The sequence below is a fragment of the Tauraco erythrolophus genome, chromosome 1 (genome assembly GCF_009769465.1).
Source record: "Tauraco erythrolophus isolate bTauEry1 chromosome 1, bTauEry1.pri, whole genome shotgun sequence".
NCBI classification, from domain to species: domain Eukaryota; kingdom Metazoa; phylum Chordata; class Aves; order Musophagiformes; family Musophagidae; genus Tauraco; species Tauraco erythrolophus.
In genome coordinates this window covers 107,010,765-107,154,943 of record NC_141465.1, presented here as the reverse complement: position 1 = coordinate 107,154,943, position 144,179 = coordinate 107,010,765, and the positions used below count along the sequence as shown (strand labels likewise).

General features: G+C 43.4%; 1 protein-coding gene across 1 annotated transcript; it reads right to left on the bottom strand.

The window, feature by feature from the left end:
- Positions 1-62,980: 62,980 nt before the first annotated feature.
- Positions 62,981-126,638, bottom strand: FOXO1 (forkhead box O1). The gene is made up of 3 exons (XM_086612571.1): positions 126,018-126,638; positions 64,073-65,429; positions 62,981-63,695 (listed from the first exon to the last, which is right to left on the bottom strand). The coding sequence occupies exons 1-2, from the start codon at positions 126,621-126,623 to the stop codon at positions 64,086-64,088; spliced, it is 1,950 nt and encodes a 649-aa protein (XP_086468697.1). The 5' UTR covers positions 126,624-126,638; the 3' UTR covers positions 62,981-63,695; positions 64,073-64,085.
- Between the last annotated feature and the right edge of the window lie 17,541 nt (positions 126,639-144,179).

The window sequence follows — 144,179 nt, the reverse complement described above, 5'->3', positions numbered from 1 at the left end:
GAAGAAACCATGGAGGGATTCAGGCAAAGATTGTGAATCAACCATGTCTGTATTCTGCAGCTCGGATAGGTCTTCTCTGCCAGCTCATTGTACAGGTACATGCACACGTGCTCCATGGTGGGCAAAGCTTCCTGGTGCATGTGACAAGAAAAGCGGGGAAACAGTCTTCATACACTGTCTGGAGCGCAGCACATAGATTCAAACCCCAGCAGTGGTAAACACACATGATAAAAGCACACAAAACACTGAAGCTTCAGCAATGGATCAAGTGAAAGTGTTGGCTTGTAGGACTCAGCCTCACTTTTCTTTGCTAGCACTGAGTTTGAGTCTATGAGGTTTCAATTATGCTCTGGGTAATATTTCTGTGCACTTCAGAGCACTCTTCACGGCTGAGTCTGTAGTTTTCAGTCCTCTTTGCCATTCTTCCCTACTGATACACTCAATAAATTACACCACTGTGGCCTCAAATCCCCTCTGCTACCATTCAACCATTAAACATACAGCAAGGGGGAAAAAAAATATTTCTATATTCCTGTAGTTCTCCAGGCTCAGATCCCAAACTTCCTCTGAAATAATGCCAGCTGCTTTACATAGGTGCTATTTATGTTTGTATTTATGTATGAAAATTTATTTAACCTGCAGGGTGGGGTTTGCTTCTTGTCCACCAAATAGTGCCGCCTTCAAACACGCAAACCTGATCTGCTTGCAGCATCCAAAATAGAAACATTGCTCTAACAGTAATTAGATCAGAGTTTAAAAGGATCAGATCCTCATTAAGGCTTTTCCTCAAAGACTTTACAAGCTTAGAGCTTGAAGCTAATCTTCAGTGTCAGCTGAAAGGGAAGCCGGGGGGTTGAAAGAGGGGAACAACAACCGCAGCTTGCATTGGTTGCTGTTGGTGAAAAGAAACAAGGGTTTAATGCTTCAAATAGTTAAATTCGTAAGATCCTTGAGGGAGAGCCACAGCCTTGAGATTCTCCTAAGTATCCCTGCTTTCGACAAGATTTCAGTGTATTGTAAAGCAAAAGCTGAACTGCTGAGTGCCCTGACTTTCCCACCCTCCCTCTTCCCCCCAAAGCAGCTGTCACTGCAGGCAGCCACATTGAGCATGTGGAATATCTTTGGAGGAAAAATCCATAATGAGGGTGCCAAACCAGCCAGATTTCCCCTGACCTGGCTTAATTCAATCTTCCAGAAGCTCCATCCTCTCTTTTTTCTTTCTGTTTAGCCTTGGTTGTTTCTTCCCCTCTTCCTGCCACACTGGTGCCCCTTCTTCCACACCCTGTTTCTAAATAGCACAAATGAGTCACAAAATATTCTGGTGAGTTAGCAAGGGTTTTATCACGCATGTTTTATAGAGGGACAGAAATATTAAGCACCTGATCTAATCAACTCTAAGAACTGTGCGGCAGGGCACAGACTCAACCTACAAAACCATCTTTCCTGTCTCTATCCATTCATTCACACACAGCTCTTCCACAATGTACTTCTTGTTTACATTTATGTCCTTGAAATCAACTTTCTTTCCTTGCCTCCTGGCTAAATCTTCAGTTTGTTTACCCCTCTGCTTCTTAATGTTCTTACTTCCTTCCTGATCTTTTGCTACAGTCCTCACTCCCATAGGACTTTATTGTTACCTCAAAACATCCCCTTAGCAGGGTTCAGTAGATTTTCATTGTGTCAAAGCTTTGCATACCCCAGGAAAGCCTTACATTTAAAAGGTATGAAAAGCAGCAAGAAACCCAATAGACACTGGCAGATTTATTTCAAACTATAGGGGTGGGTTTACGGTACAACTGATTCTTAGGGCCTGGGATTTAATATGGAAGATGAGCTGGAGGAAGTAATCCAATTGATCTAAGCCTTAAATGTGGCCCAGCTCCGTTTGCTAATTAAAAGCAATAATTATGTATAACCTATAAAAGTATTTGATTTCATTTTAATGGCCTTTGTAAATTGTGTTACTCCATCATTTATTTACAAGAGCAACAGATTGTAAAACAAATCTATCACCTCTTATCACATTCGTTACGATGAGTTGTGCAGGATATAAAACTGAGTGGAAACACATTCATATCTTTGGTAATGCTGAACTTCCAATTTCCATCATATAAAAAGAAGATCAGTTTCCTCTTTAACACTCAAGATAATACTGTGAGATTTAGACCAGAAGTAAGAATTGTATTTGTACCAGATGAATGATGTCAAATGGAAAATGAACTGATTATAAAAATTCACGAGACAAAATGCAGTCTATAATTAGTGGTCACTGGTCTATTATGAAGTCAGGATCAAAGCACTCTGCTCATGAGCCACTGAGTACATGTGCTGTTACCTCTTGTCTTACTTCTTGACACTCCTATGATGGACGAACTCGACCCTTAACCAAACTCGTGTAGTTTGGTACAGGCTCCAAAGGAGGTTAAAGGCCTGAGCTGTAGCCAGGCCAAGAACTCCTCTAATTTCAATCTGTTTTCTGAAAATCCACAAAGGAGCAGAGTGACACAGTGATCATTGATGCATATGAGCTTGGAACACCAATCATGCGATTAACGCATGAATAGCAGGTGGTTTTTCCAAGACTCATTTATCAAGGAACAAAGTAAGTTGTGGGTACAAGGAGTCTCATGCTTACCTTTTCCATCACATGTAATTTGACTACAAGCCAATCACTTTATCCCATAAATATGACAGCCTGAGTGAGCTGCCTTTGAGCTCTCCCTGCTAGGCAGCATGGCTGCATGGCAGTGATCTCCCCTTAAGCTGGGACACCTCTCAAGGTTGCTCCTCGAGGCAGAGAGACCTTTAACCAGCAGCACATCTTTGGTAAGTGATCAATACTGCACATGACCTTGTAGTACGGTAACTTTCATTTTTCCTCAGTTACTTTGATTGCATGCTGAATTGATGCTAATAAAACATTATAAACCTTGCATGTAAAATTCTTTAGACATAAACAATTGACCAAGTCCGGGACTAAGTCTGGATCCAGCCGCACCCAGACTCCTCTCTGAGAAGGAGCTTAGAAAGCAAGGGGGTCCAGTTTGAACCTTGCGACTCAATGGGAGGGTCTTCCTTACCCTTTGTGTTTCCGGTCTGTGTAAATCGTTCTAACTCGAGTCTAACTCAATTTTCGCTTGTGTGTTTCTCCCATGCAGTAATTAACAGAGTGAACCTTGCCGTCGAGCTTTGTTAAGTCACACTTTCACAACAGCGTATTAAAACCACTTTTGCTAATACCTTTGATGGCGACTCTTTCAGTGATCTAAATCACCCATTCGTGACAAATTGGTGTAGTCAGCAGAATCCTAAGTTAAGATTCATGACAACTCCTCAAATAAGAAGGAAGCCCCCTAAAATATTTTTTCAGTGTTGCAACAATGCTTCTTCCGCATTGCACTTCACTTCCTTTTATTAAGATGGGTTATTCACTTCATGCTAAACCCTGACATCTTTTTAGTCACTAATTAGCTAAATTGCCATTGGACCTGCTGCCACCCAGTTCTGAGACTTATGTAGTCAGTCAGGCCTGACCTAATCAGAGCGGTTTTGTTGTACAATCAGTCCTCAAAGGTATAAAAGTACATAAAAGCATAAGAAAGTAAAATCGGAATGTTACCTCACATTTATTTCAGTGAGTCAATGGGAGATCTGAATAAAGACTGGGTAAGAGCTGAGGAAAGAACCTGATAAATCAGCACAATACAGATGACATTGTCAGTCTATAGAAATGCTTTTTCAATAAAATAAAAAGAGGGTCACTGACATGCTGTGAGAAATATTTGAAGCTTCTTCAACTTAAACAGAAGTAATAAATAAAAAGTGATTATGCATTCTGTACAGAAAACCAAGGACCTTAGATGTCGAAGCAAAACAACAACCACAGCAAAGAATTATCTAGTTCAGTGGCCCTCATAATAGAGAAGGAGGGGAAAGAAGAGGAGACGGTTCAGACTCCACCCCTTACCCCTTTTTCCCTCTCTCTGACAGCCCCCTGAGGATCATAAGGATTAGCTGAGCCATGGGGAGCTGGAGGCAAGCACGGTGTGATGCTGCAGCCAGCCCATGGACCAGTTTCCTCTCCCGCCTTCCTGTGGGATCTGGGGCCAGGCCCATGTAGGGATTTGCCAGAATAGAAATTCGAGGATCTCTGCAGGGAGAGAAGGCAGTGTGAGTAGATACTACTGACTGCAACACTCAAGGAAAGTTTGAAAGTTTGGATTGGAGGTTAAGCAAGGCGGAGTAGAGGTCATGTATCTGGGAAGATGGGGACTGGAGACAAGGTAAGAGGAAGGAGGACAAATTATTGAAATGGAAATTATTATGTAATTGAATTGTTACTGAATTGAAATAAATTCAACAATTAATTTATGTTTTTGATTATTGAAATCTATGTTGAGGAGAGGAAAAGGAAAAATTGACTGAGTATTTCTGTTCTGCTTCACAGGTGAGTCATTACACTTGCTGAGTGAAAACATAGGGGATAGGGCCATTACCTCATGCAAGATAAAGAGATGCATCTGCTAAGTGAAATAGATGTTCAGCTCACACATCCCAGCTAGAGCTCTGGGTCCGGATCCAACTAGTAACAAATATCATAACTTCTTTTTTGCTTCCGACTTCTTATGTCACTTTTAAATTTATACATTTTGTTTGGTGGTGAATTTGGCCCCTGAATTTTTAAATGTAAAGACTTACAGGATTCGTACCAAAGAAGAAAGCAATGATATGAAAAAAAGCAAGAACCTGTGTGGTGAGACTCCATCATCTCAGAAATGCTAACATAGAGCTTTTTGCCCATGCTAATGAGTAGCAAACCAGATCATATTCCTATCTGCACTAGAATTCGAGTAATTTGTTCAAATCTTTTCTGCTTATTAAAAAAAGAGAAACAGTAAACAGTAGAGATGAAAGAGGCAGAGAAGTCTTATATGCCAAAATCTGCTTTCTGCAGCAAACAATGGCTCATCTGGACTTCCATCAGACTCCTCAGAAACATTTTAGCTCAGGTTAATGTAAATGAGCAGGCACTGCACCAAACACAAACATGCCATTCCATCAGAATGAGGCAGATACCTTTTTGCATGTCAAAACCTATTTAGTAACTGAACAGAAATATATAGGTATCATGGAGCACCTTTCATTAACCTCGCAGAACCTCTCAGTGAGCACATGAAGATGTTTGAGAGCAGTCAGACCTTGCCTTTCTCTGCTCATAAAGTTTTGTGATCCCACTTCCCCAGCCATAAACACTGAATTTCATCCCTATTCTGGTGTGCTGGGGCACAGCCACCCTGCCACCCAAACCTCCCTTCAGCATCCTACTTCTGTGACCTTCACACAAAACAAGCAACAGCAGCTACCTAAAATAGAAAATGAATAAAATCTCCTGAATTATGAAGATTTATGTATTACACACACAACTTTTAAGTTGTGGTGTTTGGCACGTGGCTGTTGTGGTGTTTAGCACATGACTGATCTTCACTTTGTCTTCCCTTTATGTCATTTACAGCCCGTATGTCCCAACCCTGCTGCTGGTTCAGCCTGCGAAGACGTACACAAGTGGGGAGCCCTGATGACACTAACAAGCTCTGGCTGGGGAATGGGAAACCTGTCCTGAGAATGCGGGACCTGGTTCTTGCACCCTGGTAACACGTGGATTTGTGCTTTGCATGGGGCAGAAGTCCTGCTGAGGTCAGTCAGAAGCAAGGAGAGATGGGTGAGAAGAAGCAAGACAAAACCGTTCCAGTCACAGCTAGCAATTTTAGTCAGGCAAGCGACATAATCATTTTTAACAAAATATTTAAGTTTTGAAACTCTTTATTTAGACATTACCAAAAAAAAAAAAAAAAGTACAAATAATGAAATGCAGCAAATTAATAAAATCCCTGAGCCAGGGAGTGCATTCTGCTTGCCATGCTGAAAGAGGTCTGTGCTTCCGAACTGCCTCAGTTGGTCATGGACGCACAACCTCCTCTGCAGGAGGGAAAGTGACAGAGACAGGCATCTACTTCCACCCTCTCCACCTCAGCACAGCCTTACGCTCATGCCTGAGGACCCACACCAGCCCTGCCCTACTGGCAGGAGTCCACATGGCTCTCCTCTATGCTGGGTCACTTCTTGGGCCACTCAGGGCCCCATCCCACTCAGGTGCTGTGGTTTCTATCTGGCACTGTTTTAAAAGGAGACCTCTCACAGGCAGGTGGCCACATATAAGACCAAATGTCCTAAGCACTCCACAGCCCTCTGTTTGGCTGTCCCACAGGGGTGTTAAGGGTTGACCATGGCCAACTGCCAAATGCCCACCCAGCCACTCTCTCACTCCCTTTCCTCAGCAGAATCAGCAGGACAAAATAGGATGGAAAAAGTTTGTGGGTCAAGATAAAGACAGGGAGATCACTTACTAATTAATTTCATGGGCAAAACAGACTTGACTTGGGGAAAATTAATTTAATTTACTGCCAGTTAAAAATAGACTTTGGTGGCGACAAACAAAGACAAAAGAGGAGAAAAGAGAAAAGAAAAGGGGAAGGGAAGGGAAGGGAAGGGAAGGGAAGGGAAGGGAAGGGAAGGGAAGGGAAGGGGAAAGAGTTAAAAGAAAATGGAAAAAAAAAAAAAAGAAAAGAGAGACAAAGAGAAAATAGGGAGAAAAAAATAAAAGAAAATAAAAAGGAGAAGAAAATGGAAGAAAATAAACAGGCAAGTCAGGTCTAGCTGTTGTTCCTGAATACTCTACAGCAGCACAGGGAGGGCCCCACGGCTGGAGCGAGGTCAGAACAGGGGAGGATAAGGAGCAGAAGAGGACCTGTTGGGGAAACTGAGACACAATGCTTAAGCTCATTTGGAGGTCTTCAGATAAGAGAAGAGATCTAATTCACTCAGAAAGTTATCATGAATATGGTTTGTGCTGGTTGTCATGATATATGTTTTGAAACGTACTTTCTTTATTTTAATTTAAATTGATTTATAGTTTGCAAAGCAACGCACACTCATTTTTATAGTATACATGTAGTAATCTATGAAGATCTTCACTAATTAAATGATTAACATCAATTCTGGCTGTAGGATTAGCCCAGTGGTCAATATTTATTACTAGAAACACTTTATGAATACAGCATCCTGGAAATATGTCCAGCATACTCCTGAATAAGACTTTAAGCCCACTGCCAAATACCCTAGACGTGCGCAAGGGACACATGTTTGGTGAGCCTGTACTCAAAGCTCTGCTGCCACAGGAAAAAGTTGAGAGTCATCCTATGCCCTGCGACCTGGAAAGGGACATATTCTAGCAGAGATCCCCGTTTTTCTGCACAAGGTGATTTTTACCTCAACTGCCACATAAACAGTCTCAGTTCTGTATTTCAGTGTCACACTTTGGTGCCCTTAAGTTGTCAGAGCCTCTTGCGATGCAATATATTGTTTTATTTCTTTCATATATTTTGAATGAGGGGCTTCTATACAGGAAGCTGTGAAATAAATTTCTGTCTCCATCATGCTCTATCTGGAATGATGGGCCTAAGACTCTGGAAGATTTAGTCCTCTATATCCGAAAGGTCTGGTTAAGAGTTGGAGTGCAGATATCCCTGTGTCACTTAAATATACTTTACCAGGCTGTGTCAAAACACGTTCTCTGACTGCATATCTCTCCTTTATGCCCTATAAATTAAATCTCTAGACAGTAATTAGGCTTTCTCCAATTTTTTTTTTTTTTTTGTGGAATGAGGGCTCTCCACATTTGCATCTGATTTCCTGGGTATGTATCTTTGCAGATACCTCATTCTCTGATGATTCAGATTTTTTTTTTTAATGAAATGATTTATTTTTTTAATGAATAATTATTTATTTTTTTTAATGAAGGTGTGCTTTTTATTCTAGTTGTACTTTTAACTCTTACACAAACAAAAAAAAATTGTTCCAATTTCCTGGTTGTGAATTCTTGTTGATTGGCTCATTGTTCAGCTTTAAGCTCAGTGATCAAAATATTCAAAGGGCCTTCAGGAGGTTATCTAGTGGTGCCCAAAGGCAGAATTGACTATACATCAACCATTTTCGGCAGCTGCTTGTCTAACCTGTTCTTAAAAACCTCCAGTGATGGAGATTTCATCATCTCCCTAGGCAACCTGTGCCAGAGCATAACTATCCTTATCATTAGAAAGTTTTTCTTCCCAGTATGTGGGATCATCTACTCGAAGACATATCAGTCACGGAAAAATGCTTTGAGATAATGCTGTGTTGTCATCCAAATCCACCAGGTGCTTATTTAGGCCTAACATTTGGTCAGGAATAAGCCGTCCTTGAAAGATACAGAAATGTTTTTGAGCCACTCCCAAGACAACAACTGATAGCAACCGATTCAGATTCAATTAGCTATTGGCTCCTTAAAGGCAATAAATATCTCAGTGGCTGCTCCTGGATATCTTCCACATAATGAATAGGAATGAACCAGGACCAACAATTCTACAAAATACTTAATTCTTAAAGAATAGCTAATAAGTGGGGGGAAAATAGTGCCTGGATCAAATACTGAAAGAATCCAACCCCAGATGATATCCAGATGGCATTGTGAAACAGATCAGATTAGACTGGATTAGGCCAAATATATATTCCAAGTTCTTTTCCAATGAGCAAAAAGAAGCAGCTTCCAAGGAGGCCTACTGAGTCTGCGATTTAAACTGGCACTCCCTGCAGCATAATCAAATCACTTCAGTGACAGCCTCGTGAATGCGTGCTTATATCATGCATGGTGGTTCTAATGCAAAAAAAAATGCAGCAGTTGTTTAATGGCACAAGAGAAAAGACATTTCCTATGGTATTCTGACCAGCAACTCTTATTTGGTGTGCACATTTCATGAAGGAAAATGGACACTGGGAGAAACTGATCACTCAGTCCATTTTGGCTAATTCAATTTTCCATGGCTGAGATTCCTGACTTTAAAAAGAAAGATACAGAGTTGCATCTTATTTCTTCATTAACTTTTGTAAGAAAAATATGGAAGCTCTTCTACTGCTCTATTGAAAAAGCTTTCCATGGAAACCAGATAATGAGAATTAAAAGAGAAAAAGAAGAGGAAAAAAAAAAGAACCAAACAGAAACTCCAAGTTTCAATCACAAGCCCTCCATTAAAATTTTATTCTATTCAGACCCTAGCACTCACTTGGTCCTCATTCAAATGATGGCTGAGAGATTTTGCTGAGCCACCTACTTTTTTGCTTCCGTTATCTAGCAATAAAATCAGCAAACTCTGATCTTGCGTGAAGTCTCAAACACGTGCAGGGAGGCTACGATGTATGGGAAAATCCTATGATCCCAAGAACTAACCAGACGGCACATGAAAAAAGTCAGATATGAGAGCAGATGAACACTGCAGTAGTTTTCAGTGATCCCACACTGGACTTCCAGGGGACTTGTGCCTGAATTCACCCCCTCAAACTCAGGCACGTAACTTAGGTACCTCTTCACCCTCAGTGACCTCATTAGTCAGCAGAGGGAAAGAGATATTTCCAGCCGACCCTGGACCTGTGTTGCTCTCAGAGATCTTACTCTTCCACCACTGTCGACAGGAGAAGTTTGGAGCATCCAGGCTCCTAAATTACATGTTTCTTTTGAGTGTCCAAAATTAGATAGGATGCAATCGGGGCTTACTGCATGGTGCAATGAAACAGGGTATCTTTGCTAGGCAACTTAACGCCTTGTGCAATGTATGATCGCGACTGGGGGACACAGGAACCTATGAAAGAGTGGGGAGGCCTGTAAGCTTTCAAAGAAATATTCTCTAATAAAGTTTAGAGCTTGACTCCAGAGCACAGAAAGGGCTTTCACTCCTTTGAGATTCTGCAGGACCTGTAGAACATGGCAATTCTCTTTCCTCAAGACCCAGTTGGAGGAAGGCATCGCAAGAGCCCACTGACCAGAGTACTCCCTATGCACACAAGAACCCCTGGGCAAGCCCTGCTCCCGCCTGAGGGCATTTCAGACCACTTCTACAAGACAGCTGTAACCGCAAAGACATGGAGCACTGAGGGGAGCTCCATCTGGTTTTGGCCATTAGTTCCCATCTTGGCATGCCAGGTGATCAGTTAATTTCTGTTGCTGTGATCTGAATATGTCAATAGGGTAGGTCCTAGAGCAAAACTGAACTAATACCTAGCTAAGGGTCTCCTTTCTGGCTCTGTGTGTGTTTGCACACATTTGCATGTCTGCATGTGACTTTCCCTGCAGATTCCCCACTAAGGACCTAAAAAACTGAAGTCAAGACTGTCTCCAAACATTGCATCCCAGGTTTTAGATCGAACCTCTCATTTTCTGGTGGTAGAAACTTAGTCAGCATTTTGGTAGTGTTCACACATTGCAGACATAATCATTAAAAAAAGCTTATGGTTGGCTGCAGCCGAGACTCCCTGTTAGACTTCTTCATTTTGCAGCACTGAGGCCGTGTCCTGGAGAGGCTGTGGCAGTATCCCCTGATCCTTTAAACTCAACCTTTCCGGGCTACTAAGGACAAGCAGTCACAGGCAATATGGTTCAGCCTGTGGTTTTTCAGTTGCATGTTAGACTACCTCTTTTTTGCTGTCCCCAGCCCAAGGCTGATATTTTAGGTTGCAGTAGCTCTGGTGTTTGCCTCGAAGAGGGCTGCTCAGAGGGCAGCTGCCGGCATGTCCCGGAACAGCTTGGCTTGGGAGGAAGCACAGCCCTGGGTTCAGGAGAGCTGCTTTTTGGGTGAGCAGTCCCTGCTGCCGCAGCCAGGCAGCCTGGCCTTGGAGCAGACCCTGCCTGACTGGGGAGTGAGCACCCAGCTAAGCTGAAGGGCTTTCCACCTCGGGCACCGCAGTGGACCCAGTCGTGTAGGTGGGGACCACTTTGCCCTGTCTTCTCCATCTTTCATCCCATCCCAGCCACCACTTTTAAGCATGAAAAGGATAGCATCTAGAAGTGAATGGAGAGAGAGCAGAGGGTCCTCACGTCTCCACAGATCTTATTTTCCCCAAACCATTGAGTCTGTCTGCCCCTCTACTCTGCTCTCATGAGACCCCACCTGGAGTACGGCGTTCAGGTCTGGGGACCCCAACACAAGAAGGACATGGAGCTGTTGCAGCGGGTCCAGAGGAGGGCCACAAAGATCATCCGAGGGCTGGAGCACCTCTCCTATGAAGACAGGCTAAGAGAGTTGGAATTGTTCAGCCGGGAGAAGAGAAGGCTCGGGGAGACCTTCTAGCAGCCTTCCAGTACCTAAAGGGGGCCTACAAGAAAGTTGGAGAGGGACTTTTTACAAGGGTATGTAGTGATAAGACAAGGGGCAATGGCTTTAAACTGAAAGAGGGGAGATTTAGATTAAATATAACAAAGAAATTTTTTACATTGAGGGTGGTGAAACACTGGAACAGGTTACCCAGAGAAGCTGTGTATGCCTCATCCCTGCAAGTGTTCAAGGCCAGGCTGGATGAGGCTTTGGGCAACCTGATGCAGGGGAAAGTGTCCCTGCCCATGGGCAGGGACATTGGAACTAGATGATATTTAAGGTCCCTTCCAACCCAAATCATTCTATGATTCTGTGATCTTAAGGAAAAAATTAGAAAGATGAATTATTTAATCTTAGTTTGGGCATGACTAGTAATTAAGAAAACCTTTGTATTACCAATCCATACGTTGTCATGAGATCCTATTTCTCGACAATAATCAGACCTAGAAATTATGATTAGACAGGGATATTAAATTTTATTGATTGAAAATATAATTAAAGATTATAAACCTAGAGCTGTCAATTGGTCTGTCTTCCATGCATTAAACAACAAAAATTGCCCTGGCACTAATAGCTGGGAAAAGAAGAAAAAGAAATGACTAAAGTTGTCTCTCCTTTTCCTTCCCACCATGAAGTCATCTAGAGCCAGTTCCTTATCCTAGTAAGGTCTAGTTAATAACTCATTTTAGAAAGAATAAGCATGACCACTTTCATCTTGCGCCATGATTACTTGCTAATAATAAAAATAAACTTAGGAGGGTTTAAATAAAAATAAACTTAGGAGGGTTTAAAGTGGCCAGAAAAGTCACGACTTCCTAAAAGGGTATGCTGAACAACTGACATTAAGTAATTTTCCTAAATCCTTGGCGAAAACCATCCCAGCTGCAGGTCTGACACTTTGAGGTGGGTCAGAGCTCTACAAGCCCCTATGAGTTCAGCCACATCCAAATTATAAAAGGTATATCCAAAGGGAAGCCAATCAGTAGGAACTCAAAGATTAGTTAATGAGTCTAGTAAATCCCAGACTCCAGATTCCTCTCCTGCAGATAGAAAACCTGTACAGAGCAAAAATCCACTTCATTAGTCCCTTCTGCCTTTGCTCCTCACTGAAGGTTGGTCCACGTGAGGTGGGCTTCTCTGTTTGATGTAAGGCTTATTTCAGTACCACCGAAGCAGGAATTCATATTAATCATTCATTGCCACCACAATCTTGACTCATCCAAAACTGCAGGGGTAGGTTTTCTTTACAGCTCCAATTAAAAATATAGGTGGCTTTATCCTTCTGAAAAGGAACTGTTGGCAGTGAAATACAAATGACAGAAACTTTAATGCCTCAGGATTTTCCATCATTCTCTGCCGTAAGGTTCAAAAGGCCAGCAGGTTCCTGACAAAAAAAGTATTCAAACACAGATACCCACTAAGATTGGCTTTCAGCTACTATAAAAAGTTGGTTTATTTCTCAGTGATCAAACTGTTGTTATGATTGCTTGGAATTTGCATGTTTCCAAAATAAATGACTGGCTACAGGGCATGCTCTAATGGGTGGGGGGCTGGTATCGAGCCATAAAGGAGTATGTATTTTTAAATAAAATTTTATACTTGTAATTGCATTTTGGGTTTTATTTGCAATGGACCAAACTACAACAATTTCTCAACAAAAAAATTCAACTATTAACTACTGAGCCCCAAAACAAACATGGACCCCAAAATGAACTTGCCCTGAAGGTTTAAAATCAGGAGATCACTTCTGCGAAGATGTGATCTTATGAAGCATTTCAAAATGCAAGCACTGGGACATAAGGTCAGCTTTGGAGCAATCTGCCAAGCAGGCTTTGCTTTCAAAGCCTCCTCCCACAAGGCAGGGAGGAACTGATCTGGTGTAGATGTCACAGTTTATGCACTATCACCCAGCAGAAGACTAAAATGCACGTGTCCCACACTGACTCAGCAGAACAGGGTTACAGGGATGCGGTCTGGTGAGGAGGAATCACGCAAAAGCTCAGTTCACTGGTTGCCCCTTCGTGGCATTCCTCCTCCCAGGCAAACACCCTCTGAGCTGGCAGCTCCTCGAGGTGCCACAGAGCCTATACCTAGGGCAGCACAGCAGGTGTGCGGGCACCCAGCCACTACTGCTCCCAAAACGCACCCGTGGGTATGAGACCAACCACCCAGACACGGGAGACTCTCTTTGTGAGCTCAGGGAAGCTGACGCATGTGAATCATCCTCCTTCCCTCTTTCTGGGTTACTCCTTCCCTCTCCTGAAACCACTGTCCCTCTGCCTTACTCCTGTGCTCTGCTCCCACCAGACCCACATCATGAGCGGCACTTCCTAATCCTTTCCAGGAGCCCCCACTTCCCAGCCATGAGCTGTTACGTGTGAGTGCAAACTTCGGCATTTCTTGTGCACAATGAATTCGTGTTCCTCTCTTCCTGAACGAGCTCAACACTCAGCTGGCAGGGACAGCTGTCGTCTTTCTTTTTTCTTTTCGGTTGCTTGCCAAGGGACCACCCTTCGCATCTGGCTCACCACCTCGCAGGCAGCCCCAGAAGGAGTTAACTTCCTTGTCACTCTGCTTTGAGGTTTCCTGCTCTGATACTGCACAGACTCTTCACAGAGCAAGGTGAAGGAGAAGCAAGGCAGGGGGGTAAGCCCTTCTGGTTGTAACACCTGGTCACGATCCGCTTGCCTGGATAAAAACTACACTCCCCTTTCTGTCGAGTTGAAGACAATCAGGACCACTTCCCTGCAGCCAGGATTAAGTAAGCATACAGCCAGGTTGAGCGGGGAACAGGGAACTGCACATCAGTCGGTGTCCGAGACACAAACCCCCTCAGCTGCTATCGGCTTCAGCCACCCTGTCTATACTGCTGCAGCAGAGGGATGTATAGACCAGCCCATGCTCACCGTGCTTTGGCACTAGCCCCTCGACGGCAGACGGGCTATGGCTGTCCTACACACTGCATGACCCTGGATGTCTGTCACCGTTGTTCGCTACAACGCTAATATTATTTTTCATGCTTTTCTTAACTCAAAATATCTGAAGTAGTGACAACTTGGCTCCACCCCGGCGGCATAGTGTTATGACACCTAGAGTCCACGCTGCATAACCCTGAGGTGGCAAGAAGGTACGTGGGCATCTTTGAGGCTATGAAGCCCTCTGAGATAGCACTGGATGACTGTGTAGGGTGAAGACATGCACACCCGATGCCCTCCCAGTGGGAACTATGAGCTGTTCCCCGGGCTCTGCCTTAAAGACAAATCACTGAAGGAGTTCAAAAGAGTGAGCCAGGGAATGAGTTAAACAGTAGAACCAATCATGGCTTCAATGCTCAGACCTCTTTCCTGACTTTTTTTAAACGCTGTGGCCATACCCTATGAGGCTGAGGGTATGGAGTGCCATGCAGACGGACGCCCTCTCCTTGAGTGTTCACAGTGGCATGTCTGCAAGGTTTTCATCACTGGGAAAGAGGAGCTAGCAAGGATGTAGGATTCACTTAACTCAAATGAGCTGATCCAGTTATGTATGAGTCTGTTTTCTGTCTGCAGTAAATGCAAAGAGGGCTCAGATAAACCACAGTGATAGGGGGTTAAGCTGGGTCAGATTTCCTCCCATGTGCCATAGGGTAGGAGCACGCACTCAATTACCATGCCCCATCTGACACTCGATGTATTTATTGTGCCACAATATGCTGATCATATGTCTGAGCCTCAAGAAATTATTAACATTTCTGGTTTGATTAAGTAAAGCTGCAAATGATGCCGCTATAATCTATCAAGCAAATATGTATTTATGAATATTTAAAAATGCTAGTTATGCAAATGCGCACTTAGGGAATTTAAAAATACACATAATTAATCTCTTTGGGGTTGCTGTGATCTGTTGAGTGAATACATACCCAAGGAGAATAGTCAAGCCAATAAGCCAACAATGATTATTGCAGATAGATACTCAGTTGTATCTCCCTTCTCCCCAGGTGATGGTAACACACAGTGGTTCTGGAATAGACAGTTATCTTACGTCTTCAGTTGTTTCTCTGCTAGGCTGCAACAGCTGATGAAGCATTCCCTGCCACAGCCGCACCTAATCAGAGCGTTAAGACTCATTATGAAATCATTGTTGCAAAAAAAAAAAAAAAAGAGTATGCAGCATCTTTTCTAGATTAAATGTTTATGTTCACCCACTGTTCACTTCAGACTATGTCCTCAAAGGTACTCAATACTTATTTTTGTCATGTCTGACCCCACAGCACCCTACTCTCTGGTGGAGTCTTTATCCCCAAGCACATGTGATGCCCAAGGATTGTGGTTTGTCTAAAGAAAGAGGTCCTGGAAACCAGTCAAGTTGGGATTCACTTAAGTTAGCAAAGATACAAAGGAAAGAGATGATGCTTAAGGTATATAAGAGTTATTTCCATTATCTAACAGCTTAGCTCCCATGCTTATTCCTGCATCTTGGTCCTCTTGCCACACATACTGCACGTATACGGCTTCACACCCTGGATCTTTTTGGTAGAAGTCAACAAGGTAGAACATGAACACAGTAATAGCAGGACAGAAACAGCCAAAGAGGCTAAATGAGTCAGCAGCACGTGTCTGCTGGACAGCATTCACACATTCACTAGCTGTCCAGCTGCTATCGTGACTTCCACCTAAGCCTATCAGCCTGCTCTTGTGGAGCAAATAAACGGTTTTAGGAGCCACACGTGGTCTTCAGGCTGTACGGTGTAAAGGTCCGTTGAAGAAATCTGGCGTCTGTGAGGTTTCTTTCCATTTGCTGAATTCAATTGAAATTAGATAATAGATTTAAAACTTACTGAGGCCTGGCAGAGAGAGAGCTAGGAAGAACATACACGCTGAATATAAGAATATATTTTCAGAGGACTTTTGTATAATTTTGTCAGAAGACAGTAGTTTAAAAACTATCTTTGCACGTAAATCTCTTTGGTTACTTACCTGGTGATCTATAGGAGATTCTTCTACCTGAGCTGGAGCAGACTAAACACATCTTCTCTTCAGCTTTCAGGCATTCTAGGGCGGCCTCCAAGCTAGAGCTATTTTGTTTCTTCTTCCGTTATTCCATAACAATTGGTGATTGGCTCTATAATCTGCTCAACAGTGCTTTCATCTGAGATACAAGAGATTGAGGATCAGATCCTCTTCATAACCCATTTGTACAGTGTTCAACAGGCAAGTTTAAGAAAGCTTCACCCCATAATTCTCCACAGACAATGGTTTACCATGTTACTTAGATCAAAGAGGAGGACTTGAACCTGAGGGAGGATGCTTTCGACTGCCAAGGTTCCATTCTTCCTGCCTGGCTGGAAGGATGAGTAGCTTTCACCAAGACACACTCTGAGCACACACTTAAGGTTTGACTAGAGAGCATCTGCCCCACAACTGGAGCCAGCTCAGCACCCATCTTGTGTGCATGCTTAGGATTTGATATTCCGAGTTCAGTAGCCAAGAGAACTTAGTTGAAATACCTTTCAATTCAAGGCCTCATGCATAATTTCAGTAATGGTGGGAGAGGCACCATGGTGAGTACTGTTCTCCTATCTCGATGGCTTTCATGCCGTGCCTTGCCTGCTCATCCTGTGACAGAGCTTTGGTCCGTACAGGCCCCTTCCTTTGAATAATCTCCCATGAAAACTCTAGTTTCATGTGCCTTTGCCACAAGGTTTGCAGAGGATTCAGCCTGCAGTGGGCCACCATTCATGGGTGACACTTGCATCTACTGCCAACCTGTCCATGGAACCCATCAGCCCATATTGCCCACATGCTCCAGTGGTTAGGCATCAACACAGGAATCTAAGAAAATGAACAGCTATTTAGTCAGCAATGACTCGCACATGGAGGGTAATGCTAAGCCCCAAATATTACAGTCAGCTCTATATAAGGAGCATAGCTAATTTTTTACTTATTTCACATATGGATGAGGCTTTGGGCAACCTGGTGTAGTGGAGGGTTTTCCTGCCCATGGCAGGGGGGTTGGAACTAGATGATCTTTGAGGTCTCTTCCAACCCTAATCATGCTATGATTCTATGATTCTATACGAACTAAGACAAGCAGTCAATTTCCAACTCCAGACTTGCCAGAATAAAACAGAAAGCAGAAAAGAATCAGCTAAATTTTCAGTGACAAAACTGAGAATGCAGTACAGGTATTTAAAAATAATTACTTTGAAAGCATGGGAGCAGGGTCTGCTCTTTCTGGAGGTGAGAAATATATCAGGATCTTCGAAAAGGCATTTGAATAGGTTGCAGACCTGGGATACAGAGAATAAGGGCAAAATTCATCCTCAGTCAGATGTCTACAGCAAGTTTGGGCTGCGTTAAAGCCCACAGTCCACGTAGTCCTGAGTACTCTCCATCACACACATTGTAACGCCAGCATTCTGCACTCATGGCAGCCACTCCATGCAGGAGCAGTGTTGGTCCCAGCACAGGCTGAAGAAACATAAGGGCAGCAGGGTACCAGTGCAAGGCAGCAGACGATATTGTACATTCACTTAGCAATTCCTTTCTGAAAGCAAGTAAAGGTGGCACAGCCTTTCACAAAACAGTTGGTGAAATCTAGACCTAGAGCCAAGCCTGTGCTGAGAGGTGAAGTTCAGCCTTCAGGGAACAGGCGCTGACTTCATAGGTACCTTTATTAGCCACATCTGAATCGACTACTGCCACACTTGCAACCACAGGAGTAGCAAATGCAGCTCTAAACCCTGCCTGGAAATCTGATCAGTGTGAAAAGGACTGATGAACTTCACCTTAGTTCAGCAGAACTGGCAGAAGTTTAGGAAACAGCAGCCTGTTTCTCATTTCAGAGACCTGTGAGAAAAGGCAAAAATCAGGATCATTATGTTCAGCAGTGCACTGACTGACATTTTCATATGCTAAGTTTCAGTCACAAAACCACTTATCTCTAGTGGAAATATTGACACAGATATGAACAGCAACACTAAATACTTTTAGAAAAGCATTTTATTCCTGAGCTTAAGACCTACTGTTTCAAGTGGCCACAACTAGTAGTTCTCTTAAGCAAATTAAGTCCAATTATCTGATGTCTAAATTATAATCCTCTCCCTCCTCAGCTCCATTTGCAGCAATTTTTAGCACAAGAGCAATAACAGTTACGCACACTTACCTAATTATAGATAATGATCTTTATAAAGAGCTGCTAGAATATGCTAAGCATCTTAGCATAAACATATCCATTCATTCCTACAGCAAGAGTATGATAAAGCCTAGTGATCATGCCAAATAGTACCCCCGTGGAAGCCACCTGCTCAGAGCAAAGTACTGTGTTACTCAAATGACCCACTTCCTCCCTTTCATCCATTCCATTGGCTGCAGGTATTTGTTCCCAGCTCAGAGAGATCTCAGTCCATCCCTCACATCAGAAGTTTTTAGGAAAACATCCTTTATTGCCTCTGATTTGTGACACTTTCTCTCTTTGCTGCCATGGGGCAGGCCAGTTTGAAGACCGGTTTTGCCCTAGACCCCATGCCGCTCACAGTTTCCGTTTGGAGGAGATAAAAAATTAATGACCAGATTCTTCTGCCAGGGCATATTAAAGGCACCACTTGTTACAAAAGGGGCAAATTTCCTCAGTATGATTGGGACAGGCAACATAATGGACCTCCAGTCCAGTCCACTAGTCTTCCTTCCCTTGATCTTTGAAGTCTGATGCTGGACACCAATATAACATAAAAATTAGAATGTAAGTGAACACATCCTTTTGGTACCCAATGACTGTAGGTGAAACTATAATTGCACTGTACCCCATATACTGAAATTTACTCCGCACGTTATAGATTTTTCTCATAGAAGGGCTCGTTGCTAGGAATAGGTGAAAGAGATCTCCTATCCACTTGTAAAACTAGGCGCCCAAGCCTAAACGTGGTGCTTGTGGGCCTGTGGGAGGTCATGGTCACATAAAGAAAAGCCCTACCACTGAGCAGCCCAGAGTCCCAATGGTACCCAACGCACAACCCTATACCCTTGTGATGTACAGGACCCCTTGTCTCTGCTGCTCCCCAACCCACAGCAACCCCACAGCTAAAGCAAAAGGGTCCCCAGCTGCAGTAACCTTTCCAGGTAACTTCAAGGAGCTGGAAAAGGAGAGGATAAATGCATTGTAAACATAGATTCTCCTGCATCTGGGCAGTGTTGTGGGAGACTATCCTCATGTTAGGATCACACCTTTGACTCTCCAGGCATTGCGTCCTAGGAGCTTTGGAGCAAATGCTGCTGGTTGCCAGCATGGTCTGTGCCACACTTTCGAGCCCTCCCTGCATGACAAAAACAGCCTCATCTCACAAAAGGCAGCTACTGGAAAGACAAGCTCTCCTCTCGCCACCATGAATTCCCATTGACAAGTCTCTGAAAAACACCTATGCTGCTAATAGAGAGCTAAAAGGAGCTGAAATACAGCCCTTGCGTGAGCAGGAGCAGCCACCAAGGAGCTGGGGAGGTCCTTTGGACAGTTTTGGACGACTCAGCCCCTAACATGCTGTCTGGAGCATGCACACTTTTTTGACGTCTGAGGACCTGGTCTGCAAGCTCCAAGGAGGCAGGCTGAGCAGCAAGTGCATTTCCTGCCCTCGCTGCCAGCAGACCTGAGTAACCACAAACCGCGGGGCTGGGAGGGGCTGTGGGAGCCACCTCTGCACAACAGAGTGGTCCAGCATCTGTGTTTGACGCAAGAGCCTCCCAAGAGAGATTGCACTGGCCAAAAAGTTTCTGCCAGAGTTGTCTGTGCTCTTGCAGCTCTGACAGCACTGGGCTCATCCTCCTGAGAAATTATTCTTGCTTTGTATCCCTGTGAAACACAAAAAGAGAGGAAGCCTAGCACAGATCCCAGTCCACAGTTCTGTGCTTCGGCCCATCAAACTGTCAGCAGCTACTTCAGGGTTTTAGGCAACAGGGGCATGACAGCAGCCTGCGGTAGCAAATTTTGCTACCCTGGTCATCTAATAGAAACAGAAATTCCTGCACAGGGCATTGTGATAACCATCACAAGGCACTTAAAAGATGTATTTCTATGAGTTGTTGAGAGTCTGTGTCTCTTGAGCATACAAATAATCCGCTTCTATCAGGGGAAAATACATGAAGGAAGCACTTTTTCTGCTGTCAGGAGTAAAAAGAGATGCAGCAATAAGAGGAAATTAGAAAACAGCCCCATTAAGGCCTCAGCTGTTTGATGCTGCCAAATTAAAAGGTCTAGTCAGAGAAAGGCATGATACTGAAACAAAACTGTTTTGAGGGGCCAATAGCATGCTTGGGAAAAGCAGTAGAGATGAGGCTGTTACAAAAGGTGTCTGGTGAAGAACCTGCTTCTACGCGTGGTACGCTATCTGTGTGAATATCAGCTGCGATGCAAACTCATATGTCAAGTTACTGTACAAAACTTTTCGTAACTTAGAGGTGAGGTTGCAAGACTGCTAACCTCACCGGCGCAAACCTCAGTGCTGTGGACAAACCCATCTCACGGCTAGACCCTGCCCACCGTCTCCGTACAAAACAACCGTGCAACGTGTTTTTAGGAAAGTCAGGCTAATTGCGCGCAGAACGGATGAGCGTGTAGCTGGTGTGCAGGCTTGTGAAGACTTCCTGCCTCTTACCCAGGAAGGGCACGGTCTGCAGGTGTCATCTGGGGAGAAAAATAAAGTGCAGCTCCCAGTCACTTATTATTCCTATTTACCGCTTTGACTTTCAAGGTTTGTGTCAGCAAGACAAGCCCTTTAGCCACATTGTACTTATAAAGAAATACATATGACCAGAGAACACACACGATAGTAGGAAAAAGAAGTATCATACTATTTTGGGCAGGTAGAGTGCAACTGAAGCTACGCACACGCAACACCCCACCCCTTGAAGCGACAGGGGGGTGGATGGGCTTATTTCCAGTGCTGTTGAAAACAATCCTTGAAGATGTGTCTGCAGTGCCTTTGCATGGCCAACCTCCGTGTGCCCCAGGCGAGCGGAAAGCAGAAATCCAGGGGTTGAGGGAGGCTTTCCACCCCAGCCAGCTGCTCACCGTAGCGGCTCTGTGAGAATCGCCCAAGAACGGCCTCAGCTGGGTGGATTTAACTGTCAAGAAAAAAGTCATTTCCTGCTGATATGAGCAACAGCACTAACTCTCTCCTGCACAGAAATTTATTCGTCCCATTTTACAGATTAAAAAACAAAGAAACAGAGAAGGGCTGTGATCCACCTGACCTGGAGCCAGGGCTAGTACCCATTTGAATGGGCCGAGAGCTCATGCTACCCCATCTCATGATCCAAGACTTCCTCATTAAGGGAATACACTAGCACGATCAATTCTAATAGTGTCAGCCAGGAGGTATTCTCTGGTGAATGCGTACAGACGTATATTTTCCAGTACCTGAAACTCTGCAGGTTTTCTACCAAATGGGCTCTGCTAAGTGATCTGAAATACTCGGTCAAATAAAATCTTCATTAAATGAAGCTTTCCATAAAATACTTCCTTTGGATAACTAGGAAAAGTGAAGGCCATGTTCTCTTCTGCATACACAAGCCTGTTGCTGCATAGGTCCAATAGGCGTTAATGATCCTAGTATCTAATGATAGAGCTAATCTGGAACAGTAATTCTTACAATGCCCTTGAATAATTTCGGTTGATTCACCACAGAGCTCGTTCTTTCCTTTCAATCACTAATCTTTTTTTCCCCAGTTAATACCATGCTTTGCAGAAAAGATGGTATGCCTAATTTGTGTTATTACTAAAAGTATTTATGAAAATGATGTTTTAATGAGATCAAGGCACAGTGGGTCAGGTCCCTATCTCCAAGGCCAGGGCTGCAGAGAACAGTAATATCTGTTCTACTAAGCAAAATCTAAGCTAGCAAGATGAGCTGGCAGCATTGGGCATGGTCATGGGACATTGTCTTCCTCTTATCCTGTCTTTTTCAGAAGAAAAGCAAACCCAGCATGCTCTTCTAACTATCTGAAAGAATAAGGAAGTTGTTCTATAGAGGGACACATCAATAGGCGCTACATTTCACCCAGGGACAGCAAAGAATTCAACTTCATTACATCATGATCAATGGAGAGGATTAAATGATTTTATCTACTTCTAAGCACAGTTTTCATCTGTCTTAGCCAACGGATTAAATGGAAGCAAAGGAGCAGCACCCGCAGCAATTTACAGACTGCTGATCATATCAAACACGATTGCTTAGAGCAAGATGGTATCCCTGGCTGTGCTGCACTTTCCTGTTCCGATGCTGCTGGCAGCACCCTCCGAGCCTCAGTCCCCAGCCACCACCTGCTTGCCCAGTCTGTGGAGACTCCTCAGCCTACCAAGTGAGCATGTCCCTTGCTACCGTAAGTGGAAAGTTTGCAAACATGTTTCTCTTACTTATGCTCTCTGGCCACATCTACCCTCACACAGGCATTGCCAACACACAGCTAGAGCCAACAGAGACCACTCAAAACTGCAGCACAGTGCGCACAGTTGCATGAACATCTTGCATCCCAGTATCCCATGCCTTCAGGCCTATGCAAAATATCTTTAGCATATGCAAGACACGATCATGGTGTAGCTGTATCTTGAATACTATGGCATATTTTGGCCCTTCCATCTCAAAAAGTATATAGCAGAATTGGAAAGGGTAGAGTGAAGGACTGATAAAAAGGAAAAAAAATGAAGCAACTTCTGTATAAGTAATAGTCAAGGCGAAAAGAACACTTCAGTCCGGACAAACAGGGACTGAGGGGGAATATGACATCATACTTAATGACATGTATCAAATCCTGAGCGGTGTGGAGAAAGCAGGGAACTTTTCATCATTTTTTCCCCTCGTACGCAAAGAACTAGAGAGCATTTTACAAAACTAGCAAATGGTAGATTCAAAACAAATACAAAGAAATACTTCACAAGCACACACAGAGTTCAGCTGCACTCCTCAAAACTGGCTACTGTGGATCTTTAAAAATCAACCAGACAAGTTCACAAAACTTGTGAAGACTTTTAGAGCTTGGGAAAAAGAAATATAATCTACTGACATCTATTTAGTGCAAGGCGACTCTCCTCCCTCCCAGCTGAGGAAGTGCCTAGACAGATAACTTTTGGAAGTCGGGAAAACTTTCCCATGAAAGTGTTCACTTGCCCTACATAACCCCATACTTAGGTGCCTACACTGAGCCTGCTGTGGAGAATCACCTGCCTGCCTTTGGTTTTACCCCTACAGATGCTCTTAGGGTGTTTCTCATGATGCAGAGGTCCCTGGTGTCAGACCCTTAACAAGCTGCTCAGACCATGCCAAGGCAGCCCATCACCTACGGGAGTCACATAGTCCTGCAAGAAATTCCATACCCTCTTGTTCATCTGGAAGAGATATACATAGGATCATAGTTTACAGCCATCGTGGCGTTGCAGAGACATGACCCATGTGTCCCAGTGGAGTACAGAGGGAAGAGGGCACTGTGCTAGATAAAAAGAAATACTGAAGGACGCTTATTACAGGGCAAAATACACATAGCAGACCACCACTAACAAGCCAGATCCCAGCCCCCCAGCTGCATCAGGCAATAAAGAGCAGGAATTATCCTTCACAAGCAGCATGATCTCAAATCCACTCAGGCCCTCTGACAGCTCAGCAGACATCACCAGAGGGGCTGCCATGGGGACTCAGAAGGTCTCTCAGAGCCATGCGCTCCAACAGGAAGACGAAAAAAGAGGCACTGAGGCAGCCCTTGGGAACACCTTAACCAGGGCAGAGCATGTGTGGCCATTGTTTCTCTGATTACACCTTAAGCATGTTGACAGGCTGCATCTGTTCCTGAATTTCCCCATTTATTTCCTGGTTGTCTTGATGTGTAAACCTTATATATTACCTTACATGTAAGATTTACTTATGCGTCTGCTTGCAAAGCTTGTTTCCATTAGATGTTGCTTCACCATAGCTAAGGATAAAGGACCTCAGAAGGTAAGGTGCTGAGTTCCGTCCACTTTAATTCACTTAGAAGGAGTTGAGCTGTGATTCACAATAGGCTGGAGGTGATGGCAAGTGCATAAACACCAGGAAGAGTGTGTTTTCTTTCCAGCACAAGTCACTTTGCTTGACTAGGTCTCTGCAGGCCTCATTTACAGAGGTGAAAATATTTACCCTCTTTGGAAACCTACAAACACAAAAGCACGAGCTAACTGCTAAGTATCAGCTGAGGGATCGTAACGCTTCAAAGAGACATCGCCACCATGCTGGAACTTCCTTTAGCGATGAGGAAAAGACATTGCCATGAGGAGGAAAGGAGTAGAGGAGGAAAACATAATTCCTTCTCATTCACTCGCTGAAAGCATAATTGTAAATCGCCCTTGACCAGATGATACAAAAGAAAGAAATGCTGTTTCTAAAGCTGTTTAGAAATAAATATCACTAGCACTAAATGCTCCAAACAGTTGTTTTTAAACTGAGGACAGTAAAATTACAGTCCCTGCCATACATATCAGCGATGACAGATAATGTAACTAAACAGCTTCTATCACTCTGCTGTAAATTAAATGCAAGTGTTCTGAAAAGGATGGGTTTGTATTCAATCAATGAACAGCCACAGGGTAATTAATTACTGAACTTACACAGTGGGAAAATCTTCCCTTCTCTGCAGGAGGATGGTTTAAACTATAGACCCTGCACTGCCACTTAAAGGTGCACGTCCTAAAACCTGTGGCATTCTGTCTGTTTATGCCAACGGAAAGTCTATCCAATTACAATCAATGTGAGTATCATTGTTTGAGTCTCTGTAAAACGCAAACACACATACCACAGGTTGGAGGAAATTACAAGTGAGTCATTATAATGATTAAGTAACCGAGCAACCTTTTGATAAGTCCCAAGTAATTTAGTTTTCCCCGGAGCCATGCTGTTGGGTCCGTACAGTGAGCAGCGGAGGCAAGGCAGTGAGGGGCTTGCTGGGAGGGCAGCCATCCTGCAGCTATGCTCGTGCATGCAAACAGCATTTCTGGAATATTCGTCTCCTTAACCACACTTCCACTGAGCTCACTTTTTAAAGCTACAATTATGTTACACGCTCCTGCCAAAAAGGCAGCTGACACATGATGATATTTTAAAGAACTCTATTTGCTCTCTGACTACAGCACTTGCCCTGTCCCATGTTACTTCTCTTGGAAACTCCATTGAAAGACAATTTTTCTTTGGCCATTTCCTGTAAATAAAGATTTGGGGAGTGAGCACCTGGCTGCAGACCCCAGGTTTGCCAAATTTTCTTCTTTTAAAGTGCTACTTTTCAAGAAACAGGTAACATTCTGATGAGACGAAGAGCGACATTGTCTGACTTCTCTATATTGAAACTAGTTCTTGGTCTTGTTTTGCAGATTAAGAAAGCAGGTCTTAAAGATGGGTTGCAATTTAGCTAGGAGCAACCCTGCAGGAGAGGCACATGGAAATAAGCATCCAGAAAAACCTGGATTAGCATCTGGACGTGCCTACACTGCCACGTTCCTCTGACGCAAACCTCTGAAGCGCCGGTGCCTGAGTAGCACTGCTCGTTGTGCATAGAAATAACTGCACAGGACTTACACACTGACCCATTAGACAATTTCAAATGTCTCCCACAACATAGAGAAGTACCAAAAAGGCTGTAAGGAAGGGAACGGGTATCAAAGCACAGGAAGGGTTCCCTTCGCAATGAAATCAGGTCCCTGGAACCATCTTCTCCAACACACAAGTGCACCTTCACATGCTAGATACTTCTGCAACTCCTTTCTGAAGTGAACTTCTGTCCTTGGAGACGACATCTTCACAAGTCTTGTCCTCATCTTCATCTGCAAAACTAATCAGATATTACTGAGCCTTTTTCTGAAGGAGTGTGTGTTTTTAAAAATGTCTCAACTTTCAGGAATATAGCAGCGTCCCTGTAATTTACCTCACGTTACATGCAAACATAGCAATGAGATAGCAAAGACGTCTGGTTTTAACCACAGCCCACCAATTAATGTTGCGTAGGCAAATGTAGTTCAGAAGCAAATGAAGCTTTAACCAGGGGTTACAAGTGCCACTGTGTCATTTTTGTGAATGGAAGAGAAGTAAACACCATAATTTGAATCTAATGTAGTTTCCCATGTTTTTCATGAAAGAAACAAAGTATTCAGCTATGAAAGCAGATCTGCTCTTTCAAAAAGACCTGGGTGGCATTTCTTTGTGATATTAATGTTGGCCCATCACCACCAGCACTGAAGTCAAAGGCATAGGGAAACTGCAGCTGATTTCAGCAAAGTGAAGTTAACCCAGTGCTACCTGCCCTTGAAGACCCAGCCCAGAAGGTCCTTCACATGCACAGATTGCACAAAATCAAGGCCCAAATAGCAGAACTTCAAAGTGGGAAGGAAGTAGGTGAAGAAGAGACAACAGTGAGTTTTGATGAAAGGGGAAGTATCACTCTGTAGAGAAGCTACTGATAGAATTAGTAAGGGAGCAGCCTTGGCCCCATCTTGTTTAATGGTTTTGCAGGTGATCTTGATATACAAAGTGAATGTGCTGGTGATGTTTGCTCATAGCATAAAGGAGACAGGTCTCGTTTTTCTAGAGGAGACTTGCAAAGCCAAGAACTAGAAGAGCAAGGTGACTGGAGACACAAAAACAGGATGAAATTCAAAGATACTCAACAAAAGATCACATATTGAAGGAGTAATAGTGAGAACTGCTACCATAAGCTTGGTAGCTTGAGAGCTCATTAACTGGAGATGACTGAGGAGTAGAAGCAGCAGGGAGCATTAGTTAATTATAGGATGACTTAAGCTACCAAGTGATGCAACTACAAGAAAAAGCCGATGTGATCTTAGGATATGTCAGTTAAGGTATTTCCAGAGGAGACAGGTGATTGTTGTCATGGCATAAAGCAGTGGTGCAACATGGAATGGTAATAACATACAAATGGCTGTACTGCTTCAGACTAAGGATCCTCCTAGCCCATTACCCTTTCTTCAGTGGTGGCTAGAGTAAGAACAGGAAGAACAAGAATAGGGCAAGCACATGCAGGACTTCCCTCTCATACTCTCACAGTCTCGAAATATTTTCAGCTCAGGGGGTTTCCTTTGCTAGTTGTGGTTTGACTATTAAGCAATAAAATTCTTCCAAATGATTCTTAATCTACCCTTAAGTCCATGTAAATTCCTTGAATCCACTGTGTCCTTCAGCAATGGTCTAGAGAAAAAGTTCTATGAGGAGTGGCTGAGGGAACTGGGGTTGTTCCGTCTAGAGAAAAGGAGGTTGAGGAGAGACCTTACCACCCTCTACAACTACTTGAAAGGAGGTTGTAGCGAGGTGAGTGTCTCTTCTCCCAAGTAACAAGCAATAGGCAAAGAGGAAATAGCTACAAGTTGTGCCAGAGGAGGTTTAGATGGGATGTAAGGAAAAATTTCTTCACCAAAAGGGTTGTCAAGCATTGGAACAGGCTGCCCGGGGAAGTGGTTGAGTCACCATCCCTGGATGTACTTAAAAGACATGTAGGGGGTAGACTTGGCAGTATTATGTTTACAGTTAAACTCAATGATCTTCGAGATCTCTTCCAACCTAAATGATTTTATGATTCTATGATTCTAAGGACTTCCTCATGTTTATTGCTTATTGCATGAACAATCACCTCCTTTTTTTTTTGTTTTGAACCTAATTCCCAATCGTTTCATCAGGTGAACACACTAATTCTTGTGCGGGATAAAACAAAACAGTCAATCAACATCAACCCTTTCCCAAATTTTGTAGACCTTTTTCATATGTTCCTGAGTAACTTCTCTTCCAGGCTGAACAGGCCCCATGTATTCAGTCACTCCATACCCCTCATCATCCCTGTTGTCCTACCTTGAACATTATCCAGTTTCAATACACCTTTTAAAAGATAAGGAGAACAGGACTGCACTAAGCAGTCAAGGCATGGTCAAGTCACAGATTTAAACAGCGGCATAAAGATGTTGTTGCTCCTAATAATTCCTACATTAGATGTGGATGGGAATTTTCTTGCTTTCTGATGAACACCAAACGTACGTTTGCATGTCTGATTCAATCATCTGTGCCAAAGAAATGTTAGCTTCACCTTGAAGAGGTACTGAAGTACAAAATCAGGCTAAGATAATGAGACATGAAGAGTTCATCATATAGATTCAGTTTTAAAGAAAAGTTATGATGCCTTTGTGTACATATCACTGACAGCACCAGGCAAGGAGTAGAGTTATTGAGGATGAAAGGCAGCATTAGGACAAAGGTGTAGGTTGGGTCTGGATGTAAAACAGGCTTGGATATATTCAGACTGATGATTAGAAGAAAGCTGGAGACTGGGAGATTCTGGAAGAGCCTCTCAACAGGAAGGAGGTAAAAAATTAAATTAGTTTCAAGATGGGCTAGTCAGTTTGTGAAAGGACGGTTGCCTACAGGACCGGGAGGTTCATAACACAGGAAGGCCCCAACTAGGTATGCATTTAATAACATATGAGGTGCTTCACACCAGCTCCTTCTGCAGCTCCATTTAGGCCTTCCCAAGGGCAATGCTGCTTGCTTTCCTTTTAGGATAGAGTACGTTTCTTCACACGTATACATCCTGACACCTACCAATAGCATCCACAAAGAACTGAAGGCAGAGGAAGCAAGACAGACTGTAAAGCTTGCTGCCAGTTAAGGTTACAAGCTGTTACCAGATGAAGAATTAGTTTGAGCAGGAACATGGGAGTAGGAAGCCTACATTAATCCTTCTACCTCAGAGCAAAGTGGTGGGAGGAGCGGGTTACATAATCTCCAACTATTTAAATAATTCAATACTTATTAAATACTTAAATCATTTAAGCAATTATCTATGGATTGACTAATCCCCTCATTTATTGCTCTTTGTGTAGACAAACTCGGAGTAATCATTACTGCAAATACCCGAGCTTATAGCAGGTCAGATAACAGAAGTGTGGAACTAGGCACTAGATGAACAAAGAAACTGTTTTGTTTGGGGATAAGGAGCTTTTTGGTAGGGTTTTTTTTCACCAGCCTCAGCATTTCTAGAACCTCAGACTACCACCAAGTTAAAGAGGGGAGAGGGGGAAAAGACCCTTCAGAAGTTTCCAGGCTCACTGTTTTTGTTACTACTCAATATATGACCAAAACACTAGAGGATACACTTTGGAGAGTTGACTAGTCAATATTATTGTTGCATACACTGGCACAACGCAGGCACATTTCAGAGAAGTGTAAGGCAACTTTAAGGCATTTCTTTTCTCTTGAGAGGTCAAAAAACTGGGAGGAGACATTTCCGTATGCTCAAAGAGATTCTGTCTCACAGGCAGGAACAGTAAAACTCTTCCTTGCTAAATGGCCAGTAGAGATGGTAACTCTGACTCAAAAGAGTGAGACCAGTCCTCTAAATCTCTCTTTGCCTTGGCTGTGAAACAGCTCCCAGTCTTTTTAACGTCACTGACGACCTCAGAAGACTCAGCCTAGTGACACTGGTTATAATGCTGTGCTTTAGTGCCAAAGTCATCCAGCCAAAGTCCAGCGTCCAGAGGAGCAAAGATTTAGAACTGACTACAGGTAGATCTTGTTAAATAATCTTAAAACATGAAAATATGAAATATGGAAAAGTAAGATTTCTATAAGATCATGGAAAACAATGCACGTAAAGATTGTTTAAAATTATTTATATGATTACCTGGTGTATATAGGCAGTGCACAAATATATTTTTTTCTCAACAAATACATATTTTGCCTATCACAGAAACACACAAATGTGGGTTTGATAACCACTCTCTGTATTTTTATTTCAAGAGTAGAAAAAGCATTGATCACAACAGCTGCTGCAGTTTCAAAGGTCAGCTTCACCCAGGTATAGACACCTCACAAAGAAGCCCCAGCTTCCATGTGAATGAAGAGAGGTGAGCAGAGAGCAATGCAGCCTCCCTGAAACACAGTCCCAGTAAATTAAAGTTCTTGAAACCTTGTTTGGAGAAAAAAAAAAAAAAACCTCCTCACAATTTCTGTGCTATTCCCACTGGGGCCATGTCATCTCATCATCAAGAATAACAATAAAACCAATTCATTATGTTCCATTGAGGGCAGTCTCAAGAGAGAGATCAAAGAATTAGAGGAAATGAAAGCTGACCAACTGTATCACCTTTGGAGTCAGTCCCAAAGATCTCAAATTAATTTAGATTGGTGGGGCAGTGCATAAAAGGTGGCAAGTCCTTTACCAGTGCAGAGCCACTATACAAACCACTGAAGTTTTGTTATCTCCGGAGTTTTTCAATAAGCCAAACATTTTTGCAAGCACTAAGTACTTCTTCCTTTGGCCATTTCTAGTTTATTATCAGAGATGGGGGGAATGCTTTCACGTTTTCCTCTTGAATTCTGCAGGGAGCCATCTCTCTCTCCTGAAAGACCCAGCAGTGACATATCTGTGTGAAAACTCTTCCCCTGTGGGAGGTTGCCGGCCATCAGCCCTTCCCGCTGCCGGCACCAGCCCTTACTGGCCAGCTGCCGGGATGGCATTCCAAGCCAGCAATGGTGACTGCGGGAATCAGGGGCTGCCTGCAGTGAATCTTTCTCTCTTTTCAACAGAGCAAAGAAATTCCCCAAAGTTGTGAGTCACGGGGAGTTTGCCAGGGTTACTCCAGCACAGAAACTATCCGGGAAGGGGCTGGAGCCCAAGGGGGATGCTCACATGGAGAGCGGGGACCACCGGCTGCAGTAGGCAGCACAAAACCTACTCCAGCCTCCCCTCCTGCATCCACACCAGGGCTAAAACAGCTCCCAGAGCTCCCTCACCCTGCTTTTTATTTTTGTCCCTTTTCTAAGAACTGGATTTCAGACATGTGAGAATAGGTCTCTGAACACTAATGTCTCCTCCTGTCTTTCCTTGCAATGCATTATCATGTTTCATTCTCAAACCAGATCACCATTTCCTTTTCAGTATTTAACACCCAGGCTCTGGAATTCCAGACACGGGACAGGCTCAGTGCAACCACCCTGCCTTGTTCCTGGCCAAATTTCACAGCATCCTTGATACCACATGCCAGAAAGAAAGAGAGAAGCTCGTGTCAGACATCTTCCCTTCCCTTCCCTCACCTCCTCAGCAAGTGGCTGCTTACTGGAAACACCCACTTAGTCAGGGGATCCCATCAGCCCCGGTGATTCAAAGCTGTGTCATCCACAGCTGCAGACAGGCACTGCCTTTTTCCCCTCCAATGTGCGCAACTCTCTGAATGGTGCAAAGGTATTAAGCATCTCTGACCTGATTTCTTAGCAGCCAATAATGTGGAGTTCAGGCCCAAAAGGCTTGAGAATCTCCACCACAATAAGACATGTTTGATATCTTAACACCTTCTGCACAAGCCATAAGATGCTTTGAATTGTGTGTTTCAGAGCGGAGACAGGCTTTAAAGGGACAGGTAGCCGGGTGTTCCTCACTCTGCCATCGAGCCCCACCACTGAACTCAGGGCTCTATGAAAGGACTGTCTTTTCAGCTAGTCATTGAACACCCAACAAAAAATTAATTTGCTCGTTCAGTCCAGTTCTACACTCAGTAGTAGGTAAAACCTCATGAAAAAATATTTTATGGAACAGTTCCTGGTTTTCCAACTTAACTTACCACCTCCCACAAGGAGTCCCACAGGGATCACATAAAGTTTGCAGATACTGCTCCATCAGCCAATTTTGAAGGCTCAGCCCTGAAAGAAAGCTGCTCTGATGAACTAAGACACATTTATTGCCATCAAAAATCTGTACTCTTCACAAGCAGTTTGAAAACCATCATTTTATTTCGCTAGCCCCCTCATCACTGGAAGGCAGCTAATATTTGTGGAGAATCTCCTTGCCTGTTATTCCCAAAACATGGTGGAAATCCATCGTGAATAAACCTAGGTGTGAACTATGCCCTCCGAAACAAGAAACTCTGCCCCCAGTCTCTCTCTTGATCCATAGGCGCTCAAATTTGCATGCAAATGAAAAAAAAAAAAAAAGTCATGATTCTTTTTGTAACAGTCTGACAGCTGTTCCTGGACTTGAGTGCAAGGAGCCGTTTGTCTCAGCGTAGCTCTTGATGGATAGATCCACATGATCAAAACCACTTTCAAAAGTAAAGTGTAGTCAGGCTGCTGGCAAGCTCAGAGGGCAGAAGGGAAGAGAGACAGAAGGACTTTTCAGCTGCTTTTCCTGATGGTCAGTTCAGCTGAATGTCAAAGTACAGCGACAGTCTAAAGAAGAGATGCTGCTACCGACCGGCACATGCCAGCCTGGCCTGTAAATAAATAAAAGGCATCATTTTCCTCTGCTATGAATCTGGCACTTTTCACCAACACTAAATTGATTTAAAACCTTCCAAAGGAAAAGCCTCAATGTTTAATTTCTCTGGCTAGGCTTAGATTCTTGGCCCTACTTTTATTTTCCATAACATCCAGTTTATTTCTTTTGACGCTTGTTATCCTTCAAAAATGCTATTGTAATTAGATCATGACACTCTACAATTATCTCCAAACTTAAATATTCCCTTTCTTTTAAGACAGTTTATGTGTAAATTTCACAAGATTTTGAACAATGTTATCTTGAAAGTACTCAGTGTTCAGAGCCAGGGTGTAAGGAAAATAAACTCATAGAAAATAAAAAGCAACTCAAACTTCTGCCCAAAAAGTCAAATTAAACTCTTTTGATCCTCCAGAAAAACTTACTTGATTTTATTTATTTTCCCATTCTTCTCTGCTTCCTCTGCTCAGACCAGGAGGGAAATACCAAAATACCGGGTAAAAAAAATATTTTTTTACTGTATTTTCAGCTCAGCAAGGACTGGAAAATTAAAAAGAAAGCAGTGTGACCTGAAAGTATTCTCAGTTCATTCACCTCAGGAAAGTTGTCTGATTAAAGGCCGTTATGTAATATCTTATCTGAAATATGGATCTGTCTCTTTCAAACTGTTGCAATGCCACAGACACACCAAGGATCACCCCCTCCTATGGCCAAATTCATTGTTCTCTAAATTCCTTTGATTTCAGCCACATTAAATAGTTCGCCATCAAATAGTTTTCTCTCTCCTACTTTTTCAAGAATGGCTGTGGCCTAAAACTAGAAGAACTTTTCTTACTTTTCTCAATTCAGTTCATCCGCTGAGGAAATCTCCACAGAAACAAACAAACGAAAGAGCAGTTGGCTTTTAAAATCGAAGGGTTCGTGCTCAGTCTCTGTTCATCTCCATGTACATGTGACTGCTTGGGAGCTTGGTTGGAACCTCTCTCTAACTGCTGGCTACCAGCCTTGAGAGCCCCTTTCCACACCAGCATCCAGGGATGTACCCATAAGCTTCCCCCTGAGCTTCCATATGGGCCAGAGACAGGTCCTGACCTTTACTTGGCAAAGCTGCATGACCCATCACATAAACATACCTTCAAGAAACTGAATACAGGAGCAAATGAATGCAGGGTGAGGAAGCTCTGAGCTGCTTTCAAGCAAGGTCACAAGAAGAAGTGCCAGGAAAAAAAAAAAACAACCATGCAAGAAAGGATATTCGAACTAGCTCAAATAATGTTGCCACTGCCTTTGCATACTACTGGCACCAAACTTCTGCTAACCAGTACACCCCCCCTACCCCCCAAACCAGAAAATGATGTTATGGATAGGGTTATACAGAGACCCCACAGCAGCAAGACAAGCAACTCAGTCCCAGAGGTGGTTCCTTTTACCACAGACATGTTATGGGGTCCAACCACAATCACTCGCAGACTATCTATCTGACCTATCTGATCCTGCTGATACACAACAGCCTACTGTGCTGGATAGGACTCAGATTTTATGTTTGTGTTCTGGGTGTACAATCTCTACCTAACCCGCTCAAACTGTCATCTAAATCATAGGCTTGCAGTGTAGGCTTGGTTTCCCTGAAGTTTCAGACTTTACACTCAGGCTTCCAACTTTCCCATCACCACATCTTGACAACGCCACCCCACAAAAGGCATCTAGAAGTCAGCATTACTAGATTCTAGAAGGACACCAAAGATGTTTCTTACCACGTTAAGGAGAGAAAACCTATCTTTACTATTGATGTGCTCGACTTTTAGAAGCCCAAACCAACCTCCTGAGACTTTTAGCACTGCAGAGAGTTTAAGGCATTTGGCTTTAGAGCAATCGACCCAGAAATCTATTGAATTGGTGATTTGTTCCATGTTGGTTGGCAGATTTCAAAGCAGATAAATATATCTCTCCTTTTAGGTGCATTTTGTATGTAAAGAGCATTCTTGGGCCTGCCTGTGAAACTCTCCTCTCCCTGTCAAAGCAGTCTGCCTTTAACAGTCACTGGGGTTTGTTGCCCAAAGTGTGAGCTGTTCCTCTGAAATCGCTTCTTGTCCTCTGGTCTCTGTATTACCCCAGGCCAACAGGCATGTTCTGGAGGGCAGCCCTGCAACGAACAGGTAATGAAAGCCCCGAAAGACTCACATGAGAAGCTTGAACTCACCTAATCTCCCCGTGGTCAAACACCTACAGTGTCCCAGTGCTCCATACAGTGATCTCCAGTGGTTCTCACGCAATAGCATAGAGAGCAACCAAGTCTATGCCTCATTATCAGACACACTACCTAGCATTCATGTACTGCATTTCCTAAACCCACAGGAAATGTTGATTCAGTCTGTATCTAACTTAAAACTTTCTTAGAGTATAAAAAAAACATAACTGTTAAATAAAATCCTCAAGCATGTTATCTAAATGTTAAGAAAAACAATCAATTCTCTTTCAGGCAATTTTGAAATCCATATGCATTTTATTTCAGGGTTCAAAAGGACTGACCATTACAAGCCTCTTCTGAAGGTCTCCCTCTTTAAGTCCTCTTTGTCTTAGTACAACCTAGTCTCTGGGAGTAAACACATGGTAATAGCATTAATCTCATTGTCTCTTGAACACGTTTGTTTCCTTCCTCTGCTGATACCCAGTACAACAGCCAACACCAATGAACCGCTAGTAAGAAAAGTTGTGAATGAGCAACAGTGCCAGAGGCTTCATCTCTTCTCACCTTTTAGGGCACTGGCCAGCAGGGGCAGGGAAGTGATTGTCCCCCTGTACTCAGCACTGGTGAGGCCACACCTTGAGTACTGTGTCCAGTTTTGGGCCCCTCACTTCAAGAAGGACATTGAGGTGCTGGTGCGGGTTCAGAGAAGGGCAACAAAACTAGTGAAGGGTTTAGAGAACTTGTCCTATGAGGAGCAGCTGATGGAGCTGGGACTGTTTAGTCTGGAGAAGAGGAGGCTCAGGGTGAACTTATCACTCTCTACAATTACCTGAAAGGAAGTTGTAGGGAGATTGGGGTCGGTCTCTTGTCCCACATTATGAATGACAGGACAAGAGGGAATGGCCTCAAGTTATGCCAGGGGAAATTTAGGTTACATATCAGGAAGAATTTCTTTACAGAGAGGGCTGTAAAGTATTGGAACAGGCTGTCCAGGGAGGTGGTGGAGTCCCCATCCCTGGAGGTGTTCAAAAACTGTGTGGATTTGGTGTTGAGCAACATGGTTTAGGGACCCTGACACTGCAGGGTGAATGGTTGGACTCGATGATCTTGAAGGTCTCTTCCAACCAGACGATTCTATGATTCTATGATTCTACAATTCTGTGATTCCTCAAAACATGGATCCACACCTCACAAGTTGAGTACCCATCAGAGGGAATCCTAAGTCCTCTCTTATTTTTCACCTTCTGGAAAAGCAGCTCATACTGGGAGGAAACTGATCCAGGCTTAACTGTCCCATTATCAAACTTGGAAACACTTTCGAGTATTCTATGAGCAGGTCAGAGGGACTAAATGTGTGGGTACCTTGTACAATTCAACTAAGTGCAATTCAAATTTAAAAAATGTGTGAAAGCAATAAAAGTGAAAAGTTCCCAGGAATGAAACTGGCCTCTTTCTTCTACTATTAGAGGAGTTAAAGGGGATGCTCTTTTCAATTAACACTGGTAATACACCCAGTATGTCCCAGGGCCAAAACGGTCCTTCAGTTCCCGCAAGTACAAGATGGAAAGAATTTTGAGACATTATCAGAAAGAATTCACAGTGAGATAAACACTTACTTCTTCCATTTGTTTTCATTCAGACTTGACTTTTCACTAATAATTATGACAGAGGATGTGATAAATGTCCGCTCAACATTTGTAAGAACAATATGCTCTACCCAAACACAAGAACACACAGGAAAAAAGGCTAATCATAAACTAATTACTTCTTTCACTAGTCATTACTGCCCTGAGTCACTGTTTCTATGCCTGACTTTTTTCCTTTAGGAGTGAAGCAAAGGAATATTTCAACTTTGTTTTGTTCCTTACCTTGCATCTTTTTCTTTTCATGTTCTTCTGTATTTTGTTTCTCCTTGTCAAAAGTATGTTGATGTTCCAAAACCTATGTTTGAATTTTCCGTCCTTCAGAAATCTTTTTAACGGCTAAGACTGGCTAAAACACCAAATTGCTAAACCTGACTGTTTTTATTCACATAAAATGTAACTCCTGGGAAGTTACATTCTTATCACGGAGTTGGATGGAGCTTGAACAACAATTTAGACCAGTGCTTTACTCCTCTTTCACCTGCCACATTCCCCAGGGGTGGAAAAGCTCCTCTGCCACAGAGGTAGGACCTGTTCTTATTTTGAGTCTCTGCTTTGCTTTCAGCATTCAGCAATGGCTGAAACATCCTGAGCAGACCACCTTCTCACCATTCTTGAATGAAAAATAAATGGGATTGATAGTTTCGAAGTCTTGACACTCCCTCCTGCCAGGAGAATGAAAGTCACTCCAACAGCCCTGGAGAGCAGCCACCACAGACATGAGAGAAAGGTGGTGAGGAAAACGACACAGGCTTTGTTGGAAAATTACAATTGTTAACCAAAGACAAGTCAACATTTCACCAAGTCGAACATTTCCTTCATGAACTGTTAAGGTTCTTTCATCAACGGGACTGTGTAAAACAGCAAGACTGTACAAACACTTTGCAGTGTTGTTATTACTAAGAGAGTTTCACAAATGTAGAATTCCTTCTCTTCTTCTGGGTACGTTCCATAGAGTGATGTGGACTCTCAAACCTACCTCCATGCAGTCCAGAAATGGGACCATGCATCATGCTGGAGGCCTTCAGGTTTTCAGGCTGGTAAGCAGGGCGTCCACATATCTTAGGACTTCACCTGAGTGCTACAGCTTCTCTTAAAAGACAAATCCTAGATCCTGCAACTGACTGCACAACTCCTACAGTACTGAGTGCTCTCACCTTCTCCTGGCTTCCTAAAAAGTGCAGGATTCTCAGTGCTTCTCCTGGCTTTCCAAAAAGCACAGGATTCTCAGTGCTTTACAGTAGGATCTCAGCAACCTGCTGGATTTAGCCCTGGACAGAAATATACTGTTTCTTAGGTAGGAAACTCGGGTCTGTCATTTACTTAACATTCAAGAGATGTGAGAAGTTCTGGATATTGCACAATCTCTGGGGAAAAGAAAAAAAAAAATCCACCAACCACCAACAAATGAGCAGGGGCAAAATTAACAAATTGCTCTTTAGAAGCTGCACAATCTGACAGTTACATAGCGATTTGAAGTTATTGTCAACAACCCTATCTCCTTGGAGACTGGCTGACGCTGCAGAGAAATATTAGATGGGAAATTAAGGTTAACAAAGGGTTTCCTACTGTTGTTCCTAGTAATATAAGCACTTTACACATCAGTTCTAATTCTATTGAACTGAGAAAAAGGAAATGGGAGAAGAAAATTTAAACAGGGAGTTTCATTCTACAGCAGAATTAGCTAGCAGAAATCCCCATTAAAATCAGAGGTACCCCATCCTCCCTAGACTCATGTTCCCACCAGCAAATCACTAGTGCAGTCTGACCTTACCTTGGCTAGCTTGGTCAGAGACAATTTTTTGATTGTAATTGCTTTAAAGTTCCATAATTTTGCCATTAACCCAAGTTCAATAGCTGTTTTGCAGCAAGGTCTTGTTTCTGTTCAGGTAGAAACAAGACATGGTAGTGCCCTCAAAGACAGGACAAATTGTTTATCCAAAAGCTGCCTCAGGGCTGGTGCTGAGAAGCAGTGGACAAGCCCAACAACCGGTGCCACTCATGCAATGCTTGCTCAGCACTGCTCACCACCATGCATGCCAAATCTTTCAAGTGAATATGAACTCAAGTCTCTTGATTGCAGCTATGTTGTCTTCTACTGTCCAGCAAGGCTCCGAGCTGAATCAAGCCAAAGACAAAAATTCCCATTTCTCTTACACAGATGTATCATCAGTAATGAAAATATTCCAAGAGGTCTAGGAATTCATTTCCAGTCAGAGCCTGCCTTTTCTGCTTTTCCCTGCAGAAATGGGAATGCAATGCAATGTAATGCATTGCAGTACTACAATGCTGCCATTTTGCACTGAGAAATCCTCAGGCATTCAGAGATCATAGTACCAAACCCATGTTAGTATGAGTGGTTATGGTTCTCCATGTTCTCCCCTGCTTGGGAAAAAAGGTGGCTATTTTGAAGTAGAAGCAGCACAGCATGACTGCTCAGTGGATCTTTCATCAGGACTCTGAGAAGGAGCTAACATTTCCCAGGTCAGGCTCCTATCTGAAAAGAAAAGGCTCTCGTCCTTCTCCTCATTCACATGGGGAAGAATGTATCCAACCTTGGACACTAAACATTTATATCACACTGGGGCTAAATGGACCTCAACGATCAAGTTTTAAATTCTGCTCTGGCTCAAAGACTCACGCCCATCCTATGAGTGCTCTTTGCTCCTTTCGGGTCTGCCTCATGGGGATAAAAAGGTTTGCAGAAACTCAGGAGGGAGAAGAAAAAAAGATATTTGCTTGTCTCTTTAAGGGTGGAAAATAGACTCGGCCTTTGCAACCTCTGTCATCACTATGTGTGTAGGCACTGCTGCCATGTACTTGCCTGATCCTTTTTATTGCATTAACCTCTTAACCTCTCACTTGGACTGAAAGAAATTTGGAGATGGACCCATCTATCTGTACAGTGTAGCATATGCTGGGTAGAGAATTACACACCATGAGCTTTCAGATAACACTTTCAGATATCATTTACAGTTCAAGATTTAGGAAGTCTGAAGCTGTAGAACTTTTCGTCCTTTTGAACAGTACAAGCCTGCTTTAAAAGAACTGTGATAAACTGGGAACAATGCAGACTGGATAGCACAAAAATGACCTGCTAGTAGCAAAAGAGATGATAAAATTCTGGATTTGAAGGGGTGTGAGAATATATTGGCCAATATTTCCTCCAGACTCCTCCAAAATGCCTCTGTCACTGTTTACCTTCCTTACCTCTGACTCAAGCAATATCATGCTCATCTACCCACTCGATGCTTCTGCATTCTCCTGGTCCTAATGTATATTCCAGACCATCTCCCTCCCCTCACTGTTCCCAGTTCTCCTTGTTCAGCCAGTCTCAGCCTTCCTATTTTTTCAGCCACATATCTGACCTCAGCTGCCTTTCCACCCACCTCCCTCTTTGCTATTTCCCTCGTCCACTTAAACTCAATTTCCCCCCATTCAATCGCCCAACACTGCTTCCCTCCCCTCTTGTCACTTTTACCTGCTGATGTCTGTATTTTACCCCCTATATTTGAATAAGACAGCTTCCTCCTCCGTACTACTGGGACACCAGGAAAAGGTCATGAACAGGAGAGTTGCTCTCCATCCCATTCTCACTTCCAACAGTTGCTCCCAGCTCAGCCCACAGCAGTTGGAGACACAGCCACAGGAGATGCTTCCCATCCAGCCATAGACTCAGATGTTCTGAGGGGATGGAGCATACACATGAGGACATTGCTAGGGCTGGAAGATGGCCAGTGAGGAAGGTATCTTCAGGAGATTTGAAATTTAAAAAGACCTGCAAATTTCTGCTTCTAATTTGTGCAAAATGCAGAATTCACATGGCTTATAACATGATCAAGCCTGGAGAGATTTTCACAGAGATAAAAAAGAGCGATCTCTGATAGAAAAGCAATCATTTCCTACTGTATTTCGAATATCTGCTACAAAGCAGAGGGGAGTATGGAATTGAGAGCAAATTAAAAAAAAAAAGATTACTAAAATTATAATAATTTTTTAAAAAAATGTTGCTTTATCTCAAACTCTTTTGAGATGGAAAGAAAAAAAAAAAAGGTCATTCTGGTCTCATTTCCCTATTATACTTACTTTATGGCAGCACACCACATTGAAAAGTTCAGCCGACATAGTTGAGCCTTGAGAACGTGAGTAATAATTAAAAACAGAATACTGAGCTGCCAGGTATCACATGACTTTAATGATAATCAAAGCTACCAGCCCCACCTATAATCACATCTTTAAAAGAATAGAAATGAACCAGCCATTTCTAATCTCTTTATGTTTGTTATTGCTACACCCTTATTTCCCGCCCCCCTCATCTGCCACTCTTCTCCAGCTCCTCCCATCCCAGCCAGAGCACATTGTGGAAAGACCAGTCACAGCCTGGGGGTTATGATTATTTTCTAGGACATATACACAGAAGATTTCACTACAGCTGGCAGTCTAATGCTACGACACATGGTACAATAATATAGTAATATTTTCAAGCAACTGTGCAATGCTCTATTCTTTCTGAATCAGCCCAGAGTTCCATTATCTAAATCCGTGTGAGAACACAGGAAGCTGTGTTTCCCCAACTCCTGAAATATCTGCCTCAGGAAGGAAGGTATATTGTCTTTTTGATGCCTCTGTTTTGCTTGTGAGGTGGTTCTGTGCTCCTGTTTTGCAACAGCACTACAAAAGCAAACCGATTCAAATCTGCTATGGAAATGCCATATTTGCTAGACACTGTTTGCATCCTTTTAACTCAAGGATGACTGGATCTTAAGCATATCTTTGGCATTATCAAAACCTCTATGATCTGGGGAGCTCCAAAGTGCGATCTGTTTGAGCTGTAGTGGGAAATGAACAGTATGAAAATGATTCCCTGCATTTCAATCACTCCATGTTTTTGTTTTGAGAAAGGGAAATAAACTTCCTGAAAGTCTTTTGCTAAGTCCATGACAAAAAAAAAAAAAAACAAAAAAAAAAAACCAACCACAAGGAAAGCTTACTCTAATCTTTCCTTTTACTGTGTGAAAAATAATATCTGCAGCAAGGGATGATTTTTATGACCTCTGAAGGCATGAAAGCAGAACTGAAATAATAATGATTACCCAGACTTCAATCTTCCTCATTCTTTGCCTACACAAATCCTACTCCAGGCATCAGGAATTTGATCTGACTAATAAAACCTACAGGATATAGAGATTCAGCACAGTTAGGAAAGTAATACTAAGCAAGTGCAAGTCACTGACATGATAAATCTCAATCCACAAGTATAAATCATCAAAATATCTCTGTGAAGCTTAACTTCTTGGATTTACAAGAAGGCTAGTTTTACAATGCTTCAAAATATGTTTCTTGAAGTTATGCTTTTTTTTCTACTCTCTGCTCTTCCTTCCTTACCAACAAAAGACACAGTTCAGAGAAGTGTTTTTACGCGCAGGTACAATGAGTACAAGTCCCACTAGCATCACCTGGGAAATGAATTTGAATTTGCACCAATCTAAACTAACCCTTCGGCTGCTTCTCTTGCAGAGTCCCATCATTACTGACCTGCAGGCACCTCCCTCTGATATACCCGGGTCCAGTCACTGAGCCCTGACCCGTCGTGCACATGCTTCAGTTTAGCTGCAGGAACAGACCCACTGGCTCACATTCTTGCTGTTAGCTGCAGTAGGCTTTCGGTTAGACCTGTGAAGATTGATACTATAAATTACTACAAATGCAGGCAGAGACAAGTAAGCTTTGAGAAGGTTGTCAGAAAAGGCTGGCAAGAGGGGCAGACAAGTGCCCAAGGAGCAGAGCAGAGCAGAGCAGGTAACTGAGTCCACCAAGGAAACATCCCCCGTGACTGTTTTCCACAGAAGAAAGTGATCAGAAAAATGTCAATAGTCAGAAACAATCTCTATACAAGGAAAAGGACCATTGTGGGTCCTGAGCCATGCTGCAGCCTGCCATACAGACTGGCGTTTATTCCTGTGGTGAGAACACCAGGCAGCTGTAAGCAACAGTTCAATCTTGTGCTCGCCACTAATTCAGGAAATTGTATCCTCACCACATCTACTGTTCTCATATTTGTTGGTCTGGGAAAGTTGGCATGTTCTAGCAAGGCTAGTGGGAAAGGATAATACTTGGAAAAAGGTGACAAAGGGAGTTTTCCTCTTGAGCTCATAAATGCATGTTTTTAGAATGGCAAGATGTTCCTTAAGTTGAGAGGATACCTTCTAACCCTACTACTCATTAGACTGGATAACATTTCACAGCAACAAAAGCAAGCCTAGAAATAGTCCCAATGGGCTCTGGTAGCCCATACCACTTGTTATTCTCTCTTCCAGTTTACGAAGACGACTTGAATTTTTTTTAAATTTCACATATCCGTCTTTATACACAGTCAACATTGGCCTACTGGTATAAAACAGAAAAAAAATCTGAAAGGTTTAGCATAGTGCTTTCGGGCCATGCATATTATCAGCTCGGAAATCTTCCCCACAACAATCTATGGTAAGAAACGAAGAACAAAAAAAAACGCTCTTAAAAGGCTGCTGAATGAGATAAATAGAACACTCGTTCAGGACTCCTTAATGTGCTTTTTATATTCTCCCATGGATACATTTGTACTTTGTAATTCAGTTTCTCCACTGTCCAATTATCTACAGACAATTTAGTCTTGGGTGGATTATAATAGGTTCTGCTTCAGTTCAGCCAAGACAGAATCATAGATGGTTGGTACAAGGCCAGTAGCAGAGGAGTGGCAGATTGCTGAAGTATTTTCAGGGTCACTTCTTATTCTGAGCTTCCTACAGTGTGTCCAAGCATATTGTAATCTTAGCTTTTTATGTTCGGCACATATCCAGGTCTGAGGTAGAAGTTTTTACTTCCCTGCTTGCTTGAAACGTCTTTGAGATATGAACAATTACAAGCTCACCTCTTGTGCAGGGTCCAGAAATAGTCTACCTTCCCACTCTTAGTCCTCCTAACATTACAGTTTCTCTCATTTTTCCAAGACCAGCAACTAAAGACAATGCTCTCTACTGACCAAATTATCTGATGTACAATCAAGCATAAGAGCTTGGTTTTGATTGTTTTATTTTAACCTTTTCACTTAGGACGACCAGAACTTGGGGAAAAATTCTCTTTAAGTGTTTTTTAAATGACAAGTCTACACTCCACAGTTCAACCAGTGTGATACTGCATATGCCTGGGAATATACTGAAATAGGGATAAACTGAATGTGTTGAGAGCTCAGTTATTACAATGCATTAATACCACAGACCTTAACTTCTCTGTAATTCTCACATGCAGCTTCCTGTAATATTACAAAGTCTCTATTGTCTTTTACAGAACCGAGTCTGGTACTTTCCTACTTTTTAAACTATACTTGACATTTATAATAGCATCAAAAGCTTTGAGGTTTTCTGACAGAAGCTCTCAAAGCCTTGCTTCCTGTTCTGATCTACAGGCAGACAAAATTCACAGCAGAGCAGCGTGTGCATCAGCAAGCCCTCAGTTTCTGAAGAGTTTGTGTGTTTTAGTGTATTTTTTTTCCATTTTGCCTCTCCCAACCTGTGCTATTAGCAGTTACTCTTTTGAAAATCTGCACCAAGGTGGTCTTAAGCCCCTCTTTGAGTGAAGGAAGGCTTTCAAAGTATTAGCTACCAGACACCAACACGCTCTTCAAAGCAGATTCTTGGAGCCCCTGAATGACCCTTTCCATTGTCTGGTTTGCTTTTTCCATCATCTCTCTGTCAGAGCTAAAATCTGCTGCTTTGGGATGTCGATGCAGCAATCAACACCGTACATCATGAGCTAGAAATGATACAGGTGGTGCGAGTCTTTATCCCAAACCAGTAGGCTCTCCCTGCTAGCCCTCGATCTTTCTGCCAAACTGTGGCAATGGTTCACCCGATTCACACACACAACATGAGTCCACCTTCAGTGGCTTCCCTCCAGACTTGGAGTCCTCAGCTGGCAAGAGCACCCCACTGCGTAGGTGTGCAGTTAAGATGAGCTTTGGATCCTGCCAGCAGAGACACGCCTGGAGCCTCCCACAGAGAGCACCCAAACTGTTCACAGACAACTATCCTGAAGAGCAAATATTCCATTCCCTCTACAGGTTTCTCGACATTTCTGAATTCCCTAGTGTTCCCAGATAAATAACTCCTGAATTATAAACCTGCTTGGTGGAATACCTTTCCCTAGAGCTAGGAATATGTTGATATTGTGAATCATGGAAGGACCTTGGCAATAGCTTCCACCGGATAATATCCATTTCCTCCCACTAAACAACTCCATTTCCATCTCAAAATATCCTTAGAAGGATATTTTTCATTTAGATAGTTGTGCTGCGTCCAAGATCAACCAGTCAGACAGGTCTATAGGTTTATTCCTTCGTCTCCAAAATCTTTTTAACGTGATACACCCTTATAACCCAAAGGTGCAACTAAAAATCCAATATCCACAACAACATTAAATCCTTTGCAAAGGATTTAACTTCAAGACAATAAACTAATGTAGTCAGTGGGCTAACACAAGCTAGGTTGGCTTTCACTGTCCAGCTTCTGGCAGTGACTCTACCTACTTTATCAGGACTGTTTACATTGCAGACGGTCTCTTAATCATGTCTCCAAAAATCTAGCAGTATATCTTGGTCCACACCCTTTTTTTACAGCAAACAGCAATGCCTTTCAGTGCCTTTAAGTGACTGTTCTGTGATAATCAGGCTTGCTTTGCCTGAATTTCCGAGTGTTCAGGGCTGCGAAAAGCTAAGGACACTCAACTCGTTCCTCTCAAGAGCTCAGCCCCAGGTCCAGGCCAACCACCAAGCAGCTCTTCCACACAAATAGTTACCAGAACATTTTTCCCAATTTTTGTACTTTATGGATCAGCAGATAAACAACAACTTCTCTTGAAATCATTTCTCTCATTCTAAAGCTTAGTTTCCAAGCTTCCCATCAAACGTTTTCATGTTACCAGAGGAAGAAAACCCTTAACACTACAACTCTTGAGAAACAATAAGGTTTGTGGAGTAAGATAATCAAGAGAGTCCAAATGCTTATATTTCTGACTTCTTCATGCCGTAACTTTTGTGTGAGTCCACTCAGAATATTAGTACTGTACTAGGCAAGTTACTAGGCAAGCTGAAGGCAGAGGTATATCAGGACTTCAAAACCCCTCAACACTCAAAGGTGGAAGAAATTTGGAAAAAAAGGAAGAGCATGGACAAATTTTAATGTCATATTAGTATCTCAGGCTAAAGGGTAAATAAATACGTCAACCTCATTCCATCAGGCTGATACTGACCCTATTAAAGTAAAAAAGTGAATGACAAAAGGATTGAGAACGATGTAGAATTATATATAGTTAATGATAATCAACGTGGATTTATGGAAAATAATCTTATCAAATTAAATTGATGTCCTAACATGACACAGTTTTTCACAGTAGTAATACGGGTAGTAGAACCACATACAAAGTATTTTGATGGGCACCAACATTTGGACCAGGAAGACAGAAGATGAATAAATCAATAAAATGCATGATAAGTTTAATCAAAACCGGTACTGTCAAAATGTCAATGACATTAATCGCCAAGCAACTGTCTCAAGGGATGCTCCATAGGCAGGTAATCCCCTCAGGAATCCATGACTCTTGACAGATCATGGGTCATGATTTGACAGCAAACTTGAAGTACTGCACTTTGGCCAAAACACAAATGCAATCTTTGGATGTGTGACCAGACCTGTACTAAATCCATGCCAGGAACCATATGACTACTGCTGGTTCAGTGTACCCAGCTCTGGTGTCAAAGGGAACACCAGAAATTAGAGAGCAACTCAAAGAATTACTAAAGTGCCTTATGAAGATTGCAGTCAATAACTCCAGTTTGTTCCTCAAATAAGATCAAGGAAGAAAACCACAGCATATTGTCAGGGATCAGAAATTCATCCACTGTATCAGAAAATATGAGGATAAGATTTAAAGGCTGAAGGCAGAGGTTAGGCAACCAGTGTAGCATCTTCAGCAAGGTTGGTTACTTCAGACTCCCTTTACAGTCAGACAAAAGTAGGGACTTACAGGATGCAGTTCACCTGTGCCCATTTTAGATGTCTAACTTTTGGTGAGATACATCATACACCAAAAGTGCCCATATCTCTTCACTGAGCAGACAGAGAATCTGGGGTGGAGGGAAACAAGCTCAAATCTAGACACCTCCGTTGTAGAGATTTGAAGTTAGGATGGAGAGAACCCAAATAGCCTGGCTGGGAGTCAGATTCATTTTTGACAGGACTGGGACAATGTACCAAGAGGTAGAGTAGATTTGACTTCAGCAATGGCATCCAAATCGAGGTCAGAAGGTGCATTGTTGTTGTGACAAGTCCCACAGCCTGCGTTATGCGGGTGGTCAGGCAGCACTGTTGCAGTGCTTCCTTCTGGCCGTCCATCAATCTACGCTTGGCTAAATTCCTTGCAAGGCAGCTTGAATTCTTCACATGAGCGATTCCACTTATTTACACCATTGATCTTTGTCCACCGCCTATTGCCATGTAACAATGGCAGAGCTATGCAGGCTTAAATAAACATTGCGTGTGTGCTTGTGTACACATATGTAAATATATGTGTATAATGCATGTACGTACATACACACACACGCTCTCAGTTTCCACATTTATGCCTGGATCTTGGTCAGCAATGAGCAAGCTAGAGATACCTGTTCACACTGGTACACTTAGATCTAGGCTGTTGGTTCTTTCTTCACCAAGTGGCCCCTGGCTTCAGAGCAGCAGCAGTTTCTACCTAGAGACTTGCAGTGGTGAAGAGTCTCCAGTTCACCAGCATACAGAATATGAAAAAAAGACAAGGTTTGTTGATATTGTTTACCAGTCCCCTGTGAAGCAGCAATCATGTCCTTAAACCCAGAGAGGCAGGGGCAATAGCATATCCAAAAAGACCATTTAAATTGATTTGCAAGCACTGTTAGTTTAGGGTCAGTAACTAGGCATGAGATCTTGACAGCATTTCCTCTTGGTTCGTCCACCCTCCTGGAAAAACAGATTTTTAAAGATGATACCGACAAAGACCAGCCTAGCACTTCTAATAACGACATTCACAGCAGTTACTTGTTTTTCTGCTCTTCAGGTTCCGCCTTGGAGTGAAGCAGAGGCCAAATGAAAAGCAGGAGTTAGCTGGGCCAGTTCGGGTCTTGTGTTGCGACTTGGTGTGAGGGAACGCTTGCTCTCACTATTGTAAATTAGGGAGAATAATTCCCTCTTGTCTGGCTGGAGTGGAGCTGCCACAGAATTGCACACCTTTGCTTTCTGACACCCAGCCAAGGGCTCTTACTGTTCCATGTGTGACCAAGAAGCAAACAATCAGCTTAACCTGCCCATGCTAGCTTTGGCCTGGGACTCTCACTGTCCTGGTAGCCCTAGGAACAAAGATAATCAAGCAATAGGAAAAGAAGCAGAAAGTGAAAGGACTATTTTCAACCCACCGAGTGAAATCTGTTCTTCAATACAGCACATAGCTCGGATTTGTTGGGTCACTGTTATACCAAATAAGAACAGCTGCCGAACAAGAATCCAATCCACTAACAAATGGTTGAGACGCCACAGGGAGAGAGGATAGTGTTACTAAGAAAAGTTGCTCAGAACACGTCAGGACGTCTGGTCGTTTTCTGTACTTTACCAGGTGACAAAAAAAATAGTTTATTGCAAGCTGAGGAGTTTTTCAGGCACTTTGTTTTCTCCCTGTGTTTGCTCTGAGCCCAAAACTCCGAGCTAGCTCAAGCACCTGCTGCATTTATCAGCTCAGTTCCTCAGAAATATCAGGGAATACTGAAAGGGCTCCTTCAGTTGTCCTGTACAAGGCACTACTGTGTGCATGAAGGTGAGAGGGAAGCTCCAGCCTAAGCAAGTGGCCTCTGTAGGAACAACATATAGGCACACATAAATGTTTTCATTTAAGAATTCAAAATATTTAGAAACCGTCCCTAACTAAGCTGCTAAAATCTCCTGTGAAATAGGTAGGTAGCCCCATGGAAGCTCTGGAGTAATTTATTCTTTTTTTTTTTTTTAACTTTTACTAGCCAATTCCAGCTGAGAGTGAGATGGCTGGAAGCTAAACAAATGCTGAAGCTGTGACCTTAAAACTGGAACGCATTTGTGGATTTAGCAGCTTAAATTTTCCAACAAATGCAGTTTTATAGCATGAAATCTCCACAGTTGAACATCTCAGACCTAAAGACATCGGGCTTAACCTATGCTTAAAGGTCCCTCAGCACCTGATAGACTTCACAGCTGCTGAGTTTTATTGCTAGAAACAGACAGTTCAAACTGAGGACATCAGCCAGTTTAATAAAAGCACAGCAAAATATCTCAACAGTGACCTATTCCAAGTGTCATGTGTTTTGGGCATGCTCATGCCTTATCACAAAGTCATGTTTGAACAGGTCGTTGGACTGGAAACAGCAGCTTGCTACACCAGGTTGTGGAGTGCTTGACCATTGCAAGGAGAAGCTGGACTCTCTGAAAGTGAAATCCACTGCACACCAACCGCAGGTTCCAAAAAGGTAACACCTGAAGATGGAACGCAGAAGGAAAAGGATGAGGCAAAAGCCTCAGTCTTCTCCTCCAAACAGAATTTTTCTCAAAAAAAGTGCTGAGGAGCTGGGAGTAAATTTGAGCATCAGACTATGTACAGATAGTTTTATTTTGCCTAGATCCATCCATGTCTAAAAGTAAAGGGTCTCCTAGAAATCCTTCTACATTGCAAAGTATGCATGTGTTGGTTTCTACTCATTTCCCTAGGGGGTTAAACTGTGGACCAGAGCTGTCAGAGGGTGGGAGGAAATGGCATGTCCATTGTCATGAATTCCCTCAAACAAATGGAAATATGGTGGCTAGCACCATAAACAGGGACTTCTCCAATCAGCACTGGAAAAACAAGCACTGGGGAGTTTCCATGCCAGGATTAAGTTTAGAACCCCAAGTCAGGCAGAGTTGACTGCATTCACTGGAAAAATTGGGCTGCTAAATCCACAAACGTGTTCCAGTTTTAAGGTCTCAGCTTCAGCGTTTAGCTTCCAGTCATCTCACTTTCAACCGAAATAGGTTGGTAAAAGGACAAAAAGAACAAATGACTCCAAAGCTTGTACATCAGGAGCACTATTTGGAGCTGTCTTAATCAAATCTGGCTTCGCAGATCTAAAAAATGTGGTGGGCATGGATGCAGTAATATTTAGAGCATGGTCCTTCATGGATCTCACAAAAGTGAAAGCTTCCTTGTTTGGCCAGTGCTCTCTGTCACTTGTGCTCACGAGCACAGTCACTGGTGTAAGTCCCAGCACCTGCCTTTTAGGCCGGATAGTCATGTCTGCATTTTCCCATGCCTTGCTTTGGTGGAAGTGCTGACCTAGCATAGCTCCATCTCTTAGCTACAGTTGCTCTTCTACAACTCCATAATTCTCAGGACTTCTTTTCCGGCAAGTTATTTTCTGGCTGAATTAGCTTCCTGAGCCAGTTTCATGAGCAGATGCCCTGCGTGGTCAGCAAAAGGGCCAGGAAAAGTAGCCGAGTCTCTTATGCTCTGCAGTCACTAACACATGGAGCCACAGACAGCGTTGGGTTTGGCTGGAGCTGAAAGGTGTGTCTTGGCCATTTGGTTTTGCAGGTGAGTGCCAGTTTGCACAAACCACTAATAGCCCCATCCCAAAACTCAGCACTTGGCTACATGAATCCCATTTCTAGTTTCCTTGAAGACGGGCAGAAAACCAGCCCCACATAGCCTCGACAACAGATATTTCCGGGGTGCCTGCACCCACCATTTTCTTGAGACTGTCTCCCTAGGCATCCCAAATTCATCTGCTTCACCCTAATAGGTGATAGATTAGAAGTTAATATAGAAAGCCAAGGTGTATTTACAAAATCTGAGATCAGATTTGATGTCTTGGAAACAAAACCCAAGATATACCCTCAATTGTAGCCCTACAGATTCAGGCAACCTTTTGTCTTTCAAACACTTCTTTCAGTCTGAATAATCTCCATTTCCATTGCCTGCCTCGTTTTTGATTCCACCGGCATTATGCTTGCACTGAGAATGGCTCTATCTATTGTCAGACTCTTCCACTGAAGAAGAGTCACTTTCCTGGTTCACGTCAAATCAGCCACATAACTACCATTAATGACCCCTCTGGGAGCTGGGAGTCCATGCTTCCCAGCAGTCTGGGAGCCAAACACTCTCCATATGTAGTCTACTCTATTCATTTTATACAGGACTGCTAATACAGTCCATAATATTATCCATAACAGTTATCCATTCAGCTATAAATACCTCTATTAAGGTCATTGTTTTGGGTACTTCATCAGCTTTGGCATGAAGAGCATACACTGCCACATGGGACACACTGGTGGTGAAGCTGGTGTGGCTGAGATCATGCTCTCCCAGCAATTTTTCCTGTCTTTCTGCACCACAGATCAGGGACGTCTTGCCCAGTCACTGTTTTGAACGCCTGGTAACTCTCCCCAGCTGCCTCTGTTCTGCACTGACCAGCAACTGAGTCTGCTCTTCCCCATTCCATTCTCCGTCTCACCCTTACCTCTCTTCCCAATCCTGTTTAACCTACCTCCATTCCCTTCTGCTACTTATGTCCTTTGGGCTTTCTTTCCCCTTAGCTTCTCTCTCACTAAACACGTCAAAATCACACATGAAAGACTTCTTAGATCATAACACTGTTTGCCAGCATACTACTCAATCCATTTCTTTTTTTCCCTTTTCCCACCCTGCTTCCCTTTTTGTAACAAAGACCACAAATGCTGCAAATCAGCGATGGTTTCCTGGTAGGTTTTTCCAACGCCCAGCGCAGTGGGGCTCCATTCTGCCATATACAATGCTGATAAGTAGCAGTATAAACCTCTTCAAAGAGGGGAGGACCATAGGAACACAGATAAAACCAGGTACCCAGAAGCCTAGCACTCCTTGATTTCCATCATCTGTCAAGGTTTTATATCTGCGCTCCACAGTATTGCAGTATTTCTTTTAGACTGTGTCATACTAAAAGCAATTCGACTATTTCTCCACACATTCCTAATAACCAATATGTGCCTTGTTCAAATACATAGCTAAAATGTGTTTCAGAATTCCCTGTAACCTGAAAGAGCATGAAGGAATACAGAGTATTTCTTTTAAATTTCAATTCACTGATCAGAGACAGGTTTTTGTCTTGTTCTAAGAAAAATAAGTCAAATATCCCCCCTTCTTCCCATTAAACCTGTTCCTATCAATATATCATAATACATTTTCATCTGAGCAAGAGGCAAATAATTTTCAAACACAGTAAATGCATCCTGACCTTAAAAATCACACTTTTAAAGTTTTAAAACAGCACTTCCCTAAAAAATGAGAGCCACCTGGAGAAGTGGGTCATTTTTTCAACAGATAGAGAGCACTCTGAGTAAACACGGCTGCTGTCTTCCATGGTTTCCAGTGCCACTGAAGTTAGAGGCTGCTCTCGCAGCTGCTAAGCGCGGTGTATTATTACATCTGCACCACGCAGAATCAGAGACCATCCTACTGCCTTCCATGAGTGTTCTCCAACTGGGTAAACTAAATCCTTAAACAGGAAACAGAAAATCAACACCATCATATGCCCTGCAAGGATCGTTGCCTTCATGCAGCCATCGGCAGGGATGGCTCGGGCTCTTTGTGGGCACTTGCGTTGGAGGAGCAATTTACTTAAGAGGAGCAGTCTTCAGAGCTGGGGGCAGCTAAGGCTTTGGCAGTGGGTTAGACGAGTCTTCGTGTGCCAGGGTTCATGCTCTCCTCTCCCGCCAGGAGAAGGAGTCCCGTTCCAGCAATTAGCCCGGCAGCACCAGAAACGCAGAGCGAGCAGGACTGCCTGAGTGAGACCCTGCACTGGCACATCTGCCAACTGGATTTCATCTTCTTGGCTGCCAGACACAGCTCTGCATCATCACTCAGTTAACTAATGTGCGCAAAAGGCAACCGTAATGTTGGTATGCAATTACCTCTTAAATTAGGGAATTATGAGGCCTTTCTCAGTCAGATTATGAGGACTCATAGAAACGGGGTGAATATTGGAGCTGTCATGGTCAGCTGGGCTGTGGGTTCCCTTTACGTGGCCAAAGCTGCAAGAAGGCATAACATTTGCTTGATAGATGTTACCACTTTTCCACAGAGCCGCAGTAACTGACTGTAAATACAACCAGACCATTGCACACAATGGAAAAAAAAAAAAAAAAGTTGATACGAACCACCTCCAAAATCAGTATATTCGGAGGGAGTAGCCTCGCGTATTTCACTTTGCATTTGTAATAGCCTCAGAGCATCTGCACAGCTTCTGGAGTGGGTGGCAAAGAGCTTCCTGAAGCTATCATAATGACCTCAACATATCTTAACATTGCTCAAGGCTAATGCAGTCAAAACAGGGTTCAGGACAAACTAGGAAACTTTGAGGAGAGACACAGCAGCCTTCAAAACCAGTCATACAAAACCATTGCTTACAACAAATTGTCAGTTGCAAGCTTTTCCAGAAACAGGAATATTTTCATCATGTTTGGAAAGTGCTTCACACCTTGCGAACACTACTAATAAAAGCAAACAACAGAGAAGCTGCTAAATAATCACAGATGCCAATATCATAGAATCATAGAATGGGTTGGGTTGGAAAGGACCTCAAAGATCATCTAGTTAATATAAACAAGAAGAAGCTCTGGATGCCCAGTCTCTGATATTGCACCCGTGATTTGGGTGTCACTAAGCCATTGCCAAACCTATCATCAAGGAGAAGAGGGGTAAGAAAGACAAGGAAGAGGGAATGGATCTTCTTGATAATAAAGCCTAACCCGTGCTTTATAAAATGCATGGTTCTCTATTCAATTTGAAATGCATTAGAAAGTCCAAGTTTCAGTCAGTCGAGGTGCCAAACATTAAGTTAATTTAAACAATTTACAGGTTGCTTTTATGGAAGTTTAGATATCTTTGTTTTCTTTTAACAGTGGAAATTTAGAGAAAATAACCACTCGCGGTTGAAGGTGAACATACAGAGGTGACAGCTTTCTTAAAAATTCTTTTTGAATGTTTTGAGAAGAGTCAGTGTTGATCAGACTTCACATTTCAAAGCTTCGCAGAGGAAGCAGCTTTGGACACAGATCTGAGGAAAGAAAGCTACGTTTGCAATGCATATGGCAGTCCATTAGCATTATATTTTCAACACTTGAGTGAAGTCTGTGATTTCCTGCATGTTGACTGGTGAGCTACAGCATAAATTCACTCTCACCCAGTATTTATAGCTGCTGGCATTCAAGACTCAGTTGCGATGTCTACTCAGTGTCTCTTCACATGAAGTCCTATAATGGGCTGTCTCAGCTACAGCCAGGAAAACAAGCCTTACCTTTCCTTGCATCTTTAGATCAGCATTTCTTAATCAGCTACAGTGAGATAACAACCCTGGTGTCATTCTGTTAATATACAAAAGAAAGAGCTCAAACAATGGATCCAGCAAGAAAATGCTGCTCTGTCCTCCACTAGAATTCCATTCTACATCATTAAAATATTTAGAAGGTGATAAAACTGCATATTTCACACACATTTCTCTGCTGGCTGACCTCATCTGTCAGCACTGGAGAAGCTGCTCCCACTGACACACCATTTACTTCTAGACCGGTTCTGCTAGGCTCACTGTCCAGTATCACTATTGACTATCTTTTGAAAGGCTTTCATATGCCCACATTAATCACTTTAACCCCTTACCTGCCAACAAAAGCAAAAAAGAGTAGTGTTTTAGTCATGGGTGTGGAGGAGAGGCTGGGATTTGTAACACATCATTTTATCCCTGCCTTGAGCACAGCCTCTGTAGAGCTGCTTGGCAAGAGCTGCTTAGGAAGAACAGAGATTTTGTTTCTCTCTGCTCTGTCTTCCTTTTTCACATTTCTTCTGCCCTAAAAGCTTATAAATCTAAGCAATTATTTTGCATTTGTTACATTGCAGCTTATTATGGTGAGAACATAATCTCAGTTGATGCCTCTCAGTGAAAGTTATCAAGTAAGGCTCCCAACACAAGAGACAGTCAGTCCATGACCACTTCTGGCTGTACCTACTACCAGCACAACTAAGAAGCTGAAGACATCCTTGTGAGGTCAGATCAAAGGTCCACTTACACCAACGTTTGGTCCCTGATAGTGGCCAGCAGTCAATGTGTAGGAGAAAAGGGCATAAGGAAGGGTCTACAGACTGAGTAGTATCTTCCCTGGTACCTGCTTCAAGCTTCCAGCCACTGCCTGTTCAGAGACTTCCTGAGCTCGAGGTTGCATCCAGACCATGGTATTTAATAGCCACTAATGGACCTATCTTCTATTAATTTGTATAATCTTTTTTTGAGTCCATTTGTACTTTGGCATCCCATGGCAACAAGTTCCAAATTTTAATTAGGTACTGTGTGAAAAAATACTTCTTGTTTGTTTTAAACCCGCTGCCTGATCATTTCATTGGGTGCCCCAATTGCATCACAAGAAATACTGATTAATCATTTCCTATTCACCTTCTCTGTAGCATCCACAATTTTCCAAACTTCTATCACCTCACTCATCTATACCCACACTCACTCATCACTTCTTCTATTTAGTTTCTGCTCCTGGCTCTTTGTAGCCATGCAGTACCCTCTTTGAAAGCCAAACAACATGCAATATTTACAATATGGGTTCATTTTGCATGTGAGCAGAAGAACAACAGAGGTTTTCCGTTCTCTTCTACTCTTATTTCTACTGTGTCTTTTTGTCAGCTAATTGTGAACTGAAACTTGCAAGAAATCTTTTCAACGACTGCAAGATCTTTCTCATGGTGGTAGCACCTCATCCAGGGCTCATTGTTCATCCATATGGGCTAGACTCACTTTTCTCTTTTCCCCTGTGCATTATTTCACATTTATCAACACTTAATCATATCTGCTGGTTTACCAGCACAGCATTCTCCTGGAGAAACTGGCTGCTCATGGCTTGGACAGGCTTCACTGGGTAAAAAAACTGGCTGGATGGCCAGGCCCAAAGAGTTGTGGTGAATGGAGTTGAATCTGGTTGGTGGTCAGTCACAAGCGGTTTTCGCCAGGGCTCAGTACTGGGGCCAGTTCTGTTTAATATCTTTATCAATGATCCAGATGCGGGGGTCAAGAAAGACAACTGAGGTGTTGGAGCGTGTCCAAAGGAGAACAAAGCTGGTGAAGGGTCTAGAGCACAAGTCTTATGAGGAGCAGCTGAGGGAACTGGGGTTGTTTAGTCTGGAGAAGAGGCTGAGGGGAGACCATATCACTCTCTACAGCTACCTGAAAGGAAGTTAAAGCAAGGTGTCAGTCTCTTCTCCCAAGCAACTAGTGATTGGACAAGAGGAAATGGCCTCAAGTTGCACTAAGAGACATTTGAGTTGGATATTAGGAAAAGTTTATTCACCAAAAGGGTTGTCAAGCATTGGAACAGGCTGCCCAGGGGAGTGGTTGAGTCACCATCCCTGAAGGTATTTAAAAGACGTGTAGATGTGGTGCTTAGGGACATGGTTTTGCGGTGGACTTGGCAGTGTTATGTTAACAGTTGGACTCTATGATCTTCCAGGTCTCTTCCAACCTATACACTTCTATGACACTATGTTCAGCTAGTCACAAAATATTCTAAAAGCCTTCCACAGCTCTTGGCACAGCCTGACATTTCACTATCCTATATAATGATGCATTCAGCTATTTAGGTCATCAATCACTTCTGCTGATCATTGTTCAAATTCCTTGAACAGCACAGGTCCTTGAGGGAACACAGTGGCAGCTTCCCTAGTTTGGAAAAGCCAAGTACTACTCGCATTCAGATGGCCTACCCTTTAAAGCAGTGTAGGCACAGAGAGGACCTCCATTACATCCCAGTTGTCTCAGGAACTTCAATGAAGAAAATTTCTGAAACCACTGAAAATTGAAGCGGGTTACACTGAAGACCTGCGTCCCCACACTTGCTGACTTAACCACATTTGTGAAGCACAGCTCCCTCCAGCAGGGACACGGCCACTGCTTCCCTCCATCACCCCATGCTGTTACCGAGTCTGTGTTAACATATTCTATGAAGTTACTCCGTGTGGAAGTCAAACCCAGCTCCTCTAATCATGCTAGGACTCCTTACAAAGACCAGCATCATGTTTCAGAATTTTTTTTACTTCATTTATCTATGCCTCATTCCTAATTAAGCAACAGGTCTCCTAGCAGTTATACTAGAGTCCAGTGTATTCAATATAATTACACTGAATATTATTATTTGAGTTATTTGAATTATATTTTTTGAGTCAATACTAGCCTCATCTGCCTGGCATGCTGCTCAGTCACCAGCAGGCTCTTGGCTTGCTGTGCCTACCACATCAGGACCATTGAGTTGAAGACAGCCAGCTGCTCAAGGAGACTCCAGGCAGGAAGGCAGCACTTCTTATTTGATGCTGAAAATAAACTTACAGACACATGGGCTTACACCAGCAGAGTTTGCCTGGGGCAGAATGAGACATCTAGGCCATGGAGACCCTGCTCAGAAAGCCTTGCTGTGAAACCCTTGCCTTGCAGACCAGCATGGGTCAGTGCAAGGTTAAAGGACAGAGGAAGGGTGGGAGAGGGTCAGTAGTGGAGCAGCTGCATGACCTCAAGGCAAGTCCCTTCCCCAGACTTTCCCCGCCACCTCCAGGCTATTTTCAATTTAGAAGCCCCCCAGCAGGAAAGCCACAGTCCAGCGATACTTCCCACCTCAAAGGGCTCCTGAAGTCATCCACTGAGTGAATCAACTTTGGCTTTGGGGCTCATTTGGGCATTAATTTGGGAGGTCTGTTGTATGGTCTGAAGGACAAGGAGGAAGAAAAGAACTTATCACAGCTCAGCCGTCACCATTGGGGCTGAAAGAAGAACACAAGGCCTTGCCTAGCCCAACTCCTCTGAGCAGGGTGGAAAGATACCAAAAAACCCTACTTAAACAGTAACACTCCTCTCAAGTGCTGTAAACTGATGGGGTGAAGGGGGAAGAAAGGGAGGAGCAGGAAGTGGTAACTTATTTGGACTCCTGAAATGAGACTCCAGCTCTCACAGGGTTTCACAGCTCCTCGCTTGTTTTCACCTGGTCAAAAAGACCCAAGCAACAAATTAGCCCAGGATGTTGTGCCATCTGTGACTGCTACAGGACACAACCTCAAAATCCAACAGAAAGGAAGCTTTTTTTTGCTACATGGAGCCCTTACACCAGTGAAACCCAGCCTCCTTTGCCTTTCAAAGCAACCACTTGCCCTGCTTCATAATTCCAGAAACAGCTCGTTATACCTGCAGAATTTCTCATCCCTTGTCCATTTCCAAGACACATACATGCACTTCTGCAATGGGCTTTTCCTTTAACTCCTCTGACTTCAGCAAGATTGAAGTTGATTGAATGTTTCAGAAACAATTTAGACATTCCTGCCAAACTCCACAGTTCCCTGGAAATCCAGCAAAGCTCCCGTGCAAGGTCTGGGCAGTTGCCTGCTCATGTAGTGTCACTGAAGGGCACTGAGAAGGAAATGCAATCACTTGGAAAGGCCTCTCATTTAAGGATCGCAGGAATAACTATAGATGAGCACATAGCAAGGATGTATAACGTTGAGGTTCCAAGTTATGAACAAGCTCTTTGACAGATTCTTCACAGCCCTGTTATACCCTGTTATACCCATCAGAAGCTTCCTACAGTGCTCCTCCAGTTGTACTGCAAGTAGCCCTCATCCCTTTTCCCATCATCTCAGTGATAAACACCCATGCAAGAAGTTTACTTGCAAAAAACACATGCAAAATTTCTGAATACCCCAGGGTCCAACAGCAAGTAGAAAAACATAAAATAAAATAAGTTGGGGCGCTGTCCCTGCCTCTTCATTTTAGCTATCATTTTGGCACATGCCAGAACATTACTCTAGGCAAAACATCACCCGGTAATGAACAGGGATTTGCATGCAATTCCAGCAGTGGGCATGACCACGGGCACTGCTCAGTGCATGTTTTTCCAACTGAGGGTCTTCACAAAACCCATCTCTGCAGACCAGCTGCACAGTAAATGGTCACAACATCTAATGCTATTTGTATTTTTAATTGGATTATCAATTGACGTGACATAATAGCTGATGTTTCCGCACAAAAAACCACGTTTATTACATTGATGCAGAACTGACTCAGAGCACAAGGATGCTTTGAGGTTTCTGTGCTTGATCAGCAGATTCAAATCCCTTGTTGCCAGATTGGCATAAATTGCTAGCCAGTCCTTTCCCAAGAGACAACCTTTGACTAATTTTCCCGACAGCAGTAACTCATCATGTACCAATTAGATGCGCATCCTTTCCAACAGCGGCTTTGTGAACACCCAGAGTATCTTTGGATCTTACAACCCTCCCATTCCAGAAGTCAGGCTTTTGAAAACACCAGTGAAGATATTCTCAGCTTCCCTTAACATGCAAAAAACCTTCCAAAGTGTACACTGAAGAAAAAAGGGCAAAGCTAAAATAAAGATGGAACTGCGAAGTACAAGGGAAAACTATTTTTTAAATATCTTAATATAGTCCTATTTTTATGTGCAATGATACTCTCGCATTCGTTCACGCTCTTTAGGTCTACCTCTGCTCACTTTAAGATCAAACTGGCATTTTTGCCAGCAGTTCATTAAAAGCCTGCTCCCCGCCACCCCCCTCCCTCCCCACCTGCAGGCAAGCCGGGATCTGGGCCTCACAAGACTACCGTGGCGTGGGTGTTATTGGCTGTCTGTTTTGGCAGCCTCTCCAACTTTCTTCCAGCTCTGTTTTGAAACACAATCTAAGTTTTTTTTTAAAAAAAAAAAAACAACAAAAAACAACAACACACCAAACCAAAAAACAACCAACAAAAAATTAGACGTTCCTGCCCTCTTTACTCACATCGGCACTCCTGCCACCGCTGCGTAAAGCACGGCTGCCAAAGGAGCAGCACCATGTAGGTTGGCCTATATAGCCCAAATGTTCAGCAAAGAAAACACTCTTACTCCGAGAAAAGGTACGTACTCCAGGAAGGCAGGAGGGGCAGAGGAAGGCAGGAGGTGAAAACAAGGGAAAAAAGGGCCAAGAGGACTTCATGAACCGTCTCTCTTTAACAGGGGGAGCAGAGGGAAGAGAAAAATGTCTCTCCAGAGCCGGCTCCCTCCCACATTTAATAGCACTAGGATCTAACGTGTAATTTGGACTAAAAGACTAATTCCTCCTGCAGTTTGATGGATGTTAGCGTCTCTCTTTTTTTTTTTTTCTTCTCAAACAATGTATTACATAACATTCTGATACACTAATTACCATCTCATGTCATAGCAATTTTATTAAGAGCTTATACTTACAGATACCCATTCTGAAAGGATTTCAGGACTTTTTTATAATTTTCTCTGAACTAGGCTTGTTGAAGCACTGGCAACGCGGCCTGATGCTGCCTAATGCATCTTCCAGTAACAAAGCGTCTCTACGCAAAGATCTCTCACGAGCCCTAAGAGTCAGGCATGGATTCTTCTTGCGTTTAGTCTCAAAGACTTGTAAACAAGTTACTTTTAGCACACTATGTTGTGATAAAACACTGGTAACACAGCCCTATTAGGTTCCTGTACCTGCTACAGTTCCCATCTCAGAAGCGATGCCAAGAGAGAGAAATTCCTTTATACCAAGTAATGGAAAACTTGTTAACTATTCTGCAGTTAGTGTTTGCTCATTAATATGGTATCATCTCGCCAGGCAAGACTTGGTACCATGAGGTATTTTTCTGTATAAAATTGCTAATGCCATCAGGATTGTCCAAATGGGATCATCATCATTAAAAAGATTACGCAGTAAGCAAAGTGATTATGACAACGTCTGAATAGAAGGATTACTAATCACAAGTAGAATCCTGGTACAAATCTCATTCTCTGTATACAAGAAAGGACACAAAATCTTTTAAACATAATTTATATACATTTATGGCTTTATACAACAAACTGTCAGGGATTGTTCTCGTGTGTCTGTAGAAGTACATCAGGCACTTTTTCTGAAAATATCCACGTATGAATTTTAATTCTGCAATGTGACTAAGTCAGAGCAGTGAAGCGTTGAAGAGCTGTCACACCACTCGCAAGTAGAACTAGCAGTATGTACACGCCAACTTCTCACGATATTGCTGGTTTGTGGAACACCCTCAAAAAGGAGGCCAGTTTTAATGTTGAGCACTTTGCTTTTCGCTTGCATAAACCATGCTGCATTTTACATTATGATTAGCAAAATAATAATAATAATAATAATGAGAATACCTTATCTAAAATCAGTCATAAATTAAGGATCCTAGCAATTTCATAATGAAAATAGGAATTTCAAATCAGTAAAAAAATAAAAAAGTACTAACATACATCCAGTGGTTTAACAAGTGCAAATTTTATACTGTTTTATAATTGGTCCAATTTTAACTTCTCTTCTTAGGGATGCTCTGTTGACTTAGGCCAATAATAAGCAATATGACTTTTGCTTATAAGTGTAGGCAAATTGTCAGTTTATCAAAGCAGAGCTTTCCAATTAATGCATCTACTACCTAAACATATATCATATAGCTATATTATGGAAACAATACATCTTTATATTTAAAATATCTGAACAGCTCTATAATACAATAAACTTTTAATAACAGTACAAACCAGAGAAAAGTCAAAAACAAGGCTGCATAGGTAAGATCATCTGCACAATTCACAAACCAATCATTTACAACAATTCTGACAAACTAAGTTACTCCAGAAACTTGGTACTTTTACTGAAAAAGGATTTTTTACTAGAGGTCACATAATGTTTGCTTTCAAGGCAGACAACATGCCCCTTCACCAGACTTCACAGTATTCCAGAACTACAATTGCGAAATATTAGAATGGCACCACAAAAAAAAAAAAAAAAGAAAAAAGGAAAACGAATTTGACCGCATAGCCCAAACCTCTGATTATCTACAACTGCTTTCTCACAATAATTAAAAGGGGCTTCCTACAGACTGTTGTAATTAAGGAACGGCTACATTTATGTTATTCATAGTCATAAAAGGAAATGAAGACAGTATCTGTATACAGAAGTTATACAGTAGCAGTAAATAATAAACAGGAGGTATGTTGTTAAATGTAGCATGTTCAGCTGCAACCCCATGGACTACAGCATTAAATTTGAGAGCAAACATTTTTGCACACACAGCAGAAAGAAGGATCTTCAGAAACCCATACGCAGGCCCTCTGCTCGCTCCACTGCCAGGACTTACCATCACGTTTCAGAGACTACAAATGCAGTGGTGAAGATGCTACTAGAGATATTTGCCTGCAAAAGCAGGCGGCTTGACTGAGGCTTTGGCGTTAAGAACGTTTCATTTTGCTCAACAGAAGTTCAAAGACTGATTTCAAGCTGGGGGAGATCCTGTATCACAGGACAGCTTAACATCAGCCTCTGGAACTGCTGACAACTGTAACAGGAGATCTAAAAAAGTAGGACCAGCTGTAATTAGTAGTGATTTAAGCCCAACAGGAAGCTAAACACTAGCAAATCAATAAATACATTGCAGAGCCTTAGGAAAGTCATAACAGGATCATTAAATATATGGCTTGTTACTAAAACTTCATTTTCTTGGCACATCCCATCTCTTTCCCCACCACACGCCATCACTACAGGGAAGATATGTTTCAACTGTTCGTCCTGTCGGTACATAAAAAAAGCTCCAGGGATTTCTGTAACACAACCGAAGTGTAGCAATTGGCAAAAAGAGAGGTGAGGTGTGTTATATACACATCCACAAAAACGGCATCGTGTGATTATGCAAAATCAGAAATTATTTATCCAAGACCCAATCCTGAAAATGCTCAGGTAGCTGTCAATGTGCCTACTCCAAGAAGCAGATTCTTCCACAGGAACAAGGCCTCTATCATTAAAGCTCTCCCCTACCGTAAAGCTCCTGTATTTATATAACTTTGCCACTTACTTTATCCTTCTTATTTAAAAAAAGTAGTATTTTGCTGTGTAATAGGGGCTCATAAAAGTTTTAGCCTCCCACTGAAAAGTAGCACTTTTGCCTCTTGAAACATACTGCACTACAACAGAAACAGTCAGACCCTAAAACTAGTGCTAATTTGAACAAACGACAATTTTGTCTTTTTCTTTTTTTTTTTAATTATGGATTTTCACTAAAAGGTCCTGCTCTTGAATGCACAAACATTATGAGACCTCCGTGAAATAAATATAAATGTGAAGCATTGTACAAGCATCTAACAATGAATACTTAACACTTCGTGGTAGTCAGAGTTAAAATGATAGTAGAAGCAGATGACATTTCTAAAAATGCATATATAAAACTGATTAAATATTTCCTAAACAAAAAGTTGTCTATATTTATACATCACACAACAAAAAAAGGGACAGAAATGTTTTGTATTCAAGATACTTATTAAGCTTTTCCTTTATTAGCACTCCCAAGTGCTAGGGAAATTTATAAAAACATGTACTTAATCCAGTTAAAATACTGTACAAAATGAAGAGGTTATGAATGCTGCCAGATCTCAGATATTTATTTTTTTTAAGTTGCCTATGTAACAAAAGTAGACTTTAATTATAAGAAAAATAGCTTGGAAAGTATTCCAAAAATTATCTTAAGTCCAACAATAAAGTCATTAGTCTGACAATGAAATCCAGATATATGCTTGCATAAATTTACATGAATACAGGTAACTTATCAAATGGCATTTAACCTACTGTTTGCTTTGAATAGTCAGTGAGTTTAGTAGCATCATGTTTAACAGGCTATTCTGTTCCCATATGAAATGTGTGGCAATTTTGAGTAAAATAAAGCAGTTCATACTGCTGCAAGGCAAGTCCACAGTTATCTCAATTTATCAGAACACAGGTAACATCAACGAAGGTTAAACTTACTTAGGGCATGAGATCATCACAGTATTCTTACAAAAGTTTATAAACTTTTCTTGGACCAAAACAGATAGTCTTAAAAAACAATTCTTCTTCTACAGATCATACTGTACAAAACCGAAAGCACACATGATGTAAGTAAGAGTCTTTGCTGTGATTATATGGTGTAGTGAATTTGGCACTTCAGAGTAATGAAATTTCCAATGGCACAGTTCTTATCTACAGCAGCACATAACCTGCAAATCTTGGGCAAACATCCTGTACAGGAAAATATTCTGTCTGCTGCCAACTCTGACGAAAGGAAGAAAAAAGAAGAAAAAAAAAGACCCAAAAAAAAGCTAGTGCATGCGCACAGCTTTGTCAAGAAAATTAAAAAGGAAGGTGAAGGACATCTTTGTACTGCTTTTCTCAGTTCCTGCTGTCAGACAAGTCTGAAGAATTTAATCGTAGCCTAGGAAGAAAAAGAAAACAACAAAAAGAACGAATTAACATTCACACCAAAAGATTAAATCTATTAAAATATGCTCAAACTAGCTTTAAAATAACTTAAATGGAGGAAAAAAAAAAAAGTAATTATGAATTGCTAGTTACCAGTAAGTTTTTGTTTAAAATATCAATGTCAAAACATTAGTGCTCCACATGAAGTCACAGAAGTTGGTACACGGCAATCCCAATGCAAACTTGATTTACAAACCAAAAAAGGCCTGGAAAGTGACTACTGTAATAGAGGCACTTCACATGCCAACACAGGAGACGACTCAGGTTTTAAGATCTCTTTTCCTTTTAGGTTTTTTTTTTTTCAGATTGATCATAAAAAGCACGGCTTACCTCCTACCACATCCTAGCCTGACACCCAACTGTGTGTGGTTGTCTTTACGCTGTGCTGAAAACTTTGGTTAGGCAATACACTGTCAAAGTTAAAATCTAACGTTTCTCCATCCATAAGGTCATTACGGATAATCGACTCCATGTCACAGTCCAACCGTTCAATTAACATGTCATCTAAGTCACTGGGAAGCTTCTCCTGGTGGAGGGAAACAATTCCCACCCTTCCATAGCCATTGCAACTGTTAACAGGGGCGTACGGGTTCATAGCATTCATCTGCATCGGGTGACTCATAGGCACTTGTAACGAAGTCTTCACTGTCGACAAGCGATTTAGACCTGAAGTATGCGACATGGTGTTCACTGTGTGTGACAAGGCACGACCATTAACTGCAGGTGTTGGCTGGTTATGTCCTTGGTGAGGGCGGGCGTTAGGGTTCATCATTTTGTTGTGGGGCGGTTGACTGCCATAAGTTGGCATCACCGAGTTAGCCACCATCAGCACGCTTTGGCCCAGCGCCCTGCCACCAGCCTGGGAAACACCAGTGTCTACTGATGCCAACATATCATTGTGCGGTGGAGAATCGGAAGTCAGTAACTCCTTCAGAAGTCCTGCAGGACAGTTATATTGGCTCATCGATCCATAGCTTGATTTACTGTCTTGAAGAGTCTGCATAGGAATCTGGGGCAAAGAGTTCATGCTAGCTTGAGCATACGTAAATTTCCTGTAGTCTGGATTTGGTGAACCTATACTTGTTGTCGAGGATGCGAACGAATAACCTGGTGTTTGCTGCATCAGGGTAGCAGATGAAGACTGGGTTGACACAGTCATTGACGTATTAGGTGACAAGAGATTAAGGTTATCCAAAAGATTCTCCATGTTCTCAGAATTACTCATCTCTGAAAGGCTGGGTAGAGTAGAAGTCATTTTGGTGGCTGATGATGGGTATACCATGGAGTGCACATCCCCATCTCCAAGATCATCTTGCTCCGGCAAAATTGGAGAAAGTCTTCCGCTAATCGTACTAGCATTAGAGCTGGTTCTAGGTCGAAATGTACTCCAGTTATCAAAGTCATCGTTACTGTGAGAGCTGGGGCTTGCAGGCCACTTTGAGAACTGTGATCCTGGGCTGTCACCGTTTCCCTCTTGACCAGACTGAAGGGATGCTTTTTTCTTGGCAGCTCTGCCTCTGCTTTTGGCGAACTTGCTGTTGTTATCCATGGACGCTGCTCGCCTCCTAGGAGATTTGCCACTCTTTCCTCCTTCAGGATTGAGCATCCACCAGGAACTCTTCCCTGTTCCCTCATTCTGCACTCTGATGAACTTGCTGTGCAGAGACAAGTTGTGACGGATTGAATTCTGAAAAACAAAATAAGGTGTAAGAAATGAAGGAAGCATGCTTCTTTTATAGTGTACCAATATTTGTTTTTGCAAACCTACTCTCATTTTGTTAGGAAACATAGGGTAATCATGAAATGAGAAAACATGCCAGTCTGAAAACATCTTTTATCAGCTCACCACTCAGAACTGGCTGAAACGAGCTTGCAGAGAGGTGCCATGTCAATTTGTCTGTCATGTAGCCCAATCACATCTGACATTATAAAAAGTTAAAATACTGAAGGAGCTGTTCTGAAATACAAATTCCTCATGAAGGAGACAAAATATACCAGAAGACCAAGACGACGATCGAAGATCTCATTATTGGCTTCGCTCTAATAGTTGAACCTGATTGCATTTAGTGATTTTATTGTATTATTATTTATGCAAAGTTCAGGAATGCCAGATCCTGTTCTAAGGTCCTTATAACAGCATCTCATCATGCACATCCTTAAACCCTGCAAACATGCCAGCCTGTGAGTATTGTCGTTCAACATTAGTGAGGTTTATATGACTTGTGTTATGTGAGAAAACACATATAGAAAGCCAGTCGAGGATTAAGTTCTGATTTTTATAAATAAACATCACGAATTGCCTAAGAAACCATGAGGGAGAAAGGAATGCAAATAGCATAGACAAAATTGCATTTAAAACCTCAGTCTTAAAATCATTTTCTCTTTCAAAATCAACATTTTCACATGCAAAATGGACTGTTCTAACACCTGAGGGCACAAGATACCTTGTGCTGAGACTGACCACAGGTACTGAAGCTTTTCATTATCTCCTCAGCCACAAGTAATGTTCCAAGTTTTGTTCTTAACTAGAACAGTGAGGGAAAAAAAAAAAATCAAAAATATCCAAAATCCAGGCCCACAGGTTGACCTGTTAACAAGAGATCACCCTTTGCATTACCGCGCTGCAAATAAACAATTTCTCCTCATGTAAGTTTCTGCTGAGCACATGTTAAGAACATAACACCAACTGAAAAGCTGTCCTATATTTTGACATAATTGCTAACAAAAGGCCACAAATTCAAAGTGCTGAAATAGGCAGCCATAGATGATGGTAGGAGAGTGGGACAGTAGTACAGAGCCTACGTAAGGACCCACGAACTGTGGTAGGACTGCAACTCATGCAGAACAAGTAGGAGGGAACCACAAAACAACATACAAAATGGGTAAACCAGAAATCAGACCTCAATGGCTGAGAAATCTATGATGCAGTAGCAGCCTTCCATTCATAGCAATTTTTAGCAGGTTGTCTAAAGAAAAATTTGGGGGATCAAAACCAGAAAGACTCTTTTCTAGAAAGCAGTGGTAAGGCTGATCTTGATCAACAGGCCAGTAGGTCAATTATCTCAAAACACTGAAGGGCTGCCAGACCTACAAAATCCCTGTTCTGTCTTTCCTGTTTTCCTACCTTTTTCCTCCCATCTACCTTCTCTAAGTTTTAAACTTGAACCCCAAGACCCACTACAGCATCAAACCAAGGGGATGATACAGGTCATGGAACTTTGCATGAGGCAAACCAGGGGATGGAGGGGCATACCCACTGCTCCAGTCTCTGGCTGCTTTTGCTGTGTTTTCCAACCCGGAGTGTTCCCTGTTGACACAGCATCTCCAGAAACGTCTTCCTTCATCTTCTCTACTTTACCTGTCCTCCTGTGTATATCTGCTTTCTCCAAAATGCACCTCTTTCCCCCTTGCCTATATATCCAGCTGACAGAAGAAAAGGAGCAAAGACCATAAGGAGGCATATAAGGTGAAAACACATGACTCATGCGGCCTGGCTCAAATCACGCTCAAATTCCCTCCAAGGGCCATGACCTGTGGACCACAGAAAGCCAACCAAGCAAAGCAGGCCTGGTCACCCGCATAGTTCAACAGGAACAGTGACACTGGGGTTGAAGAGGAGACCTTCAGCAGATGAGGGCAGCAAGGAAGCATTACAGTCCTGTAACACCTAACAGGCAGCAGTGTCCTGAGACCACCCCCACAGGGGAGCAGCTTCACCCCAAACAAGGGCACAAGGTGCTCTTTGACAGCAGAAGATGGCAGAACATGGCCCCACGGCAGCTCACTCTTCAACCAGTGCAGCAAGGAGTCAAACCGCGTGCCTAACCTCAGAAACCTTTCCAGCCTCTCCTTCCCCTGCAAAGAATCATCTTCAGCAAATTATCCCAGTTAAATAAACAGCAGCGACAATCTGAGCATTTCCTTACTCAGTTTTGAAAGGACGCCATCCTCACATTAACTAATTAACATAGGACTGTATCTCTTCACTGCAGGTAACCCTGCCATCAAAATCTCATCCTCTCTTTAGCTACAGGGCGTTAGAGAAGGCCTTGAAATTTTATTTTGACCAAGTGCAGGTAACACATCGGGAGGGTAAGCCCCCCCAAAAAAAAAAAAAAAATCCATCTTTGGATTTGCTGGTGGCCCCAAGGGTTGACCGAGAAGCCTCGTGAAGCCAGGCCAGCACAGCCTGTTGTTCTCCCTCAAGGGCCACAGCCAAATCCTCAGCTGACACAAGTCCGGCTCTAGAAACATCGCAAGAAAGTTGTTCTGCGTGTCTGTTGATTAAAAAAACTCCTGCGCCAGTTCTTTTTTTTTTTTATTGTATTTTGTAAACTTACCCAGTTGGCTCAGGCTTACTGTTTACTATCAAAATAGGCATATCCAACACACAAAACATCAGGCAGAGAAAACCCCGTGCGAAGGCTCCGTTCCCTCTTCTCTGCAACAGAAGTGTTAAATATTTAAGAAATCACTGCTATTCCTTAGTCATCAAAAACATTATAATCTGGTATTATTGTACAGAGGACATCTGAGGTCGCTCTTTGAGTAACAGAGCTGTCTCCTAACTCTGCCAGCAATGAAAAAAAAATTTTCCTAACAGGAAAAGGTTTGCGGCCCAGAGCTTGTTACATAAATTCCTGTTTTTCACGCAGCCAGCAGGACATTAAAGAAGCTATGATTTACTAACTTGGAAAAAAGTGTTGAAGAGGTAAATCTTGTGAAAATATGCACTGCTGTTAATTATGTTGTGTCTACAAATCTTTGCCAGACGCAAACATGACCTGATAAAAAAGTATAGTTTCAGCAGTGGATCTTGGCAAGCCAGAGGAGCGGCGCGGCTGTCAGCGGCCGGGGTGCTCGGCGGCACCGCCGGCCCTGGCACGCTGCAAGATGCCTCCAGCTGCGGCTTTCGGTGGGACTTGGAAGCAAAGCCTCCCCAAAACCTGGCCTGAACAACGCGAAAAGCAACCGGCTGAGTTTTGAGGCGGGTTTCCGTGCGGCGGCAATGCATGCCAGATTACTCCGAGAGCATCCGCGCTGGAATTTTATCAAAACGTCGTCAGGACGGCAGCAGGGCTGCTGCCACCTGGGGGGTGTTTCCCGGGATTGAGTTTCCACCTTTGAGAGTCTCTCCACTCCTGTTTGGTCTGTGAACCGTCTTCACGCCGTGCTTCAGCGTACGGACTGGGAACTGCGGATATGCTCATCGCTACTCGCTGATTTAAGAGCTAAAATATACAAAACTAGTATTTGCTAAGTGGAATATGATGAGCACGTACAAGCTAATAAAACTCGTGAAGCCAAGAAAACGATTCCTTTGAACCTACATGTTTATATCATTCAGTTTCATTTCCAACTTCTCCTACAGCAGAACCGCACAGCACTGCTCGCTGCTCTCCTAAGCAACAAATAAACCCAAACTGCTTTACGTTTTGAAACAATGAAAGAAATAAATGTCTCAGCCATTTAATCCCTGGGTGCAAGTAGCTCTGCTGATACCTAATACTGTGTTTAAACCAAAGATATTCATACTAAACATGCAACCTAATTTTAAGCTGACTAATTGCTGAAAAAATCATACTCCTATTACAATTAAGGTATTAAATTATTTTTTCAGTAAATTGTTTTCGTGTTTTACCAAAGAGAAACACCTGAAAACACAGTTGCTTTGCTAAACCAGACAACACTATAGGCCTGTACTTAACTGAAGAGAGGCCGTACAGTCACACTGGCCACCTTTCCTCCACCCCATCCTTGGAGCACGCTAGGGAGAGCAAAGCGGAGCAGAGCTCCTGCTGCAGAGCTCCTGTTTAACCCCACTGCAAACCTCTCCAAGCAGGTTCTAACTGTAGATCTGTGAGTATCTGAAGAGCTGGAAGACTCAAGCCTTGTGAAAGCACCTACAAGTGCCTACGATCTCTCCCACCTTCAGACCTCCACAGGTGCACAGGCAGCATTCGTTCAGCCACAGTGCTGCGATAGGCACCAAAAGGGAGAGCAAGCAATGGATGTAACAGTCAATACGTTTTATAAAACGAACAGATTTGCTACGAAGGTGCATACACTGATGGTATCACAATAAAGCACGTCATGGCATCTCAGAAAAGAGATTCACCAGTAACTAACAACAAAGGCAGAAGGAGTTGGCCTCTGGAGGAAGATGCAGCCATAACGAAGTGGAAGGCCATAAGAGGACACTGAACCAAGACTGCTTCCATAATACACAAGTCAAGCATTTCTATTAAAATTAACAGTCTAATGATTGCCCACCAATTTTTCATTCCGAAGACATCTCAGCAGTCCACTGCTTCCTACATTTCATCCAAGGGGACAGTCTACACATGTTGTCAGTCAGCTTGCACTACCTTCAGCTGAAACAGCTGCGAACACAGATTGGGGCACAGTATCTGACCGTAGTTCTCATCTCTCTCCAAACAATATCTGAAATGGATTCGGAAGCTGGAGAGAAACTTTCAGGGAACATGACGCTCAAGACTGCTTCTGCCGTGACCCTCTAAGATAATCACAATTAAAAAAAAAAAAAAAAAGAAGAAAAAAAAAAGAAAAAAGAGAAGGAGATAGATTGCTTAATTATTGATTTTAACCGATAGTTTGAGAATATTACAATAGGAACACGCCTGGCAAGAAAGTCAGAGTTGAGGACTGGTAGGACTGAAGTTCAGAGATTCATCAGCTATGATCATCACTGTTAAGAGGTGGCTGCTATGATCAGTGGTGGCTGGCACATGAGCCAGCTGTGTTAGTGTGTCACATTACTGACAGCTAGCAGCAGAGTCCCTCTGTGGAGACAATGCCAAAGCAAAAGCTTTGCAGCAGAGAAGGAAAGACCCCAGGATTTCCATATGCTGTTACAGAGAACGTCAGACGTGCCTCTCAAGGTCTGTGTATGGGGACTCTACAGCAGGTCCAGATATTCAAATGGCCCTCCTCTTGGAGACTCAGTGGCAAGCACCACTCTAAAAAGAAGCCCTAAAAAAACTACTAGGAAAGTATACAAAGGACAAGCTCACCAGTACACTTGCTCAGGGTTCCTTCAGCAAGAACAGCCAGACAGCAGCAGCAGCAGGGGCTAACCATGGCAAGTCGCAGCACATAGCATCTACCCAAGGCTAACCTAGACCATGCCTGGTGAAATAGGCAGGTCTGCTTGGAATAGTTACACTGCCTGCACCAGCTTTGCTGTGTTTTCCAACCATGCTGCCAAGTTTGCAGGAGCAGGATGAGGAGGCTAAGGAGGAAAGATAACACTGATAACTCCAGATGTACTAGAATTTCCTTCGGGGCAACAGTCTGGTGTAAGGCAATCCTGTTTGTCTCTAATGACTATGAGATACAAGAAGTTTGGATGCAGATGCTGCACATGACCCAGTGTTGGACACTCAAAACTGTTTGGTCAACAGATAGCACACTTGTCCATAAAACAGCCTCAGCTGCATTTCTCTCTCAAAAGTGTTCCTGATACTGCAATTCACCAACACAACCACACATCTGGCTGCACTGTCAGAGGCTTCAAATGTTAATAAAACAGCTATCTTTGCCATCCAGTTGCAGCATTCTTTGATTGCAACTCAGAAACCTTCTCTGTTGTCAGATAAGAGCATGGACAGAAAACATGTCACTTAGCCTCAGGTCAAAGAGTCATATTTAGAAGATGCTGGCAATTTGCCACCTGCAGCTGCATGAAGGTGGAAGGGCAGGATTTCCTCCTAAACAGGTCATGCTTTTTTGGGTCCTTTGTTCTTGCAGGGAGTGCTTTTGTTTGACTTCATTTTTGTCCTGCACTGTTATACAGTTAAGAAGTGTCAGCTGGAAAAAGTGCCGAAACACTTCAGACTTACTAGAGGGACCTTGCAGTATTGGTCTGTGCTTTTCATTACAGATGGTGGCATCGTGAAAGTCTTTGCCATGCCACCAACCATGAAACATCATCTCCAAACATGGAGATACTTTCATAGACTGTGCCATTTGGTAAGGTTTCAGCAATGCATCCCTTGTTCCCTGCATGAATGTACAAGAATGGGACAGACTCTGTGGTATCACTATATAGTCACTATACATGTCTCTCCTGCAGTGGTGTCTCCTGTGACCATGTCAGTAGCATTAATCTAAGTCCTGCACGTTCTGCAGGAACGTCTACAGACTTATATTCTCCTACACTTTCTTCTCACAGCTGTAGAAGACTAAAAAACTTCGGACACCAAAGGGGCTTGGCCGTCCTCCAGGCTGTATCCTGCTGCCACACGTGTCACCAGGGTCTGGATGGGATTTCACAACCACTGGAGCTTTCTCCTCTGGAACATGGTATGCAGTAACAGAAAATACATGCACAGCTCCAGACACTGATGTTTAAGGGACTTGGCTACGCGTACTTACGTGTCAGAACTGGCAGCTCTGCTGACACATATTTGCTATCCTCAGATACCCTCTCTTCACTGTAGGCAGACTCCTTTGAAGGACTTCTCCATAATGGCAGTTTGGACATTTCTAATGAGATGATAACACCTGCCTACTTCCTCTACACGAGCATTTAGAAAGAATGAGCATAAAAAACATTAAAAAGGTAAAGTATAAAATGGGAAGTATATACACACAGGGCAAGCACACTCCTCAATACTGTTCAGATGTGAAAACCCCCAATCAAGACTTCTTATGGCCACCCTTATGTTTTCAGTACCTTCAAGAGAAAGACAGAGCCGTAACTAGGTTAATGATCATCTGTATCAGTGCCAATATTCTGTTTTATGACTACATTTATTTCTATAACCACAATACAGGCATGATATAATATCAACACAGCATACAGCAAATACATAAACATTTGCTAGCATTCCAAAGCCGAGGAAACTAAGTGACACTGATTAGCAAAAACAACAGACGAAAATGCATATGAAAATTATGAGATTTTTAGAAGGGATTTGTGAAATGGAACTTCCTCCCTCTCTGGTAAAATCATCTGGGAAGCCAAGATAGCCAACAGGTTTGTCTAAAACCTATCATTTTCAGTTTTCAGGGATGAAAGGCAGACAACAATAAGGAAGCAGCACAGTGTCAATACAAAAAAAAAAAAGACGACGAATAGTCATCAGGATAAAATAAAAGTTGTGAAGTGCGGAAAATAAGGAAAGAAATAAATATCAGATGAAAAAAATTCAAAGCTAGCAAGGATAACTATGTATTTGGTGATCCAGACAAATCCTAATACTGCCTTTACAAAACTGATGTTCTAAGCTTTCTACTCCAATAGATGGAAAACAAGTGTTTGACAAATACAAGGGTTCAATATTTGTAAATAAACATTGCTATTTTCCACAATATGGAACATATATATATATGCATATGTACATATATAGCTTATGACAAAGAAGCATTTCCCAAGTTCACTAGTGACACAGGAGGCCAACACTGAGCCCTCACTGAAGAGGAAGATTTCAAAGCCCATTACAAACGGGGCCTCTTCTCCCTCTTTAAGCCCTCTCAGACCTCTGGCCTTTGCAAGCAGCCTGTGCTGCAATTACATCAGTGGTGCAAAAACAGCGAAACAGGAGGATGCATGCATCACCTGGCTGCCCTGACATCACACCTAGGTGATACAGAAAAGCTGATACAGGACTCCATTAATAAACCATCAAAGGTCATGGCTATAATTAATGTCTTTCAAAACAGTCCCACAGAATATAGGCCATCGCATGAACAAGAAAAATAGGTCTTTCGTTCAAGAAAGGTAAGGCAGAGAACACCTGCAGATACGCCAATGCCACACTGAATGACCATGCACCACCACCAACGTGTGCTCATCAAAGGGATTAAGCCAATTACCGCTACCTGTAGCACAATGAGCCCTGAGGAAGGCTGCTGCGATTTGGGACGGGTGGGGAGCCCTCCTACAACCACTCACTGCAGGCTCTAGCGCAGCAACCAGGAACGCAACCGTAGAGGATTCGGTTTGAGCCAAAGCTGTCCTTGAATGCAGAGCACAAGCAGGTTATTGCAAGGAAAACATGAATCACGATTATAAGCAAAGTTTGGAGTATATAAATATATAGTTTGGAGTAAGAAAATAATAAATAAAAGTTTGGAGTAAAAAAGTAGCAGTTCATCCATACAATGCCAGAATGACTAATAGCGTAAAATTTTGGTCTGCAACTATAGTAAAGAAAGACTAAGGGATGTTTATTTTTTTTCAGCCAGTGGGAATAATTATGATCAGTCGGACAAAAAATGTTAATCACTCGCTTCCTGTTTAACAGACAGCTTGTTTCACCTCTGCCACTCCACGGTTACACCCAATTCATCACAAAGACTGCAGCACTGTTATAGAAAGCTTCCCTCTTTTTTCCTTTCTAAATCTAAGCTGCCTTTTACTGACATTCCTTAGCTCTGATGAAGAGGTACAAATGCACGCTAAATATATCAATACTAACTAGACCAGCAGATAATCTTAAAAGAAGCACTAGAAACACATTCTCACCAATAAGAAGCAACAAGGTGAGAAATAGGCTAAAGCCTTGGTGTAAATCACAGAGGTTAGAAACATCACAGTCCGAAATAGGGCTCATTTTCTGCACTGGCCTTTGTGGACACGCAGAGAACTTCCAGGGATTAAAAAAAAAAAAAAGGGGGGGGGGGCAGGCAAAATAGATATGATTACTCCAAAAGCTTTAAAAGGATAAGTGAAACAATTGGAAAGATTCAAGTCCCTGCCTAAGGATTCCTATGAGCTTTATGTGTTAAAAGCCCTGCATAATGACCAAAGCAATCGTTTGCCTCTTGACTATGTAAAGGTACAAGCAGACCTAACCTTAAACATTCGGTTTCAGTTGGATGCTTTACCAGGAAGCCACACATCTCTTCATCTTCATGGATCATGACTATTTGCTTTCACAAAATCACTGATAACCTAAAGGTTAAATTAAATTAAAGAATGATTGTCACTACCTGATGGATCTACGAGCAATAGGCTACCCACAACAGTGGAAAATAAGTTAAAATTGAGGCCAGTAGAGCAAGGCAGAACGCACTGCAGACATGGGCTAAGTCCACGATGCTTGCCCCATTCGCTGTGCTGCCCATGTTCTAACCATGGCTGAAGAGGCTCAAGGACCGATTTCACCTGCAGCAATGCCCACTGCCTGACCACAGACTCCTCCTTAGGGACAATCCAATTGTCCCTAAATCAGAGAAGGAGCAGCCATGGATCCACGGACAGAGCCAAGCACACCTGCAGCACTGCGCCCACAACTCCTACAGCACGCACACTCATCTGACCAGGGCAACACAGAAATGTTTGCTTGTTTGCAGGAAAGCCGCCAAACCTGTCTGTGTTTCTTACCTTGAGGAATAACATACCAAGAGAAGGTACAGATGCCATAATGTAAAAAGTTGGATTGACTGAGTCTTTGTGCAGATTAATAAAAAATAAACCAAAAAAGAAACACATCTACTCATGACACTTGTACCAGCATAGCAGAGAGATCCTTTTCCTTTATCAAGCAAAGGAGCCAAAGTCTCCAGATATGGGTGTCACTGAATAGTAGTTTTTTAGAAACAAAGAGTCAATGAAAGCAGCAAGCTTCCTTTGCAGCAGGGTTAGCTGTGCCCCACAGGAAATCCCTGGCTGAAGGAAACTGCAAGTCTTGTAAAAAGAAGGGCAAAGCCCTCTATTTACAAGCTGAATGGTATCTTACGCTACATCTCACTACGCATTTCATTTTTATTTTTACTATAGCAAGTGTAAGGATAGGCTAGCAAAATTTTAGTATAGACCCTAAAACTACAAAAAGGAAAATAAAATAAGACTTGAGCAGGTGTTTTTTTTTTGCTTTAGTGCATCTTTACAGACACTTCACTGCATCTAGTGGTAAAGATGCTGAAGGTTTCACATTTGTAAGGAGACAGTGCAGCTTAAAAATAACAACCATCCTCCGGATTTCACCTAACGTTGTAAATATCTGATGTTGCTGTAGTAACCAAGAAAAACTGAGGAAAGAAGACAGGGACATTTCTCTTTCCTTTAGTTTCTTCTGTACATGAGTACAGTCCAGTGTATGAAGCCACTGTTTTTACTATTTGTTTTTCCCTCTAGCCGATTCTCTCTATATCTCACACATAAAAATAAAATAAAATACCATTTTCTTGTTAACAAAATATTAGCAGAAAACATAGATTTCGTAAGTTTTTCTTAAAATAGCTTAAACAGGATCAGATTTAACTTCTCTTTAAACTACTGCATCATCTGCAAATACATAGAAAAAGGATATTGCCTTATGCGGTCAATACTAGTTCATTCTTCGTGTTCTGTTTTTCACATTTTTTTCTTTTTTTCCAAAGTTACAAGAAGCAAATACCAATTCCCAATTATCCCTTTTTGTGCATCCTGAAGAGGCAGCACATTTCCTACGTATCGTGTTTCTACTCAGCTGTTTTGAACACAGTCTGCCTTGGTACTTTTTTTCCCCACCACAGAAGCATGCCAGACCACCAGCACACTCTCTTTGGGAGAGCTCTTTCCAATTCCAGCTTGCTCCCATAGACTAGCAGATTTTTATATAACACGATTTACTACTACAATGCCCACAAAAAAAAACCTCATCCAAATTTCATTATAGCCTCGAGCTATATTCCAGCGTGCATTGCCCTTCTCCACTGTCTGGCCAGTTGCAGCCACCTCTCTTTCACATAACGTGTCATTTATACTTAAAGGGGTTTTAGTTTATTTTCTCACAAGAAGGTCTCAGGACTCGGAGGACTCCTGACGGGTGATTGCACTGTCCATGCCAGAGTCTTCCTCTCGAATGCTGCTTTCCATGACGTTCTCCAGGCTACAGTTTCAAGAAACGCTGGCGCTCATCGCTGGGTTTTATGCCATCTGTTCAATATTATAAAGCCACAGTCGCCCTATCTTGCAAAACATGTAGCACCAACTCTGAACCAAGTTACCCCCAGACACGCTCACAACTTTCAGTAGTCTATGGGCGGCAGAGTACTATTTCTCAGAGCAAGCCAGGCACGCAGAGCAGGGAAATCTAAAGGGTAATTTTTTCCCCTCACACCAGTTTTGGAAGCATTCCTATTCCCTCACGACTGTAAGGCTGTGCTCTGTACTTAACAGACCCTTATTAAATCAAAGGACTATTTACAATCTACATACTGGCAAGTCCACATTCCCATAGAATGTCATCTGGCAACAGTGACCTAAACCATCAGCTCTGTATTTACTTGCTTTCCTCCTTCCCAAACAAGAAAAGTAAAAAGGACGAGAAAAAACTATAGTTGTAATGACATGAATGGAATTAAGAGAGTAAAGCCCAAGAGCTCTGGTGTATCAGCATTCATCATAATATCCAAATATCCTTTAAAAAAAAAAAAAATAGTAAGGAATATAAGCCACATTGTTGTGGCATGGGATCTTTTACAAACACGCCTGCTGCTAGAGAGGTACAGGACCATATTGAACACAAACTAAGACAACTCCCAGCATGGGATGCTGTTACACAAAACTGAGCTTTGTCAGGCATTTTGGGTGCTATTTTTCTCCTGCTAATTAGATCTAATCAATCTCCTTCATTACTATTTCTCTCCATTCGATACATGCAAGGAGACCGGCCTCACCACAGCTGCTGGAAGCAGACCTCACTCATTCTCCCATTCCCCTGGACAGGTAGGAGCCTGACACAACTAGAGGACACAAGCCTGACACACACAGAGGACTGTCAGGTGCAACAGTAGGTGTCCCAGGAAGGACGTTGCCATTACCCTCATCAGTTCTGAGAAGAAAACACTGGTTTTGAAAAGCCTTCCACCCTTCTTCACTAATCCCACAAACTCAAAAAGCTCTTATCAGTTTTTGGATTAGGCTCCCTCCTCCTGGAGGTCTCAGTCTTTGCATGGTGCAAACTTCACTATCATCACTCCCGTCCTCCTTCAGTGAAAAGCCTGTGGGTAACTGGGCAGCCTGAGCCTGACTGGCTAGTTATTTGGATTTAAGGACTGCAATATCCGACTTTTCAATCACAAAGGCTGCCATGGGCCTCCTATCTCTCCCATGCCTTTGCCCAAAGACAGGGAAGGCAGAGGAGCTCTCCTCTAGCTTTCCCCAGACATGCACTAAAGCGCTACGGCAAAAGCACAAATGAAACAGCAAGCTAAAATACCCTGATCAATTCAAAGGGCTGCAACAATAAAGTCTTAAGACAGTCTACAGGGACTTGCTTAGTATTTGCCTCCTTCTGCTGGCTTCTGCTTCTTTTAAGTACCAGAGTTTAGTTTTCCCTGTCGCAGATGTTCAGACAACATGGCCCCCTGCACAGCTCTAAAGATGCGCGAGCTCTTTTCTTGAGAGAATTGGCCTCCTAGGTCAGTACGGGGCATTTGTTTAAAAAAAAAAAATAATAATTAAAAAATATTACAGGACACAAACTTACTTCAGATTAAAAATAGCAGGAATGACAGCAGTAAGAGCTGTCATTTGCAATAGCTATCAAGACACAGGAAGTTAGTTATTCTGTGGATCACATAAGGGCCTCTTTAAATACGAGGATGAAACCAAAAAGAAGCAAGCATGTTTACTGAGGCATGTTTTCCAATATTATCTACTAGCCAAGTTTGTTTATGAAGTTTTATAATAATTTGTCCTGGCTACATCTATGGGTTTATGTCCACAAATTTGTTAACTGCTGGCAAGCTCCAGCAGATACCACAGCCTTTGCTGCTCTTGTTTAACTTCTTGATTATTTTTAGTTTTCAAGATATTACCGGGAAGGTTTCCACATTTTCTTTTTGTTTTAAAAAGAAATTAAAGTCTTCCCCCAGAAACTCAGGTGTTTAAGTATTTTGTTTGTTGATTATTCATGTAGTCATAAATTACACACAGTATTTGGCAAGCCGTGCTTTTCTCTGTTAAAACGTTTGTTTTACTTTTTCAGTTATTGTTTAGATCCTGGTCATAACATGCTTCAGGTTGTTTTGAACAGCAAAGAGGAAATAAGCAATATTTTAACTTATATCACACAGTAACAACATTAAGTGCCTACGCAGCAATGTGCTGCCTATTCAGTATTTTCAACTTTCTTCCTCTCCGCTGCTGACTTACAACAACAAGAAAATAATTCATAATTTTACATAGCTTTGCAACTTGTAAACACAGGTACAATTTGGCTCACAAACGTAGTCAGAACAAAACACAAACAAAAATGAGCAAGGAACAGGACATAAAAAAGGAGCAGAATCCAAAGTAACCCTATTTGCTGAAGGTCGGTTTTGAAATCATAGGAAAACTAACAAAACTTCTGGAGTCAGCTCACACACACCCAGGCACTGCAGGCAACACAGTTGGAAGAGGCAGAGCCCCAGCAAGGCACTGTTTGCCTACGTTCACCCTGAGACTAAGGCAGAGAGTTAGAAAAGAGACTTTGAACTACATACCATCCCTGCTGCTCATCAAGACCACCATCTGCTGTGGACATGATTACTAACCCCATCGTGCCTCCTAAGCATATGCTTTCTGGATTAGCAAGAGGAGAGACATCATTCCAGAAGTCACACAATTCATACAAAACAATCTCTGCACCAAAGTAAAATTATGGGAACTACATTTCAGGAATTTCTCAAGGATTTTTTTCTGTAGGGTTAAGTTGGACGTTATTATTCAAGCATTCAGTACTCACGCAGCAGGTTTTCTGCCTCTGCCCAATTGGAGAATCCCAAGGAGTAAGAGAGAAGAAACATGACTGTTTCACTACATGTTTCCTTTAGCCATCTTTAGGAAAAAATATACCCTCAAAATTTAAGAGCTTGAGTTTTGATACAACATCACATTGATGCCTCAAGTCCTCCAAAGACACAGGCTCAGAAAACCAGCTCTTTCTGTTCTCAACAGGCAGAGCAAACGACCCTACCTAAAACCATCTTATTTTAGATCTCCCAAACATGAACTTTGAAATATCTTATTTTCTAGGAAGATAGACTATTAAAAATAACGGTGCTTAGCATGATAACTCCCTCTCCTCACAGACGTCCACAATCTATTCGCAAACCTCTGTGTGCTAGAGCCATCCAAAAAATATCCTTCTTTTAGAGCTGGAACACATTTACCAACTTACCTGCATAACACTTCTGGCAAACCAGCAATATCAGAAGAACTCCTTCCCTCATCCCCAAATTTCAAGTGTGTAACTAAATAAAAGCACAAGGAGATGTGCAAGAAAGAGTAGATCTGCGTATCTGTAAATCAGAAGACCTCATGGACCTTTTCTAGCATTAAACTTTCAAAGATACTATGTCATCCCTTGAAACATAACAACTTGGGACTGCGCTAAACCAAATTATTGCCAACTGGGCCATAATAGTTGAGGCAAAGACAGCTTTCCTAAAGATAAGACCATGTGCATCAATCCATTAATTTTTCTTCCATTTCTCTCCCACCACCAGTTGTACATATATCAAGATTGACAGCAGGCATCATCATTCTCTAATTTTATTTTAAATTAAAATTTAAGTATACCAGCTTGACAAAGCTGCAACAAAGGATCCTCTCCAATACAGCAATAAAACAAAAAACTGGAGCCTCTGTCTGACAAAGTTGGTGCCTGAAGCTTAAGAAAAGCAGTGGTAGAAGTTGAGAGTAAACATAAAAAATTGCAGTTTATCTGCTTTTACACTTGAGCAGTACTGAACATATCCACTTCACAGTGCTTGGCCTTAAATAGTAATAGGAAAGCTTACCTACCACCCTACCCCTTCTCCCTCCTTTCCTCTTCTCCCACTCACTACTCCCTCCTGAAATAAAACTAATAAAATCAGAGAAAATAACAACAGAATAATTATCTGCTCACAGGGCAGAGTCTTGACCTCAACATTTACAAGCGAGTTGTTTTTTGCTGCATGATCAAGTTTGTATCTCTTAAAAATATTACCATTAACAACTGCTCCGGTTTAACTACATGTTCCTCGTTTACCCTTGAAGGAGAGGGAGCTGAAGGAAAGAAGAACATTTCTTCCAAGAACGGCTCTGTGAAAAAGGTACTTCCAAAAGTCAGCTTTGGAGCAATGAGTGAAGGATTCGGATCTAGTACCTTGAAGACATCTGGGCACCAATTACTATTTTAACAGAACTTAGTATCCCCTTACACACTCCTTTTAATGAAATTCTCAAGGCACCATCTGAGTTCAGGACCGACCACTTAAAAACACATTGCACGTGTCAGATTCAAATAATGGAAACTGACAACGCAGACATGGGCTCAGTCCTTTTTCCTCCTCTGTCAATTATTCAAGGACCCCCCATTCACTCCTCCACTGCTGCCTACTTCCTTCAACACCAGGCATCTCTGGGGCATCTGATAAAGAAGCTCAGAGTTATCTCGCTCAAAGTTTGTTTAACAGGAGTCATCCCCCCACACACATACGTTCAACATATTTGACTGATTTTCCAAGGAGAGAAGCAGCTGAGTAATTTTGACAACAAAAATACAAATCTCCATGCTCTACAGCTCTTTTAAAAAATTAAGCAATATTTTAAACAGAAAATATGAATTTTTTAGCAATTCTCACCTATTTCCATCTATTTTTGTGTTTAGCATTCAAACATGAAAACATTAAAGATTTAGCATGATCAACCAAAGCATTAAGATACACATTCACCCCTGAGGGGAATTGTAGAGAAGTCTGTAACTTGTACAAATCCCCCAGCTGCAGTGATTTCTACATAGCATGTCTGGCTAATAAAATACATTTTAAGGTAGGCTTAAGGGCCTTTTATCCTAAGAAAGAACTTGCCAGGGAGCAGCAGTGACAAGGTGCTTGCTTCCTGGCACAGCTAAGGACACACCACAACCTTTGTATTGGCTTGCAGGACTCTTCTGCGTCACCACAGAGGCTGTCCAGTTCTCAAACAGCCTTAACCATACAGATTTTTTAATTTTTTTTAATCAAATCTATTGGCAAACACATTCTTTCTACTGTAGCTGTTCTCAGCTTGAAGCCCATGGACTCTTAGGGCATTCAAAATACTTCTAGAATCCTTCAGAAGGCAGCTAGGGGAGGTAGTGGCAGTCAAGCATCCTCCCTCTGATTACACTGGGTTTCCTGTAATCCTAGCTTAAGTACACCTGTGCCACAGGAAGAAAAGAGACAATTTTAAATTGCTGACTCTAGAAAAAGAGCAAGAACCACCTCAGATGAAATCCAGCCCCCAGACTTTGTCAAAAGGCCAATTTAAAGGATAAACCCAAAGAAGATTAACACGAGTACGATGTCAAAGTACACTCAAACAGCAACAGTTTCTTGACAAACACTGAGGGGTCGTAAAAACCAGAACATTTAAGAAACCAATACTGCAGAGGAGAAGTCATAACCCTGCAGTTTGGTCATAGTGATGCAGCATAACCCACTGAGCCCATAACCAGAAATGCAGCCAACCCAGATGACTTCAGAGTAAGAAAATCCTCCAAGAGACATATTGTGTAACGGAGAGGGTGACCCTGCCATTCTTCCATGCACTTTGGGACATGGTGGCTCTCCTTTCAGCTTCCAGGAGCAGGGGAGAGGTGCAGTAGTGGAGGAGTGCACAGTTTAGAAGAGGACATCCACAAACCCATCAGCAATGTTAGCAAGGGACAGGGAAAGAGGCAGACTTGTCAGCTGCCTCCTCTCATTCCTGCCATGAGGGGCAAGAGGCTTTTGGGATCATTCCTACCAAGAAACTTGTCAGCCACTCACATTTAGGGAACAAACAAGAGCAAGTCCCAGGTTAGGAAACTGCCAGTTTACGGTTGCCTTCCCATAAGAGTGAAAAGACATGAGGGGAATAACCTCCACTAACAGCATCAACAGAGAAGGATTTGAAGACTATGACTTGTATTGCACAGCAGCTTCATCATAGCTGCTCAATGAGCCAACATTAGCAACCAGCCACTCAGCAACACCAAGGGAAGGAGTGTCAGCCACTGAACCAGGCAACACTTCCCTCAACACTTTGGGTTGACCAGTTCCTCCAAAGCAGTTGTGGGCTTATGGGGTGGTAGGAGCAGAGACTGCCACTCAGATTACACTGGTTTTAAGCTGCTTCTGCTTCAAACGAAATCAGGAACCTGAGCCTAAGCAGTAGCTTCAAAATAGAAAGGCTGCTTCTTCAAGTAGACACCCAGAGAGCATCCCTGAGAGAGCTCCAGCCAAACATATTCTTGATTCCCAAGCACTGCTCATTAAGAAATGTGGCCAACGCAACACGAGTTTCCCTGTGCAGAAAATACTGCTTCAAGTCTCAGTTGCCGTCCCCTGAATCTGCATGTTACTGGACTCAAGTCCATCACTGACCAAAATTTTCCTCCTCTTCTGTCTCCTCCAGCCACACCGTTTATTTCTACCAGAGTGACAACATCTCCAACACCAGGACTGAACGCTAGCACTCGCCCCAATGAAGAAACCAATTTCCCCGCACCAATTCGCAGCAGCAAAAGCTGCCAGTAAACAGGCTTCAACAATTCAATATATTCATTATGGACAAAACTTACACTACTCAAGTCAGAGAAATAAATTGTAAAGTTTCTGTTATGTCCGACACTCATTTTCTATTAAATGAATGGGAACATTACAATTAACATTGCTAGTTCTACTGGATGAAGATCTGCTCGGCTTTGGTGCTATTTTTCCTTTGCCTACATTTTAATACAACATGCTTGAATCTTTTTGTTTCCTTTATTTTTTTAGAAGATTAATTTATTACCCATCCTACGAGCCTTAAGACAAGAGAAAAGGCAGTAAAGGCAGTATAAAGAGTACTTGTGAAGATTAAAGACTGTAATGATGATCGTGGATCGCACGCAGAGCAGGCTGACACCTCACTGGTATCCTGGTTGTTGACTCTCTTAACCACTTTGGGAAAGTCTAACAGAGCAATAACAAACAGCCACGAAAAACAACTTTCTCTCCCAGATGAGTCGAGACACAGAAACCTGCAACACGCAGCAAGCTGCCCTCCCTTATCTACAACATCACTACTAACCGGCGCTCCCGCCAGCCCGGTGCCTACTCGCCCGTGGAAAGGCGGAGGGAGAAGAGGAGGGAGATGAAAAGGTGCCTGGCACCTTTGTCAGACGTTCGGCAAACACCATTTTCTCTCGGGCAGAGAAGGAAGCGAACAGCAAGCGCTGCAAGCGCCGTCCCTCAGCCACGGCAGCACGCACGCACATGCACGCGCGTTTCCTCTGGCTTCACGAAAACAATGAAGCGTGGGGAGGCCGGCTCTTACATAAAGTACGTACCAGCTAGGTATAAAATTAGGAAAGCAGCTGCTTCAAAAGCTCAGCCACCCTTTTATCATCAACAGGGCTTTAATTAGCACCCATCTGCTTCCTGTTTTACACCACAGAACTAACTTTCACCTGTTTCAGCCAAACACCCCTTCCCCCAAATGCAAGTGTGCGCGTACACACGAACACACACAAAAAGTTAGCAAACACCGTTACGCTTAAGTAATTAACATCAGAAATCCTTGCTTGCAGTATCTGAGCTATTTATTTGCTTTTTAAAAAAGCTAAGCTTTGATGGAGCTATCAAATTTCACAGCCCACACCTTTAAATCACGCACAGGATATGCTTCACCACTAGTATTAATTCGCGGGACAGGGGGACCGCAAAGGAGGAACGGAGCCCTGTTGTATTGGCACTGTACTACAGAGAGCCTGCCCAGAGGACTCACAATGGAAGTGTGGGTTTTTCCTGAGGTCCGTCACACACATGAAAGGATTTATGAATAAACAATGGCAAGGCTGATAGTTAAGAATGGATTCAAACTCACCCCATTGTTTGAAGAGAAGAAACAACATGCAGAAGAAAAATATTACTGAGGGAGGAAATAGCTTCACCTTTGAATTTCCTGGCATTTTTCCTCCCACGCTTTTCCCCTTCACGCGTCAATTATTTATTTATTTTGGAGGGAGAAGACAAGTGAAAGTTAAGAACACCAGCAAAGCTACGTGCTGTCAGACCTGCCCACCTCTCCTGCACGGAGAAGCTTGAAATCCTGCTGGGCGTGTAGTATCCAGAGAGCAAAACAAGAGCAAGCAAAGCATCAGGAGAAAGAATTGCTTGGCAATGGCTGAGCAAGGAGCACCGCTCGCTTGCTCCTAGGCCCAGCTACAGAAATGGGAAGAGGGGTGAGTGCTGAAAGGAACAGTATTCACAAGGACTCTAAATGAATTTTGTGAGTGTGTGAAGCTTTCTCAAACTTAAAGCGGTTCATTGCGGAAAGGAGCTTTTCTTAGCACACCTTTAGCATCAGCTACCACCTCCAATGCTTTTTCTGCCAAAATAAACCTGGCAACCACTCAACTTATGCTCCAGTTTTGGAGCAGGAGGAGATCATTCTCTTTACAGTCAGCAACCTCATCTGCAATAGCTTTCCCAGATGCACAAAGTTGACCTAACTCTTAATTACAGTTTTCTCCCATAGCATCTTGGAGCTGCTTCCCAAGGTTTTGGACCTGCTTGTCTGCAGGTTCCATAAGATTCACCTCTTGAAGGCTATTTTAGAAGACTGGCAATTTTTTTCCATTCATTTGAAATCTTAAACCATTTGCTAGGTTGGGGATTTTCAGAGACTGCCAATTAAATAGGAAAGCCATGAGGACAGGTAGAAATAAAACTCTAGTATCAACCATGGCAAGTGCATTTATTCTCCTTTCTTTCCCATCCAGTGACAAAAAACAGTTGTCCTGACATTCTCCTTATTAGGAGACTTCTATTTCATTCTTTTTCTTCCAAAGAGAAGGATAATAATACAAACACGTGAAGACTGAAAAGTAAAAAAAAAAACCACACACCATCACCAAAAAAAAACCACCACCCACAAAACAACCATAATCCCTGGAAACAGAATTTCACCAGTTACCCCTTAATGTATCTACCCGTGGTATTACTGTGAGCAACCAGCCTACAATACCTTCCTGTGTCTGCTACATGATCACCCAAGAGGAGATGATATTGTTGGCAACACCAGAAGAGTCAACGCTGACAATCCAGTACTGTTGGTTGTAAGACTCATGAGTATTTAGACTAGAAATTTATTTGTAGTATACCGTTATTTGTTATTAAAACAGCACACTAAAGCACTTTCTATCTCTGTACACAAGCATATCGGGGAGAGATTTGTCCAGCACCATACAAGTCCAATAAAGAATAAGAGTTGTCCTTCAAAAGTAAAGATTGAGCTTCGGTTTTAAACCTCCAACTCCTAAAGTTCTCACCAACTCTTTTGCTATATCATTGTCTAGCAAAGACAGGATTTTGTACGTACACTAAGGGAGGTAATAGTGAAGGGAATGAGCTCTGTCTCTAGAGGGGAAAAAAAAAAAATCAAATGCAAACAAACAGGCTTCTAGGCACAATGCTCTGAGCACGTGAAATCGGTGAGAAAGGATGAGTAAAACGAGCACCAAATGTGAGAACTCCATATATTCCTTGAAAAAGAAAAGGTGGTTCACTTCTAACTCAGCCGCTGAAATCAGATATGGAAAGACTAGGTGCACTAGAGTTTTGGGTGGGTTTTTTTAATGTTTTATAGATTTTGTTCATTGATAAAACCAAATAACCCATTTTCTACTAAAAAAAAATTATAACCTTGTGTTTTCACCTAGAAGATTACACCACCACTTAGATATTTTTCCATGATATCTCAACCAACATATTACAAAACTTCATCCAGGACTGAAACAACAGATTGTCTCAAGAGCAAATGACAAAATATTTGTACCAGAAATCTTGGCAACATTATGTGCAGATGGGTTTCTGAAAAACGGGGTTCCAAGAATAAGTCACCCATGGTTCCAAAAATAAGAGTTAAATTCAAACAAAAACTGGATGTTCACTTAGCAGGGCACTGCAGTCCCTCCCCAGGGTCCCACCCTCACCACACACACGAGACACTTGCTAACCACAAGCCTCTGAAGTCTGAGCTTCAGCTAAATACACAAGACTGGGGGAACGCGACCAAGTCCAATGTCCCAGCTGCATAATCCAGAAAATGGCATGCTACAGCGTGGCCAGCCATTTTTACTGCTGATGGACTTGGACCTGAGCACCGGGGCAGCCTCAAAATTGCATGGTCACCATCTACACGGGCTCTGAGCTGCAGCAGGAGAGGGATCATGCCATCAAGTAGGGCCAGGAACATCCCTGCCTGCAGTCAGGGACGCAGGGATGCTGGTCGGATCTCTCAGCCTGCCGAGGCACATCTGGGACCACCTCCAAAACGCTCACCCTCCCCAAAGCAGCGGGGCAGGCGCCATGTGAACTGAGGCACACACAGAGACGTGTCACGCTTTGGTGACGGGAGCACCGGAGCACGACTGCACCGCGGCAGAAACAGACGGCTCAGACTACTCTTATAAACAGGGATGGAGAAATTTGAAAACTGCAGGTTATTTCTCCTCCTCCCCTTTTTTAAAGGGAATCAGAGGCAAAGTGCATTGGATGGTACAGACCTTTTTTTAAGCAATTCCTGTGTTTTGAGACGCACTGCCTTGGAGGCTCTGTTTGGAGAACCTTACTCAGCCAGCCAGCCATGTTTACTGTATTGTTCTGATTTTACTGTTAATAGCTACTAACCTGATAGGGTATTCCAGGATATTTTGAACAAAAGTAAGAAAATGGATCCTTGTTTTAAACAACATATTCAGTCAATATAATCCCGATCCCCAGGATCTAGAGCCTTCAACAGACTTTTAACCATTAGCTTGTCTTCCTTGGCAATGGCCAGCTATATATATACAAATACTGTTCATAGAAGCTACGCAAAGCTAGCAATTTTTGGTAGGAGAGACAGGCACATGTCAACAGTTTTAGCCTGAGATGAAAAAACTAAAAGTTTTTGAAATTCAGCACTCAACTGAGACCAAGCTTTTCCGTTAAGATGATTAAATAACTGGCTTGACGTATTTTGCATAAAAGACTTAAAAACGTAATGTGGATATGGAGGAAGGAGAAGTGAAACAAGAATAGGATAATGACATTTCATGAGACCAGAGAGCATAACAATCTGGTGCACATAAGCAAACAGTCCTCTCCTTTTCCTTTCTTCCCCTCCGCATTTCCCTCTATATATGAAGTTAATGAAACTTTTTTTTTTAAAGTTTAAGAAGTGACATAAAAATCAGGGCTTAAACTAAAAGCTTGGTCATATTCAATAGAGCCCAAAGGAATGTGATAAGAGGAACAGAAAACAAACTCAGAACCTCATAACATCAGCTGATACAATATATTTTTAGTTATAATAATTACAAAGCCACACACTAAAGTTTATTCATTCTCTGACAGCGTAAGCTTCCCACTTACGATCCTGAGTTTTCAAGGAAAACCAAAGCTGTTGGTCTTACCACAGCACTCATCTACACAGAGTATATACTATTCTCAACATAAAATTAGTTCAAATGACAGTTAGACCAAAACTTTGTTTCTGCTCCCCCTCCCCCAAAAGTCAACAATAACGCATCAAGCTGATGACTTTAGAAACCCAGCCATTTTCCAGCATACTGGCTCTCCATCATATTTGTCTTACTTTGACCAAATACATTCATTCACATTGGATAGTCATGTGCAATTTTTGTTGTTTCAACACAGTTAAACCTTATTTAAGCTGCACTGCAAATTCCACTTAAAATACACCCACCCCACCCCACCCCCCCAAAAAAAAAAGGCTCAAATTAATGCTTATCCAATATAACTTTGTTCTGAGCAGGTCAAATCACTGGCCAGAATCCGCAGATGACCATACAGATTACTGCTGCCAAGAGGAATGCACAAATTCACAGGCAAGGTTCTCTGCCACAAATATTGGATCAATTAAACAACCTGCTTACTCAGGACAAGAAGTATTACATGCCAATTCAAAGTTTTGTCAAAAGTAGTCAAAACTTTCTATCACAGTTAAAAAAATATTTTTCCTTTAAAGATCCTCTCTTTTCTTTCTTGAAAAAATTAGGTTAAATGAGAAAACCAAAATATGCAGCTTTGCACAGTTCAAATAAGGAATAAGGGAACTACTTACTTGAGCACAAGAAAACCTGCAAGGCCTCAAAGGCCAGTGATAAACAAAGAGCTCTAACTCCACCTGATATTTTTTTCTTTAACAGAGAAGCATGGGAAGGGCCATTCAGTGACAAACCAAAAGTCAAATTACAAGTCTGCAGTCCTACTGGACCCCACGGAAGTGCAAACTCTGCTTCAGAAGCTCTGGATTTCAAGGGAGGTGGGAAGAAGGTTCCCTGCTAAAGAGGAGAGACAGTAACATGACCCAGTAAGACCTTACTGCATTCTGCTCCCTTCCTATCTCACCTGAGGCTGAAGTTCAGCAAAACTGGAGGAGCTTAGAAACTGGTAAACTGAAGATGACTTCCTTTGGTACAGGGAAAGGCAGAAGACAGACTCCTGAAGCACACACGTGCATGCAAATACCAGATGTAAAAGGACACTGGCAGCTTCACGCTCACCCTGAAACCTCCTGTCCACAGAGCAGCTGAAGACAAGCAAGTGACCTCCTATATTCTTAACTTCTAGCAGCAAAAGAATCAGCTTCTACCACCTGTCTTAATTTTGCATCTCAGCATTGTAATATGAACAAAAAACAGTAAGAACAAATATATTTCTTAGCATTTTTAAAAGACTGGAATATCTAAGGACACCAAAACTAGCATTTTTGAGACATCAGTGTAACAGCAATCTTAACGACAAACCACTACTAACCCTCAGTTCAGTCAGAAGTTATTTAATAATGGATAGCAACCCTTAAAAAAGAGCTCAGATATTCAAAGCCAACATTTAACTGTCACTTGTCTGTGTGACGACTAACTGATCCCAAAGCTTGATTTACTGCTAGTAAAACTCTTAAGCACAGCTGTGATGAGACATCTTTCTGCACCCAACTAGAAAGGTGACTTTACTTTCAAATAGACTCATTCAGCTTCAGTGTCATTTACTTCCGTAGTATCCCAACCACAGCAAGAACACACTTCTGCTTTAAGCCACAGATAGATGATACATTGTAAGAAGAAAGAAAGAAAAAATAATTTTCTATATTAATGCAACAAGACCACTCACTTTCTCTATATAGTGATGTTGCATATATTACACCTTTTGAAAGAGAGAAAAACATCTTCTAGAAACTTTTTACAGTAGTCACTGGACTCACAGCCACCTAGTCTTGAGAGCTGGTCAGTGCTTTGTAGTACAAACACAACCCCAGACAAGACAAGGTAACACCAACGGTCCCCAAATTCAGCTGGTCATGACACCAAGGCCAACAGGACCACACCAACCCATCAGCAACTTCATTACTTTTCCCTGCCTCCAGTCCAACCACAGGCAGCTTCTTACCACCACAAGCACAAGGATCATTTGGGCAATGCATTGCCCAAAAGCCAGGGATGGACTCCACTGGCACACAGACCGCACAGAGTCACACCAAAATCCCCAGCAAACAACCTTGCTCTATTTTATCTTCTGCGGGTTTCATCTGGCTGATTTTCTTCAATAATCCTGCCCAAACTGATTTAGAGCAGCTTTGCAGAGATCAAACCAACCCTGCCACTGTTCCCCCTCCAATCCCACCCAAAACCAGGCTCCAGTGTTTTTAGAAGTTCAGACTTATTCATCTGACAGACGTCACCCTACAAGATTACTAAAGATTTTTCTGTTGCCCAATTTTACACATTTTCACTTTAATCCATAAACCTGGCTATACCCTTTGGACTACACAGCCGTCTGCCCAAGGGAGCTGTTTGTCCAGGTTCACTTAGATAAAAAATTAGGTCTTTGCATCGTAGATCTACCATTATTATCCTATCGACACAGGGATTGCATCCCATTCTACTAGGCCTTTTGCAGAGGGAGAAAAACCTCTCAGACAGGGCGTTACAATCTGAGATACGAGATTATAGCAACAACCAGTTATATGGGAGCAGCACAACAAGGAATCAACAAGGGAACGTGCATCTGTAAGGGACAGTAGAAGCATACCAGCAACCCAGCCTGTCACCGAGGTCTTTAAAACACTACAAAGACTTGAAGTGCGCTTTTGAATGAGGATAATGAAGCAGTTTTGTGGCAACGACAAAAGAGACCACCAAAATAGGTTTTGTACAGATGCATCAAGTAGGCAATGGAGAACCATATCGCAGGCAAACTAGAGGCTCATGTGAATATCACAAGAGTGAGTAAAAGTGGAAGGGAAAATAACAGCAGGTTAAATGGGGCCCTGAAAGTGAAGATGAGACACTCATATCTGATGAGAGAGACAGAGGAGGGGGAAGGCAGTGGTTAAGCAGGATGCGGCATGGCCCAGTAAGGGATATGGCGTGCCACCTTTGCAACCACACTGTGAATGGACACAAGCATGGCAAAGGTGCTTTTCTCACGGTTAGAGACAGTGCAAATACAAAGCAGTTTCTAGCTTCTCAACAGTGATCTCCAACTTGTTTGAAACTCAATTCAGATCCTTTAAAAAAACCCTGAAAGTGGTCATTTGCTTTCATAACACCACCTCATCAGGTCCCTGGCACTATCTTTCCTTTTCCTTAAGGGATCACCATTTCCCTGTTTTAAGAAAAAGCACCCTTACTGTGACGGTGGTCAAACAGCGGCAAAAGTTGCCCAGAGAAGCTGCAGATTCTCCATCCTTGGAGATATTCAAAAGCCAAATGGACCTGGTCCTGAGCACAGCCCTAGCAGATCCAGCTGTGAGCAAGGGGCTTGACTAGATGATTTCCCAGAGATGCCTTCCTGTCTCAACTACCCTGCGATTCTGTGATCTGCCCCTTAGCCTATCTCCACTGATGGTGGTCTTATATACCCTGGAGACTCTAGCACTTCCACAGGAGGGATGGCCACATACCTTGTCTCAAGAAGCACCTTGATCCACACTTCCTCTGAGCTCTTTTGACAACTTGGCCCACGGCAATTCCAAAGGAATTGCACTCTCTGTATTTTACAAAAAGCATAAAAGACTTCCATATACTTAAATGGAAAATTACAAGAGGCCTCATGTTCGCAAAACATCTTGGACACTGAGTCATCACTGTCTGAGCCTTCCAAATCCACGTCAATGCAGCTCCAATGTACTCCATCCACCCCTTTAAACAGAGCTGGCCCAGCACAGCTTTGGTTTACACAGCTCTGGAGCAGGTTTCAGCGAGATGGTGGACTTTGGAAGAATGTAGTAGCCAAACAACAACTTCTCCATAGAGCACAGGACAGAATGAAGAGCAGATAGATCAAGGGGAGATCTTATAGCAGTCTTCCAGTACCTGAAGGGGGCCTACAGGAAAGCTGGAGAGGGGCTTTTTACAAGGGCATGTTGTGACAGGACAAGGGGTAATGGCTTTAAACTGAAAGAAGGTAGATTTTGATTAGATATAAGGAAGAAATTTTTTACAATGAGGGTGGTGAAACACTGGAACAGGTTGCCCAGAGAAGTTGTTTATGCCCCATTCCTGGAAGTGTTCAAGGCCAGGTTGGATGAGGCTTTGAGCAACCTGGTGTAGTGGAGGGTTTCCCTGCCTGTGGCAGGGGGGTTGGAACAAGCTGATCTTCGAGGTCCCTTCCAACCTTAACCATTCTATGATTCTATGAAATGTTACCATCTCTCTACATCAGAAAACGACATTCAGATACAGTCACTGCAAGCTGTATTTCAGCTACTGTATGGATGAAGTTTAAATTACCCTTAAAAGGCCCAGACAGCTATAAGCATGCATCTGAGGAGCTCTGCTCAAAACAGTGGCAAGCTTCTCCTCACTCCCTCTACACCCCTAGGGATGTCCATCAGCTGCAAGGCCCCTCCAAGAGGATCTGGGGTGAGTTATCATTGGGAGCATCCAGCTCTTCTAGCTTCAACCTGCCAGGAAGGCATTAGAAGGCAACTGTGGGCTGAGTGACATTGTTACTCATACTTTCAAGCTGCAGGACAGCTTTATGGTCCCAGGCTCTCATTTCAGCAAAAGAAAGTCTGCCGAAGAAATAACACATGGATCAGAAAATTAATGAAGACATTGGCAAAGCAACTGGTGCTTTGCATAAGGGAAGTACACCTAAAACAGCAAAGATTGCAAGTATTAATGTTCTTGATGTTTATACTTATATAAACTTTTCTCGCATGTGAACTTCTCTCTCCCCCAAAAATTACTGAGGCAGAAAAAGCAGAATTATTACAGTCATATCCATCAATAAAGACAGATCAGCAATTTCCTGCAAATTCATTTGCATTAAGCATTCTGAAAGCATTTCTTTTTCTGAAGAAAACGTTCAGTATAAATTCTAATTCATTTTCAGCTCATTACCTCCTGATGCATTCAAATGCCATCAACAGATAAAGACAAGAAATATCATCTGCCTCTTCTCTCGTTTATCATTAAGGAAGTTTGGTACAAAGTTTATCCTTCAAAAAAAAAAAAGAAAAAGAGGAATCAAATCCCACAAGCCGTATCAGACCCCCAGAAGAGAATACAATTCTTAATGAAAGGAACGCAAATAGCTGTCACAACAGATAGCTTTCGCAATGGACTTATTGATTTATTTTTAAAGCAAGACCATAGGAGAGAAAAAAAAAAAATCTTCAACACTGAAATGAATCAAAATATCATTTTGATTAACCACAGCTAAGACTGTGCAGTATTACTACAGATTTCTGAAAGAAAATTCCAAGCATGTTCACAAAATCAGACTATTTTGATTTTTTGCCAGACAGGCTACCTTCCAAGAATAAAAGTGTGGGAAAAAATGCTAGTACAGTGACAGAACAACATCCCCACTTCTCACTCCTAAAAAAGAGACAAACTGAAGATAAAATGAAAGAGTTGACAATTACTTGGTAGATCTTAAAGCTCATGTATTCCAAGAACGAGGCTGCAATAAGTGATGTCATCTGGAGAAAGCAGATGAAAAGACAGAACAGTGTCTAAAAAGCACCAGGATTTTCCTAGGTGTTTATCAATGGCAAATACTAGAAGTAATGAAATTTATGGATGAAGGCATTTTTCTATTAATTACTCTGACAGAAGAAATGCTGTTAAACTTTATACCATACTTTCATCATCTAGGGTGGGGGTTTTTTTTTGGAGAGGGTCTCATAAATTTACTTCTCCCATTTCTTTTTCATGGGCAATGCAGAGACATCTTTAACACACAACCTATGTAGGTTCCACCAACCTACACTTAACATTTTAAGTGTAATCAAATTAACCTTGTCTCAAGCGTATCGAGTCCATAAATTTTAAGCTGCTATAAAGCCAGAGTCACTTAATGCAACTTTTTGTTTGTAAGGAGCCGGGCAGTACTCGACGGTGTAAACACGGCCACCTGTCTCTCTAAGAGTCTTCGCGTGAACATTTGTTCGTCTAAAACGCTCGGCATATGGTTGAGCTGACAATTTAATAATATCTCGATAAGGATGTTGCCAGATTTTTGGCGGGAGATAAGCATGTTTTATCATTAAATATTTGTACTGCAGTAGCACCCAGAGACCTTGAGTAGAAAGGGGCCTCGTTGTGCTAGGCACAGAGGCTTAGGGGGGTCAGTGACCCAAAAGGCTGACAGCCCAGGCTACAAAAAGAGACTGAGAAGGGTATGTACTACGTGTACTACACTGAAAACAAGTTTTCCTCCCAAATACACCTACATCTACCCACTAAAGCCTCTCCTACAAGTCGTAATTGACCTGGAGACAGAAATTGGAAGGACCCACTCTGAACTAATCTTCCACCGTGCTAAGAAACTACAGTGACTTCAATGCAGGGAGAGGATTGGTTCATCTTCAAGATGGTTTCTTCTTTATGCATCAGAAAACTACACTTCAAAGGCAAAAATCAAAGTGGACATTCATCTTAGAATCATAGAATGGTTAGAGTTGGAAGAGACCTCAAAGATCATCTAGTTCCAACCCCCCTGCCATGGGCAGGGAAACCCTCTGGACATATCAGCTGGTGGCTTCATTAGCAGCACTACACACTGAAGCTTTGTCTCCCACAAAGTTGCCTTTAAAACACTGCAAGTGAACATTGCTCTGGCATTGCAGATCATTCTACCTGCAAAATTTATAGCATACTCTTATTTATGACCCCGATCCAGTGAAAATCCCTCTTCCTCTCTCCAATTCTATGAAAATGATTTTTTGTTCCCAGGATATCTTCTATCCTTAACAACCAAGTGAAAAGTGAATAGAGGAAAAAGATTAAGCATGAAATTGGGTCTTGGCATACCTTCCTTCCATTCACATGGCTAAGGCCAGGTTATTTATGTAAACGTTACTGAAAATAATTCTCCTAGGCTGTGCATTAAAACCAGTGGCAACCCCATAAGAAGAGAAAACAAGCCACTGTACAGCACAGCTGTCTAAGTCTTATCCTTCAAACAACATTTCCTACTCAGTGATTTCCTATCAAAATGAGCTTTATTAAATCATGTGCCAGGAGACTGAAAATAACTATGACCTGTGGTACAGAGAAAAGATGAAAGAAACAAAAGTTTCTATTCAAAAAGAAACTATATGGAAATTTAGCAGCAAGGCGAAAGACCTCATCACCAGCAGAAACGTTGCAAGTCTGATTCACCTTATTCTTTAGACAGTGACACAACGCATTTGCTCCACTTTTACATCCACAACATGAGAATAACTGCTGCAGAAACAGAATTTTAGCACATAGATGTTACATGTCTCCTAAAGGCTGCATGCAATTAAAGCATCTGCACCATTATTTGTATATTGGCCATTCTACGTGTTTTTTTCTTTGTTTTTTTTTTTTAAATATAAACATATCATGCACAATTAGCAACAAAACACTAATATTTACATAAATATATATACAAACACACATATATACACATATACCCTTAGATATGTGTGTATATATATCCCTAGATGCTTAGATGAGGCATCCTGCAGACTTACATTGCACAACAGTTGGTAACACCTCTTTTTCCCCTTCTCCACCTCCAAAGGAATAAGCAGGGGCCGGCTCAGATAATTTACTTTCATCTAAGGTTTATATCAACACATAAATTCTAGAATATTTTTGTCTGGCTTGCATTTTCAGTTGCTTTCTGTGTATCACATTTGCTCCAACCTCATATTTAACCAAAGGTTTATATTAAGTAACCCATAGTATTTTAATTTGCCTTCACAAGTCCCGTCCACAGCTGACAAGTGAACTCTGTCCTCATTGCGATCTGCAGGCATGTCTGCACATGCAAGTCAGCTTTATTCTGCCTTCTTGCTTCTAGGATTTGAGGTAGCATACACAAGACATCATTTCTAAGAAAGTTGTAATGGTTTTAGTGAAAGTTTTTCTAAAAGATCAAAGACTCTTACCGGATTTTTTTCTCTTTTTTGTTAGCCAACAGGATTCACTTTTTTATTTAATATTTTTGTGATTTCTCCCTCTTAAGAAGTATGATTTCCCTGTTCCTTGCAGGGTGGTTGGACTAGATGACCTTTGAAGGTCCCTTCCAGCCCTAACCATTCTATGATTCTATGATTCTATGATTCTATGATTCTATGATTGAAAGCTTCAACAGCAGCAAGCACCTTCTTAACAAAGATTCTCAGCTTGTAAAATTTAACAAGTATTTTATGCACACCACTGACAGTAACACTACATGGTATTTTAGGAGCCCAATGTGACACCATTAGCATTATTTGCTATTCATCTAATCTAACATGACAAATTAAGAAAATGAAAATACAATATTTATGAAGATACATGTGTAACTTAAAAATTCAGTATGCTCCAGCTATCCATCTACTTTAAGTCATAATTACATGCTTTCTACAAAATAAATTCAAATCCCTTGCTTGAATGTGAAAGTGTTTCACTGGACAGATGCATGCCTTGATCTTGAATTCTAAATACAATAGGTCCCAGGCAGAGAAAATACTAAAGTAGAAGGATCTTAGGCCTAATTCACTAAAGGCCATCTTTATACTCTGAAATTCACTTTTAAAACATCATTTGGCTGCACTCAGGTAGCAAATAGAGCCTGCAGGCAGACAGTGATAAGTGTGCTCAGATGAATTCCTTTTAATCCTGTATTAGCCCTGATGGGTCGAATGTCTCCCATTCCCACCAGCTCCACCTCACAGACCTCCTGCCACAGGGTACCTCCCGCTTCCCCCCGCCCCGAACATCAGTCCGTCCTCCAGCGGGTGAGAAAGCCAGGCACAGCTTCCCCCGCACAGACAGCAGTGCTGGGGAGGGGGGTAAATCCTTTTCCGACGAGAGCGCCTCCCCGCTCCTTCCTCCCTGCGCTCTCTATCATTGTGCTGTAAAACAAACTGGAGGGGAGATGTCGGGATAACAATCGCAGGAAGAGACTTTTGACAGCCTGGCGTAGAGTTATGGTGCCCCGAGACGGGAGGGCAGAGGTTCACACAGGAAACGATGCCGAGAGCAGGACCCTGCCCTGGCCGGCAACCGGCCTCTCAGGGCTGCAAGTTTCAGGACGCGGAGGGAAGAGGAGGCGGAAACGTATTTTGCTCTTTACCATTTTGAAGGAATCAAAATACATGGTGGCGTAGAGCCACTGTACAGCACAGGCTGCAGGATGTTTGCATTTACAAAAGACCTCAAGGATTCCCACTTACAAAAGACCTCAAGGATTCCCACTTACAAAAGACCTCAAGGATTCCCACTTACAAAAGTTCACTTTTTTCGGCCCTGTGCTGCCCAGGGCGCTCCCCAGCGTTCTAGCTCCGTGCAAGGAATTCCAGCGTCTCCCTCGCTAGAGTCATGGAAAATTTCAGCACCACCTCCCATAGAGGAAGGACTTCTCTGGCTCCCAAGATGACTTCCAACAGCGGCAATAAGTTAGTCCTTTAGAGAAAAGCATCTGCCAAACCAAAACACAGGCTTGTGGCTTCCAAGGGACTAGGGTGCATTGGAGAGCTGCTGCAGTCTCCAATACCATTAAACGTTGTCTACGACACAAATCGTGCAAGAAGGAATGAACTAAAAAGGATCTTTGAAAAATAAATAACATTTATTTTAGATGATTCAGAGTTCTGTGCGTGCTAAATTAAAAAAAAAAAAAATCCTTGTGAAAGGATTTCAGGTTACGCTAACCCAAATTATGCTGCTCCTTTCTGGTGACCATGCTCTCTCTCTCCCCTCACCTTCTGCTGGAGGAGAAACAACAACATCACATGCTGCGCTGCCGGTCTGAGATGGGATAGATGTTCATAAACACTCAGTCATATGTCTGTCCTGTTTTTCACATTTCTAGCCTCATGCCATTTATTTATACCTTTCGATATTCCAATATAAACATGAGTTTGAAAGCCTCTAAAAGCTGCCCTTTCTGACAGTAGCAGAGTTTCTGATTTGTTTACCTATATATACTGGAATAAAAATACAACTTTCACTGGTGTTTCTCCATCCCATTTCAGTCAAAACTCCTGTTTGCCCAGGCCATTTGCAGCAGAAACACTGGGCTTTGGCTGGGCATACTTCTGGTTGCAGTTTCCCTTACATTTTACAGCCCCTCTAGCGTGTTATTGCAGCCAGTGTCTCCAAGGGTGGTTTTGAACTTGGCCTCCCCACATAAACGCCTCTTTGAGAAGCTCTAGCCGGGCACCACTTTCATGCTGATGCATGTGATAGAGGCCAAAGTCTCAAAGCTATAAAACCCAGCAAGTTCAATCACCCACGGGAGTGGGAGGCACAGCATTCTGCCCACACATTGCTGTAGAAAAAAGCACACCCAGACTTCCTGATCCGATTAGCAGTTCTGGCACGAAACCCTCACGCAGACAAAGTACGTGTGACTGATACTCGCCTCGGATCAGCTCAAGGTTTCTCAACAGCATAGGCAAAACCGAATCTGGTGGCATTACCAGGTTAGTAAGTGGGAAGCTGAGAACAGCCTCAAAAAAGGTGTTTTTCATTCCCTGTAGAGATGCCATCCTCCATCCATCTACCTCATACACGTTCCCACTGCAGCATGCCCATCTTCTACTTCTCAAACCCAGACTCAACTAACCACATCTGTCCAAGCCGCATTCCTTCTGCAAAAGCTATTTCATCCTCCGCCTTGCCCTGCTGCAATCCTTAATCATGGTCAGGCAACTTTCAGGCTGCTGCAGCAGGGAAGGAAGCCCCAGGCTGGGGCTTTCTTTGACTTTGGGAAAAGGAGACAGTGAGATGGGGCAAAAGCACCAGGACCGAGAGTCAGGCTTTCTTCTTTTACCGCAGTCTTACAAAGCTGGAGTGATGACTGATGCTGCTGAAGAGGGCTTTCCTCCCACGAAATGCTCCCAATGCAGCAGAGAAGTGTGTGGAGGAGAAGTAAAATAAGCCATCTGGGCACCAGGTCAGTCCTTGCAGCCTCTGGTTCAAACAGTGCTGGCAGCCATCACCCTGCCAGCTTCACCCATGCCATAGCATGATGCCCTGACACCCCCACATGACTTGCACAAGGGCTGGTGTTCAAGGACACAGGGAGGTGGTTTCACCTCAGCTCTGTAGAAACAATCACTAGAAGGTCTGTTTCCTGACAGGTGTAAAGAAAAAGCCGCTAGCTGCAACACAGAACCTCTTCTGGGAGCAGCTTTTTCAGGGCGTGTATTTTATAACAGAGGAAAGGCAAGAGGAATGTTGTAGCAAGGAACAACGAGCTATTTTTAATTCTTTTTAAAAAAGGAATGGGGTACAGTTGCACAAGGCAATGGAAAAGAAAGATATCCCAAGAAAAGCACTGTGTGCAGGCAACACACTGAAAAAGAAAAGGATTGTTTCCATGTCCCAGAAAGAAAGAAGATCAAAACCACATCTAAATACTTTCTGCAGTGCAACTGCCTAAGACTTCTTTGCTGCCTTCTCTGCTTTTCCATGGATACCACCTTGAGGGCTGAGGGTTCTTAAATGGATATGTAGTGATGGGTTCACAGAGCAAGAAATGGCTCAAAGAAAGGAGGTGAGTGGAGAACCAGGGGCAAAAGGATCACACCAGGGTTTCTGACACGTTACGGTTTGGGTTTTCTCTGCACTGTGAGCTCAGTGATCTCACTGTAGTCCTTTTAATGAAATAATATGCCTCCTAGAAAGACCCTTCCTATTAAATGTTTGAGATAGCTACCACAAATAGGCTCTAGCAGAATGCTGCTCACATTTTTTCCACTCTCTATGTATGACAAATCCAGAAGTGGTCCAATTATAAACACTTGTTCTAAGAGGAAAAATTCAAATTTTTATTAATGAATGCTCCCAAGTTTTACCTAGAAATATAGGGTGAAATATACACATATAGTCATCTACAGTTTCTCAACAAAAATTCTTATCATGAAGCAAAGGGCTTCAGAGAGGCACACATTTGATCTTAATACAAATCTAGCTTGATAAATTGATGGGAATATGGGGTTGGTAGGATTTAATTCATTCTTTGCCTTAAACCAGTCTTTCAGAGTAAGTGTGAAGTTAATAATATCAAGTAACTGTAGAAGAAAGACGCTTGCCACGTGTAAAGTAGAGTTAATCATCAGTACATTCCTGCTTTATGATTAAAAAGCTGCTTATTATCCAGCACTGTGCATCTAAGTGAACTAACCTGGCTTTAAGTACCTAGAATTTAGTCCTCCAACTCTCATTTTTATCTCAACGCTTTTTCTCCCAAAACACGTGCAATAACATCTTTGCTATTTCATAAATAATTATTTGCATCAGTCTTTTTAAGTTGAAAGGAAAGTATCAAGCAGAAAACTCTTACCTGGATATGTGGCTTGCCTAGCAAAGGACTTGTGGTGACAAACATGCAATGCAGTGCTACAGCCAGACTAAGTAACAGCAGCAGAGAAAATACAAAGAATTTTGACAATACAACAATCTTACAAAAAAAAAAAAAAAGCACATTGTAACTACCAAAGAACACCTACTTATACATTTGTTGATACATGCATAAAGGTAATTCCTTACTCTAAATTTAAATCAGACAGCTCTTCCTACTTATACATCCACATCACCCCAAAGCAAGCACCGACTGACTACAACTCAATCTCTGAACCTGCTACCTGTCTCTCACACAGGAGCTCCAGTGCCATCCGCATGTTAATCCTGTTCTGGGAGAAGCTCTCTGGTTCTGCAAACACCACAGCCAAACTCCGTTCAAAACCTGTGCCTGCCAGTTTTCCCTTCAACACAAGTCCAGGTCAAATTAACAAAAAAAAAAAAAAATCATTCATTCAAATAACTGACAGATTACTGACCTGCTTCTTGTGAAAAATAAAGAGTTCATAATATAAATTGTCCCTTCGGGCCGACATCACCTTTCAACTTGCCTATTTTGTATAACCTCTTCTCATACGGCGATTTTCCAGATGAGATATGCCAGTATTTTTGCGTAGAGTCTAGTATTTCCTCTACATCTTGGAAGATCTGTGCAGACCAATGGCACTGGGAGCTGACAAGCCTACAGAAAATCAGACAAGACTTTGGATCCTCGAACAATTTAAGGAGAACGACACTGAATCCATGCTCTAGTTTCTTCTGTGTGCAAATATGCAGAGATTATGCACTTAAGAAGCAACTTAAAAGACAGACTTCATACACAGAGCTTCCCTGTCTCCAAAAACAAGGAAAGAAGGAAAGCAAGGAGACCAATAACTTTATTTACCTTTTCTATCATACAACAAGTTATAAAGTCTGGCATTAACATTTACTTATTAAGAAAAGTGCATGTTCACCATCACATTTTTTTCTCAGAAAGACTATGCCTTCAGCTGTCATACATTCTCACACACAATAGAGTTTAAACGCAGCTAGTAAAAGTTCCTGGGCTACTACAATGAACTGCCTGTACCCCCCATTTTGCCATTTCCAAGGAGCCTGAAGGTATGAGGCTCTCTCTGCTAAGTTTTAATCCGTATGCTTCCTTCCATCCTGATTTTGACAACACATTAAGTACCACCTACTCCCTAAAGATGATTGAAAAATGAACTGCCAAGCAGAATTCACAATGGAAACCTACCAAGCTGTCTTTTTGATGGCTTGCTCAAATTACTCCGCACAGCTAAGTGGGTAACCTGCATTGGTTAAAGAAACCAATTATTTTGATTCCAGTCAAACATCCGATATTGCATATATCCAATACTGCAAAACATAAATGCTTCAATGCCAGTGTACTTTCTGAGCACTCAGAGAGGGAAGAGACAAAATAGTAAAATATGTGTTGAATAGAGGATTTGATGGTTAACTAGAGAATGCTGTTAAGTACCAGGCTTCAAGAAGACATGAGTAGTCTCCTCATCAAGAAGAGACGAGATGAAGCAAATAAAGGGCAGTTTAAGACTGGATCATGCAAAGACTAACTCCAGGACAATAAATGGCAAAAAGGTAGCTCTTCCATGCATAGGAAGTCTCACTGAATCTTGATTTCATATTTCCACTCGAACATGTACTCAATACCTGGCAAGCAAAAGATTATACAGTTTGCCAGATGAGTTCAACAGCAAACGTCAGCATAAGCTTAACTCTGAGGTTAACTTTGCTATCTTCCTCATAAGAAACCAATTCATGCTCTTGTGCACATGAGCTCCAACACAAAATCAAGGGGCCAAGATCTTCAGCCATGTCAATCAGCTCTTCTACCTGCAGTTTGTTTCTTGCAAATAACTTTTGCTTGTGCTAAATGGGTAACAGCACATTTGAATCACGCTCCATTTGTCACTCACTGACAAAAATCAAGTCAACATGAGAATCTTTAAGCTACACAGCTCAGGGAACACATTAGCCAGACACCAGATTAAACCAACTGACCAGCAAAACCCAGTCTATTGGATCACCAGCCAATTCCTCCCCAAGAAGCACCCAGTCTCAAGTCAATGCTGTTACAGGAAAGAGCAAGGGAATATTGGCAAAGCCCCCATATGTTGAAGGGGGTGCAGGACCTACCTCAGCAAGCCAGCCTTCCTCCCAGCACAGTGGATGAGGTTGTCTGAACGCCAAAGCCCAGAGCAGAGCACTGGCTATGCTCTTATTTTTGAAGACTCTCTCAAAGTAGACATGACTTTCTGACCTACCTTTCTACTCCTCTGATTCACTATATACATGGAGCTGTGGGTTTGGGTAGACTAGAGACATCCAGTCACAGGTTTCCCACTGTGACATTTATCAAAGAGAAGAGACCACCTACTATGCTTAAATAGCTATGTAGGAAGAGTTTTCTTAGCTCATCCTCTAATGAGGATCTCAATATCTCTTTCCCAGTCATCTTTCAACATTTAGCTATCAAAGGCCATGAATTTCACAGATACCCTCATTTATCAGTAAATGCAATAGTATTCACAGGCTGTTACTGAAAAAGTAGAGTACAAGATGATTTGTCACACATTTCATAGTAAAAGGAGCAGTTTAGGAGTTGGCTTGGCCAGTCAAACACTCAAACTCTGGTTATTTTTATTCCCAGGCCATATATTTTGAAGTTATTTATACAAGCGCCAAACATGACAAGACAGATGCTTTCACGAATGCAAAGAATGAAACCCAGGACTTACCATCCAAAAATGCACCAGGGCATTTCTTGGGCTATACACAAGCACAAGGATAAAGTCATTCACTCGACATCAAAATACAGTTACTTCCAAGGTGCGATGAAGCAGCCACTCTGCTTGAACACTACGGGATTGTTTATTAAAAAAAAAAAAATTAAACGAAGCTCAACTTCTGCAGCTGAAGCTGCAGAGGAATTCGAGGCAGGCAGAAAGTAATTACTCAGCTGGAGTTTGGCCAGGATGCTGGAGTTAGCACTGCTGTTCTTTCAGACTGTGTCAGGGGACTATGCAATGACCACCAGTGCTGTCTACTGAGTCATCAGCGCCACTTCCCGCAGAACCTGGGTTCTCCTTGGAAATCTCCCATTTCTGTGTTGAGCAAGCCCAGTCCCGGTCGGTTTGGGAACAATGCAGGACAAGAAGGAAGGGTGAGAGGTATAACTATTAGTGTCACTTTCAAGAGCAGTAAAATTTACATGGATTAAAGGGATGAAAACTTTATATATAGTAAAAAGGATAATTATAATGAAGGCATCTGTCTAGCTGGCACCACCTACAGCAAGACCTGCGAGCAGTAATTGTACAATAACAACGTGGTGTTTAGTGTGAGGTTTAGGACATTCTGCCAGAAAACCTAAAGCATCCAGGTTGTAAAACACTGTAATAAGTAGGTAATCCCCAGCCTGGCGTCCAAGTTACTGCCCTAACCTGTTCCTTATGATTATAAAATGTCTCGGTGTCAGCAGGTTCACTGTGAGTCAGAGCTGAAATAATAAATGGCTTATTTTCCATCCTGATGGAGGAAATACATCACGGCTCATTGTGGCTGACTTACTGAGGCCTTTTTTTTTTTTCTTTTAAACAGGAAAATGTAAAAATAACCAAGTCATTCTGCCTTATTGCACTTATTTTTGATTAACAAAGCCCTTATTACAATCAAATTAGAAAAGAAAAAGAAGCATGTTTTCAATATGGTCTGCAAAAACAATACCTTAGGAAAAATACAGAAGAAAAAAAATACTGCACAAACAGCCAAAGAATACGAAATTTGTGACAAATAGCCTCTTTGCCAAAGTGATTCCACCACTTCACTCCTGTAAACAAGGGGTTGCCTGTGCTGAGGTAAAGGTCTAGGCTCTAACCTCACATGCACTTTTGCTCCCAAGGAGCTGTCTTTAATCAGGTTCCAGTGCTCACAACGTGCTCACGACTGCTCCGTAGTGCGTTTGCACACTCGGGACCTCTGGTTGTAAATCTCTGAGGAAAGGTGCTACCTTTTGCTTCACATTGCTAGCCAGCAAATAGTGCCCTACTTCTGACTGGTCTGGCCAAACACTATCTACAAACCACACAAACTGTCCCGTTGGAAAGTATTTAAGACAGAGATGAAACACCAGCATCCCAAAAACCACTCCTCCTTTACCTAACACCAAAATCCGTAATAGGAGTATTGCAAACAAGTTGTAATCAGCCCTTACACCTCATGCAAACTAAAAGAACTGTAGCAAGTAGAAGAAAATAAGCATCATTATTTTATGGACTTAGACAAAAAACACAGACATACTAAGATGGCCACATCAAGCTCATATTTGGAGCACATATTTTTATACACAGAGTGATGTACACACATAGAACACAACAGAATAATACAGAAAAAATGGAACAATACAGAAAAAATCCATAAGCAAATTTTATATAAAAGTCTTAAGCAGCACCCATTTAAAAAAAAAAAAAAAAGAAAAAGGAAAGAAAAATACCTAAAATAGCAGAAAACACAAATAGACCAGTATTTGCACAAACTGTAAAGGGAGAAAATCTGGGGTGAGTATCAAAGACAGCTCTGATTGTTTCCAGGGGAAATATGTGTTTCAAAGAATTGCAAGCTCTATGACTCCGCATATTTGAAATATACAGTAATTGACACGAGACGTACAAAGAATGCAAAATTCTTTGAATTAAAATAACATGGACTGAGAATATAAAATTTCTCCAATATTCCATTGTAGGAAAAAAACTGATGTTTTTCTGCATTATATGTAGAATAATAAATTGTAAACTAATGCTTTAGACTGGAGTATGAAAAGCAAATGTTAGTTCCCAGAGTACTACTGCTAATAAACTGATAATCAATAACTATCGAGTTATTTATGACGAAAAGTCTAATACTGTACCAGAAATGCAGATAAAAGTACGAAGTTGCTTTTAAACTGGTGTCTCTTGGCTGCAAGTTTTTCAAACGTTCAGTTTAAATGTACAAATGAACAATTTCCATTTCTTGCATATCCTTTCTGCAGCTTCTTACGCATGCTTTGGTAACTCAAATTTATCATGACCTTTAAAACCTCAAGATCCTTTGGGTAACAGTGGTCAGGGCTCAGAGCTCCAGTTGCAACAGGCCAGACTTTTTCTTCCCATGCACATTTTACCGTGCCAGAGCTTGCCTGTGAGACACACTGCAGTGTTGGTTTCCACCCCATGCTGCTTTCTAGCTGAAAACCCTGAATAATTCACGTTCTGTTCTGGTGCTATCCATCAGCCCTAATTCTTGGCAGCCCTTAAGGCAGCTACTTAAAAGGACTAATGGTCTTGCAATGGAGTCATAGGACTTTGACTCACAGTCCCAGATTCAGCTCCAGGTTCCACCACCAGCCCCCGTGCAGCTCCAGTCCTCTCCTATGCCTCGTGCTCCATCTCAGCTGCCCTACCACCAGTGAGGACACCACGAAACCCCTCTCCTCTTGGGCCGCCCTAGACTTTAGACTATTTTGTGGAGGTTTCTGATACATTCAGGGTTGCTTTTGCTTGCAATTACTCCTCTCGGCTGTCTTCAATACAAATACACATCAAAATAAGTGAAAATATTGGCATGTGAAAGGTTGATACACTAAAGCTATGCAAGCACAACAAGCCATGTCATGGTTTCCTGCAGATCCACTTCCCCCTCCGTGTCCCGCACGGCTTCTCATGGGCATAACCTTAATCCCATGATCTGCACCCCCTTTTCAGCTTAGCTACTTTCACTCCTTTATGTTTTGCAGCCCCCAAATACTGCAAGTCCCCAGTACATGGCCCCCAAACTTCACAGCACCCTTCAGCCCCTCCTAAACAACGTCCCTTGGGGTGTCCACCAGTTCTATGGCAGAGCTTGGACTGGTTGGCAAGTTGCTACCCACCAGGAGGAAAACAGGAGATCCCAAGGCCACTTAACTCTTGAACTGAACCTTCTTTTTTTTTTTTTGTCTTTTTTTTGTTGTTGTTGTTTAATGACAGTTAGCCATGATAATGAATATTACAGTGATGAGCACAGATGCGGGATTCATTACTGCCTTGTGACTCATTAAAGGTTTTTTCTCAACTGAATCAAGTTTCCATAATTTTGGGGCCACATTTCACATCAGAGCTACACTTCAAAAAGCATTACAAATCAAAACAATTTCAATGACAACACTACAGGGAAGCACAAGCACACAGAATTTGGAATGGCAAGAAATTAGGATTTATAAATATCCCACAGATACATTTATAATTTTTTAATCCCTTTCACACTTTGTATTTCAACCCTTAAAAAAATACAGGAAGAATGATTCATTTTAAGCTTCTGGGTTGTTTTTTTTTATTTATTTCCATTTTGGCCTGGGATATGAGCAGATCCATTCAATGACATTACACAGCACTGCTTCTGAAAGCAAAAGTCTGCTCTTTTCTATCCTACACCAGTAAGAGCAAAAAAATCCTCTTCTTTCTGACCCAAAGATCATGGAAAAGAATACATATGTCTAAAGACAAGACTTGCAGACAGACGTCATACCCTGTACTGAACAACAAAGCTGGAAAAAGCAGACAAGCTTTGAATTACACAGGCTCTTCCTTTGACTCCTTTTCTTATTTTAATTTTCTGCATGGGAATAGCCATTTTCATATATATAATGCATAGCAAATTACCTTCCTTTTTAATTGCAGCTTGTTCTTTTTGTCTCATTCATTTAATTCTGTATCTTTTTCTTTTTGTTCTCATCTGCATTTACAATGTTATTGAAGAGTTCATGCTTCCAGGTACAGATTGTTTTTTTGAACTAATAGGAAATCCTGTAAGGTTTTAATGTTGCAGTTTTTCTCCATAACAAGCCCTTCCATTACATAGCAGATTGTATACCTTTAAGATATTCCTTTTCTTTGTGACACACATCGTCTTCACTTTAGAAAGTAAAACTTTCCTTACTAAGCGTCAGCAAGAAAGATTTTACAAAGCAAAAAACAAGAAAAACACAACAACTCATGGCACTCATGATTTAACTCACATTTCAAAGTCTTCTCATTTCCTCTCTCGTTTTTTCTTATAAACACCACAACCAAAACACATTTGTTTGCTTTGATTTTCAAAACCCCACTACTCCCAAACATGAGGAAATTTCTCTACAAGCCACTGACGTTACTGGCACGTTATAGCCTTTGTCCCCGTATCAAAAGCATCCAGCCTTTGCAGACTTTCTAGGAAGCACAAAACAACTTGCAGTTCAGATATTTCTTACGCCTGTCCTGGGAGCAGCCAAGCCCAAGACTGACAGACGTCATGGCCACCTCTGGCTCAAAGACCATATTTCATCATACGCAACCAGGATGTGCAGTGTACTGTTCCGTATCCCCTGTTCAGCTTTCAAAATGGAAAGAAGGAGAAGCTTCTTGGACTGTACATTCATGGAAGTTACGTTATTTATTTGGGAAAAAAAAAATCCTATGCTATGTGTGAACTGTGTGGTTGTGCTCAGTCTTTAAGAGATCAGAGTTTAGACTTCTCAGTGCTGGCAAGCAGGGAGTCAGGCACTGGTTAAACCCCATGTAAGACTGTCAACCTTTCCACCTCCTTGGAGGACCAGACTGTTGCTACTGCATGTGACACCCATGACTTCTCTACAGACTAGGAGATTCTTGGTCTTTTAATCCTTCTTAGAGAACCTCCTTCGCAGTCCTTTAGTGGCCATTGTGGTATGGACAAGAAGATGCCCAGAGCTTGGTTTCCAAATCAGTTTGCCAAAACATAGCCTGTACAGAGAGAAATCCAAAGGTTCCTCAACTCACACCTGCACAACAGGGCAAACTGGGCCAATCCCTCAAGGAGACAAAATACAAAGTCTTCACATGAGCTGGAAACAACACAGTCTGAGATATCATCTTAGTTCCATGCACTCAGGACTACAGGCTTGAATTTGATGAGGTTATTTTGTTAACACTTGAAACTGTCCCTTGGCCGTTTCCCTAAACTCACGGTGTCCCATAATTTGAGCCTAAAAGGACCTCTGGGGACACTCACAAAGGCCGCCTCCTTTCTAGGGAGTTATTCACCATGCCTGATGACACTTATCCTTGTGAACTGTTCGAGCAGGAACCTATTCTGCTTCACCAACTACTGATCTCAAACCGATCAGCCTCTTAGGCTAAAAGCAGACAACATAACCCTCTTCATATCTAGCTGTCTTCCTTCCCTGCTCCTGTTACCCAAGGGCCTTCCTCACAACCCCAAGAGGCACTTTGAATCACAAAAGTCAACACATGGAAAGGAACCACTAGGCTTAACTAAAGGCAACTATTAGGCTTTCTAACTTCAGGCAACCTCGTACGGAGTTCAGAAGAGGACTGTGGTCTACACACCAGCTAACTGGCCAGGGACAAAGAAGAAACCTCTCTTTCCTTCTCCAAAGCTTCGATGCTTCAGAAGAACCTCAGAACCTCATCAGACTCTCGCACAACTGGTTCCCATCAGCAGTTACACACTTGATCTTTTGGTTGCCAATACAAGATGAAAAGTCAAATCTTAAATGGTAAACGAGATCTACTTTTCTCACTGGTGCTACCGATGTGAACATTAACACACGATTTACATGGCAAGGAAAAAGGTGTTAATGGGGAGAGGGAATATTCAGGTCAGTATGGATATGTTTTGCTACTCTATTTTTATTCTTCATGTAATAAAATTCAGTTTAAGAGGTACTTTAGCAAATCAGCAGCACAAGCAATAAACCCGGTCACAAGTTCCTGACAGTAAAAGTGTATTCTGCCCTCTTATTTCTTTTTTTTTTCCTTAAATTTGGAAAAAAGTTTCACATTTCAGTATAATTCAGACCATTTTAAAGACATTTCTAGGGAAAGGCACATTTCCTATAGCAAAGCTCATTTAACAGTCACTTAACAGTAACAAACTTAAAGCTTTGGTTGGCAATTTCAATGTCTCCTCTGCATGATTCATTAGTCCCTAGGATAGGCCTGAGCAAGGGATTCTCCCAGCAAAAGACAGACTAATCAAATTATTTCAAGTCAGTCAGGTATTCACTTTATGCCATCCGGCCCCGATGGCAAAATCTCTTGTAATAGCAGATCTCCCAACGTTAAGGAAAAGAAAAATACTCATGGGCTAAACAGTGGCTTAATCAGAGCCAAGAGGCAAAGCTCCTACAGCTAGAAAGACGTAAGTGTTATCATTCTTTCATTCTCGTTCCTAATCTTTCACACTGTGTTGGAAAGTAGCTTATAGGATGCACACACATATAATTATTTTTTTTCCAGACACACACACTTCATAGAGCACAAAGTTACCCCCACGTGCAAGGCAGCATTGCTACATCATGTCCCAGCGGCTGGCACGGCAAGGACAGATTTTTGCAAGATGCTGAAAGATCGTGGAACAGTGACCGGCAAACCTGAAGAGGCTTGAGGCTCTCCACCCCTCTTTCTGAGCAGACGGGCCATCTACGTGTATCCAAACACACTTAGTCCAGAAGAGCAAAATTCTTCTTTCCCATTTCCTCGACCTCCAGCGAGGAAAGGAGACAGGACTCAAGTCAGCCACCTCGAAAGTTCAGAGAGGGCAGCACAACAAACTTGCCCATCGCAGCCTCGTCCCCAGCCACGTGCGCTGCCATCGGGCAGGGACACCGTCCGCCACGCCACCGCAGAGAAGCCACCCCAAGAGCTGGCTCGTGAAAACAAAACACCGCCCTGGGCCACAGCTGGGAATTCAGCTGGTGCGTTACTAAACCCTCTTGTTCAGCAGAACAACTGGAGCAGCCTGGAAACTTCTACCTCAGAAGAAGTCTCCGCAATCACAGCACTGCCCTGGGTCACCAATGGGATAACGTAAAAGGCCCAAAGACCTTGGCAGGAGCCGTATTTTAAATGTCATTTGCTGCTCCTTTTACACAACACAACCAGCTAAGGACACCTAACCTGTTAAGTGATTTTTGGTGTAAATAGTTCTTACTTCTGTCTCAACCTGGGTCATAACTTGAAAATTAAGAAGTTCGGTGCACTTTCGCTTTAGCCTGGTTTCACAGAATCATAGAAAAGTTTGGGTTGGAAGGGACCTCAAGGATCATCTAGTTCCAACCCCCCTGCCATGGGCAAGGAAACCCTCCACTACACCAGGTTGCCCAAAGCCTCATCCAACCTGGCCTTGAACACTTCCAGGGATGGGGCATCTTCAGCTTCTCTGGGCAAGCTGTGTCAGTGCCTCACCACCTTCATTGTAAAAAATTTCTTCCTTGTATCTAATAAAAATCTACTCTCTTTCAGTTTAAATCATTTGCCCCTTGTCCTATCACTACACACCCTTGTAAAAAGTCCTTCTCCAGCTTTCTTGCAGGCCCCCTTCAGGTACTGGAAGACTGCTATAAGATATCTGCCGACCTTTCTCTTCTCCAGGCTAAACAACCCCAAAAGGTTTCCAAAGGAATCCCTTTCCAAAGGACAGGCTGCAGCATCAGTTTGGCTGCAGGGTATCTGCGCTGCATGGTGTGGCAGCTGACTGGCAGTGAAAAAACACAGCAAATACCAGCTCTTGCCCCAGGAGTAGATGGGAAAAATGGGGAAAAGATCAAGCAATGATGCCGATAACTACAGTGGGTTATTCTCTTCCTCCTCTCCTACCAAGCTCTTCAAGCTCCAACAGCTTCCATCTCTCTCTGCCTTGGGAGAGCCACTCAGCCCTCCAGCTCCCCTGGTGCCCTCTCTCTGCACCTACCAACGATGCTCTTGCTCTGATCATCTTTGAAAATGAAAACATTACTTCTCAGCTGTATACAGTTTTGAAGTCGATGGCTTTTATTTCACACATGAAGAACCTCCTGCGCTCCTGAAAGCTTGCCAGCCTTTCCCCCATGGTACCCTTGGCTCTAAGAAAAGGCACTGCCTCCTTTAAGAGCATCATGACGACACCGCTGCTGCCACTATTTCCTACATTCTCAAATCCAATGCAGAGGGCAGTCACATGCTCCTGTTCATACATCCCATAATACAAGGACCCTATTTATCAATAAATGCCTTGAGGTGTAGAGCAAAGCCCAAGCTAATAAAAAGCTGCTAGGATTATCTGCTGGTGTTTCACACCAGCAACAGCAGCAGCCAGAGAAAAGCAAAGGGAAACAAGGATGAAGTAGAAAAAGTCCAAAGAGCAAAAGGAAGGGGCTGCTACAGGTATTTGAAGAGTTGGGGAGTGAATAGAGAGAGAGGGCAACAGAAGTAAAGGCCAAATTTTGGGGGGTTTTTTAGTGGGTTTTTTGTTTGTTTTAGAATCTCTAATCCAAGGCATTAAAGAATGACTTAAAAAAACCCACACAGACAAATGCTACGTTTTGCTCAGTAAGTAACTAACCATTGGAACCCATGGCTGCAGGATAACTACTGGAAAATAACTTGCAGTGATTAAACAGGGATTAAATGGGTTTTATAAACAACAGTATCTGTTGTTAAACATGCTAAAATAAAATTACGAGAGTTAATAACCCATTTGCTTCAGGGTAGAAACTAATCCCCATCTAAGGGTAGCGGAGATCTGCCTGCATGTCAGCTCGATATCTGGTGCAACAACTCCTCTCCATAGGCAAGCAATCTTTGCTTTTAATTCCTGGCATTTAAAAATTTTCTTGCCTGAAAAAGAGAACACACTATTGTTCAGGCCTCCAACTGACCTCACATAATTAATTCTGGAGTTTACCAGATATATCATTCCCTTGAGGGGTGGGGGTGAAATGCATGAAAAGGGAGGAAAACAGTTTAATTGCTCCACACTTCAGTATTCTGCTCTCAATTTCTTGAAATACGGTTTGTCAGGGCACTAAAACTAAGCACATGAGATAAAATTCTCATAAAAAGCTTAAAGACACGAATAGAACACAAAATCTATAAGTACTTTTTGGTGCAACAGTTCTCTAATTTATGAGAAAATTAGATCTTTAGGACAGGCAGCAAGGGAAGATTTTTAATATATTAGAACAGAAGAATTTATTCTGCCTGGTAATAATTAAAGCATTATCTAATATCATAGCCTGTTCTCAAAGATGGGATAGGGTTGAAGTACAAACTCCTTGAGATTATGATTTCAGCCCTCTCCAAACCAAAATCTAAACCCATGAACCTTACTAACAGATTGGCTAGTCTCCCAAATAATTGTTTCTGGACAAAACACGAGATGGGACATGACACGTCCAATGCTCCACTGTGGTTATGAATTTTTGCTTTCAAATGCCAGCTTACTCTTTCCCACAGGTAAGACAGCTGCGTGCTGGGGATGCTCCTCCCCTGGCTCAGGAGAGCTCCTGGAAGAACAAGCCTTGAACATCAGCCCTACAGAACTCATTCCACAAGTGACCTTTCCCTCTACGTTGCCAGGCTATCCACTCCAGTTTCATTTGTCTACAACTTTTTTATGATTATTTTTTATTTTTGAGGGGTTGGAAATTACAGCTGGCTCAGTTCGGCATTCCCAAGGGTCAACATTTGAACTGTGTTTTCGAAAAAGGACTTTGCAATGCTCCACTTCAACTCGCTAACAGGCCAGATCAAGCGTGCCCTGCGCCTTGTGAGTCCCTGCAAAGTTTGGCACTGACCATCGGCATGCTAAACTGATAACCAAAGCAAGAAATATAAAATGCCTGCTAGAAAAGGAAAAAGCTCGGAAACGTAAACTAGTTTTACAGTGAATGCAAACATGCTGTTTCAGACCACTGTATGTGTATATTTCCTCTTCTCCCCTACTGCTGAAACAGCAAAGCACGCATGGCATATGGCATGATTCATCTGAAAATTACTCTAGCAGTACTCTCTCTATTAGCCTCTAAGGAGTAAACTAGGACAAAAATATTCTGAATGTTAACTTAAACTAGGCAGTTGTCATGCGGAGTCATCAGGTCAGCCTACTTGCTTAGTTTGCAGAATTTTTCTTTTGATCAGCAATAAGCATTACGTTTATTTGTTCTATCTACCAGAAATTAGTACAGAAGCAAGAAGTGAAGCAACTGAGGGACGAAAAGGTTTATTTTCCCCGCACATAAGTGAAAAAGCATCAGACAAAGTCAGGCCAAGAGCCACAGCACATCACATTAACGACAGCACCAGCCGTTTCTGGCGAGATGGGATAGACTCAGTTTCTAGAGACTGTGCTTTCCAGCCAGGACAATTTCCCACAGGCCCAGCAGCTGAATGTAAACCTGTTCAGTTGAAGACATGGAAGGGACCTCAGGAAGTCTATCCCTTGCCCCAAGGCATCAGCAGTTACGTCTAAGTCATTTGCAAGAAGCTGCCTGGTAATAACACTCCCCGAGGGAGCCAGCCCCAGCCCCAGTGGCAGCCCCCCAGCTCACTCACAGGCCCACGGAGGACACAGGTAGCCAGCGGACACCCCTGGGGTAGAGGTGCAAACGCAGTGAGGGGCATCATGCCTCTACACAGCCACGGTCCTGCTCCGGGCTCCCAGGGAAACACCGGCCACCAGCCCCCATGACCCACAGGACACCTCGCCAGGGAAGTGACAAAAAGAACTGCTTGCATCACGTTCACTGCCAAGGCAGCCTTTCCAATCAGTCTGCCCCAAAAATGCAGTCAGAGCACCGTGCCATCAGTCCCCCTCCTTCACATGAAAGGCAGGAGTCTGCGGTGCCACGCAACTTCGAGAGAAATTGAAAAAATACAGGAAGTAAGGAATTGAGTTCCCAGCTGCAAGGAACGCTGAGCACTGGCTCATGGACCTGTTGGACTAGCACACGATGCCTCCAACTGAAACTTCGTCACTCATTTGAAAGAAATAAAAAAAACCCAACCAACACACACTTAAAAGATTATTTAGATTATGCTGAGAGTACAAAAACTCACTACAGTGCAGGACACTTCCCCAGGATTAACTGCTGTAACATTAATTGCCTTGACTCTGAGCCCCAAGCTAAAAAACTCCCTCCCAAATAAACAGTCCACAAGAATCAACTTATTTTTTTGCTCCATCAACAATAATCCTCGGCCAACAGAAGCTGAATATTTGGTGTGCTTTAATACCCAGGTTAATCAACCAGGGGGTGAAGACAGTAACACAGTTGCCCTCATCTTTGGGGAGAAGGTGGTGAAATTGTGCTTAATGTCATCTCTTCAAAAAGGCGTTTTCTACATATGTATATGCTACCACGTCAGCCTCGTTGCATAACAGGGTTGTGCAACCATTGCAAATTCATTTACATCTTCATTTTTGTTCCAGACCTCCAGAAGGGGGAAGGAGGGATGGCTGTCAAAGGACGGGCTGGACTTTGCAGAACTGGTCTCCTTGGCCACAGGAGAATGGTCTGAAGAGGGGTCAGTGGCTGTGGGAGGTTGCCCGGACTCCCTCGCTAATGCCACTACCGCTCACCCAGAGCAGACGTTTGGAGCAAAGTCTTAGTTAGAAACCTCAAAGCAAGGGATGACTTCATAGCATCAGGGGATGACTAGCGTTGGCTTGGACTGCCAGCAGAGAAGATTATGGTTTCTCCTTTTAATACTTATTACTATGTCATTGCCACAGAACTGTAAAGAAGAAATAGGCAAGAGTGCAGTATCAGGTTTTCATAGACTGAACAAACTGGATTATTAAAGAGCGACTCAAGTTTCCTAACAAGCATGGAAAAGTCTGCGTTAAGATAGCATCTCTTTATTTTCCCAAAATCAGTTGCATCAGGCTGTGTTTTAAAATACTGCTTTAAAATTCTGTCCTCGTTTTTATTTCAAGGCAGCATTTACCAGATTTACTACGTTTGTGGATAAGGGTCCAACACACCAATAGCACCAAGGACCAGACTGTAGACCAGCATTAATACTCCGCCGGCTGGAATATACACATTCACACAATGTTAGGAGAGACGCTCAGCTCTTGCAACAAAGGCAAACCCTCAGCCACAAAGATCTGACATCACAGATTTACTCGGAGGCTGTGTATAGTCTTCAAGGAAAAAAGGGAAATAAAGGAAAAAAAATTAATCCCCCAACTTGTGCTGAAAGAGAAAGCTCCTGGTTCAGCCCTCTCCGTCCCTCTCCGAGGTTTCCAAGCATTGTGACACCTGCATTTAAAACGCAGAAGTGCCTTCCAGCTCTGCCTTAATGCCATCCCAAGGATGGCAGGGCCAAGATACCGTAACAACTATGAAAAAGTGAAGCTGCTGAGTTAAACATGCAGTCACACTCTGGGTTTTCACATCTAAAAAAAAATTACACCTTTATTTTGGTATTGCTTCCTGCACTATAGGTTTCTAGATATTAATCAAGATCCAAATATATCTAGCTAGATAAAAATATGTAGTGCATTTTTATTTATGCTTGAATTATAACATAATTTGATCAGATCACACGTGAGGCTGTGTCTTCACCCTGAATTTCAAATAGCTTCTGGTTTGAGGTACAGATCGACCAGTTGAGCAGAGCTCATTTCAAAGAGGCAGGGCTGAAGTAGGACAAGCGGAGCAGTGGTGACAGGCAAACAGCAACTGCAAACACCTGGACCAGATCTGGCTCTGGCAACTCATCCTTAACATCACCACAAAGCTCATTAGGAAAAAAAAAAAAAAGAAAAAAAATACTAGTAATACTAAAGAATCTAATCAATAAACATTTATCTTGGAACAACACTTCCATCAATGTTTCGCTTTAGGACAAGCATTACTTTCCTCGCCTTGAACCTCTGGAAAGGCTGAAAACTCCTTACTGAGGAAGAAATGCAGGAGCCCTGTGTCCTGCGGAGAGGCCAAGGGATGTACCTTAATGCCTCGAAGTAGTGAGGAACCGATGTGGTGAATCACTACAAACTTCTCCGTGTAACTGTGACTCCTTTCCCTGACCTCCCCCTCACACCTGAGCAGCAAACCAGAGAAGCACCCACAAACCAGTCCGGCAGACAGCAGCGTTTCGGCAGGACCCCAGCAGTGGGCTCAGCTCCGACTCCGAGCAGCCACTGGGTCACGGCTCCAACACCCAGAGAACCCTGGGCAGCAGCACCCCACGGCAGAAGGAAAAAAAAAAAAAAATTTCCCCAAAAAGCCACCCACTCACACCTGCCCACCTGTCACGCCTTCCAATGCTTGCATCTGAGATCACTAATGTTAAGGACAGCTGGGAGCAGCCCTCGGACCCGGACCCCCAGCGCTCGGATGCTGGAGCCTCACAGGGCAGCACCGCAGGAGAAGGGGGCGAAGGGGGAAAGGAAAGTAGAGGTGGACCAACCAAACAGTTACAAATTACACCTGCTAATTACGCATCTCCAGAGGGCAGACAACAGCAGGAATAATCCCTCTTCCCCCAGCACGCCATTGGGATGCCTTCAGAGCCAGGTTTTGTGGGAGAAGGGGTTGTGGGGGCTGCGAACAATTGCACTGAATTTGAAGGTTCACATTTGAAGAGAATATTTTTAGGAAGAGAAATCAACACATTAACAGCGAGCAGGAGCGCAGAGCACGTAATCCTTTCACATCCTGACAGGGGAGAACTGCGGAGGCCTGCTATGAAGCATCTCTGAATAACAGCGTCTTCATCTTTTGAATATCTAATTAAGAGTTTCTATATATGGCAAAGCATCGCTATAAGATATAATTTAGTTGGCAAACACTAAAGATCTCTCAGACTGTAAGTATGCTTTTGGCAATCAAAATTTAAATCTGGATATATATCCGAGAGATGTATGGTGCAGGTACTTTTATTTATTCTAACAATTACATTCAAATTAACAGATTAACTCAAATCAGTTTTAAGCAAATGAACGCTACAAGCAAATCAGCCCCCACCACCATCACCACAGTGTCTTTTTGGATTGGTAGTATCCTTGCTCCTGTTAGTGGCTTCAAATACGCTTAACATATATTAAAGGGCAGCAGACAAAGTGAAACAAGTTTTGTCTAAATCTTAAAAAGTCTACAGATGCCAGAAATTAGCACTGACTCGGACTAGAAACTCACACACGCCAAAAAAACATTTGCAATTGTGCTAATTCCCACTGTGGGAACTGAAAGGCAGCTTCATATAACACAACGGGCAACAAATCCATTCCTCTAATTTCAGTCGCCAAATTTTAATTAATTTCCATCCAGGCAAACATTAAGCGTTTCTGCTGATCTTGCAGGATGTCAGCTCATTTGCACAATAAATGCGGTCTAACAAGTCACCACATTTATAGCAAGTTGCTTCAGTCTTATCTAACTGCGTAGTCTGAAAAGTCAGTGATGGGTAAGTGAAACTCCACCCACGTCACAGTTTCTGGAGTTAAGCATAAGAAAACTGAAGAAGTGGCTGCCTTCTCATTGCAAGTGAGACTGCCAACAGTATTTGGACACATTCTGAACTACGCATATAGCCCTCGTCTAGGCGGGGGGGGAAAGCATGCAATTTTCACTTTGGTTTCCTTCTGCAAAATGAATGTTCGTATACCAATGCTCCAGAGCTCCCCTTCCCCAAAAAAAAGCAAAATCAAAGACCCTCTGCTGCCCGCCTGCAGTAAGTGCCAAAAGAAAAAGAAAAAAAAAAAAAAAAAAAAAGGAAACCAACTCAAACTTGAATAAAATTGTATAAATTTTGAACAGGTCAGTGTATAAACAAAAGAGCACAAGTTCTGCCTATTCCAGGAGGCACATATCACCGCACCATTAAAGGAGAGACCATCACTGAGAACAGGGATTCCCCAGGAGGTGGATCTGCCAGCAGAAAGGGCAGCGGAGCAGCCAGGGACACAGCGGCTGCTGCCCACCTACGCAGAGCCATCTCCAGCATGGAGATTTAAGACCAGCTCCAGGTGACCAGCAGCAGTGTAGGACCCTCCCAGATACAGCACTTTTGCCCACTTGCTGCCCTCCTCCTCTGCCACATCAAGAGCGGAGCAGGATGCTCAGCTGCAGATCAGCCTCACCAGCAAGCGGCTGCTCTCTGCATCTGCCGTCTTTATGAACCTTCATCTTCCCCCAAAACTACAGTTTCCATGGAGAGCACAAAGGCTGCTTACATGTACAGCTTCTCCATGTATGCACACCACTCGTTTCATTAGAAAAAGTTTTTAATTTCCTGATTTCTGCGCAGGATGAAAATTTCATTCTCATACTAACTAAACTACAAGGAGGGGGGAGTCTCTAACATTTTTAGAGGGAGACGCCAACACCCAAGAAGCAGAGAGCAGCCCACTTCACCCTTTCACATCCTGACAGATGAGAAGCATGGAGGCCTGGCATAAAGTGGCCTCTGAATGATAGATACTAAAAAAAAAAATGAGGATGCTCATTAAATAAGAGCTCTTACATATCATAAAGCACAGCTAGGAGATACAATTTAGTCAGCAAACATGATGGGTTAAGGGCACCTCTGCTTGAAAACGCTTTTTTGGCAACCAATCCAAACTTAAATCTGAATATATACTATTTTAGAGACTACGTCACACACATACACAGTACATTCTCTCAAGTACGCGTGTGCCAGGCTCCAGAACTTACACCCCTTAGACCTATGCAACAAAAACAGCCTTCACAAAATGAAAAAGGAGCCCCACATGCTGACACCAACGTGAGCCTGGGCTGCAGTGAACACACCAGCAAAGCACTCGGGGAAACACGGGCTGCTTAGAAATGCAATCACAGTTATCCCTGGCACATTGGCTTGAAACTGCAAAAGGACTGAATGCACTTCCAGCTGCGTGGATTCCTAGCATTCCCAAAAATAAGATTTCTAAGGCTAGAACAAGAGAAGACTTGTACCTTTACATTTAATTAACTCTAGAATAAGATGTATTCTCAAACAGAACTATAACATCATTGATACTGTGCAGTGATGCAAGGTGCCTTTAACAACATTAAGTTGTCTGAGGAAATCGGGTGCTGCCCTCCGCTACTCCAGCAAATTTCTAGTCTCTGACTGATGCAGCAGCTGTCAGAGTCCTCGGATAGGTTTTCAGTGACTACGTATCTAAACCTAGCCACTTCTGTCCCGTGTACCACAAAGCAAAGCATTGCTAAACCTTTACCATTTACTGCAGAAACGCTTCAAAACTAAATACATTTGCCTCCTTAGATACTATTTTAAGTGATCTGGTAAAGATCAGTATCCATTATCGAAATCTAACACTAGCAGGAGGTCTAACGAAGTTCTTAACATATAATTATCAATCCAACAAAAGCAGCTGACTTCATTGCTTTTATCCCTCCATCAGGAATGGAGACCTGTCAAGAAACTTCATGATACAGCTCCTGCGCTGCTAACTTAAGATGTCTGCGCATCACAAACTACAGTATGGGAATTAAGCACCTTTGTCTGATGAACAAAGAGAATAATATTTATTAAGTATATTTAGAAATAATACTTAAATGCAAATAGCATTTGTCCTCAAAGATCAGTTTAAGTCATGCTGAAGCTGTCTATGGAGCAGCAGAGATGCTGTTCTTCAAAACGTTGACTCCTCCTAGTCCACTTCATTTCTGAAGTGCAGCCTATCATCACAAAGAGTCCTCTTTCCCCAGTATTCAAAACCCATTTTGGCAACTAGACTTACAAACAAAATTCCACAAAATTCATGAAAATATTAGTTTGCACTACCATATGCTTAACTATGACTAGCTGCAGTCAGCATCAGTGAATTTAAAGAATTTAAAGTTCCTTCTTCACATGAGTTGACGATAAAGTAAATATATCCATCTTTTACATAGTACTGAAAGGGGAAAACAATAAACTATTTACCAGGTACCTTCACTATGTCTTCCTTCAGTATTCATTACTCAAGGTTATAAAATCATTTCCATCAGAAATCCTTGTTTCATATACAAACTTTCTCCCAAAACAGAAGAGGCTGAAAGTTGAATCTCTGCAGCCACAGCCCTACATATTTCACAAATCTGTGGCTGCAAAATGTATCAGCATTTTTGTTCCAGAAGCCAAGCGCTCATTTTACGAGACATTCACCAGTTGTGTAAACAGAAGAGCATATATTTAGGTACCATTATGCTTCGGAAATTGAAAAAAAAGTCCGAACAAACATCTCAAGAGCACATAATTTCTGGAGTCTTATAAAAGACCTAAAAGACCAAAAATATTGCCTATTTTATTGTTGATCATGGTATTAAAAAAAAAAAAAAAAAAACAAACAAAAACACACCACCACCTTTGCGTACCTTTCCTAAACATCTTTATCCCCTTTTACCACACTGCTTCCCCTTTCCATCCCAGGCAGCAAAACCCTTAGCTCCTTAAACCACAACCTTCATGGACAGCTTGTGAAACAGTGTAAGTGATACAAAAATAATGATACCAAGGAAGCAGCTGAGCGTGTCATTAGGAATATGGTGGCAAAGAGAGCAGTTACCTCATTTTTGTATTGAAGTTCTTTAAAGGCACTTCAGGAAAATTTAGTTCACTACGTCAGTATACAAAGCCACTCGGGTGTTTTGTTTCGGTGTTTCATCTTGCCTCTAATCATACCATTAACCGAACGGACATCACAGCAAATAGAAAATGGGCAAAGAAAATGAAGAGTGTTTCCAACACATAATTCAAGGCCCTGACGGGGAGCCCAAAATCACCCATGAACACCAGGACACATCACACCAGACAGCACAAGCCACTGGCAGTGGGCACATCTTGAGCACCCCAGTTGCTGAGAGGTGGCACGGTCCCTCCTAGCCGCAATCTGCCTGCCGCACCACGGGATGGAGCACAGGAAGCCCACATGCCACACCAAAAACACGGCAGGAACATATAGGTTTGAGGCCAGAATGGGCTTTTTCCTTCAAGCAAGGGCTGAGGTCAAAAGCACCTTACACCTGCAAAGATTAAGCTGAACTTTCATACCTGAAGCTTCCCACTTACTAAGCAAAATGCCAGCTGGTGACTCACAGACAGACAAGGAAGGCTGTTACGAAGGACTTCTTAGTGGCAGTGAGCAGGTATGCAAGGCGCTAAATAGTAAAATTCACAACAGGGTGGGCAGAGGCTGGAACTGGTCTGGTTGTTCCTCTGAACACGCCTCCACCGAGATTGGGCACCACGGCAGAGCAATTGCAACTACAGCTTCCAGCTGTTGAGGCTATTACTAGTGCCACACGTAAAAAGGTATGACTGTAATCACATTTAACTCAGCAGAATCCGGAAATAGAAAACCAAACATAAACAGTTATATATGCATATGCATGTGTGCGTGCTGTATGTATGTATAATACAATGCACGATGCTAGGTCCACAAATCAGCCAGGGAAGCATCCAAAGGGACAGAGGTAAATGCCTACTACAGGTATGTAAGCAGCATTGGGGGAATATACAGCAATTCTTCAGAGCAATCTTCAATTGTGATATTTCCACATAGGAAAAGAAACGTGTGATAAAAACCTCACAAAGATTTATTCATTTCACTGTGAATAAATTGGATAAACTTCCATGATTTAAATTGTACACCGATCTAGAATCAAAAGGTATCAACAACTTCTGTGAAGATTATTCTCGATTTCCCAGACTCTTTCAAATACTTCATACCATGTGCAGCTTTCAAATCAAATACACCACAACCCAGAAATTATTTTGCATGGACAGCAATTCACTACAGAACAGAATCATGACCACAGAGTATTCCTCTAGTAAGGCTACCCAAAGCACCAGTCTCCCCCGCCTGTTTTGTCCTCAGGCTTTCAGGCTTATGTTCATTCATTCTTCTAGATATCATCTATTCTTACTCCTTCAGCAATGGCAACAAATAAATTTAGATGATCAAGTTTCCTTGGGACTAGAAGTTGAGGAGGTGTAAATACCCACACGACTGTGGGTCGCACAGTGAAAAATAAACAACACATCCACCTTGAGATGAGTGCCACCAAAACCCTGTTTTCTGTTTAAGAAAGGTTACAGATTTTGATTTGAACCCATTTTCAAAAGCAGGCTCAAATGACAAGACCATTCAAGGAAGCTTAACTGCGATAGCTCCTTTACGATAAATCTCAATACTGTTGCCATAAAGCAAAGACATCATGAAATACACACACCACAAAGACATCTCATATTTTATATATGATTACATTATCTCATATTTTATTTATGATTAGTCAAAAATTGGAGTAAAGGAAGAGTTATCTACAGCTGAGGTGAAGTTCCTGGAGGACTATAGACTCTCTAAGCCCTATGCCTCCCATTAGCACAGGTAAAGGAAAAGGTTGCTTTCACTTTACTACTACTAGGAGAAAACTTTCATTCTTCCATGCAACTTTCACAACAATTTCTTTGTTATCTCTGAAACAGATCTTGTTCTTGCTTCAGCTTTCTCTGAGCAAGGCCGGTCGCTATTGGCACTCATTCGCATTAAACAATACAGCCGGGCTGGCAGAGCCCATCTCAAGAGCAGCTTCTCTCAAGATAGCCACCACACAGGGGGTCATGCAGACTTTGCTCCCCTACAGTTCAACAGAGAAGTTTGTTTTTAAAGCAGAGTTTGTGCTAACAAAGTCTGGAATAAACTACTTTCTATGTACAACTGAGAACAATTTTATCTACTTTAAGAAGCCACTATTAATAATTTTATGTCACTACCTTTAGTTTCTGGTCTTATTTTAAAAGCCACTTTTATCTGAATATTTTTATTCAAAAGAACTTGGATACTACTTTGAGCTCCCAACAGATAACGTTGACACTGTCAAACTTCTTTATTCAGTGAAAAATGAAAAAGCAGCTCAGCATCAGATATTAAACCAGGGCAGTACATATTCACAAGCATTAGAGCATCACCTTCTGGGTGAGAAACACAGCCTTGCCACTATGCAGAAAGTGCACATTCTTTTTAATTTCTTGTGTGCTTCATATATTTTGTGTATGATTTGAGACGTGCCTTGTTTGCACTTTAACAAATACGCAAACTCCAACCAGGCGAAGTGTCTTGAAGCTTTATTTAAGGGGAGGGGGCAAAAGAAACCCACTTTTTCTTTCTCAGACCACGAAACACCCGCGCACAACGTACTCCCGGCCCTAAGTCGGTGCCAGGCTCTAACGCGAATCCGCACTCCCTCTGTCAGCAGAAAAGTCCGCCGCTGATCTGTGCGCATCGCCAGCTCTGCCGGGGCCCTTGGCTCACCCACGCTTCGCTCCCGGCCCTGCGCCCGCACCTACAGCACGTCCCCAGCCCCCAGAGCACGAGCAAAGCAACAGCTCCCGGACTGAAAAATAAAAATAATCCTCGCTCAAGCTGAGCCGTGGATAAATGGTGATAAAGGAGGCAAACGGGCTGCAACCAGATCAGTTATAGCATTGACACCCAGCGGCTGCCGCTAACTAAACTTGAAACTGCGTCTAAGAAACACTGAACTTACCTGGCTAAAGTCGTAAAACCTGCAAGTGTGTAGCTTTTGGAGCAGCCTGGCAGTGACGCAGCCAAAGGAAAGGATTAGGGCAACATGTGTCCAATGCAGAACACAGTAACTACTTAATTATGGTAGGAGAGTACATGCGTATTTACCTTCTAGCAGCGGCGGAGTAGCTACTGCACCCTACCAGGGGGTACCACAGACAAAAAACATACCAGTAACAGCTCTCCCTGTCATAGTGGAGGTACGTGGGCATAGGGAGAGCTCGATCTGTCAAAAAGAGGAGTGCAAGACTTCTTATGTGCTGAAGCACCACAGGAGGAGCAGCAATAAAAAGAGGAAACACCTAGTAAGTTACACAGCTAGCAGAGATTCTTATTTGATCGCTTGAATTTGGGAGCTCTTTACTTTGATTTTTATTTTGATTTGTTTGGTTTTTAGTTTTCTTCTACTCATTTTGAAAAGGCAATTGACATATCCTTACTTTTTTCCAGGAGACTGAAATATCACTGGAAAAAAAAAAAAAAACACAGCATTTTCAAGTGACAAGGTATCCTATTTAAAAGTTGTCAGCTATCATTCACTTCAATCCTATTACGGGTTTTCATGAAAGATGTCTTCAGACAATTATCCTTCAAATTTTTTAATCAAACACATCGACAGAAACTAACAAGTTACTTTGAAAAGCCTTAAAAGCCTCCAGCTAAAAATGAGTTTAAGATTAATCTGCATTTCCTTAGTAGGATGTTGCTCACCTCTTAAAAAAAAAAAAAAAAAAAAAAAATTACAAAAATCTGATGTAACAAGCATTACCAGCTACCCAATTAAAAATACATAAATACACGATTTGAGCTGACTCTTTTAAAGATAATAATAATAATACAGATACTAGAAAGTGAAGCAAAGAGTTCAGCCCCAACCGGACCGAAGTCACGAACGCACCGGGACACACCGATACCATGCGAGGCGCGTGCACCTCACGCATTTATTGCCCTCATTTAATCCCTGGCAGGGCGGAGGAGGCTCTGCCTTCACGCAGAGGGCTAAAGCTTGTCCTGACAATGCTCTCACGCAACACTGCCACGAAACCACGCGCTCTAACCCCGCCGCGAGCAGGGGCGCGGGTGGGTGACACTTTCCGGGCAGAGGCCACGGAGGAAGAGGATTTGGTCGCAACAGCGTTAAAGCGTTCGCCACCCACAGGGATGCAGAGCTGGGGGGTACCACGGGTCCCACGCAGCCACGGTGGGCGAGGGCCAGCGTGACCACACAGCCCCCCGCGACGCGACCCCAAGCTCAGGGCTAAGGACAAATCCCCACCGCCAACAGGTCACTGCTACCAGCCGGCTACGGCTGCAGGAGGAAAAACTCTGTCCCACTATTTCGCAGGAAAAAGACGCTCCCACAACCCAAGTGTAACAAAGCCATCAAGGCTAGCAAATACAGCGGCTTACTCATTAAACACACGGTATTTTTGCAACCCTTGTCCTGCCTCCGCTCTTTCCCCATCCCTGTTTGCTTCTGCCCCCTCTCCGCCGCCGGATGGCAAATCCCGCCGCGCCGGGGAGGCTGCAGGCACGGCACCCCCCCCCCACCCCGGGCCGGGCAGCCCCAGGGGACGTGGCGGTGCCTCCGCAGCGCCCGACGGCCACCCCCCACGACACGGGTGTCGAACCCCGGCCCCGGCCGCCCGCCCCGGGGGGTAGCCGGAGGCGGCGGCGCTCCCTCCGGGTTTGCTCGGGAACGGCGCCGTGACACGGCGTGAACTTTTGCTTTCGGTGGGGCAGGGCGTGGGGGGGAAGGGAAGGCGGAGAGCGGCGAGAAGGGGGGGCGGCCCTGGCCCCTCCTGCGCCCCGCGGGGGGAGGGCAGAAACGCTTTCTTCTCTTAGGCTATTTCCCTCAGGAAGAGCGAAAAAAACAAGTAAAATCTTAAGAAGCATTTTAAAAGCGTGGAGCCGGAGCGCTGCGAACTCCGCGACGGGCGGCGAGCTGCCCGGGGGAGGGCAGCGTGCGCAGCCGTTCGCGGCGCCGCGGCTCCCTGCCCGGGCGGCAGCGTGTGCAGCGCCGAGCACGGCGCCCGCAGCCCCGCGGCGGAGTCCCCCGGGACGGAGTGCGCTCCGCTCCGACGGGGGGTCCTCCACCACTCGCCCCTCACCTTCCAGCCGGCCGAGCTGTTGCTCTCGCCCTTATCCTTGAAGTAGGGGACGCTCTTCACCATCCACTCGTAAATCTGGGAGAGGGTGAGCCGCTTCTCGGGGGAGCTCTCGATGGCCTTGGTGATGAGGTCCGCGTAGGACAGGTTGCCCCAGGCGTTGCGCCGCGACGAGCTGCTCTTGCGGGGCTGCCCGGCTACGGTGCCCGGCGACAGACCGGCCACGGGCGGCGGCACCGGCGGCACCGCCGGCGGCCCCGGCGGGTGGAGGCGGCAGCCGGCCTCGGGCGCCGGGAAGTCCCCGCAGCGGCAGGCGGCCGCCTCCGGGGGGGCGGCGGCGGGGGGCAGCGGCGCAAAGTCCTCGCTCTCCTCTAGCAGGCTGAGGTTGCTGATGAAGTCGGCGCTGAGCCCTCCCGAGGCGGCGGCACCGGCCCCGGCCGCGGCCCCGGCCGCCCCCTCGGGCTGCCCGCCGCACGACGGCGCCGGGCTGGAGGTGGCCGAGCTGGGAGGGTTGAACTCCGGCCGCGGCAGGGGCCAGGTGCAGGAGCGGGGCCGCGGCAGCGGCTCGAAGTCGGGGTCGATGTCCACCAGCTGCGGTGCCTCGGCCATGGCGGGGCCGGGGCGGGAGCGCGGCGGCAGCGGGGGCGACAGCGGGGCGGCCGGGCTCAGCGCCGCCGCCCCATGCAGGCTCCGAGCGCGGACCGGCGCGGCCCCGACGGCGCGGCCGCCAACTCCCCTCGCGGCGCTGACCCCGCCGCCCTGCCCTTGCCCGGCTCCCGGCTCCCTGCCCTCCGCGGCGGCACCAGAGGCAGCAGCAACGACCCGGCCGCCCGGCGCGCACCGACTGGAGCGACCGCCCCACGCGGGCCCGCCTCCAGCCTTCCTCCTCCTCCTCCTCCTCCCGGCGGGGAGGGACGGCCCGCGCCGCGCCAATGGCAGCGCCGCGCCGCCTGCCCGCCTCCCGCCGCGGGGCCGGTTTGGCAGGAGGGTGCCGGTGCCCCCGTGCTGTTTCTGGGTGGTTTTTGTTTTCCGGCGGCGGCGGAGGGGGGTGAGGAGCGGCTGGCGGCCGGCGGTGCCCCCCGCAGCCCCGGGCTCTGCGCCGCGCAGGGGCTGCGCGGGCGGTGCCGGAGCTCCCTCGGCCCGCCGGGGAGTGAGCGCCCTTCGGCCGCGGGAGGGGAAGGAAATAACAACTCTGCGAGCGCCGGGGGATTGCCATGGAAAATGCCCCCGCGAGTGTTTCCTGCTCTGGTCGCCGCCGGCGGGATCCCGCCGCCCGCACCGACAGCCGCGGTGCCCGCCGCCCCCGGGGACCGGCGGGGGTCTGGGGCCATCTCCCGGCGGCAGCGGGGTGCACGGGGAGGGGGGGAGCGGGCGGCTCCCTGCTCCCACGAGCAGCCCGGCGGCTCCGGCTCCGTGCGGGACGCTGCTGCCGCCCGTCTGCCCGCCCCGTGTGGGACCTGGCAGCCCCCGCGCCGGCGGACGGGACCGGGGGCCGCAACAGCTGCCCTGCCTCCTTCCCTCCTTCCCTCCCTCGCTCCCTCCCAGACCAGCTCCTCGCCAGAAAGTGTCTGCGCAGCCCGAAGTGATAAACTTCCCCTTCGGCTGAGCGTGTTTTCTCATACCGTGAGCTGATGTTTTATTCCGTGGGCAGGCACGGGAGCTCCGGATAACTTCATTTTAAGTCAGCTAATAAACATACTTTATGTTTTTCCCGGCAAACCCTAAGGCCACACAATTTAGTAAGGCTCATATTCATAGAATCGTCCCTTCCAAAGAGGCAGCCGTTACGGGACACGCCACCTCCGCCTGCTGAGCCCATAAACATACAAAGAGATATATGTTTGAGGCAACACAGAAGGGTTGTTCTGTTTAAAATTAAAAGGAAGATGTTTGCTTAAGCTAGAGAATCGATCCCAGCAATGAGACATGACTCGAAACCTTGTTCAAACTGGCAAACCCCACTTTTTAGAATATTTGCTGTGTTTTCAGCAGTAGGAATGCTAGTAAGTCACAAAATTCACGACTAGCCATGACATTTGATGTTGCCTGTCAAAGAACTGCTGGAGCAGAGTTAACTGTCACCACTGAACCAGCGAACCTGTTTCTGTTCCCTCCTCTCTGCATCAAGACAGACAGCGGCAATGTTATTACTAACACGCGGTTCACCATTCCTATAAAAATATTTCCTGAAAATGAGTAACAATAATGGAGAGAGAGTATAAGGCTGGGTTTAGGCCCACAGTATATAATTTAGTGACAGATCATACATCTACATACACACGCTGTCTATTATGAAAACACTTCTTGAGACGCACAATGACACCTAACTGTACAGTTAGTGCGACGTATGCATAAGTGCATAGTAACTGATCAAATTTTAAAGCACCGTTTTTGTCATGTGCATTTTCCCAAATGCCAAAGGTGATTATACCTTATTTTAGGCTGGCTCCTCATCAAATTTCAGAGTTGCTTTGCCTTTGAGTCATTTCTATGTTTTCCTGTCAAGGATTCAACCCACAAATCTATATTGTCCATGGGTTTTAGAAGAACATTTTTTTTTTATCACTTTAAAAAAAAAAAAAAAAAAGACAAAATAGTCACAATCCAACCTAATAACTTGCATGCCACGTTTCAGCTTGGAACAGTTTCATCGGGCAGCATTACACAACTCGGCTACAGTAGTTGCCCTGCAGTAAGGGAGAGCACCCTGCCTTGGAGAAGCAAAGATTATATAACAGTGAGAAGCAGCCAGGGACGCGCGGCGAATGGACGTGTTTAAATGGGAGCCAAAATAAAAGAAGTGCCTGAAAACACTGAAATGGTTTCTTTCTCTTTCCTTGGCATCCAAAAAAAAAAAAAAAAAGTCTAAGAGCCAGACTGGCACCCATCCTGCTAAAGGAAATGGATTTATTACGCAGGCTTTCTTCTGAGGATGGGTTATTTTAAATCTTGCACTCCTTGGGTTTTTTTTATTTTGTCAAAAGCAGAGATGTTATTCCCTGACCTCTATTGGTATACGCAGATGTTGAAAAAAAAAGAGTGTTTCCTTTGTCAGGTGCCAATTGTGAAAACCGGGAAGAAGGCTACTGCTGGGAGATTTTAGGAAGCCCTGGTGTGTTCGTAGAACAGCCCGCCTCAGTTTGCAGGATAACGGTCGTATTGCCCGTTCTTGGCCCTGCTTGGCATTGCCGTTGCCCACCTCACCTTCTTGGTGGGGCTCTGCCACGTTTGCGCCCCGTGTCCCCGATGTTCTTGCAGCTCAAACCTCAGCAGGGAATACAGAGAGACATTTGCAGTGAGGGGCGAGGGACGTGGAGGTAGAGTGACAAAACCAGAGTGCATCTGCTCGGCAAGCAGGGCCCCGTGACTCACAACGCAAGAGGCAGCGCTTAGCTCTGCCACGGGGATTTTGACTATTGCGTGCGATCGGCTGGGCCCAGCTCTGCTGAGGGTTTGGAGGAAGAATGAAGGCTGATGAGACGGTGCTGTGCACTTTCCCGGGATGAGTAATCCAGGCAGTCTGCTGAGGCTTCGGCGGAACCGCTCGGGTGAGCGAGTCCTTCTGTAAGGCCTTGGTCCGCATGTACATGATCCTCTGCTTTCCTTACAGGATTTCTTCTCTCCATCAAGTATTTGGGGTTCGAATCCTTTCACATCAACCAATTTTAGAGCCAAAGTGAGGAAGTAACACACATGCCATGCACAATATGAAGGCCACACAAGCTGTATGCTGTAACCTCACCTCCACCCCTCTCCCAGTGCACCCCAACACCATTGACTATCCTTAGGACGTGCTGCCATGAGCAAACACACCCATTTGGCTGCCAAAGGGGGGCTTCCTCCTCCTAAAACAGTTCAGCACAGCGATGGCTCAGTACAACAAATTTTACCGCATCTACAAATGACAGCGTTGAGTTTATCTCATCTCCCACAACGCCAAAATGCTGATGGATGCACCACAATTCATTTTCTACTCCCACGGTCCTCCTCCTACACTCCACCTTTTCATTTCTCTACTCCTACTCCTGCTCCCATTTTCCACTCCTCTACAATACAATAGCTGCTATCATCCTTAGCATCAACTTGTATTTTTTTCAAATTAAAAACCTGAAGATTGCCTTTTATCATTGCTGAAATAAAGCGCAGCTTTCTATTCATATTCGGGGCTTGAGGCAGCCAAAATAAAGGATCTATACTGTCTTTTTACTGCTGCCTGTATAATTCACTCTCTGAGGTTTTGATCAAATTCAACAGGAGATTGCATGAAGTCGAAAGCACTCGCGCTCCATGTACAGCTCTTTTTTCTCCATGTATGTATGCGGTGAGAGAATACAAACGTTTCAACAGAACAAAAAGCAACGATGAAATACCAGTGTGCATCTGCTATCATAAGAGCTGGGAGAAAGCTTATTTTCTGAGGAAGGAAGGAGGAGTTCAGCACCTCCAGTTCCTCTTGCATCGCTCAGAAGGGACTGACTTTGGTTTGTAGCCCCAGTTTCCAAGGAGCCTGGGTATCGAGGGGTGGCATAGCACCTCAATCACATCCCCTCCCAGCTCAGAGTGACTGAAGGTCTCCCCACACAGCAGGGTTTGGACTTGTCCCAGGTGGACAAGGCATTTGCACTGCCCAGCTGAGGGAGTTCAAGGTGCCTGAATCTCTCCCAACCAGTCTGAGGTTTCTTGTACAGTCACTGGAGAAAAGCAGCCCCTCCGCAGAGCCTTTCGGAGCAGAAGCTTAACTTTACCAGGAAAGGTTTAGATTAGATATTAGGAAAGATTTCTTTACTGAAAGAGTGGTGAAACATTGGAACAGGTTGCCCAGGGAAGTGGTGGAGTCACCATGCTTGGAAGTGTTCAAAAAACACGTAGATGTAGCACTTCAGGACATGTTTTAGTGGACATGGTGGTACTGGGTTGACGGTTGGACTTGATGATCTTAGAGGTCCTCTCCAACCTCAATGATTCTATGATTCATTGCTGTGAGTTACCCAGCGAGTGCGTGTCTCTCATCAACCGCATGAACCACAGAGGGAATTTAAGGATCTGCTAAGCCCTCAGCATGATTTGGTGGTGCTAATGCCCCCGCTCCCTTTCCATCCTGCCCTTCGCCTCCCGCCTCGCACAGCAGCACCCACAGGCAGGTCGGGGTCTGGCTGGCCCAGGGACAGGTGGGTGTCTGCATTTAGGGTCACTCTGTGGTTGGTGGAGGGAAACAGGTTCCCCCACGGGTGACTTGCCACCCCAGATGGTGGAGCTGACCAGCCACAGGGATGCCGGGTTCTCACTCCAAGTAGTTGACGTTCATTTTCTGCCAGCTGCCTTCAGGCCAGCGAATCCCACCCATCGAGTTTTGCAGCGAGTGGAAAACACATAATCACCACTGACCCTGCCAGCGCGTCCCCAGGATTTCCAGGGCTCCAGAAGTTTCTGGTGGCTTGGTGCAAGCCAGGATTGAAGGGCAGGACGATGCTGATCTCAAGGAACAACTTGCTCATGCAAAACAAGTGGTGCTCAGCCTTACCTGGCACAAGCTTTCATGTTACTGCTTGTTACCAGTTTTACACTAGCACCTATACACCCCAGAAGGGCTGAAGCCCTCCCAAGCTCAACAGTGAGAAAGAGGCCACACCGCACAGCGCTGGGCTAACAGGCTCACCGGGCACTGCAGAGAGATGGCAAAAGAAAGGCAAAATGATTAGTTCTGCTTTGCAGGAGGGAAATTGGGTCGCCATGGCCTCACGTAATGTGCAGAGGACCTCACAGAGAGCATGAGTGTAGAGACAGATCTTGAAGCCAGGTCTACCAAGTCCTAGTCCTTAGGCTTAAAAAAATTCACGTCACCAAATAGTTGTCAGAGTACTTGCTGGTGTGGAATTTGAAGCTACCTTGTCTCAGCTCCTCCTCCTGCTATACACAGGAGAAAATCCTAAATGCTCCCAGTAGAGGCAGAAATGTCCTTCTGGATTGACATTTCTATGGCTGAAATTAGGGCCTGAAGAACTTTGTAAATGTCGGTTGCACTGCCTGCCAGCCCCACTGCACTTATTTCGGAGTCGAGAATTGCCAGATCCTCGCACAGTGTGGTGCAGCTCCAGCGTCTGGAAAAGCTTCCAGGCACCCCAGTCTTTCTCAGAGGAGACGGGCAACCATGGTTGATGATGGGAGAGCTGCCCAAACAGCCAAATGGCATCTCCTTCACCTCCTCACTGCCTGCCATGGGGAGCTGTGCTGCTGCAACCAGGGCTGACACAGCAGCTGCTGCAGTACAGCCGCAACCAGCTCCTCCTCCTCCTCCTCTCCACTACCAGCAATCATCAGCAAGTCTTCAAACTCAACAGCAACAACCCACAGCCAACCCTCTCCTCCTTCCCCAATTTCTCTATAGCAGCTTCGATGGCAGAGAGCAGCCAGAGGGCTCGACGAGCACTGCTGCCAGGAGGAAGGGCAAAAGGGAGCTGTCAACAGGGGTGAAGGTGGAGTTATGCTCTCCAGGCTGGGAGAGGGAGCTGCTGGGGGTTGAGCTACCAAAATCTCCGTGCAGACCTAGTGGCTGCTGAGATTGGACCACCCTGGCTTAAAAGAAATGCTGCAATAAATATTTAGTTCAATAAATAAAAAAAGGATTCATTAAAAAAATATTAAAAATAGTTAGCAAAAATATTTACTATGTATTTTTGGACAATTTCCTTTGATGTTGTTCATACTGCATTCATCCTCAGCATCTGCAAAAATGTAAACAATTAAGATTTGAGGGCAAAGTTTCACAGAAACCATTTCTAAGTTGCACTGCTCAAAGGAATCAGAATTTAATTTTAAATTTCCTTTTGCAAGAGTTCATGTCAGAAGCTCTCACATGTTTTTCCAGTCAAAGAAAAGAAATAATAATATGACTTTACTGGTTGGTGCAGTTAATGCAGTTTAAATTCCTACTAAGCATGGCTCTTACTTTGCATTTGGACAAAACTGTATACACTGAATAAGCTCAAGTGAGGCTTACGTTACTGGGAACCACAGCCTGCTGCCACATTTCATAAACAGAAGAAGAAGGTAAACTGAAGAAAATGTTTGACTCAAATTCATCTCTCAACTTTCTCACAGTCTAGGCTCAAGACCTCCCATTTAAACATATATTCTCTCTCACCCACATGTACACATCCATAAGTGAAAGACTGGAGTACAATATGCTTGAGAAATGATCCTTACCAGGATCGATTCGATAAATACCAAAGGTAGTGTCTACGGAGCGATATCTGGTTTTAATGTGTCATGTGCAATCACTGGCTGTGATGTAAAAACAGAAGGCAAGAGTTTATCAGGTTTCATATTCAGCTGAATCACCCGGCCCACCCTTATGTAAAGGCCAATGTGCCTGGAAGTAAACACAGTTCAAGTGCTCTGTATGTTTTCCAGGGTGTTGGGTTTCTGTTTTGTCGTAAATATGATCTATTACAATATTCTCCCACATCCTACGGTCAATGTTTCAACGTTTTCAGGTGCGTTTCTCATTTCTTGTTTTCCTTGATATATTGCTGGAGGAAAAACTGACTGGCTTCGCATGATAGCTTTTGTATATTAAATAATTTTATTGTGTTTGAGCAACAAACTAAAAACAGGACGCTTGACAGTTACGGTATAATTCAGTGGTTTCTCTTCAGCCTGTAGGAAGGAAAATTCATGGCATGGTACAATCCGATGCTTGACAACTATTTCATCTTCTTTTCCTTTGTTTCACTGGAAAACTGATAGCTACCTGTCATAAAGGAGAAAAATAATGTATAGCCAGAATCAGCATGGAGGCTGTGGCATAATGAAGGCTTACTTTTAAAAACAAATGTATTTTTCCATTGTTGAATTCATGCTTGAAAAGCATATTTAGATATGTGTATAACTGTATTTGCATACAAATGAGTGCATTATGTATACACTACATAAATGCATATGCGTGGTATCGTTATATACATTTTACGCTAGATTTATATAGATGCAAACATGGTTAGACAGTAATAGTAAGACAGGATTTTGACATACATGCATATATTCCTACGCCGCTGGTGACTAACACGTTACGGAAGGCAGTGTTTGGGCAGGATGCTCAATAGGTAAGGTTTATAGAGTACAAATATTGTCCACGGTGTAAATCTCCACAGCAGAAGGACGACAAGCCCTGGAAGCTGCACTCTTTCTTCTTGTGAAACACAGTAACTCTGTGCTTTTTTTTACCTCTCTGTAAAATGGGTATAAAAAATGCCTGCCCATTGCAACCCTGTTAGTTAACAGTTAAAGTGCTTTGAGATCTGGTGCTGCAAATGCAAACCTCGCCTGGCCTGCGAGCCAAATACGCTGATGAAACTGAAACCAGCAAGGTCCCAGTGGCAGGTTCTGCCTAAAGGCAGAGGCACACCACGTACCGGCCTGAAAACAGATAAAAGCAACCAGTAGTTTCAATTTTACATCTGCATCTGCCAAGCTCCGAAGAGTGAACCTCGACCAAGATCAGATGAGCTTGTGCCACGTGACCAGTAATAGGAAGGCATATGGCAGGCAGCAGCTTGGTGGCTTCTCTTCTTATCCAAGAAAGAAATGGGGATCTGCAACGAGATTTAGGAGAAAAGGGCTCAAGGCGGAGAAAAGCATCGGGTGCAAAGGGGTAAATAAATGGTGGGGCTGTTCAGATCTGTCCACCCACGCATTACAGAAATGCTGCTGTAGCTGCAGAGAAGTCAGCAGTGGCTCCCTGAAAGCCACCCACTTTCACTCTTTGCTCCAGTTGTGGCTACCAACCTCACCAGCTGATAAAGCAGCTTGCAACAATAAAAAAATAAATAAAAAAAACCCACAAAACCCCAAAACCAAAAAAATAAAGTGGAGTCTCAGACAGCAACTGGACTCTCTGGTGTCCCCTCTTTGCTAGAGTGGGGATCAGTTAATAGAGGCACAGACTCCAAGGGACACCTTGTCCTCTCCAATGAGTGCCAGAGATGCTGGAGAATGGGAAATGCAATGAAAGGAGAGAAGAGAAAACGTGAGCAGAGAGAAACAAGACAAGGAGGAAAAGGTGAGGGGAGATATGGAAATCACAAAAAGAAGTCACAACAAGGGAAAAATCAGCAAGAAAGGAAAGGATAAAAACAGAAAGGAGGAAAACGAGCATGAAACAAGGAGGGAGATGAGACTTGGCCAGTCTATGAAGAAAGAGGATGTGTATCAAAACACCCTGAATTGGAGATTTTGCAGAACAAAGAACCCAGAAGAACACTCAAAAGGCACTGAAGGACTGTCATCTCAGAGCTATGCCTCCAAGGGACAACAAGCAACCTGTGCAGTGTCCAGGGCAGGTCCACACAAGTGTCTCCCAGAGGGCTCACCCTGTCCACGTTCACCTCCCCATCACAGTGTGCCTTGCAGAGATTTAAAGGGCAAGCAGATCCAGAGCTTCTGCCCTGGTGCAGTCGGAAGTAATTCTGCATCTCTGCAGTTTACACTGCAGTGACGTGCACCTAGTCGAGTGAAGCTGGTCCTGCGCCTTACTTTCTGCCGCGCATCAGCCACTCGGCATTTCCTTTCCCTTTAAACCTGGGGCATGGCTGATGTTGTTCTGCAGAACCCACAAGTCTAGAGTAAGCATCCCCGGGCTGCACTTCCCTGGGCTGTTTCCAGCAAAGCCAGGCGGTGCTGCAAAAAGACACAAGATTTGGAATTAGCCAGCAAAGGAGCCCTCGCCCAGCGGTGCTCCATCCCGAGCACCTGGGCACAATGCATCGACTGACAGGCTCAGGAACACCAGGGACTGACAGCTCTTAGTGAAGCGGTGTGTCAGGCAGACACCTGCTCTCTCCTTGACCCACCTGAATAAATGCCAAGGCACCCTAAGCATTTCTTGCTAGCGTTCTGCCCAGGAGGACTCAGCAGTGATGGTGCTTGGCTACATACCTGAAGGACTCAGGAGTCAAAATAAAATGGACAAGGTACAAAAATAAATTTGAAAAAATTCCTTACTGTATGTTGTTTTGTTAAAATCTTGAGCCTTATATAATTTTCTTGCAAAACTGCATTTTTATATTACAGGACATTCAGGGCAGAAAAGAGGACTCCTTGCTACTTTTCCAGATCTGCTAGATGTTTCTTCCTTTTAGTTGATATCTTCTCATAATATTTTTAGTGAAACTTTTTCTTACAGCTTTTTTCTTTCTCTTCTACATATACACCTAATCTTACTTTTTGTAAAATAGCCATGGTGTGTTGAAAACTCACTTTGCAAACAAGCAAGGAGTGCACTTTTCTCACAAGACTCAAAAAGCATCACTTTCTCTGCGCACGAAAGTTCCTGCAAAACAAGGCTTCTATCACAAAAGACAAGAAATGCAATTCTAGATGCTGAAAATGTAGTGTTAAGGCTCCAACACAGCCAGGCAGAGCTGCCTTCTCCGTTGTTCGTGAACAAGCCTTTCCAGCTACTCGTGATGTCAGGAGGCGCCATTCAGACAAATAACAGCAACCCACATCTCGGCGGATTCTCCTCAGCCTCCATAAATAGGCACTTTCTTTGCTGCTCCATCATGTGAATCTAATGAGGGGTGTTTTTTTAATGTTGCAACTAAATCAGGAGTGCAAATACAGGCACCAGTCTGACCCTGTCTGGACCCTTCCTCCTCAACCCCGTTAGCAGAGGGACACTTAGGGTGTGAAGCAGATGTACAGCCTCCTCCAGAGCAACACTCAAAACCCAGTACAGCAGCGTGTAACCGGTGCAAAGTCAGCTTCCCAAGCCAGGCAGGCTCCATGCCTCTGCCTGCCAAAAAGCACAGAGGCAAGGAAAGGACTTACCCTCCCCAGAGCCCCAAGGCTGTGGAGATGACTTGGTTTGTAACCAACAGTCTCCAGCTTTGTCATCCTGGAGACTGACCAATAGATAATAACTGCATTTTGCACTTCTTGTCTTACAGTGCTGGCATCTACATCATTCAGACCCCTCCAGGGCACCAACTTTAACCACTGCTGAACATCTGGCAGCTTGAAGAGAGGGAGAAAGAGTGTAGAAGGTGGTTCGGTCATCTTATGAAGGTCTCTGTGAAGGGTGGGAAGGTAGGTCGAGAATGGGCCTAACTACTGAGATAAGAAAAGAAGAGGACAACAAAGAGTGAGGACAACGGCAAAGAAGCCCAAAAAGATATCATTACGTTCCTAAAAAACTATCAATATTTGGTAGCTGAGAGAGGAGATGACTGTAAAATTCACTATCGAGTACGTTGCACTTCTCAGTAGCTAACTGGTTATCAATGGTTGTAGTTTGCAGACAGTGATGGCCAAATATTTCTGACTCACCAGAACAGCTCTCTCTTTTGTTTGCTTTTCTGACAGATCTTCAAGAATATGTCTTCACCCTACTGCAGTTTTGCAGCATTATGGGTTTGCATTATAATCTTTCCCCTCAATTCTTGTTTCTCCAGGGCAAGACAGTACTCTGTGGCCTAACACAGCCCAGAAGAAAGTCCCTGCGGAAGCAGTCGCCCAGACCACCTTGGTCCACTCCTTGGTTTTCAGCTTGATCCAGTCACAGGTGAGAAAGGAGACTCAGTGGTTGCTGGTGCTGGGAAATAAGCAGCCAGAGTAGCTCAGCGGCCAGATGGGTGGTTTGCAAAACATCAGCTGTGGAGCACTGGCACATCGATTACACAACTCTCCATCCCAGGCATCGCTGTTACAGCATGGGTAGCGACTCCTCCTCCATTATCAAACCCAAGATTTTCTTATGGTGATCAGAAAAACCATCTATTTGAGTAACGTCTGGGAAGTCGTGCAAACGGGTCTTCGAAAACACCTACGTCAATGGATTTTTTCTTTGATATTTTAATCAAATTGATGCGCCAATGTCAGATGAAATCAGCACATCTCTTCCTCAGTAAGGTTACTGCCTAGCTGACAGATTGCTGCATGCGCAGCGGTGTCTGAGCCAGCCAACGAGATCTGCAGCTGAGCAAGGAAGTGGGTAAGCGCCATGGAGGTAAACGCAAGGTCAAGAAAATGGCTATAGCGAGTGCAAAGGTAAACGCTAAGGAGAGCAGTGACAGGCATCCAGAAGGGATTTTTCACAGGCATGCTGGCATGCTGTGTTGCACAGCTTGCTCCGCTCTCGTAGATTTCGAGCAAAAGCAGCCTGTGACAAATATTTTGAGAGTGCTTCACAGGAATCGAAGCTGCGAGATGTTGAATCCGCACTGGCAGAGCCAAGCGCGGAAAGCAGCGAGTGAACTTTTTCCCATACCGACTGCACCGCAGAATAAGTTTCCCAATTTGCAGAGGCTTTTTACACTTCTTGTCACAGGCAAACCTGCTATGAAAAAGTATCTGGAAACCTCTTTCCCAAAACCTTGGTGGCGTATCTTGTTTGAATCAACTGGGGGGGCGGGGGAGGGAAGGCCAAAAATTTTGGAAGTCGTATGAACGGCCCACGAAAGCTGTTGAATGCTCATGTTGGGCATCGTCTTGCAGCAGACGAGGGGAGCAGCCTGGCAGCTGCTGCGCTCAGCACGGTAGCGGCACCGAGTTGTTCCCTCATGGATGATTCACAAGGGCTTGGTGGATTTCTTCTAATGCAGGGAGTTTAGTCAGAAACCAAAAGAGCAACCCAGGCCGTTGGAAACAATTCAGAAGTATGATTTTCCTTTTGAGAAGACAACAGCTTTTGTTGGCCATATCACTGCGGGCACAGCAAGAACGTGGGAGAAAAGCCCTGTTTCTCAATATAGTGCATGTGGCTTGCACAAAACCTTTGCTCAGCTTAGTTGGGAGAAAATGGAGTTAATTAACTTGTTATGGCGGTACAACGGGCCTCTGCTGCCTTCTAACAATATCTCCAGGCAAAGGGGAAAGTACCTGTAATCTTCACAGTCATAAGGTGGAAGAGTGGCTTTCAAGTCGTTTTTGTGCTGGCCAAGGCTTCTGGGGAGATGGGCGTTCAAGAGCCTGCGTGCAGCTTCATTTAGCAGTTCAATGTGTGGGTAAGATTCACCTGCAGTGACTCAGGCATCTAAAACTTAGTGTTCAGGTCCTTGCCAACCACCTTCAGCTCCATATGTAGTTGAGGAAGAAAAACAGGCAGAGAAAATTCATTCATCCAAAGCCTGGCTTGTAAGCCAGGAGAGCTGAGTGGTCCTCCGTTTTGACTTGATGGGAACAACGTAGAGGAGCTAGTGCTGACCTGGACACGAGTTACCTTCACACCTCTACTGCTGAGTACAAAGCCCAACCTTCCGTCTGGCTGCTAGAGATATGTGCAGCTGCTTCAATAGCCTGTGCTCATTCTCCAAGGGTAATCCCAACCCTCACAAAATCAGATATCCGAGCACATCAATGAGCAAAAGAGTTGGTAAGCTTTGGCTCTGGCTCAAACTTTACAGTCATGCCACTGACAGGACGTTGACCAAGGAATCTCTCCCTCAAAGCAGTATTTAAAAAAAGTTATCTGCCTTCACAGTTGTCATTCAACTGCCCTTTTTTTTAAGGCCTGTCAAATGCTTGATCCAATTTACATCAAGTATCAACTACTACTTTTGAGAGAATTTCTGTGTTTGAAGACAATGTGCTGGCTAATGCTGTCGCTTCAATTCTGGATGGAAAACCTTCACATATTGCTAAGTTTTGAGATGACTTACAGGTGCCCAACGCCAGTGGAGACTGAGAGAGCGTGTATTTTCTTTATACAAAGGTGAATTGCATCATACCAGACAAGAAATCGAAGGCAGCAGCCGCACTATATACAACACTATTTCTTAACCAGAAAGATCTTCAGCTGGAACTGCAAACCATCTTCTTTTCTGTAAAACAAATTCACAGTTAAACATAAAATTGTATGTTTTATAGTACTGTGTAATAATAGTATTGATGTTGTTAATAAAATACTATTATTTAAAAGCATCTTTGTACTTTGCTTTGATAAAAGCTACATAAATTAGTAATCTGTGAGCATTGTTCAGCCTCTGCTACTGAATTTACTTCGAAATGCCATGCCAGTGTTGTAAACTTAATAGCAACTTAAAAATTAATATGTTGACCTGAAAATGGGCTGGTGTCAGTGGAAAGTGAAAGAAGATCGACAAGGACTTTCAAGTCTGATTCCCCTGCATGGACTGTAGTCAAAATTACCAATGGCCTTTAGGTGGCCAGAATATTCTTGTTTGGAAGAGCTGCGGATGGAGTCAGCTGGTACTGGTACTACATGGAAAGGTAGATTTCTCCCTCTTAGATTGCTCCTTTCACCTGTTAACCTGTTATTACAACAAAGACTCATCTTCGTTAGCCACTCTGCCGCAGGGCTCGCCTTATCTACCAGCAGAGAACGCTGATTTTGTATCAGAAGTGGAGACAGGGCAGAGAGCGATGGGGAGGCAGGGCGACTAGAGGTGCAAGAACGTCACGGCAGCAACCAGGGATTCCAGGGCATCAAAGCATCCCAGGAATGCACTGACCATGGTGAGAGGATTTTTTTTGTCTTTTCATGAAGATAGGAAGAACTACTTTAAAGCAATGTGTGCAGAAAGGGGATACGAACTGAGGGTCCAGGGAGAAGCCAGCAAGAAGCACCAAGAATGAACTTACAGAAAACGGCATGGAAGACTGTCTAAAGCATGTAAAGAAACACACACTAGCAGTATCTGCCTCTCCAAAGATCTGTTTCACTTAAAAGAAGCAAAACGTTTTTGCAAGAGTCTTCAGACAAGGGCTTCTAGCACCTACTGAGAAGCAGAGCATGCACAACCCGCACAGTCAAAAAGGGAAAGATTAAAGTGGAGCAGGAGAGACTTTTCAGAAGATAGCTATGTTCAGTGCCAGAAACATCATCTTGACTATGAATAAGACTCTTCACCGTTAGAAGTGAGACACAGATTCACAAAGCGATGGTGCACCAAGAGGCACCGGGAAAGGTTTTGAAGAGTGAATCTGCTTTTGCTGAATGCAGCATCTTGTGGTCAGCTCAGAGTTCGAGGATCATTTCAGCAGTATTTGTGAACTAGATAGATAGATAGAAAAGCAGAACCCAGCCTCAAACGTGCAAAACATAAAAGTGTTCACAGGAATGGAGGAACAATGCTAGGGTTAGATGCCAGGTTTCTCTGAGAGAAGCTATACCTTGGGACAAGGGCTCAGGAAGGTAAGAACAAACGTGAAGGCTCTCAGGCACCTGCCCAGGTAACCTGGGATGAACGCCAGGGATGAAGATCTTCTGCAAGTGCATCCCTTTAACTCAATAAGTAACAGCTGAGGGTTACCAAGGAATTCTTACAAAGACTCTGAAAAAGAACGAAGCAGAAAATGCTCTGTGATACCCATGAGCTTCACTCATTCTGGTACACGTGGAAGTGTGTGTGTGTTTGTAGGGATGAACTGTAGGCTCACAGAAGCACTAGGTGCTTGTGGAGGCACTCCTGATTCCTTTCAGGTGAGTATTAAATCAAAGGAGAACTACTGGGAAGACAGCCCTTGGACTTTTACAAAAGGAGGAAGATGACCAGCCTCCAAGACCAGCTGGTACTTTTGCCCTGTTGAAATATTCTGGTTTGGAAGAGCCCCAGCTCACATCGGCCTGTTAGCCAAGCACTAGTATCCCGATACTGTGAGAAATACAGGTTCTTTTTCTCCCCTCACTAGTTTCTTCCTCCTCAAATGTTTGCTTATCTGTTGCTGTACAGAAGACGCAATTATCAGCCCAGCTCATCGCCTCCGTCACATTGCCAGCAGTGAGAGATTTCAGGTGACTTTTGGCCAGAGCCAGAGGGGTGATCCCGCAGCGCCTGGGGCCAGCAGCCATGGAGAGGAGTGGGGTGAACCCACCCACAGCGCTGACCTGCAGCAGAGCAACCCTCCCACACGGGGACTTGTAGCGAAGCTAAAGCTGCTCTTCATTAAAACACACCTACCTCATTCCTGTCCCTAAGAAGCAATTGCGTCAAGAAGCAGTGCTTTGCAGCAACACCCTTTGGGGAGGTATGATCTGCGAGATCTGGGTCACCTCTCCCAGCCTTTGAGGGACATCCATGCTGTGCTGGGATATGGAAGTATCCTAAAGCAGGTGTCAACATGAGCTGATGGTGCTCTCAGTGCTGCAGATGTGATGTGGACATGGTTTATCGTGGAACAGCGGCTGGAGGGGATGGCCTTGAAAGGGCACTCAGCAGCAGAGCAGCCCGGAGGACAGGTCCTGTGGTGCGCAAGTCTCCTTATGTTGGGTATCATCACCATTACCTCTGCCACGCCGAGGAGAGCTGCACAAAGCTATCTCACTACAGGGGTGTTCATGGGCTGAGATAACCTCCTTTCCAAAGAGGAAAGAAGCATATAAAGTGGGTGTATGTGGGGAAGGATCCCAGAACGTGATAAACTGGTGTTGGCTGCTCAGCAATGACACTGCGGCTCTCCCAGGCACGTGCAGCGATGTCTGTAGGCACATCTTCTGCCTCCCAGCTGGAGTGGGCAACAGGTGTTCACATCTGTCTCCCAGGGGGCACAGGCAGGTGGGCGCTGGGTAATCCGGGGCTTCTTTTTTTTTATTTTGGATGCTTTGGGTGAGGATAAAACACAGGGACATTATAAAAGGTTTCTGTCATGCAGGCCACGTTCACACCAGCGCAGTAGGCACAGAGGAACTGTTGTCCTCTTCTGTCTTCAAAAGGCTCAAATTCATCCATGTCCCGCCAACTACATCAGCCTTTGTGGGCTGCTAAGGAGAAGGATTAAGGATTACACTTTATGGGGCCTTCCGCAGATGCTGTCAACCATGAACATATCCAGGAGCATTTATCACCCTCCACTCCCAGCCAGCACTGGCGACAGCGGGCTTTTGGCACAGCCACATCTTGTCGCTCTGCTCTGCAGCCCCAGGAGAGCAGGCTCCATCCTCTGTCCGGGAAGCATCCTCTGGGTATGATTCCTCTTTTTCTCCCAGCAAAGAGAGTAAGTGGGCTATGGAAATGATAGTTTACAGTGCCATGTTTTTATGGGCATGCAGTGATGGGACAAGGGGCAATGGCTTTAAACTGAAAGAGAGTAGATTTTGATTAGATAAAAGGAAGAAATTTTTTACAGTGAGGGGGTGAGGCACTGGAACAGGTTACCCAGAGGAGTTGTGGTTGCCCCATCCCTGGAGGTGTTCAAGGCCAGGTTGGATGAGGCTTTGAGCAACCTGGTCTAGTGGAAGGTGTCCCTGCCCATGGCAAGGGGGTTGGAACTAAATGATCTTTGAAGTCCCTTCCAACCCAAACCCAAACTAGATTCCATGGCCCTTATAATGAGCATGAAGCAAATGTTGATTTGGAGGTATAAATAAATCAACGTGGACCAGAAAGAAGAATAATCCTTTGTGAGCATTTTCACAGGAGGTTATTGAAGCAATGAACGAATATAATCCGAGAGACTTCTTAAGTTTCAAAATATTTCTGTGAAGTATGCAAAAAAAGATAAATACATGTGTTCACATCTGGGGTGGGAAAGCGTAGCTTCTTGGCCATGTACAGCAACCATAGCATCAGCAGTTAGGCACAGGAAGTTAAGAAGAATACCACAGACATTTTATATGTGAAGAGATAAGTTAGCTAGTCTGAAAATATTTTACCTGAGAAAGGGTGTGACTACTCTATAGGGGTTGACATCTTTTTAGGGTGTAACAAGCTACAGTGTTTCTTCTTCCTCTGGGATAAATGACCCCAGTCTTCCCATGGAGATTTCACCTGGGATGGAAAAGCTATTTATCGGGATGTCAGCTCAAGGGAAGATCTTCCAATGTGCTAGGCGAGAGTGGGGACAAGAGGCATAACGTCTGGCTGGGACCAAGAACCGCAGTGCCATTTGCATGTAATTTCTCATTCATTAATGCAACTTCAGGAGAGATTTCAGAGCTTTAATCATTCCCATTGATTGTGATTAGTAATGATTTGTTGCAGTGCTTTGCAGTGTGTTTCCTTATAATCCAGTTTAAGTATAAATCTGCCTTGGCAGTTTCTGGATAATTCAGATAGCCTGTAAGAATTGTTCCTGTGGGAACAAAAACTCGGATCTTGTAACATCAATTTCCATCATAAAATGCTTTTTAAATAAATCAAAACAACTGTTTTCACTCAGGTCTTTGCACTGAAGTGGGAACTGCTTCTTGCCCAGCTGCTGCAAAACTCTGAC

Coding starts and splice junctions, on each gene's coding strand:
- FOXO1 (XM_086612571.1), bottom strand. CDS start 126,623: ATGGCCGAGGCACCGCAGCTGGTGGACATCGACCCCGACTTCGAGCCG. Junction 65,430..126,017: donor ACAGCTCGGCCGGCTGGAAG/GTGAGGGGCGAG, acceptor TTTGTTTTTCAG/AATTCAATCCGTCACAACTT.